General features: G+C 44.4%; 1 protein-coding gene across 1 annotated transcript; it reads left to right on the plus strand.

The window, feature by feature from the left end:
* The first annotated feature begins 46,354 nt into the window (after window positions 1-46,354).
* On the plus strand, window positions 46,355-118,333 carry LOC138742091 (V-set and immunoglobulin domain-containing protein 10-like 2). The gene is made up of 13 exons (XM_069896282.1): window positions 46,355-46,404; window positions 48,535-48,569; window positions 54,455-54,808; window positions 57,083-57,361; window positions 62,644-62,919; window positions 78,528-78,788; window positions 82,352-82,609; window positions 87,029-87,319; window positions 88,542-88,868; window positions 107,979-108,101; window positions 111,419-111,443; window positions 115,194-115,288; window positions 118,087-118,333. Exons 1-13 carry the CDS (start codon window positions 46,355-46,357, stop codon window positions 118,197-118,199), a joined length of 2,487 nt encoding a protein of 828 aa, XP_069752383.1. The 3' UTR covers window positions 118,200-118,333.
* Window positions 118,334-144,179: the final 25,846 nt, after the last annotated feature.

The raw sequence follows: 144,179 nt of genomic DNA on the forward strand, positions 1-144,179 counted from the left end.
GGTTGGGTATGATACACAAACAGGAGATACTGGGGTTGAGTGCGATATACAAACAGGAGATATTAAGGTTTGGTGTGATACACAAGCAGGAGATACTGGGGTTGAGTGCGATATACAAACAGGAGATACTAAGGTTGGGTGTGATACAGAAACAGGAGATACTGGGGTTGAGTGCGATATACAAACAGGAGATACTGGGGTTGGGTATGAACACAAACAACGATACTGGGTTTGGTTGTGATACATAAGCAGGAGATAATGGGGTTGGGTGCGATACAGAAACAGGAGATACTAGGGTTGCGTGCAATACACAAACATGAGATGATGGGGTCGGGTGTGATACACAAACAGGAGATAATGGGGTTGGGTGCAATACACAAACAGGAGATACAGAGGTTGGTTGCGATACACAATCAAGAGATACTGGGGTTGAGTGTGATACACAAACAGGACACACTGGGGAAGAGTGCGATACACCAACAGGAGATACTGGGGTTGTGTGTGATACACAAACAGGAGATACTGGGGTTGAGTGTGATACACAAACAGGAGATACTGGGGTTAAGTGTGATTATACAAACAGGAGATACTATGGTTGGGTGTGATACACAAACAGGAGATACTGGGGTTGAGTGCGATATACAAACAGGAGATACTAAGGTTGTGTGTGATACACAAACAGGAGATACTGGGGTTGAGCGCGGTATAAAAACAGGAGATACTGGGGTTGGGTATGAACACAAACAATGATACTGGGTTTGGGTGCGATACATAAGCAGGAGATAGTGGGGTTGAGCGCGATATACAAACAGGAGATACTGGGGTTGGGTATGAACACAAACAACGATACTGGGTTTGGTTGCGATACATAAGCAGGAGATAATGGGGTTGGGTGCGATACACAAACAGGAGATACTGGGGTTGCGTGCAATACACAAACAGGAGATGATGGGGTTGGGTGTGATACACAAACAGGAGATAATGGGGTTGGGTGCAATACACAAACAGGAGATACTGGGGAAGAGTGCGATACACCAACAGGAGTTACTGGGGTTGTGTGTGATACACAAACAGGAGATACTGGGTTTGAGTGTGATATACAAACAGGAGATATTGGGGTTGAGTGTGATACACAAACAGGAGATACTGGGTTAAGTGTGATTATACAAGCAGGAGATACTAAGGTTGGGTGTGATACACAAAGAGGAGATACTGGTGTTGAGTGCGATATACAAACAGGAGATTTTTTTTTTTTTTACTTAAACAAAAGTTGCTTTTAATTATCTTTAAACATGAAAACAGGATCAAAGTTTAACTTATTACTATTAACTTAACTTAATCCCCTTCTAATTCTAAGCACACATGTATGTAATGTGTGTACAAGTTCAGAAAAGTTCTTTGATTCACAGTCCAATCTCACTTCTCACTCCTCCAAGTTCACTGGTATCAGGCAATTCTTATACTGTGCACAGAATTTATGAATTTTCACCAGGCTCTGTTGTTTAAAGTTAAATGCTTAACACTCAGGAAGGTTCTTATTGGTGTCAGAGAGAGATTCGTTGCTCATTGGATGCACACAAACTGATTTTCTTCCATCAGTCACTTCAGTGTCTTGCCGAAGAAACTTGCTCTGGCAGGGTTTTCCAAGTGATAACCTCTTCTTCCAGGTTACCACAGAGTTCCTCTTGTTTCCCTTATTTCAGGTGAAACACTCGAGTCAGCCATTTCCTTTTGTAAGGACTACAAAGGTTTTCAACAGGCTGAACTCAGAACTCACAACCTGTCATCAAAATGGGGTTTCAACAGCTTGCCAACTTGTCATGTTCCAGTCCTAGCTGCAGTTACTGAACTCAGTTTTTTTTCTCTCTCTCTTTTTTTTTTTTTTTTTTAAATTTTTTATTTTTCACACCAAACAGGAGATATTAAGGTTGGTTGTGATACACAAACAGGAGATACTGGGGTTGAGTGCGATATACAAACAGGAGATATTAAGGTTGGGTGTGATACACAAACAGGAGATACTGGGTTTGATTGCGATACACAAACAGGAGATACTGGGGTTGAGTGTGATACACAAACAGGAGGTACTGAGGTTGAGTGTGATACACAAACAGGAGATACTGGGGTTGGGTGCAATACACTAACGGGAGATACTGGGGTTGCGTGTGAACACAAACAACGATACTGGGTTTGGTTGCGATACATAAGCAGGAGATAATGGGGTTGGTTGCGATACACAATCAAGAGATACTGGGGTTGAGTGTGATACACAAACAGGACATACTGGAGAAGAGTGCGATACACAAACAGGAGATACTGGGGTTGAGTGCGATATACAAACAGGAGATATTAAGGTTGGGTGTGATACACAAACAGGAGATACTGGGGTTGAGTGCGATATACAAACAGGAGATACTAAGGTTGGGTGTGATACAGAAACAGGAGATACTGGGGTTGAGTGCGATATACAAACAGGAGATACTGGGGTTGGGTATGAACACAAACAACGATACTGGGTTTGGTTGCGATACATAAGCAGAAGATAATGGGGTTGGGTGCGATACACAAACAGGAGATACTCGGGTTGCGTGCAATACACAAACAGGAGATGATGGGGTTGGGTGTGATATACAAACAGGAGATAATGGGGTTGAGTGCAATACACAAACAGGAGATACTGGGGAAGAGTGCGATACACCAACAGGAGTTACTGGGGTTGTGTGTGATACACAAACAGGAGATACTGGGGTTGAGTGTGATATACAAACAGGAGATATTGGGGTTGTGTGTGATACACAAACAGGAGATACAGGGTTAAGTGTGATTATACAAGCAGGAGATACTAAGGTTGGGTGTGATACACAAAGAGGAGATACTGGTGTTGAGTGCGATATACAAACAGGAGATATTAAGGTTTGGTGTGATACACAAACAGGAGATACTGGGGTTGAGTGTGATATACAAACAGGAGATACTAAGGTTGGGTGTGATACACAAACAGGAGATACTGGGGCTGAGTGTGATATACAAACAGGAGATACTGGGGTTGAGTGTGATACACAATCAGGAGATACTGGGGTTGAGTGTGAGATACAAACAGGAGATACTGGCATTGGGTGTGATACACAAACAGGAGATACTGGGGTTGGTTGCGATACACAAACAGGAGATACTGGGGTTGAGTGTGATATACAAACAGGAGATATTGGGGTTGTGTGTGATACACAAACAGGAGATACAGGGTTAAGTGTGATTATACAAGCAGGAGATACTAAGGTTGGGTGTGATACACAAAGAGGAGATACTGGTGTTGAGTGCGATATACAAACAGGAGATATTAAGGTTTGGTGTGATACACAAACAGGAGATAATGGGGTTGAGTGCGATATACAAACAGGAAATACTAAGGTTGAGTCGGATACACAAACAGGAGATACTGCGGTTGAGTGGGATACACAAACAGGAGATACTGGGGTTGAGTGTGATACACAAACACTAGATACTGCGGTTGAGTGTGATACACAAACAGGAGATACTGGGGTTGAGTGTGATACACAAACAGGAGATACTGCGGTTGAGTGTGATACACAAACAGGAGATACTGAGGTTGGTTGCGATACACAAGCAGGAGTTACTGGCATTGGGTGTGATACACAAACAGGAGATACTGAGGTTGGTTGCGATACACAAGCTGGAGTTACTGGCATTGGGTGTGATACACAAACAGGAGATACAGCGGTTGAGTGTGATACACAAACAGGAGATACTGGAGTTGAGTGTGATACACAAACAGGAGATACTGGAGTTAAGTGTGATTATACAAACAGGAGATACTAAGGTTGGGTATGATACACAAACAGGAGATACTGGGGTTGAGTGCGATATACAAACAGGAGATACTAAGTTTGGGTGTGATACACAAACAGGAGATACTGGGGTTGAGTGCGATAAACAAACAGGAGATACTGGAGTTGAGTGTGATACACAAACAGGAGATACTGGGGTTGTTTGCGATACACAAACAGGAGATACTGGGGTTGAATGTGATATACAAACAGGAGATACTGGCATTGGGTGTGATACACAAACAGGAGATACTGGGGTTGGGTATGAACACAAACAATGATACTTGGTTTGGTTGCGATAGATAAGCAGGAGATAATGGGGTTGGGTGCGATACACAAACAGGAGATACTAGGGTTGCGTGCAATACACAAACAGGAGATGATGGGGTTGGTTGCGATACACTATCAAGAGATACTGGGGTTGAGTGTGATACACAAACAGGACATACTGGGGAAGAGTGCTATACACCAACAGGAGATACTGGGGTTGTGTGTGATACACAAACAGGAGATACTGGGGTTGAGTGGGATACACAAACAGGAGATACTGGGGTTGAGTGGGATACACAAACAGGAGATAATGGGGTTGAGTGGGATACACAAACAGGAGATACTGGGGTTGAGTGGGATACACCAACAGGAGATACTGGGGTTGTGTGTGATACACAAACAGGAGATACTGGGGTTGAGTGGGATACACAAACAGGAGATACTGGGGTTGAGTGATATACACAAACAGGAGATACTGGGGTTGAGTGTGATACACAAACAGGAGATATTGGGGTTGAGTGTGATATACAAACAGAAGATATTGGGGTTGAGTGTGATACACAAACAGGAGATACTGTGGTTGAGTGTGATACACAAACAGGAGATACTGGGGTTGAGTGTGATACACAAACAGGAGATACTGGGGTTGAGTGTGATACACAAACAGGAGATACTGAGGTTGGTTGCGATACACAAGCAGGAGTTACTGGCATTGGGTGTGATACACAAACAGGAGATACTGAGGTTGGTTGCGATACACAAGCTGGATTTACTGGCATTGGGTGTGATACACAAACAGGAGATACTGCTGTTGAGTGTGATACACAAACAGGAGATACTAGGGTTGAGTGTGATACACAAACAGGAGATACTGGGGTTAAGTGTGATTATACAAACAGGAGATACTAAGGTTGGGTGTGATACACAAACAGGAGATACTGGGGTTGAGTGTGATATTCAAACACGAGATACTAAGGTTGGGTGTGATACACAAACAGGAGATACTGGGGTTGAGTGCGATACACAAACAGGAGATACTGGAGTTGAGTGTGATACACAAACAGGAGATACTGGGGTTGTTTGCTATACACAAACAGGAGATACTGGGGTTGGGTATGAACACAAACAACGATACTGGGTTTGGTTGCGATACATAAGCAGGAGATAATGGGGTTGGGTGCGATACACAAACAGGAGATACTGGGGTTGCGTGCAATACACAAACAGGAGATGCTGGGGCTGTGTGTGATACACAAACAGGAGATACAGGGGTTGAGTGCGATATACAAACAGGAGATATTAAGGTTTGGTGTGATACACAAGCAGGAGATACTGGGGTTGAGTGCGATATACAAACAGGAGATACTAAGGTTGGGTGTGATACAGAAACAGGAGATACTGGGGTTGAGTGCGATATACAAACAGGAGATACTGGGGTTGGGTATGAACACAAACAACGATACTGGGTTTGGTTGTGATACATAAGCAGGAGATAATGGGGTTGGGTGCGATACACAAACAGGAGATACTAGGGTTGCGTGCAATACACAAACATGAGATGATGGGGTCGGGTGTGATACACAAACAGGAGATAATGGGGTTGGGTGCAATACACAAACAGGAGATACAGAGGTTGGTTGCGATACACAATCAAGAGATACTGGGGTTGAGTGTGATACACAAACAGGACACACTGGGGAAGAGTGCGATACACCAACAGGAGATACTGGGGTTGTGTGTGATACACAAACAGGAGATACTGGGGTTGAGTGTGATACACAAACAGGAGATACTGGGGTTAAGTGTGATTATACAAACAGGAGATACTATGGTTGGGTGTGATACACAAACAGGAGATACTGGGGTTGAGTGCGATATACAAACAGGAGATACTAAGGTTGTGTGTGATACACAAACAGGAGATACTGGGGTTGAGCGCGGTATAAAAACAGGAGATACTGGGGTTGGGTATGAACACAAACAATGATACTGGGTTTGGGTGTGATACATAAGCAGGAGATAGTGGGGTTGAGCGCGATATACAAACAGGAGATACTGGGGTTGGGTATGAACACAAACAACGATACTGGGTTTGGTTGCGATACATAAGCAGGAGATAATGGGGTTGGGTGCGATACACAAACAGGAGATACTGGGGTTGCGTGCAATACACAAACAGGAGATGATGGGGTTGGGTGTGATACACAAACAGGAGATAATGGGGTTGGGTGCAATACACAAACAGGAGATACTGGGGAAGAGTGCGATACACCAACAGGAGTTACTGGGGTTGTGTGTGATACACAAACAGGAGATACTGGGTTTGAGTGTGATATACAAACAGGAGATATTGGGGTTGAGTGTGATACACAAACAGGAGATACTGGGTTAAGTGTGATTATACAAGCAGGAGATACTAAGGTTGGGTGTGATACACAAAGCGGAGATACTGGTGTTGAGTGCGATATACAAACAGGAGATTTTTTTTTTTTTACTTAAACAAAAGTTGCTTTTAATTATCTTTAAACATGAAAACAGGATCAAAGTTTAACTTATTACTATTAACTTAACTTAATCCCCTTCTAATTCTAAGCACACATGTATGTAATGTGTGTACAAGTTCAGAAAAGTTCTTTGATTCACAGTCCAATCTCACTTCTCACTCCTCCAAGTTCACTGGTATCAGGCAATTCTTATACTGTGCACAGAATTTATGAATTTTCACCAGGCTCTGTTGTTTAAAGTTAAATGCTTAACACTCAGGAAGGTTCTTATTGGTGTCAGAGAGAGATTCGTTGCTCATTGGATGCACACAAACTGATTTTCTTCCATCAGTCACTTCAGTGTCTTGCCGAAGAAACTTGCTCTGGCAGGGTTTTCCAAGTGATAACCTCTTCTTCCAGGTTACCACAGAGTTCCTCTTGTTTCCCTTATTTCAGGTGAAACACTCGAGTCAGCCATTTCCTTTTGTAAGGACTACAAAGGTTTTCAACAGGCTGAACTCAGAACTCACAACCTGTCATCAAAATGGGGTTTCAACAGCTTGCCAACTTGTCATGTTCCAGTCCTAGCTGCAGTTACTGAACTCAGTTTTTTTTTCTCTCTCACTTTTTTTTTTTTTTTTTTTTTTAAATTTTTTATTTTTCACACCAAACAGGAGATATTAAGGTTGGTTGTGATACACAAACAGGAGATACTGGGGTTGAGTGCGATATACAAACAGGAGATATTAAGGTTGGGTGTGATACACAAACAGGAGATACTGGGTTTGATTGCGATACACAAACAGGAGATACTGGGGTTGAGTGTGATACACAAACAGGAGGTACTGAGGTTGAGTGTGATACACAAACAGGAGATACTGGGGTTGGGTGCAATACACTAACGGGAGATACTGGGGTTGCGTGTGAACACAAACAACGATACTGGGTTTGGTTGCGATACATAAGCAGGAGATAATGGGGTTGGTTGCGATACACAATCAAGAGATACTGGGGTTGAGTGTGATACACAAACAGGACATACTGGGGAAGAGTGCGATACACAAACAGGAGATACTGGGGTTGAGTGCGATATACAAACAGGAGATATTAAGGTTGGGTGTGATACACAAACAGGAGATACTGGGGTTGAGTGCGATATACAAACAGGAGATACTAAGGTTGGGTGTGATACAGAAACAGGAGATACTGGGGTTGAGTGCGATATACAAACAGGAGATACTGGGGTTGGGTATGAACACAAACAACGATACTGGGTTTGGTTGCGATACATAAGCAGAAGATAATGGGGTTGGGTGCGATACACAAACAGGAGATACTCGGGTTGCGTGCAATACACAAACAGGAGATGATGGGGTTGGGTGTGATATACAAACAGGAGATAATGGGGTTGAGTGCAATACACAAACAGGAGATACTGGGGAAGAGTGCGATACACCAACAGGAGTTACTGGGGTTGTGTGTGATACACAAACAGGAGATACTGGGGTTGAGTGTGATATACAAACAGGAGATATTGGGGTTGTGTGTGATACACAAACAGGAGATACAGGGTTAAGTGTGATTATACAAGCAGGAGATACTAAGGTTGGGTGTGATACACAAAGAGGAGATACTGGTGTTGAGTGCGATATACAAACAGGAGATATTAAGGTTTGGTGTGATACACAAACAGGAGATACTGGGGTTGAGTGCGATATACAAACAGGAGATACTAAGGTTGGGTGTGATACACAAACAGGAGATACTGGGGCTGAGTGTGATATACAAACAGGAGATACTGGGGTTGAGTGTGATACACAATCAGGAGATACTGGGGTTGAGTGTGAGATACAAACAGGAGATACTGGCATTGGGTGTGATACACAAACAGGAGATACTGGGGTTGGTTGCGATACACAAACAGGAGATACTGGGGTTGAGTGTGATACACAAACAGGAGGTACTGAGGTTGAGTATGATACATAAACAAGAGATACTGGGGTTGGGTGCAATACACTAACAGGAGATACTGGGGTTGGGTGTGATACACGAATGGGAGATACTGGGGTAGAGTGTGATACACAAACAGGAGATACTGGGTTCTGTTGCGATACACAAACAGGAGATACTGGGGTTAGGTGCGATACTCAAACAAGAGATACTAAGGTTGGGTGTGATACACAAACAGGAGATGCGGGGGTTGAGTGTGATACGCATGGTGTTGATGTGGTTCCTTTAATTTGATAGAATACATTTATGTCCTCAGCTCAATCCTCAATTTACCATTTCTCCCATCTGATGTCGTCTTCTTAAGATTTTTAAAAATATTGGTTAGAATTGAGAATTACACCTCTTTTGCATATGGATTGTGCACTGAGTTTCACAGAGCCAGAGAGAAAATTGGGTGGAGTGGTGGCAGATCCAGAATAATTTGAGGTAATGCACTTTTGGAAGCTAAGTTTTCTTTGGAAATGGAAAGGACCATAGGAGTGTTGATGTGGAGAAGGATCTCTAAAGTCACGTCATTGCTCACTGAAAGTGCTGGCGCAGTTGGATAGGGTATTGAAGAAGGCATTTGCTATGCTTGCCTTCATAGGTGGAGATATTGAGTATAAGTATTTGGCCTTAATATTGGCAGCTACACAAAAAATTATATAATTTGTGCATGAGGTAGTGTGTTCTAGTCGCCACACTGAAGCATCAATATGGTAGCCATAGGCCAGCACGGTTGGCGTAGTGGTTAGTGCAATGCTGTTACAGCACCAGCGACTTGGAAAGGGGTTTGAACCCACGCAGTCTGATTGTACATTCTCTCCGTATCTGCGTGGGTTTTCCCTGGGGGCTTCAGTTTCCTCCCACTGCTTGAAATGTACCAGGGGTGTAGGTCAAGTGGGTGTAAAGTGGGCGGCAAGGATTCGTGGCCCGAAATGGCCTGTTACTGTGCTGTATATCTAAATTTAAATTTTAAAACATTTAATATATTTTTTAACAAATGAAAATTTAATTTAAATATAAAAAATTAAAAAAAAAGAGTAGTGGTTCTCAACATTTTTTTCCCCACTCACTTTAAGTAATCTCTGTGCCATTGTTACTCTGTGATTAGTAAGGGATTACTTAAGGTGGTATGTGAGTGAAAGAAAAAGTTTGAAAACCACTGTTTTAATTGTACCTCATTGGCTCATTATGTGCATGGTTTCATAACTCCAAAGGAAATGGGCCAATGACAATTTTTCTCAAGCAAAATATTTCAGTAACAATTGGGTCTCGAGCAGTGATTCTCAACCTTTCCTTCCCACCCACATACCACTGCGGTGCATTGTGGTGCAGCAAGCAAACACAAAAACTTAGAAAAGACTGACAACAAGCTTTAATCCATTAAAGTCTGTACACCAATAACTGATGGCTCCATGAGTGAATGGGCCAGGAAGGGCCGGCTCAGGTTTATAGCCAGGTTGGCTGATTGACAGCTAACCAAGAGGAGTCAAGTCCTTATGTGGTCTCCTACAGGTACAGAGATTGCCCCCTTCAGTAGACTGGTGGTCATATCATCATATTCACCCCCTTCTAAGAATGAGTCCCAGTGGATGAAAAACGGTGCCGGATGGTATTTACATATTCAGGCGGTCCTGAGACTGTCGTAGGGTTTGCTCCTGGTCAAAGGTCAGTGAGGGCGGGGTTGTCTGAGGGTTGGTTGGTTCTGGGGTGAGTAGCGATGTGGGCAGAGCGGGGTCTAACTGTATGTCTGTCCTCCAGGTGTGGTAGTCTGCGAGGAATGGAGCCCTCTGGAGTGGTGAAGGGAGGAGGTCAGCCCCTGAATCCTGAGTGGGCCAAGGGTACCCGTGGTGGAAAGGTTGAGCTGGGTACTCATGATTTTGGGGTGGTGGGGCCTCTGCTGGTGCCAGATCCCTGGTCAAGATGGTGTCCACATGGCCACTGGGGTACCTGATGTAGGCGTAATCTGGTTGGCGTGGAGAAGGAGCACCTGCTCAACCAGCAGGTCGCACTTGTGTTTGTGGAGGAGCACCGGTCCCAGAGATGTGAGCCAAGTTGGGAGGGACACATCAGTTGCTGATTTCCTGGGGAATGAGAAAAGGCACTCGTGAGGGGTTTGATTTGTAGTCGTGCACAAGAGCGACCTTACGGCATGGAATGTCTTGGGGAGGCCCTCTTGCCAGTAGTCAAAGGACCAGCCTTTGGACCTCAGGGCCAGGCGGACTGCCTTCCAGATCACCACATTTTCACTCTCCACCTGCCCGTGGCCCCTTGAATTGTAACTAGTTGTACGACTAGACACAATGCCTCATGCTACCAGGTGCTGGTGCAACTCCTCACTCATGAAGCCGGACCCCCAATCACTGTGGATGAATGCCATATATCCAAATATGGTGAAGATCTGCATCAGTGCCCTGATAACAGTGGCTGTGGAGGTGTCAGGGCAAGGGATGCAAAGGGAAAATGGGGTTATTCGTCTACGACTGAGAGGAAGTAGACATTCTTATTCATGAACGGCAGGGGGCCTTTGAAGTCGATGCTAAGCTGTTTGAAGGGTTGAGTGGCCTTGATGATGTGGGCCTATGGTAGATGGAAGAAGCATGGTTTGCACTCCGCACAGACCCTGCATGACTTGGTTATAGTCTGGACTTCTTGGATGGTGAAGGGGAGGTTCTGGGACTTGATGAAATGGTACAGACGTGTGACGCCCATGTGAAAAGGGTGTTGTGCAGCGCCTGCAGTTGGTCGGACTGCACAGTGGCACACATCTGGGACAGGGCGTCGGGGGAGTTGCTGAACTTCCCCAGTCTCTACTGGATGTTGTAGCTGAACATGGCCAGCTCGACTCTCCAGTGCAAGATCTTGTCGCTCTTGATCTTGCCTTTGTGGGTGGTGCTGAACATGAAAGACACTGTGTGTTGGTCGGTGAGGAGGGTAAACCTCTTGCCTGCCAGGTCGTGATGCCAGTGGTGGACGGCTTCCACGATTGCCTGGGCCTTCTTTTCAAAGGAGGAGTGCCCGACCTCAGAACCGTGGAGGGTCCAGGAGAAGAAGACCACGGCTCGGCCCCCTTGGTTGAGAGTGGCTGCAAGGGCAACATCAGAGGCATCGTACTCCACCTAGAATGGGGTGTCCTCGTCCATGGCATGCATCGTGGCATCGGCGATGTCCTGCCTGATGTAAGCGAAAGCTGCCTGCACCTTGGGAGAGGGGGAGGGGAAAGGTAGTGACTCGGGCCTTGAGCATGTGGGAGAGGGCAGTTCCATTAGTGGACACATGCGTTCTGGGTCGGAACCATGACTCTATGTTCCACGATGTACCCTAGGATGGTGAAACGAGTGGTGCTGACAAGCACTTCTCTTTGTTGTAAGTGAGGTTCAGCTCTTTGGCCGTCCGGAGAAATCTCTCCAGGTTGTCATCGTGGTCCTGCTAGTCGTGAGAAGAATGGGAAGGTACTGTTAGGTTGTGCTGGTTTACCATGTGGCCTATCTCCCGCTGGAAAACAGAGACTGCGTTAGTGACCCAAAACAGGACCTGTCAGAACTGGTAGAGGTGCCCGTCTGCCTCAAAGGCAGTATATGGTTTATCCTGGGTGTGGATAGGGAGCTGGTGGTAGGCTGACTTTAGGTCAGTTGTCAAGAAGACCTTATAATGGGCTATCTCATTGACCATGTCGGCTAGTCAGGATAGCGGGTAGGCATCCAGCTGTGTGTACCGGTTTATGGTTTGGCTATAATCGATTACCATCCTTGGTTTGAGACTCCCTTTTACCACCAGAACTTGGGCTCTCCAGGGACTGGTGCTGAGCTCTATGATACCTTTTGCCAGAAGCGGCCTCACTTCTGCCTTAATGAAGACCCTGTCAGCTGATCAATAACACCTGCTCTTAGCTGGCAGTCTGGCGTAAGGTAGTTGAAGAAGTGGAGAGGTCACAGGTGGACTGAGGGTGGTCGCTGGGCTGTGTGCTGTGGAGTGTGAGTGGGGAAAGGGGGCCACCGAAGGCGAGGGTGAGACTTTGGAGGTGTCACTGGAAGTCTAGCCCTAAGATGGCTGGAGCACAGTTCTTCTTCAAGGAATCCCTGCACCTGCGTAACGTCCACGCCGTTCTCCTTTTTGCTGCCACGGACTGCGCTGTTTGGTTCACTGTCTCATTCACCTTTGACCAATTTCTGAGCATTTGTTGTAGGAAGCTGAAGGTGAGGTATTGCACTGAGAAAGTGGCGATCGGCGTTCTGAGAGCAGTGACCACACTCAGCAGCTTGAAGAACATCACTTGGTACTTCATGTTCAGCGGGAAATATTGGCTTTTGAACAGCCCTTGGTTCTGTGACTTGATATTGATGTTGGGTTTTCTCTGGCGTGGGGAACTATTGAATCACTCCATTATCTTTTCACCCCTGGTTTGACCTTTGTTTTTCTTTTGGCTTTGAACACTTGAACTGCCCATCACGTTCTGATGGTATGTCCCCCCCCCCCCCCCCCACCCCCACCACCACAGTCAGCTCTACTGAACAGCACCCGAGGGCTGTGATGGAGTGGTCCTGGGCAGTGAAGGCAATGGAAAAGTTTGTGGGGTAAATTTTTAATTTTTTGAGTCCGGGCTACATTTGGGTGCACGAAGCTCTCAATACCATCGCTACCGAACAGGCATTTTATTACTTTCCCATTGATAGTGATGTCCATCATCGAGCACTCAAGTCCATGGGGAATACCCCTTTTTAACATGGTTGATGCTGGGACCATCTTGGGGTCTGAGTCGCTGTCACCAATGGATGTGGTGAGTAGTACCAGTGGCTTCCTTTTGGGGCGTGGGGGTCATCGGGTGGGTGATCAGGTATTCACCCATGTTGACCATATTGTCCTGTTGATGTGGTGCGCACATTGTGGCAGTCGGGGGCTGGCTGGTGAGGTTCAGTGACCCGACCGGCAGTGAAACTGGATATGATGTTGTCCATGCGGGCAGAAATGACATTTTCGGTGCTAGCGAAGTCGTCTGGAGGAAGATAGCAGTGCCCTGGGCGAGCACACTGCAGCGGTGCGGGTGGGCCGGAAGTGATGTCGGTGGTGAGGGTGGAAGTGGTGGGGCAAGTCATGGCATCGCCCGGTCCTTGCATGTGACAATGTTCGGAAGTGCTCCCATCTGGTCATGGAGGGCCGCAGTGCTCCCGACGGGCCTGGAAAGGCACACCTTAGCCAAGTGGCCTTTCTTCCTCCATCAGGAGCAATGTAAGTTCCTCACTGGGCAGCCTTTGCAGGATCACCTGTCTGACCCACAATGGGACCCGCAGTACTTACAGGGGCAAGCTGCTCCTGCGGCTGTGATCATCTCCTCCTCGTAGGGCCCCTCATCTACGGCGGACATTTGCATCTGCCAGGCTGGGGGTTGAGGGAGTTTGGCATCGAAGACCTCTGCATGATGAGCTGCAGCCTCCAGGGAGTGGACGACCTCCATTGTCTGGTACCCCTCGATCATAGCCCTCACACGCAGGCATCTCGGATCAGTTGCTCCACTTCCCCTTTGGTCACCCCGGTCTCGGCCAGGCACGGGTGGACTAGCTCACTCAAGGCCCCCAGATAGGCATCTGCCATCTCACCTGGGTGTAGGTCACATTTGTCGGTGGCCGTACATGCTCTCCATGTCAGCCATCGCAGGTTCATAGACCATGCAGTCTCTGATGGCCTGGAAAGCTTGGTGTGGAGTACCATGAGCCATTTCTGGTCAGTGTTGATCACCTCAGCCTGTGTTAGGATGATCGGCTCAATTGCATGCTTCCAGATCTTGAAGCGTGCCTGGGCATCCAGGTGTTGGGGTCGATCTCCAGGCTCCCGATCATCAGAAACTTCTCCATGGTCTCTTTTTAAAGTTTTTAATGGATTAAATTGTGGTGCTGAGGTAGCAGCAAGTAAGCACAAATACAGAAAAGACTGTACAACAGGCTTTAATCCATTAAAAGTCTGTACTCCAGTTTCTGTCCTGATGGCTGCATGAGTGACTGGCCCAGGAGGGGAGGGCTCAGGTTTATATTCAGGTCGGTTGATTGACTGCCGGCCAGGTGGAGTCAGCCCCCTTAGGTGATCTTCCTGCAGGTTCTGGAGGTCGCTCCCTCCAGTAGGATGGTGGTTGTATCACGACAACCACCTTAAGCAATCCCTTACTAATCACAGAGTACTGATGGCATAAGGATGGTATGTGAGTGGAAAGAAAAAGGTTGAAAACCACTGACATAGAGAGAAAGTGGAAGAGACTCACCAGGGTGTTATGTGAAAGGGATTTGGCTTTTGCTCACATCTTGGTACTCACAAGGGCAAGTTGCAGTCTTGTCTTCTGCTCATGGTAAGGTCTGACCCCGGGACACTTACCCTACACTGTGCTGGGCACCTCAGTTGAGGTTTACCCAGAAAGACCATCAGGTTAGACCTGGCACAGATGCAGCAGACCCACAGGTATCAATGGGAAGAAGTGGGAAATGGAACTTAATTTCTTTCAGATTTGGTTTGATGACTAATTTAAATGTAATTCACTGTTTGGGAGAATGTGCAAATGCACAAAGGCATTCTCATTTATTTAATTGAATTACATCCTGGATCGTCAGGGAGCAGATCCTCAATGATTGTCAAAACCATTGCGAACAAGTGTTCAGAAATCCTGATGGTTCAGCATCCGGTGCAATGGTGCTCACTTTAAACCTACACTACTTAGTGCAGCTTTTGACAAGGTCACTCATGTTTGGATGATCATGTGGTAGATTGAATTAAAAATTGGCTTGGGGATGGAGGAGAGAGGATAGTGGCGGATGAGTATTCCTCTCGTTGGAGGTCTGAAACAAGATCCATGTACATCCAACCTTGGCTTGGCTAAAATGAAAGTATACAAAATTATGAGGGGGTTACAAAAAATTAAATGCATGTCGGCTTTTCCACTGAGGACAGGTGAGATACAAACCAGAGGATGTGGGTTAAGAGTAAAAGGGGAAAAGATTAAGAGGAACATGAGGGGGATCTTTTTTTCATGCAGAGAGCTGCCAGCTGAAGTCGTGAATGAGGGCTTAATTTTAGCATTTAGGAAAATTTTGGACAGGTAATTGGACAGGAGTGGTATAAAGGGATATGGACTGGTTGCAGGTCAGTGGGGTAAGGTGGAATAATAGTTTGGCACTGACTGGAAGAGCCAAAGGGTCTGTTTCTGTGCTCTAATGCTCTATAGCTATACGGTAAGGTGGACCAATAAATATGTTTGCAGATGTCCCAACCCGAAACATTGACTTCCAAATTCTCTGCCTGTCCCGCTGAATTGCTCCAGCCCCTTTTTGTTTGCTTGAGTTTATTCCCCTGAAGTATAATTTCCCTTTATTTCCCCCCCCCCAACCCCCACAGCCAACACAGCGACGATTATAATTCTCTCTCAGCAGAAGTGCAGTATCTCCAAGAGCGTCACTCTCTACCTGGTCGCTATGGCAGCAGCGGATCTCTTGGTGGTCATCACCGACCTGATCCTGAGGCACATCCCAATCGTTTATTGGGAACAGTTCTTATTCATGGAATCCCTGCACCTGTGCAACGTCCACGCCGTTCTCCTTTTTGCTGCCACGGACTGCGCTGTTTGGTTCACTGTCTCATTCACCTTTGACCGATTTGTGAGCATTTGTTGTAGGAAGCTGAAGGTGAGGTATTGCACTGAGAAGGTGGCGATCGGCGTTCTGGGAGCAGTGACCACACTCAGCAGCTTGAAGAACATCACTTGGTACTTCATGTTCAGCGGGAGATATTGGCTTTTGAACAGCCCTTGGTTCTGCGACTTGAATATTGATGTTGGGTTTTCTCTGGCATGGGGAACTATTGAATCACTGCATTATCTTTTCACCCCTGGTTTGGCCTTTGTTTTTCTTTTGGCCTTGAACACTTTAACTGCCCATCACGTTTTGGCAGTCGGCAAGAAGCATAGCCGACTTCAGTTGCGCAGCAGGTTGGAGAATTCTGGAGACGCAGAGACGAAGAGCCGAAGGAAGTCCATAATTTTAATGTTTGTAGTCTCGTGGACTTTCATGCTGCTTTGGTCAGTCATTTTGGTGCATTGTATATGGACCAGAGCATGGTATTTTGGATATAGTAATGTAATTCCACCTATCTTTGTTCAAGAAATTGGATTCATGCTTCAGCAACTGAGTTGCTGCACAAACACTTGTATTTATTCATTGGCCCTAAAAACGTTCAGAGGGCAGTTGCGGAATATGGTGGAGTGTCCCCATCGCTTTGACTGCAAAGCCCATTAAGTGATGAGAACCTCCAACTGGGGAACTCGACCTTGTGTCTGACCAGGGACTTTGAGGGCGGAGGAAGTTCATCCAGGGTGAAAGATCCCACAAGTCCTACGAATTTCCTATCACAAGACTGGGCCCTAGTTACCAGCATCTTGCTGTAGCTGCATCTCTGCTATGAAGCTGAGCCCCTCTGAAATTCCTCCTCTCGGAATGATTCTTCCCCGTCACTCAACATCCCTCAAGCCCCCTTCATCTGAGAACTCCATCCCTGCGAAATCTCTCTCCAGTAAAAGTTCAGCTGAAATAAGAATTACACTTGTGGAACTCTTTCTACTAATCAAATGTTTGTCTTCCCAGCTGTGAAACGTCCATCTGCAAGAATGCCCGTCCACCATATAAAATCATCATCATGTCCACCTTCCCTTTGTATCAGCAGTCTCAGGAACTGAAGGCCGGCAGTTATAAATAAGGAGAGAAAGGCAGCTGAGTGTCTTCCCAGTATCTGAGTGTCTGATACGCTCTATCAATGACTCCAAAGACTGAGAGAGATCTTTGGAGTTATTGATAGAACATATCAATTTAATGGATTTTAGATTGTAGCTGGCCCAACTCCATATGCTCGAATGAATGGTTGGGGGGAGGGGGGGATAGGGAGGTCAACCTTTATGGCCAGGTCACAGGGTGAGGAGCTACTGGGGACGAGTCATCAGTGGGCGGGCCAGCCACTCATACTCCAGTAAACAAGTGGACAGTTTCTGCAAAGTGAGAGAGTTTTCATCAGCTTCTCTGCACCATTGTTACAGCACAGGCCTAGCGTAAAAATCCTTAAAGGGATCCATTTATGATATGTCACAAAGGTCACACCTTTCTTTACTAGTAAAACGATGACACGCCCATCTAAGGTGCCCATCCTGTCTTTGTTGCCTTAAGCACAAGGCACTCCCCGAACTTGGGTGGCTGAGTTGTCCCGATCTGAAAATGAACATCAGAATGTGGAAGATGCTGAAATGCAAAATAAAAGCGGGAAATAGTATAAAATCGCGCTAGGCACACACTGACCTGTGTCCAGTCACTGAGGGGAACATCTTCCATCAGTGGCCCTCAGTCCCATTTCACGTTCTGGCTGCCCAACCCCATCCCAGGTGGGCTGGTGGGAGTAGTAGTGGGGGATGGGGGTGGCTGGGTGGTAGTGGTTCTTCCTATGGCCTTCTTGTGCCCGTTGCTCTGACCTGCGGGCTACCGTCAGGGTGCAGGTCAATGGGACTAGGCAGAATAAGTTTGGTAACATATTAGATGGCTGTGTGGTAAACCACTGTTACGATATGATTGGCTGCTTCCGGCTGGACACGCCTCCCGAGACCGATCCTACCTATAGCCCTTTGCATGATCCCCATTCCACGCTGCCTTGATCAGTCAATGAGGTTGATGCCTGTTCCAGTCTATAGTTAATGAAAGCCGATCAGTTTCACAACTTCAGCCTTTTGTGATTATTGATGGTTCATCAATTTTATTAACTATAAATTTTAAAGAAAGATGGAGCAGAACCTGACACCAGAGAAGCTCAACATAATCCCTTGATCTTCTGATGCTCTGAGTACAATTGAACTCTGGCTATGCTGTTCTGAAGACTTCCTGATGGCGGTCGCGGATGTTATCACCACAGATGAAAACCGACTAAGGCTCCTCTTCTTACGTCGGACCCCTTGTATTCCCGATGATCAACAATGCCAGGTTGTACACGGAGGCTTTGGGGATACTGAAGGCCCAATATCACAGGAGGGTAAATGAGGTCTACGCCAGGCACCTCTGGACCAGCAAAAAGCAGTGACCTGGTGAGTCAAGCACCGAGTACCTACGGGCCCTCCAGAGCCTATGCAGAACGTGACTGCAAGGCCGTGACGGCTGCCCAGAATGCTGAGGACCTCATCCAGGACATGGCTGGCAGCTGTTCCGAGTACATAAGACAGAGACTCCTTGACAAAAGGTACATGATCTACAGGAATGTTGGAGGTGATTCAGATGATTACTCGGCTGCCTTTTGGTTGCCGTGAGTGGTGCTAACTTGCGACGGGGATCATCCCATGCCATGAGCGACTGGTCGCTGACGCCGTCCCACTCCTCTAGTGACCTGACCTCAGCAACTGTTGTGGTTGTTCACCCTAAATGCTACTTCTGCTGGTAGGGTAAGCACCAGAGGGAATGCTGCCCTGCCAAGGAGGCGATGCACTAGGTGCAGAAATAAAGGACCGCCAGCCAAACCATCCATTAAACCTAGCATTGCTGCTTACGGACAGTCACCACTCCAGAGAGCACAATCGGCGCCATCTCCTCTTCGAACCTGCGATGCCAGGTGCGAGTCATACGGGCCGCCATCCTGGACTGTGCAGCAAACACCATCTTTTGAGGCCTATGACATTAAGGGGGAATAGTGAGGGTGGCCATCTTGGGATCGGAGCACCCATCAGACTCAGACGAGCCTATACTGGTCTCCATCACCCTAGACCAAGAGGAGTACATGAACACACCAGGTCCATGATGGACATCCAGATAAACGGGCGCATTATGAACTGTTTATTTGATAGTAGATCCTCTACTCTTGTATGAACCGCAAGGGCTTTGACCAGGCTGAAATAAGCACTCACAACCCATCTTCCAAATGGGGTTTTTCCACAAGCTTCCCATCTTGTCCTGTTCCAGTCCCAACTGCTGCTGCTGACTGAGGCACTGCAGAACTGAATTCTCTTTCTCTCTCTTTCTCTCTTTTTTCTCTCTTTTTTTCTCTTTCCCCCTCTCTCTCTCTCTCTCTTCTCTCTCTCTCTCTCTCTTTCTCTCTCTCTCTCTCTTTCTCTCTCTCTCTCTCTCTTTCTCTCTCTTTCTCTCTCTTTTTTCTCTCTTTCTCTTTCTCTCTCACTCTCTTTCTCTCTCTCTCTCTTTCTCTCTCTTCATCTCTCTCTTTCTCTCTCTCTCTCTCTTTCTCTCTCTTTCTCTCTCTTTCTCTCTCTTTCCCCCCTTTCTCTTTCTCTCTTTCTCTCTCTCTCTCTCACTCTCTTTCTCTCTCTCTCTTTCTCTCTCTTCATCTCTCTCTTTCTCTCACTTTCTCTCTCTTTTTTCTCTTTCTCTTTCTCTCTCTCTCTCTCTCTCTTTCTCTCTCTTCATCTCTCTCTCTCTCTCTCTCTTTCTCTCACTTTCTCTCTCTTTTTTCTCTCTTTCTCTTTCTCTCTCTCTCTCTCTCTCTCTTTCTCTCACTTTCTCTCTCTTTTTTCTCTCTCTCTCTCTCTTTTTTTCTCTTTCCCCCCTCTCTCTCTCTCTCTTTCCCCCTCTCTCTCTTCCCCCCCTCTCTTCCCCCCCCCACTCTCTTTTTCACCCCCTCTCTCTCTGTTGAAGAAGTCCAGACAATGACCAAAAACTGCCAGGTCTGCACTGAATGCCAATTGCAATTCTACCGACCAGACAAGGTGCACCTGATCAAAGCTACCTGCCCCTTCAAATGAAGGAGCATTGATTTCAAGGGGCCCCTCCCCTCCTCCAACTAGAATATCTACTTCCTTACAATCATCAACGAATACTCCTGTTTCCCTTACACCATCCCCTGCCCGGACATGATCACGGCCACAGTTATCAAGGCCCTCAGCACCATCTTCATGCTCTTTGGGTACCATAGCTTCATCCACAGCGATCATTCATGAGTGATGAGCTGTGGCAGTATCTGCTTGGCAGGGGCATCATTACGAGCAGGACCACCAGCTACAACCCAAGAAGAAATGTCCAAATTGGAAAGGGAGAATGCATTGGTCTGGAAAACCATCCTCCGACACTCAAGTCACAGGGCTCCCCGTCTCCCAATGCCAAGAAGTCCTCCCAGGCCCTCTCCACTCTATACGGTCACTTTTATGTTCAGCCACTAACAACTCACCTCATGAATGGATGTTTGCTTTCCCTAGGAAGTCTGTGTCAGGGACTAAGCTGCCTGCTTGGCTGACCTCCCCGGGACTGGTCCTGCTTCGAATCTAAGACTGATCCACTGGTCAGGAGAGTCTGCCACCTCCACACTGACCCCCAGTACCTTCCCTGACAGGTGCGAGGACGCTGTCTCGGTCTGTGATCTGGCACCATCAGGTGCTCTTCAGATCAACACTGACCACTGACAGACACTTAGGGACCTTGGGGGTCCCTGAGCCTGCTGCTGACACTCTCCAACCCTGGCTAATGTTTTCACCCATGATGTACCAGTAGCACCATGCTCCCTTACCCCCTCACCTGCTCCCACCCCGGTGAACTGTAACCAGTGACGAGAAGCCAACCCCGCAAGCTGCTTAGGATGCTACGGCAGCCCCCCCAACCATTACTACATCGCTCGCTGCTGCAGAAGAGACCCCCCCGACAGACTTAATCTGTAAAATGTATACATGTATATATTTTTTCATCTTCTCTTTTCCTCACCCTGCAGGACTCTTCTTAAACAGGAGGGGTGAATGTGGTAAACCATTGTTATGATATGATTGGCTGCTGCCAGCTGGACCGACCCTACCCATAGCCCTTTGCACGCTCCCATTCCATTCTGCCTCGATCAGTCAATGAGGTCAATGGCTGTTCCAGTCTATGGTTAATAAAAGTCTGATAGTTTCACAATGCCAGTCTTCTGTGATTAATTATTGACAGTGCACCATACTGTTCCATGGTTCTATCCAGCATTGTCCTGTTTCATGATCGGTGGTGTAGGGTGGGTTGAGACATTAAATCTGGCATTGGTCTCATATCACCTTCAACCTCTCTGTGACTCCAACTCTAAACCTACATTGGGGTGGGGGGGGGGTGGGGGGCTACTCACATCAAAATTCACAATCCCAGTCTGTGTGAGGTTCTGAGGGACAGTAATGCACTTGTAAAGTGAGCAGAAGGAAACACAGCAGGAGCTGACATGAATTTTCGGAAGTTTTCTCTGAAATTCTCTAACCCTAAATCCTCAGGCATGTTGTACCCTCGTCTCTGCCAATATTGGTTCATCTCCCCAGACCTTTGGAGATGTTCATGCTCAGATCTTCACTGGAGTGAAAACCGTTGATTCGCTCTTCGATTGCCCCACAACACACAAGGCATTGTCTCAGAAGACAATCCACTCATATCAATCAACTGCTTTGAACACTTGAACATCCTTCCTCAAATAAACAGGCTAATACCACACACAGTACTCCAGAAAAATTCAAGGTCATCTGGCAAAATGAACAGGGTTTTGTGAAAAGGGAAATCATATTTGACCAAATTATTGGAGTTAAATAAGAAAGACTTTAGATGCTGGGGTGGGTGCAGTACACAAACATGCTGGAAGAACTCAACAGGTGAGACGACATCCACAAGAAATAAAAGCTAGCTTATGTTTCCAGCCCAGGTTGAAAACGTTGCTTACCTGTTATTTCCCATGGATGCTGCCTGACCTGCTGAGTTTCTCCAGCGTGTTCTTCGAAGAAGAAACATGCTGTGGATAAAGGTGAAAATGGGCTACCTGAGGCTGCACCAGAGGCAAATGCAGGGCTGCTGTGCTCTAGTGATTACAGAAACGTGGACCCAGGACTCCATCCCAGACTCAGTGATCCAGCTGGATGGCCTTATTTCCCTCAGGGCAGACAGAGACACTGCTGCTTCTGGCAAGACTTGAGGAGTGGGGGGGGGAGGGTCTGTGCATTTACCTCAATGAGGACTGGTGCAGAGATAGACCCTTCTACCTGCCCAAGGAATTCTCAGCCATGCTGATTGCTGCAGTTTACGTTCTGCCTTTGGCTAATGGGTGCGAAGCCATGAAGGACATTTACAGTGCCATCTGCGAAGCCCAGACGTCCCATCCTGACGGTGCCATGATCGCTCCTGTTGATTTCAATCATGCCAACCTGAAGCCTGTCTTACCATGGTTTCAACAGCACATCAACTTTGCTACCAGAGGAGAGAGCACCCTGGAATGGGCATACAACAACGTATAAGGCTGCACTTTGCCCCCCAGCGTACAGACCACTGGAGAAAACAAACTAAGTCAGATTGCAAGGAGATCAGGACATGTCTAGGGAGGGCCACAGCAGTGATACGAGAATGCTTTGAGACCATGGACTGGAGCTGTTACAGGGAGGTGGTCACCAACAATGGTCATGTAAGCATAGAGGAGTACACATGTTCAATTATTGGCTACAGAAAGTGCATTGAGGATGTCAACGAGATCAAATGCTTTGCTACCAGGGTTAACTGGAAACCATAGTTGGATACATCTCGGAGCTTGTGATGCTTTCAGGATAGGGGGTATGATGGCTCTAAGATCAGCCAGGATTGAAGTCTCCCATGCAATCCAGAAGGCAAAGCGAGGGTTCGCACAGAAGATCCACAGACAGCTGTGACATGAAGCATATGTGCAAGGGATCAAGATTATAATAGATCACAAATATTAAAGACAACAACACCTCTGATGCATGGTTTAATGAGAAGAACAGAATGACACAGAAGAAAGCCCCATGATCCCCTGATGAATGGAACCCCTCCCCCTGGCATAGCCACAGCCGAAGTGAGGAGAACCCTATCCAAGATGAACCCACACAAGGTGGCAGTACTGAAGGACAGCACAGACCAAATGACTGAGGTCTTGGTGGACATCTTCAACACCTCACTGCAGCAGTCCATCGTTCCTGCAGGTTTCAAGATAGCCAAGATCTTCCTGGTACCAAAGAGGGCGACAATAACCAGGCCTCAATGATTATGGCACTGTGGCACAGACCCCCACTATTATGAAATGCTTCAAGTGTCTGGTGATGGGACACATCAAAGCACACCTGCCGGAGACACTGGACCCATTTCTATTCACTTCTAGAAGAAACCGGTCCACTAATGATTCTGTAACCTTTTCCCTTAACTCTGTCCTGACAGGCTCATCTCCACCTACATATCTCTTAATTCCCCTACTATGTAAAAATCTATTCAACCTTGTCTTAAATATATTCACTGAGGTAGTCTCTACAGCTTCAATGGGCAGTGAATTCCATAGATTCACCCCACTCTGGGAAAAACAGTTCCTCCTTACCTCCGCCCTAAATCTACTACCCTGAATCTTGAGGCTTTGTCCCCTAGTTCTAGTCTGCCCCACCAATGGAAACGAGGACAAGAGGGTACAGTCTTAAAATTAGAAGTTATCCATTTAAAACAGAGGTGAGAAAAAACCTCTTTTGTCAGAGGCTCGTGGCTTTGTGGAACTCACTGCCGCATACAGCGGTGGAGGCCCGATCACTGGGAGGGTTTAAGCAAGAGATTGATAAGTATCTAAATTGGTCGGGGCATCAGTGGATATGGGGAAAAGGCTGGCAATTGGAACTAGGTGCAAGTATAGTTCAGCTTATGGTAGAGTCGTGGAACTGACTCCATGGGCCAAGTGGCCCTCTTCTGTTCCTTTATTTTGTGATCTTCTACATGCCTTTCATAATTTTGTATCTTTCTAGAAGATCCCCTCTCATTCTTCTAAATTCCAGCAAGTACCCAAACATCTCAATCTCTTCTCATAGGTTTACCCCTTCATCCCTGGAATCAACCTGGTGAACCCCCTCTGCACCGCCCCCAAAGCCAGTCCATCCTTCCTCAAGTAAGGAGACCAGAACTGCACGCAGTTCTCCAGATGTGACCTCAACAGCACCTTGTACAGTTACAGCAGAACCTCTCTGCTCTTAAATTCAATCCCTCTGGCAACGAAGGCCAACGTTCCATTGGCCTTCTTGATAGCCTGCTACAAGTAGAAGACGTTAGTCACCTGAATCTCACTAGATTGATTGGTGGGATGGCCAAGAAGGTGTGGATTAAGATAATAATTTGTGCTGGTAGTTTTGGAATCAACCAGTTTATTAAGCGATTGTACTCTCAAATTAAATAAAGGGATGTTTGCAATGAATAATTCTTGTTTGCTGTCATTCATTAAATGTACAAATGGCCTTGGGCCACAGGTAAATGCTCACTTCCCATCCATTGCAAATACAGGTAGGCATATTGAAGACATATTCTAGAAATCAGTCTGTGGAGGAACTCCATGGGAGGGAAGGATGGTTGACTGCATTACCCAAATGAGCTGGGGAAACTCAGCAAGTCGTGCAGCATCCAGAGAAAGTAAAGAGTAACCAACATTTCAGGTCTGGGCCCTTCGTCAAGGAATGAGCAAAAAAACAGGCAGGGGCGCCTGATTAAAAAGGTGGGGGTGGGTGGGGGGGTAGGAGAGGTGGGAGGAAGGGACAGGGGGAGGAGCGCAATCAAACAGGTAAGAGGTTGTATATAGGTGGGGGGGGGTAAAAGAGAAAATAGCTAAGTACTGATGGGGAGATGGCAGAGGGCATCGAAGGGTAGCTTTGAAAGGAAAAGGAAGGGAAAGGAGTGGGGACCTGGAAGAAAGGAGACAGGGATGTAGGGAAAGAGAGAGAGAGAGAGAGACTTGGGAGAGGAGGTTCGTTGAAATTGAGGTCGATCTTGATGTTGCCCAGTTGGAGAACATAAGGTGTTGTTTCTTCATTTAGCAAGTAGCTTTGATTTGACAAGTGTATAAGGCCATGGACAGACATGTCAGTGTGGAAAGGGTATGTGGTTGGCCACTGGGAGGTCCCTGCCATTGCAGTGAAGAGGGCGAAGGTGTTCAATGAATCTCCCAGTCTACATTGAGTCTCCCCAATGTTGAGGAGATCATAACAGGAGAACCAGATTCAGTAGATAACCCATGCAGTGTTGCTTCACTTGGAAGGACTGTTCGGGCCCTCGAATAGTAGCAAGGGAGGAGGTGTGGGTGCAAGTGGAGCATCTCCTGGCATTGGAGAGATTAGTGGGAAGGAATGAGTGGGATAAGCCACAGGAGGAGCGGTTCCTGTGAAAGGCAGAGAGGGGAGGAGAGGGGAAGGTGTGTCTGGTGGTGGGATCATGTTGTAGGTGGCGTAAACTGCAGAGGAATATGTGTTGGATGCGGAAGCTAGGAGGGTGATAAGTGAGGACAAGGGGAATCCTGTGCTTGTTACATCTGGGGGCAGGGTAGACGTGCGAGAAATAGAAGAGATATGGGTGAAGTCTGAGTTGATGGCATTAGAGCGGAAGCCAGATTTTTTTTGAAGGAGGACAACTCAGATGACCGGGAATGGAAGACCTCACCCTGGTCGAGGTAGCTGTGGGAGTTAGTGGGATGAGCTAATGGAATCTTGCCTGAAACTGAGGACTTTTTGGATAACTACAATGAATGTTTAAAGACACGAGGATGAAGTCCATCAGGATCTGAAGACTTGCAGCCCACAGCTCCAACTATTTGCTCATTCCTCTGCCTTGGTGATTATAATTTTCCCGTTACTACCATTCCTTCGATTTCCCAATTTACAACCTTTTCTGGGATTCTACTTGTGCCCTGTAATCTTTGTAATAAAGACGAAAGTAAAACACCAACCATTCACCTGCCTTTTATTTTATTTTCCATTCTTAATTCCCCAGACTCACCTTTTCTCACATGCTTTTCCTTTCTCATTCATCCTTTAACACCCATCAACCAATTCTGCGCTTCAACTGTCCACTAATCCCAATAATTCTGAGTTCATCACACACTGGTTTGGGAATTTGAATGCTTAGGAACCCAGAGGACAGTAGAAAGTGCCAGACATAGCCTGGTCCATCACAGGCTCTGACCTTCCATCCTTTGAAGACCTCCCATCACCCTAGTCACAATCTCTTCTCACTGCTACCTTCAGGCAGAAGGTTCAGAAGCCTGAAGTCAAGCAACCCGAGGTTCAAGAACATAGTAAATAATAAAAACACAAAATACTGGACTTAGCAGGCCAAACAGTGTCCTTTATGTAGCAAAGGCAGAGATACAGAGCTGCCATTTCGGGCTTGAGCCCTTCTTCAAGCTATGAGAAAATGCTGGCAAGTATCTGAACTAAAGAGTAGATGTGGTGGGTGGGGGGTGGCAAAGGCAGGAGATGATAGGTGGAGAAAGGAGGGAGAAGACGGCAGCAATGAGGAGAGATGGTAGGGCTGGGTGGGTGGGTGAAAGAATGGGAAAGACGGGAAAATGAGGAGAGGGTAAGAAAAGGCGAGCAAGTTTAATGGGAAGCAGTAAAGTCAATGTTCATGCCATCTGGCTGGAGGGTGCCCAGACGGAAAATAAGGTGTGGTTCGCCCAATCTGTGGGAGGTCAGGGTGGGATAATTTGTAAGACCATGGACAGAGGCATTTGAGCATGGGAGCACGATCCCGAATTGAAATGGTTGGCTACAGGGAAGTCACTGTGGTTGCGAATGGAGTGGAGGGGCTGATCGAAGCGACCTCTCAGTCTGCAACCGGTCTCTCCACCACAAAGGGTGCACCAGATGCAGCAAATAAGATTGATCATTTATTAGGTTCAAGAACGGTTTCTTTCCAAGAGCTATCAGGCTCTTAAACCTCCCCTTGCTACACTAATGGTAGACCGCTCCAACACCAAAAAAGATTTTCTGAACTATTGCAATGTCCCTTGTATTTTGCTCTATGATTATTTACTTATTGTCTCTTTTTATTTAAATTACATATATTGTAGTTGGCTGAGCAAGTTAGAATTTTAGGGCGTATGTACATCGTTCTATGTGTATGACAATAAAATCATGATTATCATTGTTATTGTTGGCTCCAAATGCCTTTCTCTAAACCCATGTTACTGGCATCTTAAAATAAATCAGCAAACACTCAGCATGTCGATCAGCATCTGTGGAGAGAGGAGAGTTAACATTTTAAAAATTTAAATATACAGCGCGGTATCAGGCCATTTCTGTCCACGAGGCCGTGTCACCCAATTTACACCCATTTCACCAACACCCCTGGTACGTTTTGAAGAGTGGGAGGAAACCAGATCATCCGGAGAAAACCCATGCAGACACGGGGAGAACGTACAAGCTCCTTACAGACAGCGTGGGATTCAAACCCGATCACTGGCGCTGTATAGTTACGGATAAACACATTTAAAGCTGTGAAGAAGGGATGGAGAGAACAAAGAGCATGCGTCTGATGGGCAAGAGACCAAGAGGGATTGGATGATGTGGATGGTGGTGGAGCTACCTGCAAAAGGGCAGTGAAGGCCTGTTTTAATTGGAGCTACTCTGTCCAAAGGAGGTGAAAGGCAAATGAGGAATGAAGAACAATAATGCATTTACAATAGAGACAATAGACAATAGACAATAGGAGCTGGAGTAGGCCCTTCGGCCCGTCGAGCCAGCACCGCCATTTTACAGATCATGGCTGATCACTACCATCAGTACCCCTTTCCAGCCTTATCCCCATAACCCTTAACCCCTTTGCCCACTAGAGTCTTATCTAACTCTCTTTTGAACATAATCAGCGAATCTGCCTCTACCACCCTCTGTGGCAGAGCATTCCACAGATTCACACTTCTCTGGGTAAAAAATGTTTTCTCATCTCCGTCCTAAAGGGCCTACCCTGTATTCTTAAACTATGCCCTCTAGTCCTCGTCTCCCCCATCCTCAACTCCTTTAACCCATCTATGCTCCCAGGTCTTTGATTCCAAAAGCCTTATGGTTGATATAAATTTACACAGGCCCTTCCAGCCCACGAGCTGGCGCTGACCAAATAAGTTTGAATTTACATCAGAAGGGTGGCAAACAGGAAGTATGATCACAAAGTTCAGGCCAAATACAAGCCTGGAGCCTGGATAATACTGGAATGATGTCCTGAACAGATTTGGAGCAGGGAAGCTCATTTTTTTCCTTTGAACATTCATATAAACAACAACCTTTGCAACAAGGTATTGAAGGGAACAATGGTCTTGGGCTCGAGCTATCCCACCTTCCATTGACTGATGAACAAGAGCCCAGCCCTCACTATCTACATTTTGTATTGAGTCAGTCATGGGTCCCATAACCAAATGTTATTTGGAGAGAACCTGAACAAGACCATCATTGGCCCAAATTGATTAGGAGAGGTCAAAATCTACATCAAATCTCTGCTTCTGTTGGTTGGGAAAGATGAACTGATGTGAGTTAATGAAGGGTCTCTCTTTTGTGTCTCTCCTTATGTTTCAGTAATAGCGCTGGCATTTTATTGGGCTTTGCAGGGCAAACAAAGGAAAAAATGTTGTGTGCCCTGCGTACATGGGAGACTGAATCTTGATGTAATAAAAGGGATTCTATTTGTCACTGAATCCCTGAATCTGAAGAAGTTGGTAAGTTAAACTGATCTGAGAATATCCAATTGGATTTTGAGAATTACAGGCAACAGAATAATGGAAACGACACATAAACCCAAAGACTGAGGATGCTGAAATCTAGGGGATTGCTGGAGTAACTCAAAGGGTGAGACAGCATCCAAAGGTAGTCAACAGGGTTGGGACCCTTTATGGCTTACTGGGTCCCAGAGGAGATTTAGCCTGCAGTACTGGCTAACCACCAGCAGAGGACAGGCAAGCCCACAGTTACAGAAGGTAACAGAAGTTGCTCCAATTCAACAGCAAGAACCTCCCAGTGGCCAGACGTTTCAATTCCACACACCATTGCCACACCGACATATCTGTCCATGGCCTCATGCAATTGCCAAACTGAGGACATCTGCATATCAGAGGAACAACATCTGGACACTCCAACCTGACAGCGTTAACATCGATTTCTCCAATGAACCACCTACCCTATTCTCTCTCTTTCCTTATCCCTCTGCCGCCTTTCTTCCACCTCCCCTTCCTTCTCCTATCAGGGAGCTACCCCCTCAAACCTCTCCCCCCATTACTTCTCAGTCTTATTTTCTTTTCTGCTCTCCATCTGTATCCACCTGTCAGCCTGTGCTCCTCTCGCTTCCCCTTCCTCCCTCCTCTCATCCTCCCTCCCCACCCCCCAACCTTTTTATTTCCCGACGAAGGGCTCAGGCCAAAAATGTTGGTTACCCTTTACTTCCTGTGGATGTTAAGTGTCCTGCTGAGTTTCTCCAGTACATTTGTGTGTGGCACATACCCAAACTGGTCATCTTCGATCCAAACTTTCATTAACCTGAACTTGATCTGAATGCAAATGTTGGGCAGTTCATTTCCCTTGTGTTTCTTGGGTGTCTGCACAGCATCCACCTTCCTGGTACATTTATAATTTTAGCGGGGCTGTGGTCTAGGTAAACCAGCCAACAGTGTAATTTCATAGAGAGCCCCACACTTCTGCCAACATCCCATCGAGCATCTACAACTTAAGACCTACTTACATCCTTGCCCACACACACAATACACAGTACATAAACTCCAGGGCCCCCATCAGCCTTGTCACAACCTCTTCTCACTGCTGCCTTCTGGTACAAGGTTCAGAAGCCTGAAAACGAGCAGCTCTCAGTTGAGGAACAGTTTCTTTCCAACAGTTATCAGGCTCTTGAACCTCCCCATGTTACACTTATCAGGGACTGCTCCAACACCACAAAAAGGGCCACCTGCACCATTGCTGTCACTTATGTTGCATTGGGATAAATATGAATCTTTATTATCCATCTTTTTTTGTATTTATTGACTCTTTAATTCAAAAGTATGCTATTTGCCATTTTTTAAATGTAGTTTTTTATTACGAAGTACCTGTTCAGCTGCAGTATGGAAGTATTTTGATGCTTCTTGCATCATACAATGTGTAGGACCACAATCTTGTTATCACCATCAGTTCAAATGTAGCAGCTCGAGAATGTGAATGGAGATGTCCTGGGAGGAAGGGCAGGAATGATTGGCCGCTCTAGGCTCTGTGCTATGGCTGCAAGAACCTCTGTCTGATCCTGGATTATCGCTGAGATGACATTATGTCTAAGTGAGGACTTATGCCCAGCTGACCACACTGATTCTGATGGGGGCGGCAGATACCGAGGATGGAGGGACTCGCATATGAAGAAATGTTGGATAGACTAGGCTTGTATTCTCTAGAATTTAGAAGATTGAGGGGGGATCTTATAGAAACATTAAGGGTTTAGACAGACTAGATGCATGAAGATTGTTTCCAATGCTGGGAAAAACCAGAACCAGGAACCATAGTTTAAGGATAAGGGGGAAGTTTTTTTCGGACTGAGATGAGGAAAAATTTCTTCTCCCAGAGAGTGGTAAATGTGTAGAATTCTTTGCCACAGGAAGTAGTTGAGGCAGGTTCCTTGTCAATATTTAGTGGTTAGATTTGGCCTTTGTGGATTAGGGGGTATGGAGAGAAAGCAGTAACTGGGTACTGATCAGCCATGATCATAATGAATGGCGGTGTAGGCTTGAAGGGCCAAATGGCCTACTCCTACACCTATTTTCTATGTTTCTATGCTATGACAGTGCCAGAGACCCGGGTTCAAATCTGGCGCTGTCTGTCAGGAGTTTGCACCCTTTCTCCGTGACCTGCGTGGGTTTCCTTCATGTGTTCTGGTTTCCTCCCACCCTCCTAAATGTGCATGGTTGTAGGCTAATTGGGTGTAATTGGGCTGCATGAGTTTCAATGGCCGGAAATGGCTTTTACTGCATTGTAAATAAAATTTAAAATTTAATTTAATATTCTCTCTGGAACCCAAACATCCACGGGTGAAATGAAGGCTCCAGGAGCAGTCAGCAGGTCAAATGACATCTGTGGAAAGAGACAAAGAATCAATGTTTCATCGAGAGAGAATGAAGTCCTTTAGCCCACTATGCCCATTGTGACCAGCAGCCATCCATTTACACCAACCCTACCTTATCTCCACATTCCCATCAACTCTCCCCAGATCCTTCCGCTCACCCACATGTTAGGGGCAACTGACAGCAGCCAATTAACCCGCGAACCCTCACATCCTTGGGAGAACGTGCAAACTCAGCACAGACAGACCCCAAGGTCAGGATTCAACCTCGGTCTCCTCACTGCGCCACAGCACAACATTTCTTCGGCTTCACCTGATGAGGATTCAGATTCAGATCTGTTGCATTTTTGGAATGTGGGAGGAAACCGGTGCACTTGGGGAAAACCTACACAGACACAGGGAGATGTACAAATTCATTACAGACAGCGTTGGATTCAAACCCCTGTCGCTGGCCCTGTAACAGCGTTGTGCTAACCACTGTGCCACCCCTAAAGTACATGTAGATTTAAGTACATTATGAAACATTGTCTATGATTTGATTTAATATCACGCAACCTTTGATCAAACCAACAGTGATCAGGCTCCTGAGCCTCCCCTTGGGACACTAATCAGGAACTGCTCCGACACCACAAAAAGAACTTTCCCTTGTAAATTCCAGATCTAGATTCAAATTCAGATTCATTGTCAGAGAACATACATGACATCATATACAACCCTGAGATTCTTTTTCCTGTGGGCGAGGTAGAATTACCATTAATTGGTAGTGTTAATAAAAACTGTACACAATGTACAAATAAAGAAATGTAAACAAACTGACTGTGCAATACAGAGAGGAAAAAAAATCAGTAAAGTGCACAAGAAAGAGTTCTTAAATGAGTCCCTGATTAAGTTTGTCGTTGGGGAGTCCGATGGTGGAGGGGGAGCAGCTGTTCCTGAACCTGATGGTGTGAGTTATGAGGCGCCTATACCTCTTTCCGCGAGAACAGAGCGTGTGTTGGGTGGTGTGGATTTTCAAGATGCCATTTGTGAGTTGGGGCCAAGACAGTGACTCCCAAGATCATAAATTTGCTCACCCTCTCCACCTCTGATCCCCCAATGATCACTAGATCGTACACCTCTGGCTTTCTCTTCCTGAAGTCAACAATCAACTACCTGGTTTTGGTGACATTAAGTGTGAGCTTGTTGTTGGAGCACCATTCGGCCAAGTTTTCAATCTCCCTCCTGTATACTAACTCATCGCCCCTTTTCATTCAACCTAACTCATCAGCGAGCTTGTAGATGGTGTTGCTGTAATACAGAGGCACGCAGTCGTAGCTGTAAAGTGCATGGTTATTGACTCTGAAACATGAACCCCATCTCTCCCTCCACACAGAATGCTCCTGACTGGCTCAGTTTACGCAGGAGTCTTTGGGCTGGTTTCAGGTTTCAGGTCCGCAACTGCCTGCCTTTCCATTAGTGAGGCTGGGGCACTCCACCGTCCTAGTTTTTCACAGCAGCAGGCGAACAGACGGCAGCAGCTGCCCAGAAGGAAATAACATAGAGACTGTGAACCAGGAACCCTTGGCAAACAAGACACTGTCGGCTACCACAGCTGCATACATCTGCAACCACATCAGGGAGACTTGGTTTCAGTGATGTGGGTGAGCTGGCTGTGAGAAGTAGCTGAAAGTAAAGTCATAAACTATTAATTGAGCAAGCCTAGGAAAGTGTTTCTGATGTGGTGGTGTTTCTCGATCAGTAATGCCTTGTCAAGGTTGTCAAAACGAACAGAACATGCATTAAAAACAAGGCTTCGTGGAACACACTGCCTGCTTCCTTTGTTAACTACTGTTCAGTTCTGCTCTGGGTTCAGCTTTATGTAATACATCACCAATGCACCTGTACCCATTCTGGTTTGCTATAATCAGGAAAAAATCTCAGGAGCTTGTTCAAATTAAATCTTGAAAGTAAAATCATATTGTAATTCGACAAGTTTAAGACATCTAACAGACTATATATGGACCTCTCCTGGACCAGCACATTGAGGCAACAGTGAATAAGCTTATTCTTTCTAAGAAGGCTGAGGAGATTTGGCAAGGTGGCATGATTAGTTTAGAGGGAGGCACGGTTAGCGTAGTGGTTGGCGCAGTGCCATTACAACCCCGGTTCAAATCCGGCGCTGGCTGTAGGGGGCTCATATGTTCTTTGCGTGTCTTCATGGGCTTCCTCCAGGTGCTCCGGTTTCCTCCCGCACTCCAGAAATGTCCAGGACTTAAAGGTTAATTGGTGTTTTCAGATGACACGGGCTCATAAGCTGGAAGGGTCTGTTAAAAATTAATATAACTGAATGCTCGATCAAACTTCTACAAGAGCACTGTGAAAAGCATACTGACTGGTTACATCACAACCTGGTTGGGTACTTGACTGCCCAAGAACCCTGAAGGGTGCAGAAGGTAACAAACCCAGCCAGGACCATCACAGGCTCCTACCTCCCTTCCATTCAAGACTCCATCACAAGAGGTGAAACATGAAAGCCTGCAGTTGGTGTGAGTGTAGTAAAAACTCATCGAGATGCTGGAGGAACTCAGCCAGTCTTTTCAGCATCCACAGGAGACAAAGATATATTGCTGACGTTTCGGGCCTGAGCCCTTCTTCAAGGCAGCCAACATCATAAAGGCCACAATGTCTTCTCACTGCTGCCTTTGGGCAGAAAGTCTGAAGACCGGCAGCTCTCAGTTGAAGAACAGTTTCTTTCCAACAGTGATAAGGCTCCAGAACCTCCCATTGGGACACTAATCAGGGACTGCTCCAATACCACAAAACGTACTGTCTGTGTTATTGTCACACAGGTGACTTTTGGCTTTAGAATAACTGTGTCATTCCATCTTTCATATTTAATTCAATTATATACACAATTGTATTTTTTAAACAATCCCAACAAGTAAGAATTTTGGTGCACATGAACATTGTATAACGTATATGACTATCAACTCATTACACTGGACAACAACATTTTTCAAAAGAGTTGCTTCCTGAAAAACAATTGGGGATTATGATAGACAACCTCAGGATGAACACATCAATAATTTCAGATTTTCTGTATCAGGTAGGAAGTTGAAGAAACATTAAATTAACTTTTATTGAACTGAGCATGTTAAATCGCATAATGATGCTGTCATATTATGTTAGTTCAACAGACCTACTAATGTTTTGCCGCTGATTTTCGTTTGTACTCAGCATCTAATTCCTCTCATGTCAGTGTCCAACAATAGTCGGCCAGCATTGAAGGATTCCAGTTGCCCTGATACTCTTTTCCATGGTTGCAATGTCCCGGTGAAACCTTTCACCACGTACGTGGCGGACTGCACCAAGATCAGCAGGGATGAAGTCCAAGTGTGATGCAGAAAATGAATTTTCAATAACATGTTGCCCTTCATAGTTTTGTATGGTTGAAATACAGGTACTCCCCAACTTACAACCATAAATGGACTGAAGGATCAGTTATATCTCGAAGTGGACGTAAGTAAGAATTTTGCCCGCACGTGTGGAGTACCGAAGTCTTAAAGCAAACTTTTAAAACAAAATAATGAAATCTGACAAACTACAACAGGGATACAGGGCATGTAAGAGCCAAAATGTGCGTACTTACCTTGTTAGTCAGCATTCCAGGGTCTGTAGGCTAGGGCGGCCATCTTGATTCCTGTGTGCATGCACAGTCAAGTACCCAACCAGGTTGTGATGTAACCAGTGTGCATGCGTATTGAAGTTTGGTTGGTGCATGCGTGATGGATTCGCGTATGGAATTCAGTTGACACATGCGTGGTGGGTTGGCATATTGGAGTTCATTTGGCGCATGCATGAGAGTTAAGCACCCTGACAATATTGAATTTGTGCCCTTAACTCTCGCGCATCCGCCAACCGAACTCCAATATGCCAACTCACCACGCATGCGCCAACCGAACTTCAATACGCGAACCCACTGCGCTTGCACCAACTGAAATCCAATACGCAAACCCACCGCGCATGTGCTGCATAAGACTTAAAATATGACAGGAAATCATAAAAAATAGGCTATATCTAAAAAACGGTACATTATAGGAAAACTTTAAAGTGATTTTCGTGATCAACAGCCCAAAATCCATTAAATACACCCTAAAGTGTTCATGAAGCAAAATCTTTGTTTTCCAGTGTTATAATTGAAAATTATTATCCTTCATCGAGAGCCCAACCATGCGGTGAGCTGAGAGAGGTGCATTCTTTCCTCTTTCTTCTCCACTTCCCAACTCCCCGTGTTGCTAATCTCTGGTAAGGCGGCAGTGTTCCGTTCCAAAAGTAGTCAAACCTATTGGGGTTTGGATTTCATGTTCTTCTGGAGACTCCAAGGACCTCTCCCTGCTGCCTGTGAACCACTGTAGTGGGCCAAGGCTGCGGTGGAATAGAACATACCCAGGGACTACGTTTGGCTCTTTGAACACTGTTATCAGCGAGCAGGACTATGCTTGACTACTGTAGTTGCACAGTCATAGAGATCTACAGCACAGAAACAAATCCGTCTGCCCAATGTGTCCATGCCATTCAAGTTGTCAACCAAAGCTTGTCCTATTTACCTGCTGGCTTCATGTTTCTTTCAACCTTTCCCATCCATGCACCTGTCCAAATATCTTTTAACCCTTTGGACTCGGGCCATTTTTAACCCTTTGGACTCAGGCCATTTTTAACCTTTTATAATATATAATCTGGACTACATCCATGGATAAACCAGAGTTAGTTGATCTGTTCAGTCACTAATACCACATTATATCTAGCCAGTAACTGTTCTGTTCATAGCCTACTCAGTCCTAGATACACAAACAACAATTTTGAATGTTCTCACATTTACTTTCAGTACTTTTCCTTGTTGTGGAACTTGGCGAAGCAACTGTTTTTACCCCAACCTCTGCGAACACCAGTAGAAGCAGCTAATGATTGGGTATAAAACTAGTCCTGGAAAACATGGACACGAAGTATACTCACTTGTTGGTAGTCCTGAAAAGCTAGGAGATGGACTCCAAACACTCCAATTGTACCCACCTCCATCTTCCTCTGGAAGCTCGCTCTATTTACCCACTGCCCTCTGTGTGGAAAAGCGCCCCTCAGGTCTATTTTAAATCTTTCCTCCTCATCTTTGCCCTCTCAGGTTTTATTCCCCAACCCTGGGGAAAGCTGATAACAATTTACCTGATCGTGATTTTATAAAACTTTTTAAGATGCCCTTCAGCTTCCTACTCTCCATGGAGAAAAGTCCCAACCTAATAGGGAGAGCCCCAATTTAAGCCCACAGTCCCAGCAGCATGGTTGTGAGTTCTTTCTGCACCATTTCCAGCTTTATGCTATTGCTCCTCTATCTGGGCAACCTATCGTCTGTGGGACAGCTCTCTCAATGGATCAATCCCGAGGAGGATGCTATAAGGTCAAGTGGGTTGGGGGTAACTTTGGCTTTTCTGTATCTGGTGCTTTGGTTGGCGGTGGGTAGTTCTTCCCCTGTTTTAATGTAGTGGTGGTAATGTACTCTGTGTAGAATGAGTAGCAACATTCATCAGGGTGACCAATATCGCGTTGTGATGTTGTTGTCAGCGATAGAATCAGCGACTCATGAGATGTTGATGAGTCCACAACTCAAGGGGCTGGACGCTGCTGCCCGTTATGTTTTCAGCTGAGATGGGCCAACTCAGGGCAGAAATCCTCCAGTTGGGTTTCTCGCTATCCTCTGGCTACCCTTGGGAATCTGTGGGGTAGAGTTGGGCAGAAACCTACATATTATTTCATGATAAAAACCATTTTGCTTCATAATGGGAATGGACTAGCAATTAATAATGTAAAACAACTGGCTCAATTATTGATGCCAGCAAGTTAGAAGCCAGTGGGTTCCAGTTAGGATTTGAAACTCAATATGTAACAGATTCCCATCTTCAGTGTAAATTATTCAGCTTGACAGTCCATCAATCAAACCTCCATCCTGGAAAAGCCTCTTGTCTTGCTTTCATCACAGGAACATGTTCGAAGCACATACGTCAGTGACTCAAGAAGTCTCACCACATGCCCCTCCAGTCAGCAAGGGACCTTCTAATTCCCCCAGTGCCAGTCCTTTCGAGATGTTGAGCACCCTGGAAAATTCCCGGACATGGTCACATTTCGGTAGCCACAATGAAATGATACCCTTTTAAAATGCACAAACGTGCTGGAGAAACTCAACGGGTCTCGCAGCATCCACAGGAAAGAAAAGGCAGCCAACCTTGCGGGCCTGGCCCTTTGGTCAGGAAACTCTGGTTTCCCCTTACTTCCTTTGTGACCTGCTGAGTTACTTCAGCACTTTTGTAAGCAAGACGAGAAAAGACAAAGAAAACTATTCTTTATAAGGCTGTATCAGGTGGAACTGGTGGAATAGGGTGGCATGGTTGACATAGTGGTTAGCGCAATGCGATCAGTTCATGGATTAGAACCCCCCGCTGTCTCTAAGAAGTTGGTACATCCTCCCTTTGTCCGCATGGGTTTTCCCTATGGGTTCTGGTTTCCTTCCACCCTTCAAAACATATTGGGGGATGTAGGTTAAATGGGTGTAAATTGGACAGCATGGGCTCGTGTGCCAAAATGACCTGTTACTTTGCTGTACGTCTAAATTTATAAATTTAAAAATTGATGGATAGAAGGATCCAAAGGATAATGTCATCTGAACTACTTACAACCTGGGAGTAAGTAAAATTGTGTTCCTTTTACATGGCTGGACCACCTCCGGGCGCTCAGCAGCTCACCTCTTCTCTAATCACCTCCACACATGGACGTCCCCGGAGTGAATCAGGAGATAAATTCCAAACTTATGACTGGCTCCTCTTGTCCAGTTCAGAAAACTGTATTGTTAAGCATCACAGCCTACAGCTTGGATCTATTTGAACACGTGGGTCAGAAGGTTTCACCAAGGCGAGGGACCTTTTCTGGGTGGAGCTCAGCCTGATGGGAAACTCGCCCCAATGAGGTTGATTTATGGTGTTTTCCTGACAATTGTCCCTCATCTGTTCTCAGACCAGGTTCCACATTCCAATCCATCACTGTTAGCTTGGAGCTTTGTTGAACCATTTCAGACAATAAACCTCTGGTGCAGGAATTGGTATGAAGTCTGTGTTAGATGGTCCACACTATGGCCTTGATTCCTCGTACACAGTAGCTGCCAACCTCGGCTTTCAATGGAGACGCACAGGAAACTGCAGATGCCGAAATTTGAAGACAAACACAATCTGCTGGAGGAACTCAGCACGTCGAGCAGCATCTGTGGGAGAAAAAGAATGGTCGCCATTTCAATCCAAAACTCGGCATCAGGATTCCTGTGACGTTTATGTTACAAGTGCCCGGACCTTGAATATCTCTCACATCCCAATGATATTCTGAACAACTTTACTCTTCAAAGGAGAGGGGAAAACATTGTTTTTAAGCTGAAGAACATATTTCACGATTCAAGATCCTTTTATTGTCATGTAATAAAGCAAATGAAATATTACACAAAATTGTATTTAGTCTGCCGTAACGCAGACAATTATTTGTCATCAGCAGAAATTGTCTGGCGGCCCTTACAGTTAGAGAAAGAGAAACAAAGGAGAGTCTTTTTCAGAGTCACTGAGTGTGCGTTGTTACGAGCCCAGAGGGCCCCAAAACCCAGCAGGAATAAAAATTCACCAAGACAATGGTAGCTTAATCAAAAGTTGCTTTTAATTTTCTTTAAATATGAAAACAAGATCAAACTTTAACTTATAACTATTAACTTAACCTAACTTGTCCCCCTTCTAATTCTAAGTGCACATGTATGTAATGTGTGTATGTTCAGGAAAGTTCTTTGATTTGCAGTCCAATCTCACTTCTCACTCCTCAAAGTTCACCGGTATCGGTAAAAATCTTATACTGTGCACAGAATTTAACATTTATAATTTCCACCAGGCTCTGGTGCTTAAAGTTAAATGGTTACCGCTCAGAAAGGTTCTTGTTGGTTTCAGAGAGATAATTGTTGCTCGTTGGACACACATAAATTGATTCCTCCAATCAGTCACTTCAGTGACTTGGCAAAGAAACTTGTTCCATCATGGGTTTTCCAAATGATAATCTCTTCTTCCAGGTCACCACAGAGTTCCTCTTGTTTCCCTTATTTCAGGAGAAACACTCAAGCCAGCCATTTCCTCTTGTAAGGACTACGAGGGTTTTGAACAGGCTCAACTCAAAACTCACAACCAAATTCAAAATAGGGTTTTTCAACAAACCTGCCAGCTTGTCATTTTCCAGCCTCAATTGCTACTGTAGAATTGACTTCTCTCTCTCTCTCTCTCTCTCTCTCTCTCTCTCTCTCTCTCTCTCTCTCTCTCTCTCTCTCTCTCTCACTCACTCTCGCTCTCTCTCAGAGAAGAATCCTGTTTGTTCTTTTCTCTCATTGTTTGTAAAAACCAAAACTTTTCCCAAGGCTCCAAACCCAACTTTGAAAGATCTTATCAGCACTTGAGCATGGAGTTTTCCATTTGCACCTGCTTTTGAAGTTCTTTCCAAAGCAGTTCCATTATCTCTGCAAAGTCAGCCAGAGCCTCAATGTCTAGCTTCAGCAAAGCTCTTGCATTTTAAATGACATGTCTTTTGTGAAGTGTTACTCTGTTTGTGAAATGACCTACACTAAACCCCCACAATCTATCTCTTTTAAAGACATAATTATCCATAACCATAATAATATAACCCATAACAGCGTGGATTCACCTTCAGCATTCTCACATCTCTGCAGCCGTACAGATTTCAGTCCAAACCATCAGCAACCAAATTTCCAGATCCAAACCACCAATATGACCAGGAATCCTTCAGCACCCTAGACCCTTTCCATCCTCAGCACCCTCTCCCTTTTCAGTTCTGATACCTGGTAACCCATCAGCCAGTCTTGAGCTGGTCTCCAGCTGTCCGCAGCTTGGTGTGAGTCCTTTAACCGCAAGTCACCAATAGCCCACCGCCTGTGTGTTCTTCAGCGGCTGATCCCCTCACTCATCTGCCGGCGTGGTTACAATCCCAGAGTGTTGTCCCCTCTGCTTCTCCTTCTTAAACAGGGGGAGGTGTGGTGGTCTCCCCATTTTCTGATGTTCTCTGCTTCCCCAGAGCCTGCAAACCCTCGAGGATGCTGCCATCTTTGGCCCAGACCCAGTGGTCGCAGGATTTTAAAATAAAGTACTATCGCCTCCTTTAACAAGCCATTTAAAGCCATCGGTAGTTGGACTGGGCAGTAGAAACCTGTAGAGGAGACCCTCTCTCAGTGGGTCTGCAACAGCAGCAGGGCTGCCATTGACAGAAAATTCTTCCCAATTTCTTTGATGTGGCTGGTCATTTTCTTTTAGTGATATTACAACGGACATTTACACTTACATTCTGGAATGTTGGGAGTGAAACTACTGTCCTAGATCAGTGGTTCTCAGCCTTTTTCTTTTCACTCATAGACCACTTTAAGTAATCCCTATGCGATAGGTGCTTTGTGATTAGTCATGGATTGCTGAAGGTGGGATGTGAGTGGGAAGGAAAGGTTTGAAAACCATTGTTTCAGTCATCCCTCATTGACTCATTATGTGCACGGTTTCAGAACTCCAAAAGAAATGGGCCAATGACAATTTTTCTCAAGCAAAATAGTTCAGTAACAATTGGGTCTAGAGCAGTGATTCTTAACCTTCCCTTCCCACCCACATCCCACCTTAAGCAATCCCTTACTAATCACAGAGCACTGATGGCATGGGGATTACTTAAAGTGGCATGTGAATGGAAAGAAAAAGATTGAAAACCACTGTCCTAGATGAAACAATATTACTTGCAAGCATAGACTGAAACTTAAGAACATCACACCTGCAGGACAAGAGTTTGTATTGGGAAGCATTGCTTTCCCTGGTCATTCAGCAGAACTGAAGAGATAATGCAAGCCACATTGGGAGCTCTGTTGTAAGGATCTGATCTCCCAGCCAAAGCTGGCTGCGTTGAGTGTTTTCAGTGAAGGACCCGCCAACGTGGAGAGCAGCAGGGTAGTACAGATGGCCTCATATGGCAGCGTAACATGGGATTCTGCTGCATGAGAAGTTCAAAGGGTTCAGGGTGATGAGCTCCAGATGTTAGGCCAAATCAAAACCATTCCATGACATCTTGGGAAAGCCCAGCATAAAATATCAGGTTGCATTTAGCAGAGAGTGATCGGAGAAAATGCGTCAGAAGGCTCAGGTCAAGTGAGGCAAATGCTAATCTCAGTTTTGGGCCTGCAGCCCTTGAGGTGACATCAAATCAAGTGCTCATCCAGGTCCTTCATAACACACTGAGTGATTCGGCCACCATCAGTATTTTGGACAATGATGGCCGCCATCCACTGTGGCAGTGGTTGGGGGGAGGTGTACCTATTCCATTCTTTTGTTGCTATCAGACCGACCCCTGAATGGACCAGTAAAATAAACGTTGAAGAAGACATTTTACCCAAGTCATTGACCATCGATTTTCCCCATTGAGTTGCTCCAGTCGATTGTGTTCACCTTGCAAAGATTCAAATGTAATATATTGGGTGAAGATTTGGCAGAATAAAACATATTCAGAATCTTCAATAGAAAAGGATGGTCAAGGGTGGCAAATTAATACCCTGATTCTGACAGCAGTGCCTCACTGAAAGCCCCTCATCACTGATTAAGATCCTGATGACTATACCCTGATCAAATATTACGTGCTTTAGGAATGATCCAGGGTACCTCAGTGATGACATCCACTGTTATGGGAGAATTAATACCCAATCATATTTTGTGCCGCTAATCTATAATGTTAATATTGTTGAGTAGAAATTTGAATGATACAGCACAGTAAAAGGCTGTGGTGAAACCACTATTGTACATATTTGCTCTATGACCTTTTCCTGGTTGACCCTGCTCTCACTGGCCACCTCGTGACTCCTCCCCCTTTCTTCCCCACAAAGGCTGTCGCACCACAAGCCTGCCCCCAGTTCAAGTCCGGGTCAGTGTGAGCAACCAACACAGGGATGCTGGCCATCTCTTGCAATTAAAACCATTCGGTCTCGGCAACTTCAGTCTTTGTGTAATAGATCATGATTCAAAGGCCCATTTGGCCAATTAACCTACCAACACTGTACATTTTGAAGGGTGGGATGAAACTGGATCACCGGGAGAAAACACAGGCAGCTCATGGGGAGAAGGTACAAACTCCTTCCAGGCGGCAGTGGATTCAAACCCAGGTTGCTGGCGCTGTAGTGTTGCTAAATAATAACGGCAGTGCCTCATCACTTGATGACTTAACACCCGCAGCAGGATCCCAATCCCAGATTGCACACACTGGTATTGGTGATACGGCTCCAAACAATGACTGAGCACCTCAACCAATCCTTCTGTTCTCCAATCATGTTCTTGTTACTGGATAATAAAAGACAGAGGTGCAGCCCAATAAAGCCACTGTCGATTACACTCCCTTGGTGTATGAGTCTTCTTTCAACCTAGAGCTATAACCTATTATGCCTTAGTGACCCTGCTACAGTGGTGACCCTGACTGGTCCAAAATGGTGTTTTGGGCCCAATGATGGAGGAACAGCCTACAATCAATGCCGTATCATTGAGGTGACAGAGTCTAAAATTATCTCCAAGCTGACATTCCCCTTAACTACTTGATAGGTTAAGATAAACTACCCTTGAAATGACAAAAAGAAACTTGTTCCTTGCTTTGCAATATAATCAACAAGACATTTTATAGCATAGGACTTGCTTTCAGTGGGAGTTCTCTATTCCAAGTAGAAATTCTTAGTCCCATGTCAAATGCCAGCTTCTAGCGACAGTCTTGGTTTGAATGAACATTCTTGCCCTGTTGTTAAAGCCCTGGATTGTGTTTCCTTCTCAGTTTCCTCTTTTGGCTCAAGGATCCAAAATTCTCTCTCCTTGTTCTCTTAGCAAGAATGAAAGGATTGAATTTTTAAAGCACCGTATCATTTCATGAAGGGACTTGAGAAATAATTAATGCCAACAGTGCAGTTGGGTTGTGCTTGGTAAACACACTGAAATGCTGGAGGAACTCAGCCGGTCTTTTCAGCATCTATAGGAGACAAAGATTATATTGTTGAGGTTTCAGGCCTGACCCCTTCTTCAAATAAAAATCAGAAAAAGGCAAAAGCAGAAAGTTTCAGAATTCAGACAATGGGGGAGGAATCCAGAGCAACAAAAGGTGATAATTGGATGTGATAAGGGACTAGGCAAGCATTTATCATGTCTGAGTGACAGGAAATGGGGAGATGACGAGGGAAGAAGGGTGGGTGGCAGTGGTTTTAACCAAAGCCAGAGAAGTCAATATTAATGCCGTCCGGTTGGAAGGTGCCCAGTAAGGAGATGAGGTGTTGCTCCTCCAATTTGTGAGTGGTCTCAGTCTGACAGTGCATGAGGCCATGGACAGACACATCAGCAAGGGAATGGGATGGGGAATTGAAACGGGTGGCCACTGGGAGATCCACACTATTGTGGCGGACAGAGCTGAGGTGCTCAACAACGCGATCTCCCAGCCGGCATCCAGTCTCTCCGATGTAGAGGAGACCACAGCAGGAGAGCCGGATGCAGTGGATGATCCCTGCAGATTCACAAATGAAAGGTTGTTTCACCTGGAAGGAATGTTTGTGACCCTGATTGGTGCTGAGGGAGGAGGCGTGGGTACAAGTGGAGCATCTCCTATGGTCACAAAGGTAGGTCCCAAGGGGGTGACTAGTGTGGAGGGAGTGGACAAAGGGTCACGGAGGGAGGTGGAGTGAGGAGGAGCTTCAAGCATTAAAGCTCTGCTACAAAATAAAAACCAATGTCATTTTGGTTTCAGTAGGTTACTTTCAATCACCCTGCCAGTTATATGATACAGCGATAAAGGGACCATTGGCTGATCATCGCAATGAACCTGTAGCCATTAATTTACATTAACGACAGAGACGAGGTTTGTGGTGACAGAGGAATTGCGGAATCGTGAATCTAATGCCACATTTTCCTTCCAAAAATTATTCAGGCATGATAAAAATAAAAGCTTAGAAGAGGTACAGTTACATGGTCTTTAAGTTACAGGGCTTAAAATCCTGAGCTACAGTTCCAGAGAGATGTTCAAATCCCAGCACAAGGATTTAAAGCCACTTTGTAAAATAAATTCTATAATGAATTCAAAAAGATGAATAATGACCACAAAACTATTGGCTCACTCACTGGATGAAATCTGTAATGGAACCATAAAACATTACAGTACAGAAACAGGCCCTTCGGTTCCTCTAGTCCATGCCAAACTATTCATTTTACTTAGCCCCATTGATCTGCACCCTGTCTATAGCCCTCCATACATCTCCCATCCTTCTCTGATCTGCACTCTGTGTACCTTTAGATGTGTTTAGATCTTGATGACTTCACAACAACTCATCATTGGCCAGAAAGATACAACAGTATCTACACTGCTTGGGAAGTTACCGGCTGTCGTCTTGACAACATTTCACTGAAGCACAATTGAGAGTATTCTGTCTGGCTCAATCATCTCGTGATTTGGTGCCTGCAAAGCATCGGATCAGACATCAATATGGAAGATAATCAAAATAGCCAAGAAGATCCCTTTTCTCTATTGAAGGCATTCACTGGGAGCATTGCTAAAATAGGGTTCAAAGAATTATAGAGGGTCCTCCATCCAGCACACAGTATCTCTGACCTGCTACCATCAAAAAGGAGGTGCAGAAACATTAAAATCAGGACTGCCATGCTGAGAAATAGCTTATTCCTGCAGGCTGTGAAATTTAAATTTAAATTTTAAATTTATACTAACAGCACAGTAACAGACCATTTCAGTTCACGAGTTTGTGCCACCCAAGTAACTTACATCCCTGGTACATTTCTAACGGTGGGAGGAAACCAGAGTTTCCAGGGAAAACTCGCACAGATACAAAGAGAACAAACAAACTCCTTACAGGCAGCGTGGGATTCGAATCCCAGTCCCAATTGCAGGCACTGTAACCGCTAACTATTACATCAACTGTGGTGTCACTATCGATGAACAGTACCCTGAAACTGATTGAATCGGCCCAAAATATTTATACATTTATTTTAAATGATGTCTTTGCACGATTATTATGTGCTGTGTATTGTGTGTGTGTCTGTGTGTGCACTGTGGTCCAGAGAAACACTGTTTTGTCTGGCTGTCTATGTACAGCCAGGTGATAATAACCTTGAACTTGAATTATTCCTACTCCTTACGTTCTTAAGTAATCTTTTGCAAGCGGTCGTGCGCATATGTGTCAAGTTGACCTTGGCTTCACTGGAGGCGACGGCAGGAATGGAGAAGTGACACTGAAAGTTCAAAGGCAGCTGACTAACTTTCTGCAATCCAAAGCCCATTTCTCCACACCCTGAGGATCAACTTACAGCACCGCACACCCCTGCATCTTGAGATTTGGCACACATTTCCTGAAAGCATTAATTTGAGTTCATGCCCCCCCCCCCACCCCCAACATTGTGTTTGGTGTGGAGCTTAAACCTCCTCATGGTTAATATCCCCTTAAGCCTGCTTCACTGAAAATTTTCCGGATGTAATCTGTTATTCAGTTAGTTCTCTGACCTTAATTATGACATGATCAATGAATTTTGGCTCTTTCATTGAATGTGCCACTGTGCTTGGCTGAGATGGAACTGGGCTATATCCCCAGACATTAATAATGTGGAAGGTTAGAACCAGACTCGATACTTGAGAATCAAGCAGAATGATGAATTGGTATTTGCTCCAGTTAACTGATAGATCTGAGGTTTCACTGGTGCATGCCAGCCATGTGAATCTGGAGTTCAAATGAACAAACAGAAGGAAAATAGTCGAAATCCAAAAGCTTGATTTTCTCCTGGCACTTCACAAGAATTCAGAATAGAGTCCAATTGAGCGAAAGGTGGTCACTTAATTGAAGTCTGCCATGACTCCATCACTGCTGGTGACCAGCGTGTGTGGTCCATTCATTACTCAGTAAGCCTATCTGTCTCAAGAGAACCGTTGTCAAGGTGATCTGTTCCTGACCGAAGCCACTGAAGAGCTTGGGTTTCTTGCTGATGAAGACTAGCTATTCATCGGGTCTTGAGGATCTCACAGAGGATTATTACTGGAATTTCATTGCAAATATTAGCCCTCAGTTGTTTTCTCTGAAGTGTTAGAGGATGAGGGGAGACCTGATAGGAGTTTATAAAATTACACAAGTCAGTCAGAATCTTTCTTCCCAGGGTAAGGAACTCAAATCCTGGAGGACATGCATTTAAGATGAGAGGGGGGAAATTAAAGTAGGCGAGTGGTTAAAAACCTGGCATAGCTGCCGGAGGCAGTGGCGGAAGTAGATGCAATAGTCGTGTTTAAGAGGCTTCTAGTTAACACATGGATATGTGGGGAGTAGAGGGATGTATCTTGACAAAGTATTTTTATTTTAATCAGCCCATCATGTTTGGTACAATCATCATGGACTGAAGGGCCCATTTCAGTGCTGATGTTCTATGTTTTGATTGGTTAGAATTTAGTTTCCCATTCTCACTGCTTAGACTTTGAATAATTACAGAATGGTTACAGCATAGAATATAGAACAAGCCAGTACAGGGCCTTTTAGCTCACAATTGTAAACCTGCAACAATCTAGTTTTTTTTCCCCTACTTAACTCTTTATTTTTCTTGCATCCATGTGCCTATCTGCAGAGCCCTCCATAATGTTTGGAACAAAGACACTTTTTGCCCTTTTGCCCCTGTGCTCTGCAGTTTGAAATCAAACAATTCACATGTAATTAAAGAGCACATTTTATTCAGGGTTATATGTATACATTTTTTTTTGACTATGTAGAAATTACAGCACTTTTTATACATAGTTCCCCCATTTCATGGCATCATAATATTTGGGACATTTGGCTTCATAGGTGTCTGTGAGAACTCAGGTATGTTTAATTGCTTCATTGGTGCAGGTATAAAAGAATGAGGCTTGCTTCTAAGTTTTTGATCACCTTTGGAGCCTGGAGTTGCCATTTTTCAACATGAGGACCAGAGTTTGTGCCAATGAAAGTCAAAGAAACTGAAAAATAAGAATAAACATCAGCGTATACAGTTAAATCCCACGCTGTCTTTAAGGAGTTTGTATGTTTTCCACCTGGGGCTCCGGTTTCCTCCCAACATTCAAAACATACTGGGGATTGTAGGTTAATTGGGTGTAATTGGGCATAGATACAGGCTCGTGAGCCAACAGTACTGTATTTCTAAATTTAAAATTTAAAAGTTAAATTTAAACTCTGGTCCTCTTGTTGAAAAATGGCAACTACAGACTCAAAAGGAGATCAAAAGCTTGGAAGTAAATCTCGCTGTCTTATACCTGCACCAACTAAAAAATTAAATATCCCTGAGTATTTACAAACACCTGTGAAGCTAAATATCCCAAATATTATGGTGTCCTGAAATGAGCGTGTGAGAGATGAGTAAAACTAATATGAAAATATGAGAGATGAAGAAAGCTAGTATGGATATATGTGTAATGAATAAAGCCAGTATGAATAGAATAAGGGTAGATAATAAGATAAGGGTCTTCTAGCCTTAGACAGAGTCAGCAAGTTCTCCATATGTAATTAGTAAGCCTTAGCAGAATTAGCAAGTTCTGCATATAAGAGTAAGCCCTGAGGGTTGGGAAATTGTGAATAAGGACAAAGGCAGGTTTGTGAATAAGGACAATGACATGATGGGACACAGACAGGATATCCCCTGGTCCTCCAAGTTCACAGAAACAGCACATAGGCAGACAGGATTGCCTAATGCCAAACTTATCCAGGAGGCAGAAGAATGTAAGGGGGGGGGGGGGGGTGGGAGGGTACCTCTACACTGAAATGAACTGTATAAAGGTTGGGTGAGCCCCAGTATGTGTGTGTATTCCCAGGGTAAGGGGGAGCACCCAACTTTGCATTGTTGTATAATAAATGTTCTTTGTTCTCAATTTTTGTCTCAAGCAAATTCTGTGAAGGTACTTCTGTTTCTCACAAGGGGACTATGTAAAAAAATGCTATAATGTCTACATGGTCAAACCAAAATATGAATTGTTAGATTATAAATTTAAAACTGTGGAGCACAGGGGCAAGTAAAGGAAAAAAAGTGTCTTTGTCCCAAACATTATGGAGGGCATTGTAAGAGTCTTTTGAATATCCCTCTTGTACCAGCTTCCACCCCCACCCCCGGCAATGCATTCGAGGCACCCACCAGTCTCAGTGAAAAATAACTTACCTCTGATGTCGCCATCACCTTAAACTGACGGCTTCTGGTATTTGGTATTGTCACCATGGGAACAAGGTGCTGGGAGCCCTTTATGCTATTCCTATTACATTTTCCACACTTTCATCACTTCCACGATCTCCTTGGGAAAAGGAGTTCCTCCCAGTGCAGTAAACAGAGCAAGGAGTTTTCCAATTTCAACCCTCTCCACCCATCATTTCTCAGTCATCCCACACCTCTTAGTTCCCTCTGCTCATGACACAGCACTTTTGTTTGGATATGTATCGAAACAAAGCAGAGAGAATGGTGTAATCCCAGACAGGGAACAGAAATCTTATACAAGGGTTCACAACCAACTTTGATTTGTTAAAACTAAGATATTCCAACATCATTTGAACACAATGGTTTGATCTTGGTTTTAAGTGAGGGCTATAAATATGAGATAAGGTGAACTCTTTTGTCTTTAGCTGGATTCCAGCCTATAATACACTAATGAGAATTATTTTAATGGTTGAATGCAGCGCCGTAACAATCCAGAGAAATTTTAACAGGAATGGAGAGTTCCAAATCAATCCATCACTCACAAGCTGTCCAAATACACCCATGTGACTTACTAACATTTTTGGAATGTGGAAGGAAACCGGCCAGAGGAAACGCAAGTGGACAGCGGGAGAAAGGAAAATCTCCTTATCGACAGTGGTGGATTTGAAACCCTGGTCGCTGGCGTCTCACAACTGCTACACTAACCATTCTACCCTATTTTTATTATATAAATAAAACTCTTTCCATTATATATGTACCATTAAAACCATTTTATCAGATTTCAGCAGGTTAAACTATTGTTGAAAATTATGTTGACAGACCAGACGTTCTGATAAAAGGTCATTCATCTGATACATGAGCTTTATGTCCCGCATCGGACTTGTCAGCCACAAACGAGCCTGCAGCTGACGTGGACTTTTTACCCCCTCCATAAATCTTCGTCCGCGAAGCCAAGCCAAAGAGAAAAAAAAAATTCTCTCTCTGGAAGTGTTGCTACACATGCTGTGTGTTTCCTTCAATTTCTCTTACAATTTCAGATCTTTATTATTCTATATATAATATATTCACACCCTGGACAAGATTCTAACACAATATCTGTCAAGGTACTTTTTTTTTGGAATATTTTATTTATAGTTTTCCAGATTTGAACTCAACAGTTTACAACTTTGTCATCAACAGTATTTACAAATCTGTGTCAATGACAACTTATCCTTATCCGATCTATGTGAATTTTCTGTTGAATCCAAACATAACACCTCTTTCCCTCTTTCCCTCCCCTTCCCCATTCCCTCAACATCAAGCACTTAACATGTAAACAACCAAAAATAAACATTTAAGACATTAAAATATTCACAACATGGGAATAAATCATACTGGGGAGTTATGGGTCTGGCCTGGTTTGGCGGCCAGAGATTGGGCCGATTTTCCTTTTTTGGAAGGTGCTGTACCTTCCCCTAAAGTTATAGGTTATTTTCTCCAGGGGAACACAAGCTTGCATCTCCTTGCTCCATTGTGCAATACTCATGCAGGAATCAGACTTCCAGGTAACCGTTATGCACTGCCAAAGCAATCATTATGAATTGAATTTGGAATTTGGACAGTTTCATTGAAAGTCTTATGTCCATTATGTTGCCCAACAGGAACAACTGTGGAAATTCCTTACCTATAATTTTTTTCTAGGACTTTGCCTAGCTCTGCCCAGTTGGGCCTCACCTTGGTACATGTCCAGGTCGCATGCACAAAGGTTCCTGTCTCAATGCTGTATCTAAAACATTGATCCGACAGTTCTGGCTTAGACCTGTTAATGTTTTGCGGCATTGGGTACAGCTCCATAGGTCAGGACATTTTGGTTGCCTGGCCAATACAGACACCTGAAACACACAAGTTTATGCTGAATCTTGTCAAGGGAAAAGATTGCCAGGACAAACAGAGCTAAAGGCTTAAGGAGGTGTTCAAAGTCTCCTTGAAAAAATTGCAATGTCCTCACTGACTCCTGGAAACCCTGGTCAATGAAAGAGAAAATGGGATGGTGTTGAGAGGTACACAGATTAAGGGACCATGCCACTTCACAAACTACTCACCTGAACCCTTCAGGAACCTCCTGCCCCATTTATGGAATGTCTGTGGTTCCTATGTCATCTAAGAACCAATAAAACTAGTAGAAGCAAGCCATCCTCCACTATCTAAAGAGGGAATATGACAGAGCAGTGTTATTTATAGAAATCACTTTATTCCTTGATCAGATTCCTCTAAACCAGTGGTTCTCAACATTTTTCTTTCCACTCACATTCCATTTTGTATTCCCTATGCCATAGGTGCTCTGTGATTAGTGAGGGATCGTGAAGGTGGGATGTGAGTGGGAAGGGAAGGTTGAGAACCACTGCTCTAGACCCAATTGTTACTGAAATATTTTGCTTGAGAAAAATTGTCATTGGCCCATTTCCTTTGGAGTTATGAAACCGTGCACATAATGAGTCAATTGGGTACGATTAAAACAGTGGTTTTCAAACTTTTTCTTTCCACCCACATCCCACCTTAAGCAATCCCTTACTAATCACAGAGCACCTATGGCATAAGAAATATTTAAAGTGGTATGTGAGTGGAAAGAAAAAGGTTGAGAACCACTGATTTATACCTTTATCTTTACCTATTTTTAATGTGAAAAAGGATGACTTCGACAAATTGAGCAAACCCCAAATAATATTTCAATTGCTTTTTATTTGAATTAAGTAAGATAATCAGATAATTAGCTGAGAAGGAGAGATGTTTACTTCTGCATAATAGATAGAGCATAAAGCACCTTAGTAAACTAAGAGCACTTAATCAAAGGAGGTTTTAATAAATAATTCAGAGTTAATCTGAGATCATTCCAGTGCTTCATAGTCCTAGGGCCGTGAGTGTGTGCACATCACCCCAGGCACTTCACTGTGATTACACCAGTCTTTCCATGACAGCACCGTGGCGGGAAATGCCTCTGAAAGGATTAAGTAAAGCTCCCCAGGACAATTTGTTCTGACAGCATGTTGATCAAAGGGATCTTCTCCACATTTCTAGTGCACTCCACAGCAAAATGATTCCGAAATGGGTGATGGATTGGCTTGGAACTCTCAAATCCTACTGAGGTTTCTCTGGATTCTGGCTCCATTGGCTCTTGGTAAGAAATGGGAGTATATCCTGTCTGTTCCTAACACTTGACAAGATAAGTCTATAGTTACGAAACATGTTTTAATAGCAAGGACAATGAAGTAATGTTGCAGGACGATGCTCTGCTAATTAATTCTCTTCATGTTATGACAAAAATTAGGTCTGATCATCTTGAGTTACTGCATTGTGCAATCATTCTGGTAGTTAGGCTTGAACATTAGATTCAAGATTCTTTTATTGTCATGTACAGAGCATTTAACAGTCCACAAAATTGTCTTCTGCCTGCCCTAAGGCAGACAATGTGTTGTCCAACTCCCCTTACTATCGGAGGAGCTCTTAAAAGTTGGATTGTAGCCCAGATTTCTCAACACAGGAATGATGTTTGAAGGAGATTAGAGCCAAAAGATCTTTTCCTTCCACCAAAAAAATGAAAAGACCCCATTCTCAGAATATAAGTGTAAAGTTATTCAGAGGAGTGGGAAAGGTGCATCTGGCTCCAACAGGAGATTATCTGCATGAAGGAGGCCAGACAATTGTTTTAAGTGCACATTGTAGGTTTGTTTATTGGGGGAGATGAAGTTTGATGGGAGGAAGCTCAGGTAGAGTATGAACCTTGGCACCTACATACTTCGATTCTGTATATTCTACCTCACAGTTTCAGTGATTGACTTCTGCTCCATTGCCAGGTTCGTGAAACTGTTGAAGCTGGAAACTACACGTCCGGGGACCGGGTTGGGAGAAAAATATGTTAATTGGTATCATAATATCTACTTTCGACTGTAGGGAATTTTTATGTGGGGAGGCCAAGCCCATAGTTGATGTCTCCTACCCCTTACCCCCCCACCCCCACCCAACCATGACATTGAACTGCCTGCTGGTGGTCACCTGCAGAACTCGCAAATAGTATTTCAGGATATAGGATTGTATTGGTGGGACTGTGCAAAAATCTGCAGTAATGGTCTTTTAAGAGGTTTGAGGTATGAGTCATTATCTTTGAGCATAATCTGAGTTGACAGGCCAGTACTGAGGGAGTATTGTGTTACTGAAGATGCATGCTATGGATAGGATATCAAATCTGCTTAATTGGATGTAAAAAAATCCCAAGATATTTCAGAAGGAAGTGCTGACTGGTGACATCTCTCTAACAAAAAATAGGTTGACTCTCCATTTGTCTCAGCAGTGTGTAGGGCTGAATTGTCTACTCCCATGCCTATGATCTATGAGGGCATCACAGCTAACAGTTAGCAGAATAATATGACAGCACACCGACAAAGATTCGAATCCGCCACTGTCCATAAGAAATTTGTATGCTTTCCCCATGTCTGCGTGGGTTTCCTCTGGGCGCTCCAGTTTCCTCCAATGTTCCATAGATGTCCAGGATTTGTAGATTAATTGGCCACATGGGTGTATCTCCAAACTAAAAACTAAAAATGTTCATTTGCAAAGCAGTGAGCTGCTTTCTAAACCCCAAATCTGACTGATTTGGTAGGGTTGAGAAAGTAGATTTTAGAATATATTAAAAATATAAGTTTTAAGATGTTGATTGGAAAGGAAAAGTGGGGGTTGCATTCCTTTCTTGCTATCAGCTTGGAAGCTGCTAAGAAGCTCCTTATTTGCGAGGGTAACGAATCCAGAGGGAATTTTAAAGAATATGTATTTATATGGAGCAGTCTGTTCAAATGTTCCAGAAAACTAGAGATTGGAAAGTATAAATAAGGTGATTTTGTAAGTCACAAGGCAATCTTCTTTGAAGTTAATTTAGCTGCTCGCGGCAGTGCTTCTTGCTGTAACGGAGTTCTACTGCTTTGCAAAGCGATTAAAAGTTTATTTTTGCAGCCATATTTGTGCTTGCTTTCAAGCAACCTCAGGTCTACTTTAATATGGTTACACATTAACTTTCCTCCTTCTACTTGACACTTCATATTGAACTCAACAACTTTCAAACGTCAATACCACTCTGATTATCCAGAGAGTCACGTCGAGGTGGAGGTCTAGAGCTTACTGAAGTGGTGTTTCACCCCTTCCCCCCCCCACCTCCTCAACACTACCTTGGACCATTCTACCATTCTACCAACACATTCTCAGGCTATTTCATCATCCCTTTTTTAATGTATTTTCCATAACACCTACCCCTCTGGTTTACTTCTTTCTTGACCTTTAACCCTTTTCTCTTACAGCACTGCAATGAGCTCCCCATTTTCCCCTTTCAAATTGATAACAGCTTCAGCATCTTCCAGCTCTGTTGCCAGATTATTGCCAGAACAATGCCAGAATTGTTATCTGTTTCTCCAATTAGATTGTTGCCTTTATTATTTTTATTTATTTAGCGATGTTGCACGTTAACAGGCCCATGAGTCCACTCCATCCAAATACACCCATGTGACCAATTAACCTCCAAATCCTGTACATCTTTGGAATGTAGGAGGAAGCCAGAGCACCCAGGCAGATTATGGGTTGAATGTACAAACTTCTTACAGACAGCTGCAGATTCGAACCCAGGTTTCTGGAACTATTATATAGTGTTGATTCTGCCTCCACAGAAACTGTTCTTTCATGCCAGAATTTTCTGTTCTTATTCACATACTTACCTTGTTCTCTTTTCAACTCAGGGTTAGTGATCCTGGATCCAGAGGAGGTCACGTACATTGAGACCCAGGTCAAGGGGGTCATTGGTAGATCTGTGGTGTTGGAATGTGGCCAATCCTTGCCCACCATTTACATCTGGGGCTTCACCAGGTCTGGGTCCAGTGGCATTCGAGCTGTGCTGTATGATTATGGGATGGGCGCCAAACTGCAGAAGATGGCTTCCATGTTCGGCGAGGTGAAAGTGCTCTCCAACAGCGCATCATTGGTCATAGACAACCTACAGCTGGCAGCCGAGGGCCGCTTCACCTGCCAAAGCTTGTATGACAACAACAATGGAGCAAGACTCGTGTACATCTTTGTGGATCTGCATGTCCTGGGTGAGTTTGAGATTTCAGGCTGTGGACTGATGGAATTCACATCCAGTAGATTGACCATGACTACCTTTGAGTTAAATAGGAGCATCTGCAGATGCTCGATTCGAGGGCAGCACACAAACAAGAAACTCAGCAGGTCGTAGGAAGTCAAGGGCAACCAACGCTTTGGGTAGCAATGCTGGTCGATACCTGGTGAAGGGCTCAGGTCTGAAACGTTGGTTACCCTTGACTTCCTTTGGATGCTGCATAACCCGCTGAAGTTCCCCAGCATGTTCATGACTGGCTTTGCTTTGCTGTATTTTTTCTAAACAGGATCCTGTTACCTGGATTAATGCTAAGTTTATTTGTCACATTGTGCAGTGAGAAGATTCTAACTCTAACATGTATGCAGCCAAATAAAGCAGAGCAGAATGGCTGTATCTTATGAGAAGAGAGGATCTCACATGACTAGGTGATGCTTCACCAACATCCTCTTGCAATAGTAATTAGACATGGCTCAAAAGGACTGTCCACAGTTCTATTGACAACAGTTTATCAGCTGTTCTCTTGTAGGGTGATTAACTACCAGTTGAATGGCTTTGGCAGCAATATTGCTCCATATTTACTTGTGCCTAAATTTTATCACAACAGTGTGTGTGGGTGGGGGGGGGGGGGGGGGGGGGGGAGGCAGTGGCAGTCATAGAACACCATTTTGGCATTGAGAAAAGATCAGATGGGGCTGGGTCATTTTCTTTGGCACAGAGGCAGCTAAGGGGACAAATTAAATGACAAGGAACCTGAAAGGGGATATTTTCCCTTCATGAAACATGAAAAAAAGAGTGAAAATATAAATAGGTTGAAGGGACAGAGGCAGGAAGTTGGGGGAGGAGGTTGATGATATACTGAGGGAGTAGGGGAAGCCCCAGAGGATGGTCATGATAGAAACTCTTGCCATATTTAAGAAAAGCTGGAGCAGAACTGGAACAGAATGTTCGAGAACTCAGTCGTCAGCCAGCAGCAATAGAGATGGAAGGTGTAAGCCAGGGGTGGTCAACCTTTCCACTTTTAATTTAGACATGCAGCACGGTAACAGGCCATTTCGGCCCTTGAGTGCAAACCACGGGTGTTGGTTAATTGGGCGGCACGGACTCGTGGGACGAAATTATTAGTTAAAAATGAAAAGATTGCCACCCCCTGGTGTTAGTCAATGTTTCAGATTGAAGCCTATCAGGACTGATCTGATCACCAGGTCCACACAAAACACTGATTTACATCTATTGTCCCCATGGATGCTGCTCAATCCATTGAGTTTCTCGAGTGTTCTGTTATTGAAACGTTGAGATGTGCTCAAAGAGCCACGGACTGTGGGGATAGGGACCTGGTGCTGGGAGGTGGCATTTGGCTAGGCAGCTCGTTATAGGTGAGCAGCACACTAGTGTGGCAGTTAGTGCAACACTGTTACAGCACTGGCAACCGGGGTTCAAATCCCCCGCTGTCTGCAAGGAGATTGTACGTTCTCCCCATGTCTGCATGGGTTTTCTCAAGGTGCTCTGGTTTCCTCCCACCCTTCAAAATCTACAGGTTTTTTTAGCTTAAGTGGCCAGCATGGGCTTATGGGCTGAAAATGCCTGTTACTGTGTTGTATGTCTAATATAGTTTAGACCAGCATGGGTATGATAGATTGAATGGCTTCCATCTAAGATGTAATAATTTTATGATTCCGATCAAGGGGAGTCATGGGTTCAGTAGTGAAGTAGGTGTTTGACTTCAAGAAAAACTGATGCAAGTCCATATGATCTCACTTAGCAAATAATGCTTTCAGTCAGGTAGTGGGAGTCAGAGAGTGTGGAGTCATAGGCATGGAAACAGGCTGTTCATCCCAACTTGACCATGCCACTCAATCCCATCCACATGAGTACCCCTTGCCTGTGTTTATTTGGCCCATATCCCTCTCACTCTTATCAAAGGAGCCATCCAATTTTCTCTGAAACATTGCAATGGTGTCTGTTTCAACCACCTCCTCTGGCAGCCTGTTCCATACACCCACCACCCTCTGGGTTAAAAATGTACCCCTCAAGTTCCTCTCCCCTCACTTAAACTTTAGTCCTCTCGTTATTAATTCCCATACTCTGAGCAAAAGTGATTACCCGGTCTATTCCTGTTAAATCTCTCCCGCCCCTCACTTCAAGCCTGTGTCCTCTGGCTACTTGCGCTGGACAAAAGGGGAGGGGTTGCTAAAATGTGGTGAAAATGTTCAGCTTATTTTGTGGCAATAACTGTGTTCCTTTTTCTTCACAGTCCCAGTTACTAACCCGTCTATTCAGATGAGCACCTCAGCCCCTGTTGAAGGAAGCGCAATGTCTATATTGTGTTCTGTGGAGAATGGAACTGGGCCCTTGGAGTATACCTGGAACAGGCAGGTAACCCTGTCCATGAGCCCCATGAACATCTCCGAGACAACCAACAACCAGCTGAATGTCACCTCAGTCAACAGGAACCACACGGGCTGGTACACCTGCACCGCCAGGAATGAGGTGAATGAAGTCACCAGCGACCGGGTCTGGCTGGACGTGATCTGTGAGTCGCCATAAATACTTGGACAACAGGATTTCTTGAAATGTACAATTGAAGAGTTCCTGCTTTTTCTGGATGTTCTCTGAAAATCTCTCACCCCAGCATGCAACCTAATTGGTTTCCAACCGGAAAGAGCACCTCAATAAAGGGGCCCAATCCGGAACAATGACTGACCATTTCAGGGCAAACAAGAAAGACGGCAGATGCAGGAAATGCCAGAGAAACTTAGCAAGTCAGGCAGAACCGTGGACGGTCTATTGCCTTCCGTGGATGCAGCTTGATTTGCTAAGCCCCTAAATCTTCTCATTGTGCACTCAGTCATCCAGCCCCTGTTGGTTTACTCCGTTTATCATTTTTTTGTGACTATTATTCATGCTTCATGTGTGGCTCTGTGGGTGCCGCACAGCTCCCAATCCAAATACTTCAGCACAACGTCAGGGGTGACTCTTCCTTGTGATTCTAGGGTGTTCTGCACTGCTGGAGATTCACTGCTGTTTTCTGAAACACAGGAAAATGTGCAATATAAACCTTCCATCAGCTTCAAACTGTTCTTCAAGCTCCTTTTTTTTAACTACTTTTGGAAGTTAAATGATCGTACAAACATGATGTTTGACTTTGCCCTCCACAATGTTTGGGACAAAGAAACCTTTTTCCTTTATTTGGCCCTGTGCTCCACAGTTTTAATTTTGTAATTCAATCATTCACATGCATTTAGAGTGCACATTCCAGATTTTATTCAAGGTTATTTGTATATATTTTGGATTGACCATGTAGAAATTACATAATCCCCTCATTTCAGGGCACCATAATGTTTGGGACATTTGGCTTCACAGGTGTTTGTGAATACTCAGGTATGTTTAATTGCTTCATTGGTGCAGGTATAAGAGAATGAGCTTTTGATAATCTTTGGAGTCTGAGGTTGCAAATTTTCACCATGAGGACCAGAGTTGTGCCCAGTGAAAGTCAAAGAAGCCATAATGAGGCTGGAAAGCAAGAATAAAACTGTAAGAGGCATTTCCTAAATTTTAAGATTACCAAAAGCAAGCTTGGAATATAATTAAGAAGAAAGACCCTACTGGTGAAGTCAGTAATCACAAAGGGGCTGGTATTCCAAAGAAGATCTCCACTGGTGATGACAGAATAATTCTCATCATAATGAAGAAAAATCCCCAGGCGTATGTCCAACAGATTAGAAACACTCTTCAGGGGGCAGGTGTGGATATGTCTTCATGAGCAGAAACACTGAGGCTTCAAAGCAAGATGCAAACCACTAGTTAGCCATAGAAAGGACGGCCAGATTACAGTTTGTCAAGAAGTATTTAAAAAAGCCTGCAGAATTCTGGAAAAAGGTCTTGTGGACATTTGAGACCAAGATTAATCTGCATCACAGGGATGGCAAGAGCCAAGAGTGGAGATGTAAAGGAACTGCCCAAGACTCCAAAGAAGCTTACTAACTTTGCGTGGTTTGCATCTTGCAACCTAGCCTCTGAATTTCTCTTCATGAAGTATTCTGTGGACAGTAGTCGTTGACACATCCACACCGGCTCCTGAAAATTGTTTTTGATTGGTTAGACAGGGATTTTTCTTCATTTTGATGAGAATTCTTCTCTCATCAGCAGTGGAGATCTTCCTTGGCCGACCAATTACTGAGCTCACCAGTATGTTCTTTCTCTTAATGATGTTCCAATCTGTTGATTTTGGTAATCCGAAGATTTGGGTGATGGCCCTTACTGATTTATTCTTGTTTTCAGCCTCATCATGGCTTCTTTGACTTTCATTGGTACAATTTCGGTCCTCATCTAGAAAAATAGCAACTACAGACTCAAAAGGTGATCAAAAGTTTGAAAGCAAATCTTGCTGTCTTATACCTGCACCAACGAAGCAATTAAACATCCCTGAGTATTTAGAAACACATGTGAAACCAAATGTCCCAAACATTATGGTGTCCTGAAATGAGGGGACTATGTAAAAAGTGTACAGCAATTTCTACATGGTCAAACCAAAATGTATACAAATATCCTTGAATAAATTCTGGAATGTGCACTTTAATTACATCTAAATTGTTTGATTACAAATTTAAAATGTGGAGCACAGGGGCAAAGAAAGGAAAAAAGTGTCTGTCTCAAACATTATGGAGGGCACTTTAGTTCCAATGGTTTTATCTGCTGAACTACTGGCTTAGGACTTTGGAAGTGAGGTATAATATCTCAGAGAAGCATCATCTCATTGTATTTCTGATGGTTAATTAACAACTTAGCCACTGCAGCCATTCTCATCTTGGGCCTGAATCCTGATTCAGCCATGATGGTAAGATCTCACAGCAGGGACCAGAATCTATTTGGATATGACTTTGGACGGCTCACCCTGCAGTTTCCCCTCTGAGATCTCAATGATGGTAAAGGCTTCAGCCTGAAACGTCAGCTGTTATTTCGGTTGCTTTTTGTGGTTCAGGAACAATACCTGCCACAAAGGTGGATGGAATGTTAGCAATGGGGATTTAACCAGAATATAATGTTCCGACTGGTTCGGAGTCAGCAATTGGTATTGGGCTGGATTATGCTGGATGATTATCAGGCTTCTCAACATCAGGGAGGGGGGTCTCACATTTCTACACTATCATGACCAAATGTAGAAATCCAAAATGCCCTGAAGGTTAGATGTAGGCATTTTTTTTAAATATTTTATTTAAGAATTTAAAAACCACATCCATGTATATATAGTCAATAAAAGTAAAATAAAAAAATTAAGTACATGTGGTATATATATATATATATATATATATATATATATCCTATTGATCATTCATTGATCCTATTGGCTGAGTAGTGACTCACTGATCAGAGGGTGGTGAATATAGTTTGCGTCATGCAGGTGGAATATCATTGGAATGGAAAGAACCATTCATTTGAATGTGGTTGTCAGCCTACTGTAGGAATAAATTAAGAGGTGATTTTAGTTTTATTTTACCACATTTGAATGTTTTAAATTTATATTCATGTATTTTATTCTTTCTTATTTTTAATTTGTTACACAGTATTTTTAGATTGCCAAGTTCTATTTAGATAAATTCACTGAACAGTATTTGGATAAATTTAATACATTTACTGAAAATAAATTGGATCGATTTAAAAGCATTGACTGAAAAGTATTCAGATCGATTTACCATAGAACTGTAGAAAACTACAGCACAAAAAAGGTCCTTCAGCCCATCTAGTCTGTGGTGAACAACTGTTATTTTGCCTGTATGACCTGCACCCAGACCATTCTCCTCCATGCCCCTCCCATCCATGTACCTAACCAGATTTTTCCTCATACGTTATAATTTAACCCACACTCACCACTTCAGCAGGCAGCTCATTCCACACTCCCACCGCTCTCTGAGTGAAGAAGGTCCCACCAGTGTTGTTTGTGAATATTTCACCTGGCATTTACTGAAAAGCCTTTAAAGCTGGTTGGATTCAGGTGTGGAGGAGTGGGTCAACTTGTTCAGTGCTCTGCCTCTGGAGGCAAGCAGTGAGGTCCAGATGAATCTACAATTAAAGTTAAAAACCTTGGGTTTGTTTTAATTTTTTCGTAATAATTCTTTAAGTGTAATTATTTTGTTTTATGTTCTGCACTTAAGTCCCTAACTTGTCAGGGAGATAAAGGGACATTGATAAATGTTACGGGAATAAGGGACAAGGGCTAATTTATGGCTGCTTTTTCTTTCTCTGAGGTGATTGTCTATTTAATTTTGTCTTCATATTGTTACGAGCCTAGAGGACTCCAAAAACCAGCAGCGACAGAAATTAATTTAAAAATGTTTTTATTTTTCTTCAAACCTAATAATAAGATCAATCTTTAACTTATTACTATTAACTTAACTAAACCCCCTCCTAATTCTAAGTGCACGTGTATGTAATATATATGTGTTCAGGAAAGTTCTGTTTCCCTGTCCAATCATTCCCTTTTCACTTTTCCAAGTTCACTGGTATCAGGTTATTTTCATATTGTGCATAGAATTTAACATTTATGATCTTCAACAGGCTCTGGTGCTTTAACTTAATTTTTTTTTACCACAAAGGAAGGTCTTTGTTGGTTTCAGAGAGAGCTATTCATTTTTTGTTGCACACACACACACGCACACAAACTGATCTTCTTCAATCTGCCACTGAAGTGTCTTGCTGAAGAAACTTTCCCCCTCGTGGGTTTTTCCCTAAAGATAACCTCTTTCAGGAGAAACACATTAACCAGCCACATCCTCTTGTAATTGACGATAAGGGTTTAGAATAAGCTGAATTCAGAACTCAAAAAATGGGGTCTTATAGCAGATCTCCGAAAGGTGCAGTTTCCAACACCAACTCCTGCTGTAAACTGACTGCCTTTCCCCCTCTCTCTTTCCAAAGAGAATAACATGCTTTTTTTTCTCTCATGACCCCTCTTAGAACAGCAAACTTCAACCAGACTTGGATCGCTGGCACTGGCACTGGCAAAAAATGAATCAGTTTCTGAGCCTGGACATCTATCCTTTAAAGAAATAGTCCATTTCGATTCCACAAGATCAGTCCAATTAACACCTACTTGTGAAGTCTTCATAACACTCTTCAAAGTCACTGTAGACATGGAGTCTCTGCTTAGGCATAGCTCTTGCATTTCAAATGAGACGTCTTTTGTGAAATGTTAATGTCTCTTGTGGAATTTAAACTGAGATGTCTGTGTGTGAAGTGTACATAACCTAAACCCCCACAATCGATACCTTTTATAAGATAGATTTTATCATAATTTTTTATTAATCCATTCCGTAACAGTATGTAGTATTTGTGAAAGGGGGGTGGGGGGTGGAATTGGAATCGATGGTAAAGCTTGTAAATAATTGGAGAATGTAGAGTTTTTTTTATTATTATGGATTGTTGACACTGTTTGAGTTTTCACAATCTCTGCTCCTGACTGCTGAGACTCAATGCCAGGAAAAGAGTGATCACTTCCATGCAAGTAGCTCTGTTGCCAATATCCAGCATAGATTAACGATGCATTTGGCAATATGGTTAATGCAATGGTATTGCGGGGCCAGAGAACAGGTTCGAATCCAGCGCCGTCTAAAAAGAGTTCATACATTCTCTCCATGTGGGTTTCCACTGAGTGCTCCGGGATCTCCCATTTTCCAAAGAAATTTGGGGCTGGAGGCTTAATTAATACACATTGGTATGAGCTCATGGGCCAGAGGGGCCTGTTACTGTGCTATATCCCTAAGATTTAAAAAACAAATAGTCCTTGAATTGAAGGTGGCTTACCCTGATGTTTTCCAGATGGTCCTGATCAGCCATCCATCAACGTAACACCCTACTCTCTCAACTCCGTGGGCTATTCAGCTATTGAGCTGGACACCGTATCCATGATTTGTTCGGCCTCTTCCAATCCACCGAGCCAGTACATCTGGTTTCACAACAACTCACAGATCTATGCTGGGCAGCAGTTTGTCATCGAGAAAATTTCCCGAAGTCAGACAGGAACTTACATGTGCCTCGCCCACAACACAGTCCTCAACACCAGGATGAAAACCACCATCGTTCTCACTGTCTATTGTGAGTAGAGTTTAATCTCAAATGATTTGGTTGCAAGAAAACTTCTTGGTATGTTAAACTAAAAGCAAAAGAAATACCACAAAACCCTGCAGATGCTGGAAACCTGAAATAAAACCAGCAAAATCTGGCAGAACTCAGCTTGTCAGGCAGCATCTGTGAAAGGTCATCCACATGACACATTGGCAGTTTCTCGCTCCGCAGATGCCACCCGGCCCGCTGAGTGTAACTCATATTTTCTGTTTTATTTCACCACTGTTCTCTTGTCTTCACTGTGCTTCTGAATGAAATGATTTGAGGAAAGCTCAACTTGTTTTTTTGGCAATCACTGTAGATGAAAGGGAGACCTTTGTGAGCTTAATAAACTTCCAATATGGAAGGCGCTGTCAGAATATTATTGTAACATCCTGCACTAATTCATAAGACAATTAGAGAGATGGTGAACACAATGTAATGGCTTTTTTGTACTGTGAGTGCAATTCAGGACAAGTATGGGATAATTGAATTACGGTCTTGGAAAGAAACTGAAGTTTTCTATAAAACCTATTGATATTATTCTCTACCAATGGTCTAACAAAGAATTGTGCAATATCGTTCTCAGAATGTTCAGGAAATAGAACCTGACCTAATGCAAATGAGGCATCAATGAAAGTACTGTCACCTTGCCTACCTACGAGCAGCCATGACCATGAGTTAGAGCTTGCTTCAGGGTGGGGGGGGAGATGTGATATTGGGCAATGAGAGACAGTTATAGGGACCCCCTTACTTTGCTAGTGAACATTAAAAGAAAACATAATTCTATTCATATGTTTTGCAAGATGGGCTTCACCATGTGGGATCCACTGGGACTTGGCAAGATAGATTTGATAAATTCAAATCAGTAAAATATTTGAAGTATGAATTATATGTGATGGAATAACACTTGGCCAGCCATGCATGTTGTTCTCGTGGCAGTAAGATTTTCAGGTTAATTATTCTCACCTTTGCTCTGCTATTAACCTCCTCAGTATTGGCTACCACTGGCTTTGGCATGCTCTTCCTACCTTGGCTACCACTGGCTTTGGCATGCTCTTCCTACCTTGGCTACCACTGGCCTTGGCATGCTCTTCCTACCTTGGCTACCACTGGCCTTGGCATGCTCTTCCTACCTTGGCTACCACTGGCCTTGGCATGCTCTTCCTACCTTGGCTACCACTGGCCTTGGCATGCTCTTCCTACCTTGGCTACCACTGGCCTTGGCATGCTCTTCCTACCTTGGCTACCACTGGCTTTGGCATGCTCTTTCTACCTTGGCTACCACTGGCCTTGGCATGCTCTTCCTACCTTGGCTACCACTGGCCTTGGCATGCTCTTCCTACCTTGGCTACCACTGGCCTTGGCATGCTCTTCCTACCTTGGCTACCACTGGCCTTGGCATGCTCTTCCTACCTTGGCTACCACTGGCTTTGGCATGCTCTTTCTACCTTGGCTACCACTGGCCTTGGCATGCTCTTCCTACCTTGGCTACCACTGGCCTTGGCATGCTCTTCCTACCTTGGCTACCACTGGCCTTGGCATGCTCTTCCTACCTTGGCTACCACTGGCCTTGGCATGCTCTTCCTACCTTGGCTACCACTGGCCTTGGCATGCTCTTCCTACCTTGGCTACCACTGGCTTTGGCATGCTCTTCCTACCTTGGCTACCACTGGCCTTGGCATGCTCTTTCTACCTTGGCTACCACTGGCCTTGGCATGCTCTTCCTACCTTGGCTACCACTGGCCTTGGCATGCTCTTCCTACCTTGGCTACCACTGGCCTTGGCATGCTCTTCCTACCTTGGCTACCACTGGCCTTGGCATGCTCTTCCTACCTTGGCTACCACTGGCCTTGGCATGCTCTTCCTACCTTGGCTACCACTGGCCTTGGCATGCTCTTCCTACCTTGGCTACCACTGGCCTTGGCATGCTCTTCCTACCTTGGCTACCACTGGCCTTGGCATGCTCTTCCTACCTTGGCTACCACTGGCCTTGGCATGCTCTTCCTACCTTGGCTACCACTGGCCTTGGCATGCTCTTCCTACCTTGGCTCCCACTGGCTTTGGCATGCTCTTCCTACCTTGGCTACCACTGGCCTTGGCATGCTCTTCCTACCTTGGCTACCACTGGCCTTGGCATGCTCTTCCTACCTTGGCTACCACTGGCTTTGGCATGCTCTTCCTACCTTGGCTACCACTGGCCTTGGCATGCTCTTCCTACCTTGGCTACCACTGGCCTTGGCATGCTCTTCCTACCTTGGCTACCACTGGCCTTGGCATGCTCTTCCTACCTTGGCTACCACTGGCCTTGGCATGCTCTTCCTACCTTGGCTACCACTGGCCTTGGCATGCTCTTCCTACCTTGGCTACCACTGGCCTTGGCATGCTCTTCCTACCTTGGCTACCACTGGCCTTGGCATGCTCTTCCTACCTTGGCTACCACTGGCCTTGGCATGCTCTTCCTACCTTGGCTACCACTGGCCTTGGCATGCTCTTCCTACCTTGGCTACCACTGGCCTTGGCATGCTCTTCCTACCTTGGCTACCACTGGCTTTGGCATGCTCTTCCTACCTTGGCTACCACTGGCCTTGGCATGCTCTTCCTACCTTGGCTACCACTGGCCTTTGCATGCTCTTCCTACCTTGGCTACCACTGGCCTTGGCATGCTCTTCCTACCTTGGCTACCACTGGCCTTGGCATGCTCTTCCTACCTTGGCTACCACTGGCCTTGGCATGCTCTTCCTACCTTGGCTACCACTGGCCTTGGCATGCTCTTCCTACCTTGGCTACCACTGGCCTTGGCATGCTCTTCCTACCTTGGCTACCACTGGCCTTGGCATGCTCTTCCTACCTTGGCTACCACTGGCCTTGGCATGCTCTTCCTACCTTGGCTACCACTGGCCTTGGCATGCTCTTCCTACCAACTACCCAAGATGCTGCTGCAGAAATCAGTGCATCCCAGTGAGCTGAAGGAGCCAGAGAACATAGATCCGATCTCCTCATGGTCTCATGCAGACAGGGGATGGACCTCATTGGAAGTAGGAATCGCTTCTGTCTTTTGGTGTTGTGGTCATTGAGCGATGAAGGGTAAAGTAACCAGGGGAGGATGATGGAGCGAGTTGTTGCAGCTGGAACATTGCAGACAAGATCTCTTGTCCATAACTTGTGGGATGCATTCATTAAAATCATAACCTATCTTGAATATACCTGTCCAACATTTTAAATCTACATCCTTTCCCTGTCAGTCTTGCATTCAAGTTGTTCGATTAGAAGAGCAACTGATCTGACCCAGCTATTTGTGAAATTCGCCTCCTTTGACATTAAACAGGGTAAATCATAAATCCTGGAGCAGGGCACCAGAAAAGGGGGAGAACACCCCCCCCCCAACCCGGTTCAGAAGAAGCATAGGAGACGACCATGCCAGCGGTCCAGCGAGGAGCTCAGCAGCTGAAAGACCAACACAAGGCTAGAGCCTTGCTCATGGGAATCAGGTATTGGAATAAGGATTCCATGGGGTGCTGAGGGCAAGAAAGGCTCCCAAAGGCCTTGGGCTGAAGGCTTCCTGATCATATCAGAGGTTTGGATCTGGAGCTTGGGTGGCCGATGGCTGGATCAGAAGTCTGTGTGGCTGCACAGGCTGCAGGAGCTCTGGAGGAGAATCCACGGACACTCAATGAGTCCAAAGGTGCTCTCTTTTCCTTCTCTTCATCGTTAGGGGCAGCGGGCAATGCTCATGGTGACTCTTTGTTTGCCTGACAGCAGATAAAAGTTTAAGTACATCATGCATATTACATTTTAAAGTTTCATTACATGACAATAAAAGGAACCTTCGGACCTTAAAACATATCGACTGGCCAGCAATGCAATGTGAGTGACAGTTTAGCGAAGATTTGGTTGAAAATATCATGAAAGATGCCAGATAAATAAGAAATTTCTCACGATAGTTTCACCTGCATTTATCTTTCCTGGAATATCTTTACTCTTCACCACTTGTGTTGTGCAATCAATGACCACCTGCAGAAACGAAGCAGGTAGTCAAAGGCTTTATTGATCAGAAGACCCAGACATGCGTCTACATGCTGCTGGCGCACGTCCAAGGCAGGTATGAGGGAGGAGACTAGGGCTCTCGGCCTTTATTAGGGGATCTTATGGGGAGGGGCTACAGGTACAGAAGGCAGGGAAGCCTGCCTAACCCAATGATGACATGCCTGCAGTACCATGTTCCACCACATTCACCTCTCCTTTTTTGAATGAAATCTGGCGGGGCGATGTGGAGCAATGTCCATCAGCATGGGTCTTGTAGTTCATACAATTCAAAGGTTCAGCCACTCCGGTGGTTTTATTTGGCGCTGAGATCTCTGAAGTACTGCTGGCTGTATCGTTGGTTCCAGCGGAACGGAGGCTTGTTCGCTTGGCTGGGTGTTGGAGGGCTTAACAGTGTCTGTGTCTACTGGGTCCGTGGGGGTGGGGAATTTGTTTATAACAGTGAAGGGCGGGGGGAGCTCTCCAGTGGGGAGGGGCTGTGTTGGAGGTGGGATCACAACTTTTTTTGTCAGGGTGATACCTGGGGCCAACTGGTTTTTGCCCAGGGGTATCAGGTGCACCTCCCATGCCGGTGGCCCTGCTCATGTCAGGTCCCAGATGAAAACTGTATCATTCTGTCCGACCGGGTACCTTGCCAGAGTATATTGTGGGTTCACATGCAGGAGGTGCACTTCCTCGACCAGTGTGTACTAACATGCTTCTGGAGAAGCACTGGCCCTGGGGTCATCAGCCAGACTGGCAGCATGGTTCTCAACACTGATCTCCAAGGGAAGGAGAACAATTTTTCATGTGGCATTGCGTTAGTTGCTGTGCAAAGTAGGGATCTGTTGACATGCAGTGCTTCTGGAAGGACCCCTTTCCACTTGGATACAGACATCCTATTCGACTTGAGGGCCAAAAGGACTGCCTTCCAGATCATACCATTCTCCCTCTCTACCCGCCCGTTCCCACAGGAGTTGTAGCTGGTGGTTCTGCTTGCGGCTATGCCCCTGGAAAGGAATAATTGCCGCAACTCCTCACAGATGAAGGTGGATCCCTGGTCAGTATGAACATAACTGGGGTAGCCGAACAATACTGTGTGAAGTGCTTTAATGACCATGGATGTGGTCATGTCGGGGCAGGAGATGGTGAATGGGAAATGTGAGTACTCGTCCACGATGCTCAGCCAGAAGATGTTCTGATTCGTGGGCTGGAGGGGCCCCTTGAAGTCCATGCTGAGATGTTCAAAGGGGTGAGTGGCCTTGATGATTTGGGCTCTCTCTGGTCTGTAAAATTGTGGCTTGCATTCTGCACAGACTGGGAAATTCCGAATCAGCTCCCTGACTTCCTCCACTGAGTAGAAGAGGTTACAGGCCCTCACAAAATGGTAGAGATTTGTGACCCTGGGGTGGGAGAGGCTATTGTGGAGGGTATGGAGGTGATCTACTTGTGCCCTGGTGCAGGTTCCCCTGGACAAGGCATTGGGTGGCTCATTGAGCTTGCCTGGCCGATACAAGATCTCATAATTGTAGGTGGACATCACAATTCTCCACCTCATGATCTTGTCATTTTTGATTGTTCCCCCGCTGTTTATTGTTAAACATAAAAGTGATGGCTCTCTGGTCCATCTACAGGGTGAATGGTCTGTCGGCTAAGTAGTGCCTCCAGTGATGCACACCCTCCACGATAGCTTGTGCCTCCTTTTCAATGGCGGAGTGCCTGCATTCGGCGCCTTGGAGGGTGCATGAAAAAAAAAGCCACTGGCCTGCCTGCTGGGTTCAGTCTGGCGGCCAGACTGAAGTCGGAGGCGTCACTTTCCAGTTGGAATGGGACGGATTCATCAATGGCGTGCATCCCCGCCTTGGCAATCTCGTCCTTCATGCCCTCGAAAGCCTTACGGGCTTCCACCGAAGGGGGAAAGGTAATGGTTTTCACCAGGGGTTGGGCATTGTCTGCACAGTTGGGGATCCATTGGGCATAATTCGAGCCTTGGGGTTCTGTGGCAGAGGTAATTCCAGAAGGGGCCACATGCGCTCGGGGTCAGGGTTGATGACGCCTGCTCTTCCACTTGCTCCAGGATTGCCAGCTGCTTGGTGTTAAACACTTACTTTTTCTTATTATATGTGAGATTGAGGGCCTTTGCAGTGGTCAGGGACCTCTGCGGATTCTTATCATGTTCCTTCTGGTCATGGCTGCAGATGGTGACGTTGTCCAGATATGGATACATAGCCTTTAGTTCATTGTCATTCACCATCCGGTCCATTTCGCTTTGGAACACCAACACCCCATTTGTGAGGCCAAATGGGACCCATAGTAGGAAATGGTAGAGTCAGCCATTGGCCGCAAACTCTGTCTTTTGGGTGAATCAGGATTTGGTGATACGCTAATCTGATGTCCATGGTAGAGAAGACCCTATACTAGGCATTCAGTAAGGTTAACCGGTTGATGGTCTGACTGTAGTCTATCACCATCTGGTACTTCTCCCCATCTTCACGATCAGGTACTTCTCCCCATCTTCACCATCACTACTTGTGCTCTCCAGGGACTGTTACTCAGTTCTATTATGGCCTCCCCCTGCAGCAGCTCCACCTCCATCTTAATAAATTCCCTGTCTTCGGGGTTATATCACCTGGTCTTAGTGGCCAACAGGTTTGCAGTCTGGGGTGAGGTTTTGGAACAGCCGAGGTGGAAGGACCTGGAGGATGGCCAGTCTGCAGGTTGGGAGCCCGGCCCGGTGTTTGAGCACGTGATTGGGCCTCTTCAAGGAATGGGTGGGGCCTCCCAGAATTGGTTATTACTGATGGTGGGGTGTTGGGGCCTGTCAAACTGCATCAACATAGCCTAAAGCCGGCACTGGAAATCCAGCCCCAAAATGACGGGTGTGCAGAGGTGGGGCATCACCAGCAGACTGAAGTTCTTAAATTTCATGGCCCCCTCCTCCCCCCCAGATGGTCAAGGTCACAATGCAGCTCCCACAGATTTCCACAGAGAGGGATTTGGAGGCTTGTGCTACCTTGCACTTGGGTGTGGACACAGTCAGGGAATAATGTTTGGCAATGCCCGGGTGTATGAAGCTCTCAGTGCTTCCCTTGTCAAACAGGCAGTCAGTGGTGTGGTCCACCCTTGTTCAGCCAATGTCAGCTCCTTGTCTGAATCGCTGCTGCTAAGTTATTGGGACAGCTGCCATCAAGATGGCTGCTCGGAGATCGTGAAGATGGCCGCCCTCATGGATTGCACGCGGTGGTGTCTGGAACATAGGAACATAGGAAGTAGGAACAGGAGTAGGCCAAAAATGGCCCATCGAGCCTGCTCCGCCATTCAATACGATCATGGCTGATCTAATTTATGACCTAACTGCACCTACCTGCCTTCTCCCCATATCCCCTAATTCCTCTATCATGTAAAAAATTATCTAACCAAATTTTAAATATGTTTAATGAGGCAGCCTCAACCACTTCCCTGGTTAGAGAATTCCAAACATTCACTACTCTCTGGGAAAAACTATTTTTCCTCATCTCTGTTCTAAATCTACTCCCCCAAATCTTGAGACTGTGTCCTCTCGTTTTAGTTTCCCCGGCCAGCTCAAAAAACCTTCCTACATCTATCCTATCCATACCCTTCATAATCCTATATGTTTCTATAAGATCTCCTCTCATTCTTCTGAACTCGAGCGAATACAATCCTAGACGATTTAATCTTTCATCATAAGTCAACCTCTTCATCCCAGGGATCAACCTAGTAAACCTCCTCTGGACCGTCTCCAAAGCTAGTATATCCTTCCTCAAATATGGAGACCAGAACTGGACACAGTACTCCAGGTGCGGGCTCACCAGTACCTTATACAGTTGCAACATTACGTCCCTACTCCTGAATTCAATTCCTCTAGCGATGAAGGCTAACATTCCATTTGCCTTCTTAATTACCTGCTGCACCTGCAACCTAACTTTTTGCGATTCATGCACAAGCACTCCCAAGTCCCTCTGCACAACAGCATGCTGTAGTTTCTCACCCTTTAAATAATATTCAGCTCTTTTATTTTTCTTGCCAAAGTGGATAACCTCAAACTTACTAACATTGTACTCCATCTGCCAGACCTTTGCCCACTCATCCAGCTTAACTATATCCCTCTGCAGACTCTCCACATCCTCATTACAATTTGCTCTTCCACTCAATTTGGTGTCATCCGCAAACTTGGCTACACCACATTTTGTCCCCTCCTCCAAGTCATCAATGTAAATGATGAACAGTTGTGGGCCTAACACTGACCCCTGCGGCACCCCACTTACCACTCTCTGCCAACCTGAAAAACTCCCATTTATCCCGACTCTCTGCCTCCTGTCAGACAACCAATTTTCAATCCAGGCCAATATACTTCCCCGGACTCCACTTTCCTGTAACTTACTGATAAGTCTCTTGTGCGGCCAATAATTTCCAGTCTTCTGCCTACATCCCTTCTTAAAAAGTGGCATGACATTTGCTGTCTTCCAGTCTACCGGGTCCTACCCAGAATCCAAGGAATTATGGTACATGACCACCAATGCATCAACTATAACTTCTGCCATTTCCTTCAGAACCCTTGGATGCATATTATCAGGACCAGGTGATTTGTCTGGCTTTAGTCCCATTAGTTTCTTCATCACTACTTCCTTTGTAACAACTATTTTATCAAGGCCCTCCCCAACATTCGCATTCTTAACTCCGCACTTGGGCATGCGGGACATGTCTTCCACCGTGAAGACTGACACAAAATATTTGTTTAGTGCCTCAGCCATTTTCTCATTTTTTGCTACCTGTTTTCCTTTCTCATCCTCCAAGGTTCCTATGTTAACTCTGACCACCCTCTTCGGTTTTATATATTTATAAAATTTTTTGCTTTCTGTTTTTATATTTTGTGCCAATTTACTTTCATAATCCTTTTTACAATTTCTTATTACCCACTTTGTAACCCCTTGTTGTCTCTTAAAGTTTTCCCAATCTTCCAGTTTCCCACTGTTCTTTGCAGCTTTGTACACCTGCGCCTTCAATTTTATACTCTCCTTTATTTCCTTTCTTAACCACGGTTGATTTTTCCCTCTCTGCCCTTTTTCCTGACCGGAATATATTTTTGTTGAGCATTACAAAATATTTCTTTGAAAATCTTCCACTGTTCCTCAACTGTTTAATCAATTAACCTGTGCTCCCAGTCCACTCTGCCCAATTCCTCCCTCATCCTATGGTAGTCACCCCTGTTTAAGCATAATATATTAGTTTTAGATCTAACTATTTCCCCTTCCACCTGAATGAGAAATTCAATCATACTATGATCGCTATTTCCCAGATGGTCTCTGACTATTACATCATTTACTCTACCTATCTCATTGCATAACACTAGATCCAAGAGATCATTTTCTCTTGTGGGTTCCTTAACATGCTGCTCAAGAAAGCTATTGCGGATGCATTCTATGAAGTCCTCTTCTAGACTCCCACGACCAACTTGATTTTCCAAATCTATGTGGAAGTTAAAGTCCCCCATGACTTCTGCCGTATCATTATTACATGCCTCACTTATCTCTCTATTCATTTCCTGTACCACTAAACTATTGCTATTTGGTGGGCGATAGATAACACCCACCAATAATTTTTTCCCTTTGTTATTCTTTATCTCTAACCAAATGGATTCAACATTATGCTCTTTAGATCTTATATCATTCCAAAATGCGTGGAGCTCATCTTTGATTAAGAGTGCAACTCCACCTTCCTTACCATCCTGTCAATCTCTTTGCACCACCTGAAATAGTATGTGGTATCAGGAATGGGTGCCTCGATGGTGGTGGTTGCAGGAGCAGCAACAACATCTATGAGGCATCCAGGTGAATGAGCAAGGATTGGGGGGGCGGGGTGGTGGTGGAGATAGAGAATTACCATAAGTTTAATTACTGAAAGTTTAATTCCCATTTAGGGTCACCTTGTAGCCATGTTTCTGTGATGGCTACCAAATCATAGGCAAGGGTACCGATTTGTGCCTAAAGTTCACTAACCTTATTTCTAATACTGCGGGCATTCAGATAAAGTACCCTTGTGCTCTTTGTCCTTTTAATATCTAGTGACTTCTGTAACCTTTTCTTTTGATTTTTCTGCCCACTATTTTTCTTTGCAATTTTCTTAACACTATCATTTACCCAAAAACTCACTGCACCATCTGATTTTTTTACTTTCTACTCCCAACATTACTTTTCCTATTTTACTTTTCTTGGCCATTACTTTATCTTCCCTACCCTTTTCCCTATCACTCTGGTTCCCATACCCTTGCCAAATTAGTTTAAACCTTGCCCCACTGCTGTACCAAACATACTTGCCAAAATGTTAACACCTTTTGGATTTAGGTGCAACCCATCCCTCTTGTAAAGATCATGCCTTCCCCAAAAGAGATCCCAATGATCCAAGAAGCCAAATCCTTGCCTTGTACACCAGCACCTCAGCCACACGTTCATTTTCCTTATCCTTACATTCTTTTCATCACTTGCATTTGGAACAGGTAGTAATCCCGAGATCACCACCCTAGCGTTCCTGTCTTTCAGCTTTCGCCCCAGCTCACTGTAATCATTTTTCATTACCTCCTCCCTTTTCTTGTCAATGTCGTTTGCACCCACATGTACCAAGACATCAGGCTGCTCTCCCTTTCCTCTCAGAACATTTTGGACCCGATTTGTGATATATCTCATACCCTTGCACCAGGGAGGCAGCACACCATGCGGGTATACTTATCTGGCTCAGTGATTTGGAGAAGTGACGTCCCTCCGTGTCAACATGCCTTTGCCTGGAAGTTTGGTTCTCAGCAACCAGAAATGACGATGGAAGTGGATCGGCCTAAGATGATGACGCGGGTCATGATCCGCATGAAGCACTGCTCAAGAGGGGCTTAGAATGACATACCCTGGCATAGTGTCCTTTCCTCCAGCACTTTGAGCAGGTCACACTATGCACCGGGCAGTACTTTTGCGGGTGTTTGCTTTGGCCCCAGTAATTGCTTCTCATGTGTCCAGTGGTGGCAGCGGCCATCAGGGGTCCCGAGTCCCAAGATAGCACCACCCGTTCTCTTCACCTGGTGGCAATGTGACTCACTTAGTAGGCCTTTGTGTTCTTTTGGTCTGTCTCCATCACTTGGGCTATCTGCACCGATTCCTGTAGGAACCGATCACCTTTCTCCAGGAGTCACTCCCATATTTGATGGGAGCGGAAACCAGTGACTAGCCTGTTGCGGATGAACTCTTCCTGGTAGGTCACCTCAGTCACATCCTGGCACCCACAGTTTCATCCCAATTCCTGCATGGCCCTCGTGAAAGCGTAGACTGACTCAATCGGACCATGGTTGGGAGTCAAGCTGAAAGCAATCACGTTCCTTGGGGCTCTGTACTGCTGCCGGAGTAGGGTCATTACCTCTTCATATCCAGTGTAGTCACAAATTAATTGGTGTGCTTGGTGGCCCACTGCTGCAAAGTGCAGGTCATACCAATCACCATCGGCTGTGATTTTGTGGCACCTCAGGTAGACCTTCAAACATTGTAGCCACATATCAAACTTTACGGAGACCTCTGGTTCCCTTAGATCGATCTCCAACTTCTCCAGTCAGATTGCCTTGTCCATAGCATTTTAAAATTTCTGATCAATAAATTGTGGTGCGATCAATAACCACTCACAGACATGAAGCAGGTAGTCAAAGACTTTATTGATCAGAAGACCTAGCCCTGCCTCGACGTGCTGCTGGCTCATGTCCAAGGCAGGTATGAGGGAGGAGACTAGGGCTCTCGGCCTTCATTAGGGGATCTTATGGGGAGGGGCTACAGGTACAGAAGGTGGGCCAGCCTGCCCAGTCCAGTGAGAGCATGCCTGGACATGCCCGCAGTACTGTGTTCCACCACAACTTGCATTCTCAATATTGATTAATAAAATATTTTATTATTATCGGGGGTTTCATATTTATTTTTGTTTCAGCCTTTTGACACCTTTTATTATTTTCTTTACACTACCTTTTTCTTTAAATAGTTCTGCCAATCACTGCATTCCTTAGCATCTAGTTAAGCCTTTCCCTTCATGGTCCTTATCCCACATTACTGACCACAAGTTCAAACAGAAAATGCGAGAATCATAGAATCATGTAGCATGAGAACAGGCCCTTCGAACTGCCATGTTCACGGCAACCGTGATGTATTTGGTTACTAATCCATTTTCAAATATTCAAAGGTTCCTTGCCTGTATTATCGTAAATATCCGTGTACAATGCGTTTCGTGTATAATGAGACACCCCCCCCCATTTTTGAGGAGAAAAAGGGAGAAAAATTTGACCCCCATGTATAATACGACCCCCTCCCCTCGCCAGCCCGAGTTGCGCTGGCTTCTCTCCCCCTCGCCCCGCCCCCCACCCCCAGTCGCGTTACTGTCAATGTAGGCAACTGCTGATAATCTTACTTACTGTTAAACCTGGCAGAAAAAAATTGTTAAAATAATACCCTCGTGTATAATGCGACCCCCCCCCCCCCCCCCACTTTGAGCTCAAATTTCGGTACAAACTTTTTTGCATTATACACAAATATTTACGGTAATTCTCTATCTCCACCACCCCCCCTCCAATCCTTGATCATTCACCTGAATGTCTCATAGATGTTGTTACTGTTCCTGCAACCACCACCATCAAGGCACCCATTCCTGATACCAAATACTATTTAAGTAAAAACATCCTGGTTCAGTTTCTCAGAGTGAACCACTTCATATTTGTCTCCATCTGCGATTCCTCCACCTTCTTTCCCAGTTCTCAATGTCCTGTTGTAACCTGAGACAACCTTCTTCACTGTCTGCTATTGAGCAGTAGTTCTCCACATATCAACCACGCACCTAAATATTTCTTATTTTCTTTATGATCAATTTAATCTCATAACTTTGAAGTACAGCAGATCTCACTTAAGGGCCGCACAGCTAGTGCCTTAAATATCCCCAATGACTTGGCTTCCACAGCTGTCCGCGGCAACAACTTCCACAGATTCACCGCTCTTGGGGTAAAGAAATCCCTCCTCATCCCTGTTCTAAAGGGATATTTTTGTATTCCCTAGTCACAGAACCCCTACTATAGGACACATCCTCTCTACAACCAACCTATCCAGGCCTTTCAGAATTTGATAGGTTTCAATTAGATCCCCCCCTTGTTCTTCTAGCCTCCAGCAAGTACAATCCTGGAGCCTTCAAATGCACCTCAATGAAATGTAGTTCAGCTGTCTCAGAAAGATGAGAATTAGGATGTTTCTTGAAGTTTGCCATTAAAATTGTCAGGCCTTCTGTTGCAGCTCCCAAACACTTTTCTCTGGGCGTTAAATCTTCCAAATGTAGAGAAAAAAGATAAGAATATAGAATCATGCAATTTGATTCATATCTAGTGCAGAACGTGAAGGTATTTGCTGTTATTGAGAAAATAAAAAATAACAACAAAAGGAATTAAACAGTAAAGTCTGTAGGCATTGTGGCTGTAGTGCAACACACAAATGTGCTGGAGAAACTCAGCAGGTCACATGGCATCTATAGGAAGGAAAGGGCGACCAACGTTTCGGAACTGAATAATTTGTCAAGGTATGAGTGAAAAGAGGCAGGTTCCTGAATAAAATGGTGGGGAGGGGAAGAGAGGGGAGAGGAGGGGAGAGGAGAGGTGGGGACAGTAGAGGAGGGGAGGAGAGAGGATGAGAGGAGAGGAGGGGAGAGGAGGGGAGAGGAGGGGAGAGGATGGGAAGGCAGAGGAGAGAGAAGTGGAGAGGAGAGGAGGGGAGAGGATGGGAGGGGAGAGGAGAGGAGAGAGGATGAGAGGAGGGGAGGGGAGAGAGGAGAGGGGAAGGGAGAAGGGAAGAGAGGTGGGGAGAGGAGAGGAGGGGAGAGGGTATGAGAGGAGGGGAGAGGAGATGAAGGAGGGGAGAGGGGATGAGGAGGAGGAGGGGAGAGGAGAAGAAGGAGGGGAGAGGGGATGAGGAGGAGAAGGGGAGAGGAGAAGAAGGAGGGGAGAGGGATGAGATGGATACAGGAGAGGAGAGGGGAGGAGAGGGGGTCAGGCTAGCAGGTTAGAGGTCATAGGTGGATACAGTTGGGTAGGTTGAAAATAAATAAGCTAAGAGATGATGGGGGAGTGGGTAGTTCTCTGAATGTAGAGGGAAGGGAAGGGGTGGGGAGCTGGAGAAAAGGAGACAGAGGGATAGGGGAAGAGGGAGACTCATGGGAAAGGTTTAATGGAAATTGGAGAGGTCAATAATAATGCATTCTGGTTGGGGAGTGTCCAGACAGAATACAAGTTCTAGTTCATCCAATTTTCAGGTAGCCTCTGTTTAGGAGAGCATGAGGCCATGGATAGAACAAAAAGAATCCTGCTTTCTCATAGGAATATGCCCAGTGTACAGTTGGATCATCGAGAAACACTGACATTTGTTTCTCCAAAGCACACCAGATATTATTGTTCATGCTGTTCATTCTAAGGGATGTATTTTTCAGTGATATGTAGCTGAGCCTCTGTGTATTTGGATGAGTGAATTTCTCCATGTAGTTCAGTGACACAGCCAGAATGGAGAGAGTTGTAGAAACGATCCAATCTTTATCAGGTTAGGGCTGTGATTGGTGCACATTCTCAGTTGTATGTAGTAAATTATAAAATTCTGTGAACACCATGGTTGAAGTAAAAAGAAAATGCTGAAGAAGCTCAGCTGGTCAAAGAGTGTCCTTTATGTAGCAACAGTAAAGATTCATAGTCTATGTTATCCTTATGCTGAACCATGTTATGCTGAATATAATGTGGACCAAGTGGGGAAAGAAACTCTGTACATTATTTTCTCAACATAGACAGAATTTCCCAATTTTTAAGCATGAAATTGTAGCACAGTACTATTACAGAACCAGCAACATGGGTTTGAGTCTGGTGCTGCCTGTAAGGCATTCTCCCCGTGTCTGCGTGGGTTTCCTCCAGGTGCTCTGGTTTCGTCCCACCCTTCAAGAACATAGGGAATTTGTGGGTGAATTGTTGTATTTGGGTGGCACGGGCCCGTGGGCCAGTCGCAGATGTCACTGTATCAAACAATCCACAACTTGGGAATGTGACCATTGCACCGAGTTCCTAATGGGCTTCTGGTAAGGTAGGGGTTGTCTGAACAGCTGCCCATTTATTTGCTTTAACAACAAACACAGAAAAAAAGCTCCTCCAGACAAAAGATTGTGATCCTGTCAATGACAGCTCTGGTGGCTGTAGATGAATTAATTCTTGTTGAAAAGATGACAGCTGCTTTGGTGAAATGAGGGTATCAATAGATGCAGAGAAATGGTACGAAATGGAGTGGAGCAGTCTGCAATGTTGGAATGAGGACCAGGATTGATTCATCCTCAATTCCTCTATTAGCATCTTCCTCTGGCCTGTTCATCTTCACATAGGCCATCCTTCAGTCCTCTTTATTGTCCACCAGCTAGTGGTAAATGAGAAGCGGCAGCAGAAAGAGTGAAGGTCGGACTAGGCTCTGATACGCTCACTGCTCGTCCACAGGCTCGGTGGCACTAACCTCTTTAGTCCTTCATGCTACGTATAGATCTGCCGGCTGGGAGACCCATCTGCACCGTGCTGTCTGTTAATGATGATCAGGATATAGCTCTGTGGTGCTCTTGGGAAGGTGGAGACCCACCAGCGACTCTTCAGTGGGTTAACACGGTGAGCAGCGGTGTCGACGCAGAGGGAAAGTCCAGCGTTTCGAGAGTACTGCCAGGGCGGGAGACGACACACAACAGTACTTATGCCTGCAAACCCTCTCATCCAGCTCTGAGGACAGATTGGTCCTGCAAAACCACTGCACGTGAGTAGAACTGGTTCACATGTCATTGCCGATCTGGATACTCTTGCACAATTCACAACAGAGTTGGAGAAACTTAGCGGGTCACACAGCAACCACAGGATGTAAAGGATTTCCAACGTTTCAAGACAAAGAACTCAGGCCCAAAACATTAGTCACCCTTTATTACATGTAGACGGTGCGTGACCTACTGAATTTCTCCAGCACTTTCGCATGTTGCTCTCCAATCCAGATGTCTGCAGACTTTTCCGTTTAACCGAAAAATGGCCCTGTCCCCATCCCAATCTCATCCTCTCCCCAACCCAAAACTCCACATTCTTTTCTCCTGGCTTGAAAGCAGCTGATTGTTTATTCATGGATAGCTTATGCAATGCTCATCCAGTAAACTGCCTCCAAGTAAAAACATTCCACACCAGTGTAAAGGGAGCAGGGGTCGGCCTCCAGGACCCTTGAGTGTATCCCACCATTCAGTATAATCGTGGCTGACCCACGAACTGGCCGCACAGACTCCTGTTCGATCCGTCAGCAATCTGAGCACCAGATCCAAACCTCCCATGTACAATCAGGGAGCCTTCCGCACCTGAGGCCCTTCGGGAACCCTTCTTGCCCTCAAATCCCAGCTCTGATTCCTGATTTCCATGAGCCAGTGTCCAGCAGCCCCAGTCCATGCGAGTCCTGCGACTGCAAGTCACCCGCAGCCTGTTTGGATCCCTCAGCCTCTGAGGCCCTCGCTGGTTCTCAGCAGTGTACACCTTCCCTGTCAGGTGTCTCCACTGCTTCTACTTTTCAAAGGCGGGCTGTTCTTTCTATTACTGATGCCCTGTTCTGGTCTGCTGCTCCCCGGAGTCTGCAACGCTTCTTGACCGCTGCCCAGCACAGGTTCTGCCATCTTGGGCACCACCCAGAGGGGAAGAGAATGCTGGAGCCTCATCACCCTCTGAGAGCAGAAATTTCTATGTACCTCAGTTTTAAATAACTGACCCCTTATTTTGCAGATATGTTAAATGACTTTCTCATTGGTGAAAAAAATTTGCACATTAGCCTTGTCAAGCATGAAACGTTTCTATAAAGTAGCCTTTCATTCTCCTAAATTCCTTTCCTGTGTCATCCTCAAACTATTTTTTGTCCTTTGAAAGGACCACCTCTTGCCTCATGATCAGGACTGAGAGTCCACTAGCACTCTGGCCTCAGTGACTTTGTTTTGACCCTGACCTCAGGTCCATTGGGTTTCCCTGGATGCTCTGTTTTTGACATACATAGAACACAGTAACAGGCCAGTTCGTCCCATGAGCCTGTTCTGCCCCAATTACACCCAAATGTCCTAAACCTGCGGTACATTTTGAATGGTGGGAAATGCCCCAGGGAAAACCCACAGAGATACGGGGTGAACTTACAAACTCCTTTCAGACAGCGCAGAATTCGAACCCTCTATCCCGATCGCAGGCACTATAACAGTGTTACGCTAACCGTGCCACTCACATGAACCATTTTCTCCCACATCCTAAGACATTCGAGTTGGCAGGTTAATCAGTGTCTATAAATGGCCCCCATTGTATAGGTGGGTGGTAGGACAGTTAGTAGGGAGATCATAAACATTAGAGAGAGAATAGACTGCATGGAAATAAGTAATGGGAATGGAATAGCTTCGAGAGTCAGCCTCATTTAATGAGTCAAATAGCTTCCTTCCATGCTGTGCATTTATTCATATATAATATTGTCCAAAGCCCAAGCCTCTCTAATGGTGTGGGCTTAACAACATGGCATCAACCTTATGAAAATATCAGAGGCCCACAAATACTACCAGAAAGGAGTATTTGGTGAGAGTGTACAGCACACTCCCCGGCTGGGTGAATGTGTGTGTAGTAATCCTTCTTGTTGAGGTGCGCCAAGAGTTCCAGCAGCCATCATCACCACTTAGTCATCTGCTGGAAGTGTGAACTGGAAAATTGAATTTGGGCTTCATGACTGTCAGACACCAAAAATGTCCCTGTGTAATCTGAGGGAAGAAAAAGGCACTCAACAATGATGCAGTAAGGTGAACTAGACTCAGGTCAGCTGCAGAAAGATCAAAGGAAAAAAACATTTAATGTGAGGGAATAGAAAAGGAAAACAAATTAATATAATAAATTTAAATCTTAAGAAGTAATTCAAGGTTTAGTGTAGGGGATGGTTAGCGTAGGGGTGGGATGGTTAGTGTAGGGGTGGGATAGCTAGTGTAGGGGTGGGATAGTGTAGGGGTGGGATAGTTAGTTTAGGGGTGGGATAGTTTGTGTAGGGGTGGGATGGTTAGTGTAGGGGTGGGATGGTTAGTGTAGGGGTGGGATGGTTAGTGTAGGGTGGGTTGGTTAGTTTAGAGGTGGGATAGTTAGTGTAGGGGTGGGATGTTTAGTGTAGGGGTGGGATAGTTAGTGTAGGGTGGGATGGTTCGTGTAGGGGTGGGATGGTTATGTAGGGTGGGATAGATAGTGTAGGGGTGGGATAGTTAGTTTAGGGGTGGGATAGTTTGTGTAGGGGTGGGATGGTTAGTGTAGGGGTGGGATGGTTAGTGTAGGGGTGGGATGGTTAGTGTAGGGTGGGTTGGTTAGTTTAGAGGTGGGATAGTTAGTGTAGGGGTGGGATGTTTAGTGTGGGGGTGGGATAGTTAGTGTAGGGTGGGATGGTTCGTGTAGGGGTGGGATGGTTATGTAGGGTGGGATAGATAGTGTAGGGGTGGGATGTTTAGCATAGGGGTGGGATAGTTAGTGTAGGTGTGGGGTAGTTAGCATATGGGTGGGGTAGTTAGCATAGTGGTGGGATGATTAGTGTAGGGATGGGATGGTTAGTTTAGTGGTGGGGTAGTTAGCGTAAGTTTGGGATAGTTAGTATAGGGGTGGGATGGTTAGTGTAAGTTAGTGTATGGTGGAAGTCCACTGTTTTATTGACCTGAGGCATGGGCGCAGGTTATTGTCTATCTGCCTTCACCAGCTCTAGGTCGAGACCCCTGATTCTGTATTTAAACCTTCTGAGTTCTGTGCATTTTCATTATTCATATCCAGGAATGAGAGTCAAAGCAATCTGACATACAACAAGGAACATAAATCCTTTCAAGGATGGAGGGGAAGTGTTTCTCAAGTAATTCTCACACTGGAATTGTGTTGATGACAGAGATGGGATCTTGCATGAGAGCACAGAAATTTACCAATGAGGAGAAGGGGAGGCCATGCCCCCCCTCACCCTTCTCCCCTCTGCCAGCTGCTCTGCCTGTAACCCAAGCTCTGCACTCCTGCAAATGGAGGTGGCCTTTCACCTCCTTGCTTATCACGAATCTATTCAAAGTCTTCCTCCAAGGTCGAGAGCACCAAACACTCACAAACCCATGACAGAATATTTTTTTGCCTCGTCCCTGTATTTAAGGAGTAATCCCTAGTTTTTAAACAGTGAATCCTGAGGTTAGGTTTCCCACAAGAGAATGCAACCTCTCTGTGGAGACCCTTTATAAGCTCATCTCGGTCTAGAATACTGTCACTTGATGTTCTTCAGTAACTCAGTTGGTTCTGAAGTTTGATGGTGGTTTTATTCCTGGCTAGAGTTGCCTGGAGGAAGGCCTTCATGCTCAGCAACAAGTGTGAAGAGTTTGACGTACACCATGCTGTCATGCAGCTGGGAAGGAGGTCGACCTCAGGCTTCCCTGCAATGGAAGGACTGGAGAAGCAACCTATTGGGAAAGGCTGAACGATCTATGAACAACCAAGTGCTAAAGTCTAGTCCGACATACAATGGCAAGGAATTTATCTGCCAAGCTACGCATCCTTTGTCCAGAAGAAGGTTCTGCAACATCCAACTCGGTAAGGAGCACATCTGAGAAGATAATTCTTTTACTATAGCCACAAGAACTAAAAATATCCTTCCACATGAGGTGGATATTTGACTATTTTTTTTTTGCTGAAATCTTCACTGCAAGACATATAAAAAATGGAAAATTGCAGCACAGCTAACAGGCCACAATATCTGCACCCTACACAATGTCAAATTTAACTAAATATATCCTGCCTGCACCTCATCCATATTCTCCGCATGTTCACGTGTCTATCTAAATGTCTTATTGCTTCTATTTTGCATCAGTATTTACTCAGGAAGCTGTCAGAATGTATAAGGAAGGAAGGGAAACAAGCAGAAGCGGCATGGAACACATAGAGATTCAAGAGGAGGAGGTGCTTGGTGCCTTACAGTGAATAAAGGTAGATAAATCCCCTAGACCTGACATGATATTCCCTTGGACCTTGAGGGAGACTAGAGTAGAAATTGCAGAGACCCTGGCAGATATATTCAAGATGTCCTTAGCCATGGGTGAGGTGCCGGAGGATTGGAGGGTAAGCTCATGTTGTGCTGTTGTTTAAAAAACGCTCCAAAAGTAATTCAGGAAATTACAGGTTGGTGATCCTGATGTCTGTAGTAGGTAAATTATTGGAGAGTGCTCTGAGAGATTGGATGTACAAGTATTTGCACAGCCAAGGGCTGATTAAGGATAGTCATGTGAGAGGCCATGTTTAACGAGTCTAATAGAGTTTTTCGAGGAGGTTACCAAGAAAGTAAATGGAAATGCTGTGGATGTTGTCTATGTGGACGTTAGTATGGGATGTTAGTTTAGAAGGTTCAGAAGAGGTTGTAAACTGGATTTGAAATTGGCTGAATGGGAGAAGACAGAGAGTGGTAGTGGATGGTTGCTTTTCAGACTGGAGGCCTTTGATTGGTGGTGTGCCTCAGGGATCAGTGCTAGGACCATTGTTGTTTGCTGTATATATCAATGATATGGATGATAATGTGGGAAATTGGGTCAGCATGTTTGCTGATGACATTAAAATTGGAGTTGTTGTAGGCAGCGAAGATGATTTTCAAAGCTTGCAGATGGATCTGGAACAAATGGAAAAATGAGCTAGAAAATTGCAGATGGAATTTAATGCAGAAAGTGTGAAGTATTTCATTTTGGAAGATCAAACCAGGATAGGACATAGATAGTCAATGGTAGGGTACTGAAGAGTGTGGAGGAACAAAGGGATATGAGAATACAGGTACATAATTCCCTGAAAGTGGTGTCACAGGTAGACAGGGTTGTAAAGAAAGCTCTTGGCATCTTGGCCTTCATAAATCAAATTATTGATTATAGGAGCCGAGATGTTATGGTGAGGTTGTATAAGACACTGGCGAGGCCAAATTTGGAGTATTGTGTGTCATTTTGGTCACCAAACTACAGGAAGGATAGCAGTGAGATTAAAAGACTGCAGAGAATATTTATTGGGATGTTGCCAGGTCTTCAGGAGTTGAGTTACAGGTAAAGATTAAACGGGTTAGGACCTTATTCCTTGGAGTGTAGAAGAATGAGGGGAGATTTGATAGTTTACAAAATTATAAGATGTATAGACAGAGTAAATGCAAGTAGGCTCTTTCCACTTAGATTGGGAGAGATAAATATAATAGGACAAGGCTTTAGGGTAAAAGGGGAAAGTTTTAGGGGGAACATTAGGGGAAATTCTTCATACAGATAGTGATGGGTGTGTGGAATGAGCTGCCATCTGATGTGGTAAATGCGGGCTCACTCTTAAGCTTTAAGAATAAGTTGGAAAGATACGTGGATGGGAGAGGTCTAGAGGGTTAAGGACTGAGTGCAGGTCAATGGGACTAGCAGAATGATGTGTTGGCACATACATTAAGGGCCAAATGGCCTGTTTTATGTGCTGTAATGTTCTATGGTTCTCTGGTTCTTTTGTATCTGCTTCCACCACTAACCCTGGCAGCCTGTTTCAGGCATCAACAATGTGTAAGAAATTAGGCCCACACATCCCCTTTAAATTTTCAACTTCTCATCTTGAATAGTTGTCCGTTAGCATGAGACATTTTTACTCTGGGAGAAGAATCCTGATTCTCTCCCCTCCCCTAACTCTTCTCTGATGCACCAGAGAAAAAAAACCCAAGCATGTCCATTTTCTCCTGATAGCTCATCCCCTCTAATCCTTTCCAAAGCCTCAACATCCTTCCTGTAAAGAAGCAACGAGAAGTGTGCACAGGGCCGCACTTCCTTTCATTTACACTCAATGCCCCACCCAATGAAGGCAAGCATTCCATACACCTTCTTTGCCACACTATCTTTTTGCCTGACCATTTTAGTTAAAGAACTAATCAGAGCATGCACTGTGATGTCACCAAACATTTCCTGGTATTCTCTGATCTAAGGATCCCAATCTTTATTGGACGCAAGTCCCACATTTCCCATCAAATGTCTGCAGAGATGACACAGACACTCAAATAGACAAACACAGATTCAAACTTACCTACACACATTGACATAAAGGGAGTCATTGAGTCAGAGAGACAAATAACACAGAAACAGGCCCTTCGACTCTAAGTCAGCCGTCGAACACCATTTACACGAATTCTACATTAATCCCACTTCATTCTCCCCACATTCCCACCAACTCCTCCTGGAATCCACCCTTCACCTGCACACTGGGGCTGATTTACAACAGTAAAAACAACTTGCCAAACCCCACAATTCAAGTCTAACTTACGACAGTGATAACCACTGAAGAGGAGCTCCTTCACTATTCACGTGGAGCTCATGTCGAACTCTCTGCTGCACTGCTTGTCTTCCACACCATAAGCAGCTGGGGATAATGATAACATTGTACAAAGTAGATATGAACCAAAATTCTTATTTGTTGCAGTCAAACAAGTACTTAGTCAAAAAAAATTATAGTAATGTACATATTTGGAAGGTTGAACTTGAAGATGGAGCACATGGTTAATGGCAGAACTTTTAACAATGTGGGATCAGGACCATAGATCCTTCAAGATTGCCACGTACATTGATAGGGCAGTTTAGAAGATGTATGTGCGATGGAATTAATTAGTCAGGGGATTGAGTTTAAGAGCCAGGAAGAGCTCTATAAAATTCTGTTTGGGCCACACTTGGATTATTGCATTCAGTTCTGATCACCTCATTGTAGGAAGGATGTGAATGCTTTGGAGAGGGTGGCAAGGAGAATTACCAGGATGTTGTCTGGATTGGAGGAAGAATGACAGAGTTAGGGATTTCCTCGATGGTGTGACAAAGGATGAGAGATGACAATGAAGCTGTATAAGATTATGAGGTTAGATAAGATAACGTGGACAGCCAGCTCCATTTTTTCCTGGGACAATAATAGAAAATTCCAGAGGACATCTGTTTAAGGTGAGTGGAGGCAAGTTCAGGGGTCAGGGATAAGTATTTTTACACAGAGAGTGGTGGGTGTCTGGGGGTGGAGGTGGAGGCTGGTACAGGAGGGACATTCAAAAGACTCTTAGAGGATTATGGGTGTGAGGTTGGAAATGCTTAGATTGTTGTGGAGTAGATTTACATAGATCGGCACAACATTGTACTGTGCTGTCATGTTCTATGGTCTATAATTGAATTAAAAAGCCAATAAATAAAAAAAGATTTAATAAATTTTCACAGTTATCCTACTGAACTTTCTTAGTCTTCTAAGAAAGTAGAGGCTTTGGTGACCTTTCTCAATTGTCACGTCAACGTACTTGTCCTGGGTCAGGTCATTGGAGATATTTATTCCCAAGAACTGGAAGCTATCTACTCTTTAGGATTCGGCACCGATAATGTGGACAGACGTGAGGCCTCTGCCCCTTCTCCTTTTCACACTCCCCCTGAAGGCTGGTATTTAATCACCTTTTTACCGTTTCACTTATGTGTGTGGACGTGACCAAAACAGTATGGGGGTCATTTTCATCCTGCTACACCCACTAAGGTAGGCAATATCAGAGCTGATGTGTTTCACATCGACTTCAGTGTAAGTGTTGCAATGAACGGTTTTTTTCTTGGTTCAATGTGAACGGTCCGATCCGACCCAACCCGGCATTAAACGCGGGTCATTGACATGCCAATTTACTGGAATCTCAGAGTGAAAGCAAAATCAACTCCTTGTTGATTTTGAGATTATCTTGATATTATTAAATCACAGATTTATTTTTGATACTGATGCTCTCTCATTGACGGGGATGGACCCAGGTGGGGAACATAACCTGGATATATTTGAAAAGATGGACATGCTTGTACAGAGTGTGAGATTTTGAGGTGATCTAATTATCAGATTTTAGGCAATCTGTGTTGAAATATGGGAAAGCATCTTTCTGTCAGTGGGTGTCTAAAAGTACAGTAATGGAGTTATTGAGAACTGTAATTGTAAAACTGTATTCGAGAGTGTACATTCTGATTGCAGAGGCTCCAGAACTGCTCACCCCGAGAAATGTTGTCACTGTTTTCGAGGGGAGTGATGTCCACCTGACCTGCATTCTAAAAGCTGCCTACCCCTCCTCAGAGATCACCTGGCACAACAACAGGAACGAGAGCATTTGGATGAAGCCCAAGAAGTACCTGCTTCGTCAGGAGGCTTTCTGGTCAAATCTGACCATTCGGGAAACAGATGGAGATAACGACAATGGAACTTACTGGTGCACAGCAAGCAACGTGGTGGGGAGTTCGACCACTGGCATCAACCTACACGTGAATAGTAAGGGAGCTTCTCCTCAGTGATTGTTCCTGTAGGAAGTTGGATTGAATTGTTCATTTCCTCTCCCTTTTGTATATATGTGGGAATGTGTGAAATTGCATCTACATAATTGGAAGCATCATATATCTTTGTGCTTAAATCTGGACATATATTCTTATGTATATGTGAACATATGTACAAATGCATATATGTTGATATACTTTGTGTGTGTGTGTGTGTGTGTGTGTGTGTGTGTTTGTGTGTTGTGTGTATGCTATGTGTGTTGTGTGTTTGTGTGTGTGTCTGTGTGTGTTTCTGTGTGAGTGTGTGTGTCTGTGTGTGTGTGTTTGTGTGTCTGTGTTGTGTGTATGCTATGTGTATTGTGTGTGCACATTCATTTGTTTGTGTGTGTCTGTGTGTTGTGTGTGCTATGTGTGTTGTGTGTGCTATGTGTGTTGTGTGTCTGTGTGTGTTGTGTGTGTGTCTGTGTGTGTGTGTTTGTGTGTGTCTGTGTTTGTGTGTGTCTGTGTTGTGTGTATGCTATGTGTGTTGTGTGTGCACATTCGCTTGTGTGTTGTGTGTCTGTGTGTTATGTGTGTGTCTCTGTGTGTGTGTCTATGTGTGTGTGTTTGTGTGTGTCTGTGTGTGTTTGTGTGTGTCTGTGTGTTGTGTGTATGCTATGTGTGTGTGTGTGTGTGTGTGTGTGTGTATGTGTGTAAGAGAGAGAGAGAGAGTATATCTGTGCAAATATATATCTGCACATGTGAGTGCAAACTGGTATGAGATTAGGCTATGATATTGCAGTTGAAAATTCCTCTTCATTTGTGCTGAAGCTACATTTAAATCTTCTATTTTGTGAATCTCTATATGTCCTGAGCATAATTGGGAATGATTCACAAGTTGGTCAATCTGCCTGAACTGAAATACATACTGTAGATGTACAGTGTCCATGAAGAGAGAATGCAACTAACATTGCACTTCGATGATCTTTCTTCAGAATATTCTAAATTCAGACTACCAGTCACATTCAATCATATCTCTTGGCTTTATTGGACATCCCACTCTACAGCACATGTCTAACAGAGGGATATCCTCTGCATTCCACCATCCTGCTGCAATGAGCCTGTGCTTTTTCATTCCTGATTGTGTGTAACAAATAGCTCTTTATTGCACCTCCTTCTCCTTGTTACAAATATCTTGTCTTCTCTCATGCTAAAAGTGATTTCCCCTCTCTCCCTCACAGAATATCCTACACCTCCAAATGTTACCATCAGCAAGTTGCTCTACAGCCGCCAGAGGACGGAGGTAGTTCTGGAATGGATAACCCGAGGCTCGGGTGACCTAACCGGCTTCATGGTGCAGAGGAGACCAGCAAGGCGCTCCCTCTCCGACCGGCACAGAAGCACCGTTACTGATCCCCATATTCCCTGGCAGACTATTGCCAGTGCCATTGACCCTGCAGTCAGAGGTCACAAACTGGGGGGGCTGGACCCCAGGGTTTTATATGCTTTCCGCATTTTGGCTGTCAATCACAAGACAACCGGGTACCCTTCGGAAGTGAAAACTCCAGGTAGGGCATTAAGTTGTTTGAAAGACTTTTGCAGGAGGTGTCCTCAGTTTGTGCTTGCGAGATGACGCTGATTTGGGAAGGCATGTCTATTGTCCATATCTAGGCGTGTCCTTTAGAATCTATAATATCACCGTTAGCTTTTTGGTACCTGGTCCATGTCACAACTGTACTCCCACCCAGTCACTGAATGTCTAACCAGCTAACTTTAAGATAATCCAAAACGTCAGGTTGTTCAACATGCATTAAGATATTCTTCACTGAATGCCTAATCAGCTCTCTTTGAGATAATCCAAAACCTCAGGTTGTTCAATATACATTAAGATATTCTTCACTGAATGCCTAACCAGCTCTCTTTGAGATAATCCAAAACCTCAGGTTGTTCAATATGCATTAAGATATTCTTCTCATATATAAACCTCACTTTTGGGGATCAGCTTCCTACAAATCTATCGGGAAGATTGATTTAATTCTCATCATGTGTTGCAAGTTCTGGACCTTTTGCAGAATTACAAGCAACATTATTTTGAAAGATGAATGAGCAGTCCAAACTTGAAAGCACCACTTCCTGGCAGCTTCAAGTAAATGGAATCGTGATAAGGAAGATTGATCCCAAGTAGCTGGTGGGAGGCACCACATATCAAAGTGTTGTGAAAGGTCATAGCAGGGTCATAGCAGTCATACCCACATCCCAACCCGCACATATATTCCTCCACAGGGAAAGGTAAATGGCAGGACTCTTAGGAGCATTGATCTTAGGAGCACGTCCATAGCTTCCTGAAAGAGACCAGGGTCATTTGAGATGCTTCATGAGCAAGAGTCAACCATTTTAATTACTGAAGCAGGTCTCCACACTTCAATTAAGTCTTGGTCCTGAATTCAAGGCCCTTGCCATTTCTAAAGCATCACACTAGGGCTGCCAATTATTCAGCACTGTTGATTGACGTCATTGCTGGATGTCCTATGGCTGCTGTGTGACGGAAGGAGAGAGCTACTGCAGGTGGCTGGTGAACAGAGAATCACACAACATGGCAGTATTTCTATCCTGTCGCACCCTCACAGGAGGGAAAGGCATGGAATCTAAAATCCGAGCCAGGCATTTCAGTTGTCCTCTTGGGGATTTGTGAGATAGTAGAACTAATCTTCATCTGAAAATGTTATGTTCAAATGTCATTCCCAATTGCTCTGGGAATGGTGCTTTTGCAAGTTATTCCAATTATCTGTTTAAAATAGTGAAAGATCAATTCCAATATTTAGGAACTGCAGGAAAATGCAATTGTGGCTTTCAAAGCAATTGTCTAGGGACTGGAACGTAGGGGGAGGGGGAGTGGTGAACCCTGATGGTTAGGGATGGTCACAAAATTATTAGATTTTAAATCCAATCTTTCTTTGGCTTGGCTTCGCGGACGAAGATTTATGGAGGGGGTAAAAAGTCCACGTCAGCTACAGGCTCGTTTGTGGCTGACAAGTCCGATGCGGGACAGGCAGACACGATTGCAGCGGTTGCAGGGGAAAATTGGTTGGTTGGGGTTGGGTGTTGGGTTTTTCCTCCTTTGCCTTTTGTCAGTGAGGTGGGCTCTGCGGTCTTCTTCAAAGGAGGTTGCTGCCCGCCAAACTGTGAGGCGCCAAGATGCACGGTTTGAGGCGTTATCAGCCCACTGGCGGTGGTCAATGTGGCAGGCACCAAGAGATTTCTTTAGGCAGTCCTTGTACCTTTTCTTTGGTGCACCTCTGTCACGGTGGCCAGTGGAGAGCTCGCCATATAACACGATCTTGGGAAGGCGATGGTCCTCCATTCTGGAGACGTGACCCATCCAGCGCAGCTGGATCTTCAGCAGCGTGGACTCGATGCTGTCGACCTCTGCCATCTCGAGTACTTTGACGTTAGGGATGTAAGCGCTCCAATGGATGTTGAGGATGGAGCGGAGACAACGCTGGTGGAAGCGTTCTAGGAGCCGTAGGTGGTGCCGGTAAATGATTATTAAATTCATGATATCAATCGACCATGAAAATAAAACCATAAGTTTAAAAAAATAGATCAAGAATATTAATATTTGAAATTTGCATGAAATCAGAAAGCTTAAACTGAACAAAATGTCTAATTTGTAAATATCTAAAAAAATGTTGGAAAGATTAAATTTGGCTGATAATTGTTCAAAAGAGGCAAAATTATCTCAAATATCGAGATCGTTAAAACTTTAAATGCCTAATCTATGCCATTCCTTGAAACCTGCATCCAGCAAGGATGGCTGAAAAAGATGGTTATCTATAATAGGACAATTTCCTAAATTGAGCCCAAATTCTCATTAACGCATTATGTGTCAACGTAGAGAAGGAAAATGGTAAAAAGGATCCTAAAATTGCCAATGTAGTTTTTTTTTGGAGACTTCCAGTTCCATTTCTACCCAGAAAGGGTGATTCACTGACATATCCAAATGTAATAACAGAAGTAAATTACATATATTAATCACCCAATAGTAAAATGTAAAATCTGGAAGTGATAATTGTCCATTCCTTGTAGTCTTTTGAAGATGGGCTTTGTGGTTTATTCCTCTGCCATGTACAAGAAGAAATAACCGAATCTAGTGACTTGAAAAAAAAATTGGGAATAAAAATTGATAATGCTTGAAAGAGATACAGAAATTTAAGTAAAATGTTCATTTTAATCAAATTAATACAATCCATCATTGTAATGGATAAGGGTGACCATCCCAAAAATAGTAGTTTAATCTTATGGAGTAATACCAAAAAATGATCTTTCACTAAATGTTTGTAACTTTTCATAACTGTAATTCCTAAATATTGGAATTGATCTTTCACTATTTTAAACAGATAATTGGAATAACTTGCAAAAGCACCATTCCCAGAGCAATTGGGAATGAGATTTGAACATAACATTTTCAGATGAAAATTAGTTCTCCACTCTCAGCTTGATTAATGATTCCTCATTCCATGCAAGACACACCTTATTACAATTTAATGTGGGACACAGAATTTGTATGTCCAAACTTAAATTATCTTGTTTTGATGCAGATATTGATCCACTCTGTGAGAAATGCAAAATTTTTGAAGCTTCTCTGATCCATATGTTCTGGAAATATCCAAATTTAAAGAGATACTAGAAAGACATTTTGCAAACTTTATCAATGATTCTTAAAATTAACTTAGAACCTTGTCCATTAATTGCTCTGTTTGGTTTTTCTCATGACCCAGATAAATCTATGTTGGCATCTTAGGAAAACATTTTTATCTTTTACCATGTTGATAGCCAATCATATTGACGTGGAAAGATGATTCATCCCTTACTCACACACAGTGGTTATATGATGTAATATCCGATTTAAATTTGGAGAAAATTAGATATAATATTAAAGATATAAAGTTTCAATTTATAAAATTGTGTGGCCCATTCTTAGAATTTTGTTATAATTGGAAGAATTAAGAATTAACGTGTGCTCTGGAGATCCACTGTCCAATGTTGGGGGGGCCACCATTGGATCCAAATTTTCATTATTATTTATTATATGATAACCTTAATTAGAGGGAGGGGATGGATTAGATGTAGTTTTTAATTTATTTTTTGCTTTTTTAAAAAATTTGGCTTAACAGCAAACAGGTTTTACTGATCAATTCTAATTTTTGTTTCTTATGTTTATTGAGGAATTTTTGACTTAGTTTCATCTATTTTTTTCTTTTTTTGTGTGAGCTTTCTTATCTAAAATTCTGTATGTAAGCTTGTATATTAAACTCAATGCAAATATTTTTAAAAGAAAAGAAAAGCTCTTGGCAAGGACAGCAATGTAGGATTGCCAGACTCTGCTCAACATGTACTCACAGTGTTTCAGTGACAGTCCAGTTGTGTGACTTGTTAATGATCCCAGGATTGGTGAACAATGGGAAACTTAATGGTAATCCCATTGGAAGGCCCAAATGTAAGTGAAACATATGATTGGCAGAACCCTAGGGAACATTGATGTTCCAAGGGATCTTGGGGTGCAAGTTCCTACTCCCCTGAAAGTGGCGACTCAAGTGAGTAGGGGCAAATTATTTGTTGCAGTATAAAACTTTGCTTAGTTCACACTTGGAGTGTTGTGCGCAATATTGTCACCCACGACACAAGAAGGTTGCACAGACTTTTGAGGTGCTGTAGAAGAAATTCACCTGGATGCTGTGTCGTAGCTAAGAGGGGAGTTGGAGATTGGATTGGTTTCTCTGGAGCATCGGAGGCTGAGGGGAGTCTATCAGAGATATTGATAAGGTAGATAGCCAAAGTCTTTTCCTCAGGTGGAAATGTCAAACACCAGGGGTCAAGAGCCTAAAGTAAGAGGGAGATTTATGAGGCAAGTTTTTTCTTCCTACAGAGTGGTAGGTAGGTCTCTGCAATGCTTGTCAGGGGAGGTGGTGGAAGCAGATGCAATAGGAAGGTTTAGGTGAGCACATGGACAGGAATTGAATGTAGACCATGCATTTACAGATGGGATTAGTTTAGTTTGGCATCATGGTCAGCCTAGACATAGTGAGGAGAAGGGCCTGAAGCAGGGATTGGCAACCTTTTTTAAACTCACATCCCACCTTAATTATTCCCTAGGTCATAGATGCTCTGAAATTGGTAAGGGATTGCTTAAGGTGGTATGTGGGTAGGAAGGTCGAGAACCACTGCTCTAGACCCAATTAATACTAAAATATTCTGCTTGAGAAAAAATGTCAATGGCCCATTTCTTTTGGGGTTATAAAACCGTGCACATATTGAGTCAATTGAATACGATTAAAATTGGTTTTCAAACTTTTTCTTTCCACCCACAACCCACCTTAAACAATCCCTTACTAATTGGAGAGCACTAATGGCATAGGGAATTCTTAAGGTGGAATGTGAGTTTTTTTAAAAAAAGTTGCCCACCTCTGACCTGAAGCAATGTTGAAAAGTCAGATGTCAGATGTCAAAAGTCAAATGTCAGATGTGACAGGACTGTTGTGATCTGATCTGAACTGTGGGTTAACTCTCTCAGTTTCTCACCTCCTTCTTTGGTATGGCTGATGCTTCTTCAGAGGGTTTCAGATAGGATTGTGTGCATGTTGATAGACCACAGATAAGGTGTTGTGCTGGCATGAGTACATGAGTTGGGATACTTCGCTGAAGTTGTTTCAGACATGGGTGACTTTAGAAAAGCCTTTGACAAGGTCCCACATGGAGGATAGTTCAGAAGGTTAAGACTCTAGGTGTCCATGGAGAGTTGGTGGTGGAACACTGTATTACATGCATTGTACTAGTTGACCAGCCCATGATATGGTAATTTCCCCCCCCCTCAGGATTCCTAATAAAGGTGGGACCACCCAATCCCCTCCTTCAGTACTGGCTTGGAGTCAGGCCAACAGCATGTAAGATATGCATGTGAGTTTATAGTCATTAAAGCCTATTAATCTTGACTTCTGGTCTGTCAGGTCTAATTGATAGCACTATAGGTCATAAACTGGATTCTAAATTGACTGTGAGGGAGAAAACAGAGACTGGTAGTGGATGGTTACTTCTCAGACTTGATGCCTGTGACCAGTGGTGTGCCTCAGTGCTATTTTTTGTCCATATCAATGATCTGGATAATAATCTAGCAAATTGGATCAGCAAGTTTACTGATGACACAAAGATAGGAGCCATTGTAGACAGCGAGGAAGATTTTCAAAGCTTGCAGAGGGATCTGGACCAACTGGGAGAATGGGTCAAAAAATGGCAGATGGTGTTTAATGGTGATGCATTTTGGAAGAGCAAACCAAGATAGGACATACACAGTAAATGGAAGGGAACTGAGGAGTGCGGATGAGCAAAAGGATCTGGGAATACATAAAACCATAGAACTGCACAGAAATAGGCCCTTTGGCCCTTCTATTATGTGGTGAGCTATTATTTTCCCTAGTTCCAATGATCTGCACAGACCATATCCCTCCAAACCTCTCCTATCAATTTATCTATACAAATTTTTCTTAACTGTCAAAATTGAGCCTGCATTTACCAATTCAGTCCCACCACTCACTGCATGAAGTTTCCCCTAATGTTCCCCTCAAACATTTCCCCTTTCACCCTTAACTCATGTCCTGTTGCTTTTATCTCTCTGAACCTCATTGGAAAAATCCTGTTAGCATTTAATTTATCTATGCCCCCATATAATTTTATAAATCTCTATCAACTATCCCCTCATTCTTTGAAACACAAGGGAATAAAATCCCAATTTGTTTAACCTTTCCCTGTGACTCAATTCTTCAAGTCCTGGCAAAATTCTTGTGAATCTCCTCTGCACTTTTTCAATCTTATTGATATACTTCCTGTAGTTAGGTGACCAAAACTACACACAATACTCCAAATTTGGCCTCACCAATGTCTTATACAACTTCAGCATAACATCCCAACTCCTACATTCAATACTTTACCACCCTATCCACCTGTGACATCACTTTCAGGGAATTATGTATCTGTATTCCCAGATCCCTCTGTTCCACTGCAGTCCTCAATGTCCTACTGTTTACTGTGTATGTCCTTTCTTGGTTTGTCCTTCCAAAGTGCAACACCTCACACTTGTCTGCATTAAATTCCATCTGCCATTTTGCAGCCCATTTTTCTAGCTGGTCCACATCCCTCTGTAAGCTTTGAAAGTCTTACTGACTGTCCACTACACCTCCTATATAGATGAAGGAGGCTGGAATTTAGTGGAAGAATCACGACAAGCCTTGGTCAAGTGAATGGAAAGGAACTGATTCCAACAGCGGACTGTTTGACAGTGAGATGCCACAGATTTAGGGTGATCCAAGGGAAAAGATAATCGTTGAACACAGTTAGTATGCGTATTGCATTTCTGATGGGTTCGTGGAAACAGAATTAGATACAGCGTTCAGAACAAACTTAATGACTTTATTTCCATTTAATAAAATCTAATAGATTTTGGTAATTATGCAAATTTGGTCTTCAAACCAACTGAGCTAATTCTGGGCCTAGTTGGCCCGAAAAGTGCAGTGTAGTCTCTGAAACACTAAAAAACGCACTTGATGGAGGGAGAGTTGATTCTTACCAAGAAATACCTGATTCCAAAGAAAAAAAATCAGGAAGCCAGATATTCAGTGTGTACTAAGGAAAGGCTCAAGTCCAAAATACCAGTAATGTATACTTAACGCCCATGGACGCTGCGAGACTGGCTGAATTCCTGCAGCATCTCTGTGTTCTTAATTCAGTATGTACTGAGCCAGGTATTCTTGAACTGCTGTCATTGCTGTGACTCTATGCTTATGGTATTTGATTCTTTAGTGACCCATTCAAGATCTTAACACCTCCTTTGTGGAAAGATCTTGAGTTTTGATCCTTTGATTTTTATTTAATTTGCAAGGCAAATTTAGTTGCGTTATCTTCAAACGTGGATATTATCATTAATTTTTTATTTTTTAAATAAAGGGGTATTTTTAAATTTAAGTCTTGAAACACAATTCAACAAAGAGAAGTTCTAATACTAGGCTACATGCAATCCGGGTGATCAGATCTAACCCCTTCTCCCACTTATTCCAGTTTACAGTTGGACATTGGACGACTTATTCCCAGCAGAAGAGATGGATTCCTGTTTTCTGCCCTTTTCCATTTGTAACTGGAGATCTGGTCATGATTGCAGAGGGCAGCTGGTGCTTTGTTTTCAGATTGACAGAGGTTTTCAGTTGAATGATCATGGAGACCAACAGAAGGAAGAATATAAATGCAATGTGGAGAAGTTGGACAATGTGGTTTGAGTGGAAAATGACCAGTATTAGCTTTGAATTAATAGATATGTTTTGTAGGAAAAATACCTTTCATTAAATATTCACAACGTTTTATTTAAAGGCAAGGAATGTTGACTGCATCATTCAGAAAGTGTTGGAAAAACTCAGCTGGACTGACAGCATCCATAGAAAGAGACACAGTCAACATTTTGGTTCTGCAACAACCAAATATGTGATGACAGAGATACATGATTTCAATAGGAAAGAAAGCAAATGGAAAACCTGTTTCCATTTTATGTCACGTTGGCTTAGATTTTCTTATCCAACTTGTAAAATATGGACCTGCAGGTCACACAGTTACCCTGAACAGTTCATCACACAGGCCAAGCAGTTTAACATGCTAGTAATTATTATCATTTAGTCATTGGATTTTGACCTACCACTGACATTCCCATTGTTCTACAATAGTAGTCTTCAAACTTTTTTCTGTCCACTCACATACCACCTTAAGTAATCCTTATGCCATTGGTGTTCTGTGATTAGTAAAGGATTGCTTAAGGTGGTATGTGAGTGGAAAGAAAAAGTTTGAAAACCACTGTTTTAATCGTACCTAATTGACTCATTATGTGCATGGTTTCACAACTCCAAAGGAAATGGACCATTGACAATTTTTCTCAAGTAAAATATTTCAGTAACAATTGGACCTACAGCAGTAATTCTCAACCTTCCCTTCCCACTCATGTACCACCTTAAGCAATCTCTTACTAATCACAGAGCACTGATTGCATAGGGATTACTTAAAGTGGGATGTGAGAAGAAAGAAATAGATTGAGAACCACTGTTCTACACATTCCCCTGTCCTATTGAAATCAATTTTCTCTCTCTCTTTCCCAGTTCTAATTTAGTTAATTTAAAGCAACAGTTCCTTTCACCCCACTAGCCCACATCACCCAAATATATCCATGTGACCAATGAACCTTTTCACCCCATATGTCTTTGAAATTGGGAGGAAACCGGAGCACCTGGAGGAAATCCACATGAATACAGGGAGAACGAACATGCTCCTTACAGACAGTGGTGGATTCGAATCTGGGTTGCTGGCGGTGTGCTAACTGCCTCGCTATCCGTGCTGCCCACATTCTGACGACAGGTTTTAGACCTTGACTGTTTCTCTTTCCACAGGTGCTGCTTGACCTGCTGAGTGTTTCCAGCACTTCCTGTTTTTATTTCAGAATTCCAGCATCTGCAGTTTAAAAAAAAATTCATTGTTATGAACCTGTTGCAGATCTCAAAATGCAAGTACTTTGCTGGAAGTGGGTTGAGTTTCATCCTCATTAAGATGGAGAAGTACTGGCATTGACCCATGTATTTCCTGAAACTTGACAGCAAGGTTGACTCTATAAATATGACTACTTAATCCTTTGAAGATTTTCTAGAAATTGTTGTCTGAAAGTTAGTAGGCTTACCGTGGAAGCCTCTGATGCATAGTTTGCTATAACATAGCCCTTCTCAGTAGTACTGGGCTTATTTTTTTAACATCAACATGCTGAAAATTCTTATTTTGAGTAATTATTATCAATAATTTCTTGCAAAGAGATGAGGCTTTTTCTTTATGTTGTTTCAAATCTAATTCCAAGAAAATGGGACAAATTTGGAAGTTTCGCGGGCTCAGTGTCAGTGGATATTGCTGTGGAAAATGGCAAGAATGTAATTTCAAACCTTGCCCAGTTCAAGGGAGTGTGAGCAAAACAGGCCATGCTGGAAATATTCAGCAGGTTTGAAGTACCTGTGGAGGGAGAAACATAGTTAATCAATTAAAAGTGTTATCTCTGATCTCTCTGCAGGAGCTACCAGAGCTGTTGAGTGTCTTCAACATTTTTTAATTTTAATTTCTGATTTCCAGCATCTGCAGGTTTTTTTTGCTTTTATGGACAATGAAAGCTGTTTGCTTTTTGATGATTGTTAACAAAGAAAATTTAAAGATAAGGAAATAAAATTTGGTTCATTAGTTATCTCAGTAGTTGAATGATATTCCAATAAGAACATAAGAAATGGGAGCAGGAGTCGGTCATACGGCCTATCGAGCCTGCTCTGCCATTCAATGTGATCAAGCTCAGCTGATGATGGGCTCATCTTCACTTACCTGCCTTTTCCTCATATCCCTTAATTCCCTTACTATGTAGAAATCTATCCAACCTTGTCTTAACTATATTTACTGAGGCCGCCTCCACTGCTTCAATGGGCAGTGAATTCCACAGATTCACCTCCCTCTAGGAAAAGCAGTTCCTCTTCATCTCCATCCTAAATCTACTACCCTGAATCTTGAGGCGCTGCCTTTAGTTCCAGACTCCCCTACAATTGGAAACAACATATCTACCTCTATTTTATCTATGCCTTTCATAATTTTATATGTTTCTATAAAATCCCCTCCCATTCTTCTAAATTCCAGCAAGTAAAGACCCAGACGTCTCAATCTCTCCTCATAGGTTAACCCTCTCATCTCTAGAATCAGTTCATGAATCTCCTCTGCACCACCTCTAAAGCTAGTGCATCCTTTCTCTTGACCAGAACTGCATGCAATACTCCAGATATGGCCTCACCAGCACCTTGTACAGTTGCAGCAGAACCACCCTGCTCCTAAATTCAATCCCTCTGGCAATGAAGGCCAACATTCCATTGGCCTTCTTGATAACCTGCTGCACCTGCAAACCAACCTTTCGCGATCCAAGCACAAGCACTCTCAAGTCCTTCTGCACGTCAGCATGCTGCGAGCGCTTGCCATTTAAATAACAAGCTGATCTTCCACTTCCCCTTCCAAAGTGGACAACCTCACTTTTACCAACATTGCACTCCATCTTCCAGACCCTTGCCCACTCACTATATCTGTCTGCAATGAATAATAACACAATGTCTTAAATCTCCTGAATATTCAGATACAATATAGGTATGGTAATCCTTGGTATTACAGTAATCTAAAACCCTGGCCATCTACTATCGTAAACCTAATCATATGGCACCCTAACTAATTGCTAACTTAATCATCTGTACCCAATCCTCTGATCCTCTAATTATTTTACATTATTCCCTCCCATCACAACAGCCCATGGCCTTTCTCTAGTCATGCTAGTTTTGATATACAAATCCATATTTAACAACAATGCTTAAGTCTGTATTGGAAAATTGTCCCTATTGATGTTCCCATTACCAACAGCTCCTGGCTGTTGCTGCCTTTCCCCTCATGTTCACATGCCACACACCTTATGTCCTGTCCACTGACACCCACCTCCTGCATTTCACATCCTTCCTTCCTTCAGGAGTTTATAAAGCATCCATCTGGCACGATGGCCTTTCTACTTTGAGGACTAAAAAGAACCCTTGACCCGTGAAGCCCACAGAAACTGAAGAATGTCACTTCCTCTTCAACCCAAGGACCTAGCATTGAATTTAACAATTTCAGACACCAGCTTCCCTTTCTATGTTGGAACTGCGGAACTGCTGAGTTCTGCTGGAGGATGATCCACCTAACTCATTCTCTCTCTCCTCAAATGCAGTCTGCTCTGCTGAATCTTCCCAGAATTCTCCAGTTTTGAACATCTACCCTGTCCTGGTCATCACAGTTCCAGCATATCCTCTTGATGTTGTTATTCTTTCTCTCCAATTTCCCTCAGTCATCTATTTACCTGGCCCCTGCATTAGCATTTAGTCACCTGAATAACCTGAATGGCCATCCTATCATACACAAGCCCTCTTTCTCTTCCCCCTTCTCCCTTCCTGCTTGTTTTCCCACTTCTTCAGTTCTGGTGAAACATGGAGTGACCCTGCTCTTTTCTCCTATCCTATTGTATTCACCTTCACCTCTGACTCAACCTGGAGGTTAACCTTTAGGGTGTCCTGCACAAGGATTCCCAGGTCCCTTTGTACCTCAGTATTTTAAATTTCCTCCTCATCTAAATAATAGTCTGCCCATCTATTTCTTCTATGAAAGTGTGTGATTGAACACTTCCCAACAGTGGATTTCATCTGCCACCACTTTGCCTGTTCTCCTTATCTATCCAATTCTCTTTGCAGCCTTTCAATATCCTCAGCATCACCATCTATTCCATAACCCAAATCATTTAAGAAGTGAAAATAAGTGGCCCCAACACTGTGACCCCTGCGGAACACCACTGGTAACCAGTAGCCAACCAGAATAGGATCCATTTATACTTGCTCTGTTTCCTGCCGATCAACCAATGCTCTAGCCATGCTAGAATCCTTCCTGTAAATCCATGGGCTCTCATCTTGTTTAACAGCCTCATGTGTGTCATCTTGTCGAAGGCCATTTGAAAGTCCAAATACACAGCATCCACTGCATCTCCCCTGTCTACCCTCCACGTGATCTCCCCAAAATTGCAGTAGGCTTCTTAGGCATGATTTTCCTTTAAGGAATCTATGCTAACAAAGGTCTATCTTGTTGTGTGCCTCTAGGTATTCTGTAAACTCATCCTTAACAATCAACTCCATCAGCTTCCCAATTACCGGTCAGGCTAATAGGTCTATAATTTCCTTTCTGCTGCCTCTCTCCCTTCTTAAACAGCAGAGTGACATTCATGATCCTCCAGTCCATTGGAACCATGACAGAATCCTTTGATTTCTGGAAGATCATTACCAATACCTCCATAATCTACAGCTACTTCCTTCAGAACCTGAGGATTACTCCATCTGGTCTGGGAGACATCTACCCTTCGACCACTTAGCTTCCAAAGAACTTTCTCTCTCATGATGTTGATTGCACTCACTCTCTTCCAACAGACCACTGGGATTCTGGTATGCTACTAATGTCTTCCGCAGTGAAGACTGATCCAAAATATTCATTCAATTCCTCTACCATCTCCTTGTCTTTTTCCAACATCATTTTCTATCGGTCCTATATCTATTTTGTCTCTCTTTTACTCTTTATATATTTAAGAAATTTTTAGTATCTTCTCTGATATCATTTGCCAACCTCTTTTCATAATTCATCTTTTCCTTCCTAATCACCTTCTTAGTCGTCTTCTCTAAGTTTTTAAAAGTTTCCCTGTCCTCTCTCTTCCCACTAATTTTTGCTCCTCGTTTCCTGCTCTTTTCGTTTTTACCTTGACTTTCCCCTTCCCTTGTCAGAATCACAAATTTCTTTCTTATTTGGTATGTACCTTGCCGGCACTCTTCTCATTTGTCACAGAAACTCCAGCCATTGCTGATCTGCCGTTTTCCCCATCAGTGTGCTTTTCCAATCGACTTTGGCCAGTTGCTCTTGCACGTGATTGTAATTTCCTCTACTCCACTGAAATATTGACACTCAGATTCTAGCCTCTCTTTTCCAAACTTCAAAGTGAACTCAATCCTATTGTGACCACTGACTCCTCAGGGTTCCTTTACCTTAAGCTCGCTAATCACCTCTGTTTCATTTAATAGCGCCAAGGCCAATCCCCTGGTGGGCTCATCAAAATGTTGCTCCAAAAAGCCATCCCATAGGCATTCCACAAACTCTCTCTCCAGAGATCCTGTACCAACCTGACTTACCCAATCTACTTTCATGTTAAAAATCCCCCCTAATAATGTAATGGGGTTCTTCTGAAATGCTTTTTCACTTTCCATTTGTATTTTGTAGTCCATTTCCCAGCTGCTGTTTGGAGGCCTGCATATACAGTCACTGCCATTAGTGACTGTACCTTCTCACCATAGATCTACATATGCCCTCCTTTTTTTCACAGCCCGATCAAGGGACATTCCTTAACTCAACCTCTAAGGGTTCTACCTCTTTTGATCCAATGATATTTCTTTCCAATAATCCAATATTGTTGCCTACCAGCAGAGCCATGCCATCCACTCTACTTTCCTGCCTCTCCTTCTGATACGCCATGTATCCTTGGACATTCCATTCCCAATGACATCCACCCTCAGTAAAGGTCAGAACATCGTACCCTCCATCGTACCCGCAACTGTGCTGCAGGATCATCCACCTTGTTTCTAATGCTGTGTGCATTTTAGTAGGATATCTTCACACCAGTTTTTGAATGCACCGTGTCGCTGTCATCTCTCCGGCTGCAATTTTATCTCATCGCTTGCCTGTCATCCTTGCTCCAGCCTATCTATGATTTCCTGCTATTTCTCCCTTCATCAGCCCCTCAGACCCTGGTTCCCATCCCCCTGCCAAATTAATTTAAATCCCTCTATTTGACCTTCAGCTTGATCACCAAAACTATTACGCAAATGAAATTATTATTATTAACCTCTCACTGCTTTATTTTAACCTCTTTTGAGATAGAAATTCAAAATCTTAGCCATGCAGCCTGGCCGTATATTCCATTCTGATTCCAGAATTTGATTACTTCAAGGGAACATTCAATCCAGGTCCAGCTAAGGCGAGTTACTCAGCCTTCCTGGATTCAGGGTTAGATATGTCAGGTTGATGGAGTAAATTTCAAAAAGGAAATTGATTACAAGATTGGAAGGTTACGAATAAAAGGCAGGGAATGGCAACAAGGGGAGCCATCGGCAGTATGATGACCTGAATGGTGCTCGCTTGTGGTTACAACAAAAGTGCAGTGGGAGGAAGGTTCAAATCAAGGCAAGTGTTTCTGTATTGGAATACTTATTAATGTTTCCTGACACATTAGAATCTGAATCGGCTTTAGTTGCATCACAGTCAACTTCAGCGGGTGTGCATGAAGGCGAATGTTATGACCTTGCATTGTCACTGTGAGAGTGACAGCTTGGTCAGTCGTAGAGTCTTCGAGTTGTGTAACAGAGACATGAGTCCTTTGGCTCATCGATGCTAATCCCATTTGCCCATGTACAGACCCTGAATGACCTTGCCTTGACTATTTAAGTTTCTGTCTAAATGCATCTTAAATATGGGAACCATATCTGAGTACATCTGATAAAGTGTGAGGGGCGCTGGACAAAGTGGCCTTACAGTAGACAAAAGTTAATGAATTTCATGTATGTTACATTCTAAATGTAGTGTTACGTGACAATAATGGAACCCTTACCTTTCTATTGCCTCCTCTGTCAGCAAGTTTGAGGTATCAACAAGGGTAAATAGCTTTCCCCTCAGATCCCCTTTAAGTCTACTCCTTCTCACCATAGATCTACATATGCCCTCCTTTTTTTCACAGCCCGATCATGGGACAAAGATCCTATCTACTCTCTCTGTATCTTTCTTGAATTTTTTACCTCTATCAAGTCATGCATCAGCCTCCAGGAAAAGCAAGCCCAAACTATATAATCTCTCCCCTTAATTAAAGTTCTCCAATCCATATAACACCCAGATGAATCTCCACTGCACTCCCTCCAGCATAATTACTTCTTTCCTATGAATTGGCAACAGCACTGCATACAGAACTGATGTTTTGTAAAGTTGCAATATGACATCCCAACTCTTATATTCTATGCCTTGACCATTGGAGACCAGCATCCCAACTGTCTTCCTCACCACCCTATCAACCTGTGTTACCACTTTCTGGAAACATTGGATGAACGCCTATGGTTCTCAGTTCGCCAACATTTCTTAAATGTCTACCCCTATTTGAGTTCCCAAAATGCGCTGCTTTGTTATTGTCAAGTTTAAATTCCACTTGCTGTTGTTCTGCCCATCTTTCGGACTTTTATTTCATGTGGTAACTTAGACAACCTTCCTCCCTATTCACCACAGCCTCAACATTCATGTTATCCGCAATCGTTCTGATTATATATATTTATATATACATTTATCACAAACAACATATATCCCAGTACTGATCTCTGCACTACAGCACTGACAATAGACCCCCAATCACTACCCTCTGCTTCCTTTCACCAAGCCACTTTTGGATCCAATGAACCTGGTTCCCATGTGTTGTGACCTTTTGGCCCATCCTATACATGGCAGGTTGTGAAATGCCTTACTCAAGGGCCTGTTTCTGTGTTCTATGACCCCATGACTCTAACCCAGATAAAGGAAAAGCACCCATCTTTTGTAAAATGGAGCTAAGCAAACAATCTAAGAGTTTATAATCAGTTATTGATATTGTAATTGCTCAGAAAGAAGTGTGGTAAGTTCTAAGGTTTTGGGTAAAAGAATGAGAGCAACAGATGGGGCTATTACTGCCACACAGCAAATAAACAGGAGGAGGATGTGTGTATGTGAAATGAGTTGAAGAAAATAAAAGAAATGAGTTCTGATGACAACCAAACCAATGTACTATCATGGATAAAGTAGCATTAATAGAAGCCACTTAATCCATGTCCAAGCCAATAGAAAGGAGTTTCTCAATCATACATCTCAACTTGTACATTAGAAACATTGAGTGACGTACCCCTTCAGCTTTTTAAATCTTATCTACATCCCTTAAGGGACGTCACTATTTCTCATGTTCCTTTTGTTTTTCTGAGAGGTGCATTTGCAGATGATATGGGAACAGAATTCTGTTGTTCAATAATTGACATTTAGTTAGCTGGGAACAGATGAAGAGATTAGTGTCCACCTGCATGTGCAAGCACATGATCTGTTTTGAAGAAGCTGAGAACTTCCTTTCCCTCTCTCTCCCATTAATCCTTTCCCAAGTCACACAGCAAAGTTGCCTGCTCCTCCTGTTTCATGTGGCTTCTCTTTTTGTCTGACTGTGAAATATTACTTTGTGTTACTTTTTTCACCTTTCATTCCAGTTGCATTCCTTCAATTGTTGGGCACGGACAATTTGTTGGATGCTTTTGTGCTGGGGATTGTATTTCAGTGAGATTCTGCTCCCAAAGATCCCCAGGTTCACAACTTTCTGAGGGGGAATAGTTTTAGGGTCATTTAAGTTTTTTTGTGAATATGTTGTCCAGCACACGATCAGCACAATATGGAGGCTATGGAGAAGGGTATGGGGTCTTTGAAGGAGATGGGGGTGGGGTACAACAATTATGTTACATCTGGATTTGTAATGCAAGAGCCTGGATGAATAATATAGGATCCAAGTTCAATCCGCCTCGGCACTGAAAGAATTTAAATTCTGTTATTAATTTGAAACAACAATTAATCTGAGTAATGAAGTGTAGAGCGCGTCGAAAGAACCAAAGACTTGTTGATCCAAACCGAGGCTTTTATTAACTAAAAGACTGGAGCATCTCACAAGTAGGTCGACCAGTCCAGAATGACCTGGTCTGGCTAGGAGCAATCCTTTAAGACCTGCCAGTAGGTGTCACTACACTCTCAGCCAATCACAGTCATCCTACACTACCATCTGGACATATACACATTGGTGATAGAATCTGTACTATCATATGAAGTAATGACTATTGCAAAAGATGTTGGATTATTAACTGGTTAAATAGAGGAAATTGGCCATCCTTCCTCACTCTGATGTTCCTTTGACTCCAGACCCATCCTGTACAGTTAACACTGAGATGACCTATAAAGTCAATCACTGTATATATAAACAAAGCTAAGTGGGACTAGAAAGACTGCAAGAAGGCAACTCCAGCACCTTCTCAATGTTATTAGGGATGAGTAATAAATGCAGTGCTTGTCAGCAAATGTCCAGATACTGAACATCAAATGCAGGATCTTAAAAATAAAGTGCATGAAAGATTCACAAGGGTAAAACTATAAAATGACAATGCATATTTTCTATGAAAGTAATTGATGTTCTGGCCCTGCACGTTATTTTCTACATGCTATCTCATCTAACCCTTTTGAAATCTTAGAGACCTCTATCAGACATTAGAGGGGTTAGACTACGAGGAGAGATTGAGTCGTCTGGGTCTGTACTTGCTGGAATTTAGAAGAATGGGAGGGGATCGTATAGAAACATAAAATTATGAAAGGCATAGATGAGATAGAGGTAGGTAAGCTGTTTCCATTTGGTGGGGGAGACTAGAACTAGGGGACATAGCCTCAAGATCGAGGGAGGTAGATTTAGGACAGAGATGAGGAGGAACCATTTTTACTAGAGGGTGGTGAATCTGTGGAGTTCGCTGCCCATTGATGCAGTGGAAGTGACCTCTGCAAATATATTTAAGACAAGGTTAGATAAATTTTTACATAGTGGGGGAAACTAAGGGTGCTGGAGTTGCCTTCTTGAACCACTGCAGTCGTTCTAATCCCACCTACCTCTGTTTATATGTAATAGTGACTGACTTGATAGGTCCTCTCAGAGTTAACTGCATAGGGGAAATTAAGGGATATGGGAAAAAGGCAGGTAGGTGAAAATGAGCCTATCGTCAGATCAGCCGTGATCTCATTGAATGCAGGTTCAACAGGCCGGATGGCCGACTCCTGCTCCTATTTTTTATATTCTTATTCCCTTCAGTCTTCTCTTTGCTAGATTAAAGAAGCCCATTTGATTCATTCTTTCTTGAGAATTAGAGCCTTTCAGGTTAGATTCTTTAATTAAATATATTTTTACATTGACTTGATATGCTTTCTATAATAAATCCAGAATTGTACCCAAACTATAGTCTAAACAAGAACTCATACAAACCTAATGTAAAACCTCAGTATTTTTAAACCTGTACATGAACTGCTCTGATGGCTGCACATTTTACCACCTTGTTAACCTGCGTTACTACCCATTATGATGTGTGTACTTGGCATTCTGGATGAACCCTAATGTGCTCCTTTACCCCTTCGCTTCATGTCCTTTTTCATGCATTGTCACCTTCAGACTTATCGACGATGGCCTCCACCCCTGTGAACAGCCGCTGCCTCTAGCCAAAAGTAAAATCCAGGGAGCAGCAGTAAGGCCCAGACATAGGCAAAGAGAACTCTGGGAAATTACTCATTCAGGCAATCTCCCTACCTGACGAAAAGACCTTTGTCTCAACCATGATGAGGTCCATCTCTTTCCTAAAGCCGGCAATCCATCCCGATCAATCTATCCCATTTATCCTCTTCACTTTCCATTTCCATTTCTGTTTCCCCCCACCATGAATAATACCCATTTGAGAGAGATCAGACACATTTGTCATCAATAGAAGGGAAATCCATCCATCAAACATTGCAAGAAGTAGAGATTAGATGCCTAACAATTATTTCATCCCCTCTTCAAATTTATTCAACGTCATCCAACACTGGAAAAAAAATACTGAGGCCCTTTTTGCCACACTTGGTTCCATATCTCTATAAAACTGCATTGCCTCACCTTCCCTGCTGCATTGCTAGGAGCAGATGATTGAGCTGGGCTTTGATTGACATTGAATGGATCCTTTCCTATCCTCTTACCCCCTTCTCTCCTCTCTTTCAGCATCTTGCATTGCCAAAGAGAGGTTTGGTTAAAAATTGCAGATGTAATTATCGTAGTTAGTTGACTTTTAATGCCTTATTTGTGCTGAGATGAACTGAAATACCTTCACGCAACAACGGTCGAAGTTAAAGTGCTAGTCTTGTGCCTGGATATTTTACAGCTGATCCACCCTTCAGTGCTTTGCCAGCCGTGATTGGAGCTGCTGTGGTTGGAATGCTGGTTGCATTTGCTGGGACTGTCTTGGTGTTTCGGTACATTATCAGGAACCGTGAAAACATTCCATGTAAGTAATTTTCATGCGTGCTGGACATTGATCAAGTATTAGTGTCACCCTGATGCAGGAATAAAAACAAAGCCTTCATTGCCTCTTGAATTGATGAGTCTGGGAAAAGATCAACATGCAGATCTGTGGCACAATGAGTCGAGCTCCTGATTATCAGGGCCAGGGACCCAGGTTTGATCCTCACCTCCGTGTGCTACTGATGAGGAGCTTTCATATTCTACGTGTGAACACGTGGATTTCCTCCACATGCCCCAAACCCTTTCACACCCCAAAAGCATCAAGGTCAGTGGGTTAATTTCCCCTGGTATGTAAGTGAGTGGTAGAGTTTAAGGGGAGTTGGTGGGAATATGTGGAGAATTAAGGAAAACTGTTTTAATGAAGGACTAATGTAATTTTGAGACATACAGCGCGGTAACAGCCATTTTGGCCCACGAGCCCATGCCACCCAATTAACCTACAGTCCTGGTACGTTTCGAATGGTGGGAGGAAACCAGACACCTCCCCTGGAGAAAACCCACACAGACACGGGGAGAATGTACAAACACCTTACAGACAACGTGGGATTTGAACCCTGATCCTGGTTGCTGTAACGGTATTGCGCTAACCACTACGTCAACTGTGCTGCCTGTAAATGGGTGGTTGATAGTTGGTACAGTCTAGATGGGCCACAGGGTATCTCTTTAGGGCTCTGGGACCATCATTGCCTCCTTGCTCATGATGAATGGAGTTACGATTGGACACTTCTTGTTCACCCTTCTCTGCAATCGTGAAATCTAAGCCAAGGCAAAAATAAGCAGGAAAGTAAGTCCCCTGGCAAATAAATTATTTGAGAAATTTCTCTCGAAGCTCATTGGATAATTGTAAACAGTCCAGATGACTGCACCCACTAAATGAGACACCAGATGGAACTTATATGATCTCTTGTTATACCACTATTGTCACCAATCATCAGATTCTCACACTGACAGCCTTTGTCTCCACCTCACTCCTTGTACGATGCATCTTCGGCCTCCTGACGCCTTTGTTTCTCTTTTCTCTCTCTCTCTCTCTCTCTCTCTCTCTCTCTCTCTCTCTCTCTCTCTCTCTCTCTCTCCCTCTTCCATTGCATGGAATCTGGTAATCAACTGCCAGCTTCCTTCTACCTTCCCTGATTCACCACTCCTCTACTGCCCACCCACATTTTTTTCCTTCTACTGGCTATCTCCCGTCTATACTCTTTGCCTGGATGAAGGATGACAGCCTTAAACGCTGACCATTCCTTTTCTCCCACCGATGCTGTTCGACCCACCGAGTTCCTCCAGCAGATGCTTCAGATTCCAGCATCTGTGGTCTCTAGTGTGTCCCTGTCAATGTTATAACCTACTGTTACTTTGTGCAGTCAATCCACATCATGAATCAGACTGGTCCACCTTTGAGCACAAGCAGTGTTACCAGCACACATAACAGCTCATGGCTAGTATTACACAGGCTCACAGCTCTCTCGAAAACATTAACTGTTGACAGTTAGTAGAGCAATTGTCCAAACTTCACCTCACAGTTATCATGTTGGTTAACGCAATGCTGTTACAGTGCTAGCGAATGACTAGGGTTTGAATCCAGTGCTGCCTGTGAGGAGGTAGTACGTTCACCCCATATCTGCATGGGTTTTCTTTGGGTGCTCTGATTTCCTGCCACTGTTCAAATCGTACGAGGGCTGTTGGTCAATTTGGTGTAATTGGGCGCCATGAGCTCATGGTCCAGAAGGGCCTATTACCCTGTTGTGTGTCTAAATATAAAATATAAAAATGTAACATTTAAAAATTCATGATTTTTCTCAAGGCTTTTAAAACTTACTTTCCTTATAAAGTCTTCCTGTCCAGTTGAATCTTCACCTGATGGGATGGAAAACATCCAAGGATGTATATCTGTACCTCACTCAGACCTCATTCAGACTGTTCTCTCTCAAGCTCAAGTCTGGACAGCTAGCGCTGGTTAAATTTAAAAAAAAACATTGGTATTACGAGATTGCACACCTTGAGGTTGTGAAGTCCAAGAGTGGTTTTTCAGCCTACTACACGTATTGGGGAATGATGTCCAAGGAGATATTGTCAAATTTCTATCCACAATGAATATAAAATATGACCAAATCATTATCAAACAATTCCAGGTGTGACATGGGTTAGAAACTTCACTGTCCCATCAAACGCCTCCATGGACAGTGTGGCTCAGATTCACAGACAAGGTCCCAATTCAGTCCTGGATTGATTCCATTGTCAGGTGGAAGCTGATACAAAAGGGAAATATAAAAGACTATTGGATAGGCAATGAATGTAATAAAAATAGAGGGTTATGGGTGTTTGATGGTTGTGGAGGATTACATTGCCCAACGTTGCTGGGCCTTCACTATACAATAATGTTCCATGTTCAATGTAGCTACACCATGGGTTGAATGGAAAGTAATGGGTGCTAGAAAGAAAGATCAGTTTGGAAATTATCTTGAATTTCCAAGAAATATCTGGAAAATAATTAATTCCCTTGTATATAATTAATGTTAACATGTAGGCAAATCCACAAACTGTTCTCTGACCAGCTGGACACAAGCAACATGTTCAAGATTAGTCAGTGTGTGTGAGAGGAACATGGCAGCAATGGTGGTTCCCTGTGGCTTGTAACATGATGCTCTCAGGTTGGGTCATCTGTCCTCGTGTGAAAGCTCCTGTTAATCTAAATGACTGGGTCTAATATGGTCTGTAATGTTGACCATTGATCATTAGGGAAGCAGCTGTTATATTTTCTGCCTTTACATCCTGAACAAGTGAGGAATGACAACTTTATAAATGTAAAGTCCTCTGAATTCAAATTAAAAATAAGTTTGCGATCAAGTATTTGCATAACAACAGTGTTCCCGGATAATACCGAGACACTAATGGTTGACTACAATACACAAATGAGCTGGAGAAACTCAGCATCCATAGGAAGTAAAGGGTAACCAACGTTACAGACCTGAGTCCTTTGTCAAGGTATGAGCAAAAAGCAGGCAGGCGCTGAATAAAAAAGGCGGGGGGGGGGGGAGAGGGAGGGGGGAAGAAGAGCAAAGGAGGGAGGAAGGGTCAAGGGGTGGAGCAGAAGACAACAGGAAAGAGGTCATAGATGCCTGCAGACTTCTAAGTCAGCTTCGATACAAGTGGAGGGTAGACGAGAAAAAAAGCTGAGAAGAGACAGGGAGATGCAAAGTTCCCCTTTGTTTCTCACTGATGCTCCGTGAACTGTCAAGTTCCTTCTGCACGCAACTGCAGACTTTCCTGTTTGACTAATTGTTGACTATCTCTTTTCGTTAGGGTTACACGACCTGCTGTTTCAACAGTAAGTACTGCATAACCTTAACGTGGACCTTGAAAAACTTGATTGTGTTTCTTCCCAACCTTGATCCACGATAGGAGTGCTCAGCAGTTCGGAAAGTTCACTTCATGGCCGTTCGCTCAAGAGTGCTGCCTGAAGCTTGGATTTGCCTTGGGAATGTCCATTATCCTCCAGTGTCCACAATTATTTTTGGGGATGCTTCTCAGTTTCCACATTCCTTTGTGTGAAAAGAGTTATTCTGAACTACACTCCTGAATAGACTGCTTCTGGTATTCTTGTTTCTGGATTCTCTCTCTTATTAACCACTCCATTAAATCTCTTTGGCTGTTTAAATACCTCAATTAGATGCCTCTTCATTCATCTGTAATCAAAGGGCTATAAGCCTCAACATTTAAACCACCTGTTTCAGTTTAATCCTGATAATTATTCTGGTAGAATGGTAATTCAGTGAATGATTTGTGGCTTTGTTGCTGATCTGACAAAGGTTCTCAACTTTTTTCTTTCCACTCACATCCCACTTTAAGTATTCCCTACGCCATCAGTGCTCTGTGATTAGTAAGGGATTGCTTAGGTGGGATGTGGGTGGAAAGAAAAAGTTTGAAAACAACTGTTTTAATCATCCCTCATTGACTCGTTATGTGCACAGTTTCATAACTCCAAAGGAAATGGGCCATTGACAATTTTTCTCAAGCAAAATATTTAAGTAACAATTGGGTCTAGAGTGGTGATTCTGCACCTTCCCTTTCCACTCACATCCCACCTTAAGCAATCTCTTACTAATCACAGAGCCCTTACTAATCACAGAGCACCGAAGGCATGGGGATTACTTAAAGTGGGATGTGAGTGGAAAGAAGAAGGTTGTGAACCCCTGTGGTAAATGTTATTGTTAAATCAGTCACCATAATAGAGTAAATCTGCATTGGTCCTTTCCCCTCTGTGCTCAGAGTGCTCTAAGGGATTCCCTGTTATCTATCAATGTTCCCAAATATTGAGTAGCTGGAAAGTCTTAGAGTGAGTGCAGTGTTTTGTTTTGAGCGATCTTTTTAGGAATGGGGTAATAGTGGACTTAATCCTTAGCAATATAATTGGATAAGATGTTGACATTTTAGTGGGAGAGCATTTTGGAGATGGTGACTATAATTGTAAGCATCAAGTGTGCATGGAAAAGGGTAAACATGTTCCGAAATTATGTTTGTAAAAACACAACGCTGGAGAAACTCAACAGGTCAAACAGAGCATTTTATAGAGCAAAGGTAAAGGTGCAGAACCAAAGTTTTGAGCTTGGTCCCTTCATCAAGGTATGAGCAAATTGTAGGCAGGCACCTGAATTAAAGGGAAGTGGGAGAGGGGCAGGGGAGGAGCAAACTCATGCCTCAGCCCCGGTCACGTGCCCATCAGAACTCCCGACACCTCAAATGCTGTATCTCAGTGTCCTCCCCAGCCCCTCCTCTTCCCACCATTTTGTCAGGCACCTGCCAACATTTGGCTCATACCTTGAAGGGTTCAAAGCCTGAAACACTGGTTATGTATCTTTATCTTTGCGATATGAAGTGCACTGTTTGACCCATCTCCAGCACTGGGTTTATGCTGTGTTTTACTCCAAAATCATGTTGCTTAATGAGGGCAAGACTGATTATAAATGTCATAAGATAGGACCAAATAGAAGCAGATATTTGCAGGTAGGTCAACACCCAATGAGTGGGTCTTTCCAAAATGAATTCCCATAAGGGTGAAAGAAATGGGCCGCAAGTCCGAGGAGCTGTGGACATCAGGGAAATTGAGAGCTGAATATAGAAAAAAAAGGGAAGCATCTGCTCTGTGTGGAGAACTGAAATCAGATGAAGCTTTCCAGAAAATTGTAGAGGTGTGTACTTAAAAGAAGAAATTAGGAGGGGACTGAAATATTATGTAAATGAAATTCAGGAATCCTCAGTGCATTTTATAATTTTATAAAGGGCAGAGCAGTAACCACAGAAAGAATAGGACTCATTAGGGACCACAGTAGTAACCTGTGTTTGGAGCCGGAGGGTGCCGATGTGATCTTACATAAATATTAGTGTCGCTAAGGAAAAAGATATGGTAATTTGAGAATTCAGAGAGGGACGGGGCTAGAAATTCAAGAAAGTGTTATTGTTAAAATGGAAGAGGGATTGGTTGTGTTAGCAGGCTTTAAGATGGATAAATCCCTAGGGCCTGATGAGGTGTTGCTATGGGACAAGGTGGAGGAGATGGCTGAGGCCTCTCCCCACTGCCTCCAGGTAACTTTGGGCCTGTCAATTCAGGGCCTGTGGCAGGGAAGTTATTTTGAGGGACAGGACAAAACTACACTTAGTAGAGCAGAGATTTTAGGGGGAAATCGAAATGAAATTTTTGAAGGGACACCAAAACTTGATGAGGGCGATAGGGTTAATGTAATCTACGTGGCCCTTAGTAAGACCTTTAACATTGGAGAAACCCGTCCAAAAGATTGGAGTCATGGCATTCTGGGAAAATTGCCAAATGGGATCCAAAGTGCCTTTGCATTAGAAAGCAGAGGGTAATAGTGGTAGGTTTTTGTGAGTGGAAGATTGAGGTGCATTAATGCACAATAACCACTCTGCTCTTATATTCTATATCCCATCCAATTATTATGATGGCATAAACATTGGTGGTGTTGTTGATGGTAAGGCGAATACTCAGAGGTAACAGGAATGTCTTGAACAGTTGATAAGATAGGCAGCGTCAAGGAAGATGGAATTGACAAGTTTAAAGTGATGCAGTTTGGAAAGGCTAATACTCATGGAAGTGCCTCAGATAGTTTTGAGGAACAGAAGGAACTTAGCGTATGTCCAAGAGTCCTGGAGATGGTAGCAGAGGTTAAGAAAAATGCAGTAAAGAAGGCAAGTGGGATACATGCCTTCAATGGATGGGATATAGAATAACAGAGCAGAAATGTTTTTGTGCAATTAATTTTGGTTACATCAAGCTGGAGTACTGTGTACATTTTTGGTCACCACACCACAGGAAGGAGGAGATTGCAGGGACCAATTACAGAGAAGGGTTATCAGGGTGTCGTCGGGGTGGAGGGGGGGGTGGGATTCAACTGTGGGCAGAGATGGGCCAAGTTGAGTGTATTTTCTTTGGCGTGGAGGAGGTCAAGGAAGAGTTATACAAAATAATGGGAGCCATCAGTTGAGTACCTGATGATAGGCATATCTAAAGCGAGGAGGGCAGAGTTTTAGGATAAGGGGTAGGTGATTTGGATGGGATTGGAGGAAGAAATATGTCATTCCCGAGGGTATTTGGAAATTGAGGCCAGTTCTGGGGGCTGGGGCAAGTGAAGGCAGGTACATTCACAACATTTAACAAGTATCTAGATGAACATTAAATTGGCAAAGCATAAAATGCTACAGATCAAGATCTAGTACATGGGAATGAGCAGAAAGAGTTGCTTAATGGTCGGTATTGATGTAGTGGGACATAGGTCCTGTTCATCTGTGATATGATTCTACGACCTTATTATGGAAGTGTGATACCTATAAGAAGTGCCTAAAGATTTTAAACTGCAATTACCATTATAGATATGGATGTAGGGACAAGTAAAGGAAAGAAATTTGCAATATAATTTTTAAATATATTAACGAATCAATTAAAGGGGCTGGCTCGTGTCCTAAATAAGCTTTTTGTTCCAGGGTTTGACATTGAGTTGAGAAATGAATAGAAATAATCTGAATCCTCAGAAATATTTCACCATGCTTTCCACAAACCTTGCAGTGAAATGCGGGAGCAGATAAACTACCCAGAAGATGCTGAGGCTGCATTGCCATCTGAGGGAGAAGATGTTGAAGCCAGCAGGGAGCAGACAGAAGGTATTGGGCAGCTTAGCTGTTTCTTTGATTTCCTCCTTCAGTTCTCACCGTACAAAAAAAGGCCTGGGTTGACTTGTGGGTGGCATAGCAGTTAGCACAATGCTATCACAGCGCCCATCGACCTGGGTTCGGATCTGGTGCTGTCCCCCGTGACCTGCGTGAGGTTCCTCCGGGTGCACCAGTTTCCTCCCACACTCCAAAATTGAAATTTGAAAACGTACGGGTTTGTAGGTTAATTGGATGTCATAAGTTGGCACAGACTTCGTGGGCCAGAGGGTTGTATGCTGTATTGTTAAAATTAAAAATAAAATCCTATTCAGCTACCTCTCTGTCATCCTTCTCATATTCCTTCATCCACTTGTGAGGCCTCAATAAGCCTGTTATTTTCCAAAAGGGTATCAGTCTCCTGAACCTCCCCTTACTAAACTACACTGGATCTGCCTGCACTACTGTAACTGTGAATATTTATTATAGACAGTGAAAATCCCCATTATCCCAAATTCAAGCAAGTGGCAAAAAAAATCACAGAAAATAAATAGGTAAAAAATACAAAAGTTTTAAATTCGACCCCCCTCTCCCCCCGAGGTTAGTTACACGCAATCTCAAGCAACCAGCAAATTCACCTATCTAGCCCCTTCCGATCCCCATAGGGGCTTGATGCCAGGGATTTTACTGTATCTCTGCTTTACATGTATTGTCTCTCTCCATATGGAGATGTAATGTATATTATGGAGTGTTTTTTTTTAACCAAGTACCAGTATAGAGGGAGCAAGTACAAATTTGGATGGAGATGCTCTTTATGCTGACGTGTATGATAATACTTGTTATTGTTAGCATACTGAGGATCAACGCCCACCCAAAGGACATACAATATAGGTGGAGAACCTTCATCCAACAGTCATGAAAAGTGGTGTATGTTTCAGTTGAGGTACGTTGTCCTTAATCCAGAGTCATCTGGGGCATCACATGTTATGGGGAGAAGGAAGGACACTAGGGATGGGGTTGCGATGGAAACTACATCAGACATTATTTTAATGAGAGAGTAGATTCAATGGGCCGAATGGCCTAATTCAGCTCCTGGCCTAAGTGGAGATTTCAGTATATTTTCTGGAAAGCCATCATCCTAGTTGCATCATTTTACAATATCTGGTCCAATCTTCTAGATGCTGGGCAAAAAAATCGTAGGCCAGAGTTTAGGCTGAATTTCTCCACCAGGATATCCAGATCCCAGACACTTTCCCGCTGTTGACAGAAAGAACATAGCCAAATTCCTGTGGAGGAGGAGTGGATGCTTGGAATTCTGCATGATTCCTCAGTCACAGGATTCAGAAAAACCTACCAGCATCATTGTTCCTGATCATCCAGTTTCACCAAAGATACAGCAAACCTTCACTGCTCAGGAGATGGGCATCATTGGCAAGGTGGGGATTTATTGCCCATCTCTAATTGTCTTCAGGTCAGTGGCTTGCCTGGTCATTTTCAGAAGGCCAGTGAGGAGATGACTACATGGTTTTGTCTGGAGTCTCATTTGGGCAAGTTCAGGGAAGGTTGACAGAATTCCTCCCCTGAAGGGCAGACATGTTTTTAACAACTATTTAGAGATACACAGAGTGGAAACAGACCCCCTTAGCCCATCTTTCCCATGCCAAGCCATGTCCCACCCACACAAGCCGCACCTGCCTATGTTTGGCCATATTCCTCTAAACCACTAGTTCCCAAACCTTTTTTGGACTGCCACCCCCTTGGCTCCCAGGCCACATCTCTAGCACCTCCCCTCATCCACTCACCGCTCCTGGGGCCGAAACTGCCCCCTGCACTCGGTACCTCCCTTGCTCTGCCTACCCTTTCACCCCCCGTTCACTCTCAACTTATTAAAAGGCCGAAGCCAAATACAACATGGCAGTGGTGTCACTAAAGATGGTGTCACCAACTCCTTTCCCCAGCCCATGGTGGCGATGGCACTGAGTGGGGGAAGGGAGGGGTAGTGAAGTCAGTGCAACATGGTGGCCACCAAGACCACCTCTCATGAGACCTCCTTGTCGCTGTTTATTTTGCTCTCTACTGCCACCCCGAGTCTGGCCACAGCAAGTGACAGCCCTTCTGGAGACTGCAAAACCAGAAAATGACTGCACTGGCTTCCTCATTAAACTTCCCAGCAGAGTGAAAAATAACAAAGCTAAAGGCTTGGAATATCCCCTTATTCGTCACTCTCCCCTGACCGTCCTCTTTTCCTCTCCACCCCCTTGGATCTTTCCACTGCCTCCAGGGGGCAGCACTGCCCACTTTGGGAATGAGTGCTCTTAACCCATCTTATCTACATATCAGTCCAATCTTTTCTTAAACATTGCAATCCTAGCTGCCTCATCCATTGTGGCCATAATCACTAATACTCAGGCCCGATATGTTGGTTATGTATTTTTACCTTTGCTGTATAAAGGACACTGTTTAACCTTCTAGAATAGGACTGGAATGGGACTAACACTGAGTACTGGTCAATGTGGAATTAGTTCCACCATTTAACTGTAAAACCACTTACAGGAACAGAAGACACTCTAAGTCCAAAAGCATTAGTGTATAAATGTTCTTTGATAAAGGAATATCACAAATAAACCACACACGCCTTGAAAGCACAAGTGTCTTTATATTGTTTTGAGAATGAGGCAGTGGAGTGATCCATGCTCATCATTAACCTTCAGTCATGGATTTGGAACACCACGCCACTGTGCTCTGGAGGATTAAGGCAGTTTGGAACATCCAGGCATCGGACATGTTCTGATTAGCTATATTCCATCTTGCAGAGTCCAGTCCAGGAGCTTCTGGCGAGGAGACCTTTACCACAGCGGCGCCCGTCGAACCTTCACCCACCGACAACCAGGACGATGCTGCAGCAACGGAGGCACCTAGTACGTGAGGGATGGAGATGGATCCTGGGGTGTACCTTCCCAAACAAGAAGCACAGAGAGTTTCCTAAAGTCTTAATGGTGACTGATAATCTGCCGTTTGACTAATTTGAAAGCAATGCCCATCAAATAAACACCTTGTGAACTCAGTGGATTCTGATTAAGTACCAGTATCTAAAATAAACACCTTGTGACCTCAGTGGATTCTGATTAAGTACCGGTATCTAAAAATCATTACAATCATCTGTACTTGAATACGTTAGCAATTAGGGAAGAATTTCATTTCATCACTTTTGATGAGGAGTGCAGCCTAACCTTATCTTCTTCTCTGCCTCTGTTCTCTTTATATTTCCACTTTGCTTGCTCCCCTCGCTGTTTCTGATGGGATTTCTCTCTCTCTCTGGTTATATTTAAATTCCCCTGACATTTTGAGTCAGACATTTTTGATCCCCTGCGTTGGCGGCATTCTAAAGTGATGCAGTTTTGGTTTCACGGTCAGGGCAGGCGGGGGGGAGAGACACAGCGGTGCCACTCGAGCAGGTGAGGGGCAAGAGACACAGCAGCACGAATTGGGCGGGCGAGGGAGAAGAGAGAAAACAGCGCAAATTGGGCGGGCGAGGGGGAAGAGGGATGGCAGCACAAATCAGGCGGGCAAAGGGGAAGAGAGACGGCAGCGTGAATTGGACGGGCAAGGGGAAGAGACGGCAGCGCGAATCAGGCAGGTGAGGTGGAAGTGCGACAGCAGCGCGAATCAGGTGGGCGAGGGGGAAGAGAGACGGCAGCATGAATTGGACGGGCAAGGGGGGGAGATAGACAGCAGCGTGACTCAGGTGGCACTTCCATGATGATCCCCCAATAAAAAGAGGGATCGTATTATACATGGGGGTAAAATTCCCCCCCTTAAAAATGGGGGTTCACATTATACTTGAAACACATTATACACACATATTCACGTAATTCCTGTTTTTGATTTGTATGAAGGACACTTCAAATATATTGAGTAGTACACTCCAACTGCATTGAAAGGTTATCCACTTTAAAACATTTGCTCTATTTCTCTATCTAGAGTTACTGCCTGACACTGAGAATTTCCAGTATTTTCTGTTTGTGTTTCAGATTTTCAGCACCTGCAGGATCTTGATTTTGGATCAATGACTGACAATTTAGTTGCTCAATTTGTATCTGAAAATCTTCACCAAATCTCAGGCCTCATTTTCTTCCAAATTGAAATGCTGACAAGAGAATACTTGGGGATGTAACGTGCTGGTTCGATCACTTGGGGAGAGACTTCAGTCGGTGCAGTAGAAAGTAGGAATCACATTAATGCATTAATTGAATTAAGCAAACTTTCACCAGAAAATTACTTTGAATAGTATCTCTGTTAAACTGTTTAATTCACAGGAAATAATGAGTACACTTGGCTTATTGTAGCAGTGTTGGTAACAGGCACAATCGGGTGTGAGTAAATCGCTGCAAAACATTCTCACCTCCTGACTGGGAATGCAAGGATTAAACACACTGTAGCATCAACTCGCTCTATCTCTAGCAGGAGCAGTATATTAACAAACAGTAAATAAATTACAACTAACAAGTACATCAAATGAACTTGGCCTCCAGCATTGCCCACGGCTTGGGATCTGGGACGGGCCCATTGCATTTGGCCCTTCAAAGCTGCCCGTGGCCTGCAGCCTGGAGTTCAATGATGGTCACCATACAGCAGCAGCAAACAAAGGGAGAGAGCAGGCAATGCATGTACTCAGCTTTTTCAATGAAAGACCCATCCACATGACGTGCGAGGACCAATCATGCATCACTTGTGGGCCGACCTAACCTTTGACTGGCAGGTGTGGTGAGTTCTGACTAGGCTCCAGCCAGATAGGTCACATGATTCTCTGCAATCCACATTCCCACCAGCTTCCAGATCCTCCACAATTCACACTATAGTCTCTTAGGAGTTTCGACCCTCATGGTTCATGGATCAGATAAAAATTCAGTCAAAACTTCAAAAGAGTGAAATTAAATGCAACTTGGTCATCCTGGAGGGCATATCTATAGGCCCTTTCATGCAGTGAAAAGCCTGACTGTAAAGGTGGAGATTCTCCGCCCTTACGGCAGGAGACTTGCCTCTTTGAATGTGCTGTGGACGGCTCCAAGGCGCTGACTGAAATCCCTCTCAGGGAAAGATCATTGGTAGTCTCTGCACTCCGCTGCCTCACATGAACATACAGCCAGTGCAAGCGGCTGGCTGGGGGTGGGCTCCTCACTCATCCCTCTCTCTCCAAGACCCCCTCAGGACAGGGGGGGTCGGCAAGAGCCGTCAGAACACGGGCGACTGGTGGGGGCTGTCGGTGCGGGGTGTGACACCCCCACTGGCCACTCTGGCAACTCACCGGACTGCTTCGGCCTTTGGGGCTGCTCTCTGCGGCTCAAAATGCAGCGGAGCAATGGCCGTCTTCCCGACCCATAATCCCCCATGCAGCTGGGAAACACAGAGCGGTTCCAGTTGCGTGGGAGATTATGGGTCGGGAAGATGGCCATAGCTCTGCCGCGTATTTATGATGTGCGGCGCTCCAGCACCAGTCGCTCTGCCTCCATCGGCTTCAGCGGACATTACAAGGCGTCACTCAACATGAATGCGGCGCTGGAGCAGCCTTTTAGGGGTGCTCCATGAAAGGTAAGTTTATGTTTTCCCTCCGCACTTGTAACCGGCCTCCTGGTGGAGGCCTGACATGAAAGGGCCTAACGAGTGAAACATGTACAGCAATCTATCAAAGCAGGATAGAAATGATCCCACTGAAACTCACCATCTTGCGACCAGGGTTAATCCAACTAACTCTAGCTGAATTTCCTGCTTATTGACCATAGACCAATTTAAACCAGGATTTGGTATAATGTGCGTATCAAGAGTTCAACCAGCGTTCATAGAATCAGACTACAGGACTAGGCTGGAGGGCTCACTGCTCCTTTGAAAGATATTCTAATATTTCTAACCCCCCCCCCCCCCCACCCACTTCCCCCAACTATCTCCATGAGCATGTACGTTTTTCTCATGTATATCTAACCTTTTGAGTGCTATTACTGCATTTTCATCTGGTCTCTTTCAGACAGAGGATTGCAGAACAAAAGAACTCACCATTAAATTATTTTTCTCCATGCCCCCTTTTAGCTCGCCCTTTTCCAACACTTTGCAGCCAGATTGCCTTGGTTTTTTTTTGTGTTTAATATAATACCTCCAACATATCTTCCCACTAAGTGCCACTGAAGCCACCTTGATCCCTGGGACTTCGGCTGCTTGTAGCTTCCCAATCGGAGCCATTACCTTCCTTCTGCTCCCCATTTTGCCAATTAATCTGAATTAAAATTTCATTTTGGGCCCCGTGAGAGATTCATTTCAGACATGCCTCAGAACGGAAACCTTGGCAAGGATTTGATGTAAGTCGAGTTCCAGAAAATTCCCCAAGTGTGCTGCGACCTCAAAGAGTTTAGAAAAATCTTTGCATGACCTGCCTTTCAAAAGCTGTCACTTTGGATTTTATGCTGATTAACTGCTTCAGAATGATTTCTTTCATGTGTGGCTTCACTACTTGCTCAGTTATACATTGTCAATGTAATTGACAGATAATCCCCAACCTTCTGTTTCTAGTTCTAATGCAGTTAAAAAAAATCTCAGGAGGCTACCATCCCATTTACATTATCACTGACTCAGTGAAGTTTACAAAATCTCTGCATTATTGCTGATTGGAACCATTCCAATGAAAGTAAGTTGTGCTAAATGCCTGATGAGGCTTTTGCTGGACTGTTGTAGCCAATGCTCTGCCCCGTGCTATCAGAGAGGATGTTAAGCAGATGGATTAGAATGGGATCAGGGTGGGTGATGAAGTTCAAGTTTCTCAACAGACTTAATGCTGGAGGAAAGGAAATTAAAGGGAGATTTTTAAAGTCGCAGCGGGCTTAGAAAACACAAATCAGAAGGGACTACTTCAGTTGGGATGGTAACCAGAGCACAGAAACAATAGACAAACTGGATACATAGGCTGGTCAGAACAGGTTCCGTGGTGAGATGTAATTACAACACTAGGTCACCAGGGGGCATCCCGGCGACCTTGTCTATAAAACAGTTTAGAGCTACAGTCTCGCCGTCCAGGTTCATCTTGCAGAGAGACGGGACCTCTTTGTGCACATATTAGTTTATTAAATCTGTCTTTTACTCACACTGCTGGTGTGGTTATTGTCAGTACAGGTTCCATTGGGACTTACCAATGAATAGAGAAATCTGGCATTCCCCTAGCTCAGGAAGAGCTGGATTCACCACGAGAGAGTGAATTTGAAGTTAGCACAACTTCAAACAGTTATCACTTTTGTAATGCAGAGAAAGTAGAATCTAATTTTTTCACAGCAAGTTTCCGCAGAGCTCCCTCTGATTATAACCAAACTGCTTTGATGCTATTGGCCGCAGGATAAATGTTGGACGGAAACTGAGAGACACCCCAGCCTTTCCCCCTAGTACTGTGGGTTCAGAAACTTGCATTTGAGAAGGGAGGGGCGGGGGGTAAGGATCTGCAAGGTTAAAATGCTATGAATATGTTACAGGGAATTACAGAATTGGGCAGTGCAGTTTCTCCAACAACTTGCTGATTGAACCACAGTTCTGGTTCAACTTGGCCCACTTTGATCCAATTCCAAATAGCGGAAATGCAAGAACTGAATTCAACAAGAGAGCAAAGTTCAGGCAGGGTCTCCCTCTGAAACGAGTGGCCTTGAGGCTCCCCCTTGCACTCACTCTATGAGTAGCTTCCCAATCTACCACACACATTACTGTTTCAGGTTTGTGGGCAAGAAATGGCTTCTTTAATTCTTGGGAGTTCTATTTTTTAATTTAGAGATACAGCATGGTAAGACGTTCTTTTGGCCCATGTACCTGTGCCACCCAAAGCCACCCATGTGTCCAATTGACCATGTATTTCTCTGGAAGATGAGAGGAATCTGGAGTACCCAGAGAAAACCAACGTGGACACAGGGAGAGTACACAAATTCCTTACAGACTGTGGCAGATTTGAACCCGATAAACATCCTGAATCACACAAGGAAGGAATGGCAATGAGCAGGACCACCCCTGGATCCTCCACTCCCCACTCTTAGCTCCTCCTTAAGAAGGTAGTGTTGGTCTTCTCGAACTGTTGCAGGCTCTGTGACAAAGGTACTTTTGTGGCGGCTCACCACAAGGCAGGCAAACTGGCCCTGCTTGTAAGCCTTGTGGCGGGGCACCCGACCAAAATGGCACCGTCAGGGGTTTCCCTTCCTTCCAGCTTGGGGCTCAGAAACCCGCGCTTGTGGACCATGTGATGCCCGGGTGACGTCAGCGCCCTCCAGTGTGGTTCTCAGCCAGGTCCGGGCTGGGAGTATAAGTGCAGACCAGCCGCCTGCAATAAACTAGTCTGCTCACTGAGCTCAACCCGTCTGGTTGTGTGTGTTATTGCAGGAGCAGTGTAGCCGCTACACTTCTACATTTTTGGATTTTTAGTTTTTGGGGATGTGGACATCATAGACCATTCCTAATTGTCTGATAGGGGTTGGCCAATGACAAAAACGGGGTGCTGATGAATATCTGTGATGGGAAAGATTGGAGACAAGGGTGTTCCCACCAACCAATGGCCTTTCCATTCCCTGATGTTAGCTTTTTTGAGATGATTGAAATGTTTATTGTCACATTTACCAAAAAATAGTAAAAACCTTTGTTTTGCTATCCAGGCAAGTCAGCCTATATTTAAATGGAGCTCATGCTTTCAAACTCATGTACCGTCTGCCCGATGAAGTGCGGAGTGGGGAGAAAGGAGTGTAGCGGGGTAGGATGGGGCCTTTAATATGTTGGCTGCTTCTGGGCATGGTGGGAGACAAAGTCGAAGAAATCTAATGACTATGGGGAGAATAATAAAAATGGATTGGTAAGATAAAATGGTTCAGTGTCGATGCAGTTGACCAAATATCTTCTCTTCCTCCTGTATCTCTCCATGATACTGTTCAGGAGAGGGGAAAAAACACAGTATGATTTAATGGTCAAGCCAAAGGAACAGCACCTAAAATTCTTGAACTTGGGGAAAAACCATATCTGAAGGACAACTGTCCCTACTTCCGATGGGATACTGAGTTGCTGAAAGGTTCAAGGATCAGCGGCTCTTGTGTTTATAGAGTCTTAAAACATGGAGCAGGCCCTTCAGTCCAACTCGTCCATGCTGAACGACTTTGCATTCTGGGCCAAGTCCTCCTCTATCCAAAAGCCTATCCAAGTGTCTTTTGAGTGGGATTATTGTGCCCACTTTGACAATTTCCTTGTACTACCCACTGAGTGAAAAGAATTGCCCCTCAAGTCCCTGCTAAACGGTGGTACATTAGCAAGGTAGCAGAGCTGGGGCTTTTCTCTTTGGAGTGTCTAGAGATGGGAGGTGACTTAGTAAAGGTATGAGGGACTTAGATGGGGTAGACAGCCAGCACCCTTTCCTGGGGACGATAATAACAAATACTAGAGAACATCTGATTAAGGTGAGTGAAGGAAATTTTAGGTGAGTGTCAGAGATAGTTTTTTTTACACAGAGAGTAGTGGATGCTTGGAATGCATTGCTGAGGATGGTGGTGGAGGCTGGTACAACAGGGACACCATAAAGACTTCAATAGGTACATGGATGTAAGAAAAATAGAGAGTGTGATATTGGAAAGGATTGGAGTAGGTTTATATGGATTGGCACAACATTGTGGGCGGAAGGACCCACTGTGGACACTACCTGCTGCATGACTGTGCTGCTCTTAAACTCCCACCTTGTACTTCTGTAGCATCATTCTTCAGTCAAAGATCTGCATCAACGAGCAGATGACAGAGGAGCAGAGGAAATTGTGACAGGAGGGAAAGTGACCTGAGATTTGAAATCCTGGCAAAATCCAAGCCCGTCACACCCAAGATTAGATAGAATGGCAATGTGTTGTGTGTCTCACCAGACCTAGCCTGGCCAGGAATTAGGAACTCAGGTGAAGACTGTAGCACCTGGACTGGGGGTCTTCAAGGGATGGATTTGGCTGCCTGAATCATTTCTGATGAATCCCCTGTAAATGAATGCAGCCAGGACTTGAGCAGAAGATCTTGCCGCTCAGATTTTGTCTGCTTATCTCTCAGGAAAGAGAAGACAGCGTTAGAATCCACAGCATTGATCATAATGTTTGCCTAGAGACAGACTCATGTGGCAGAGCTATTAACTGTCTCCCCATCAAAGAACGATCATTGTAATATCTTCAGAAGAGGTTTGACCAGAGAAAGGTCACTGCAAAGTGCTCACATATGCTTGCTAGTCACACTCTTAATATATACCCTGTAGTCAGGAATGTGCTTTCTCTCCTTCACTGCTGTATTTGTGGTCAAACACACAGATGTCGGCACTGAACATCATTTGCAGGCACTTTGCTGCACATTCCGAGACGTCTAGTGAATGCACACCTGGGGCTGTGAGCGGTAATCATTTCTCCCCGGCATTATCCGTGTAATCACTCCCACAAGCTAGGGAATAGAAGGAAGCACTTGGAATCTTTGCTGTTCCAGTGCCCTGGCGATCAGGGATGCATACTTGGGTTATACCAGGCCACAGAACTTGGTAGAAGGGAATGAGTCCATGGACACTACAGGGATCTATACGAAGTCCCCTTGCCCATGGTTCTTGTCTAGTGGTTGACCCTCTCCACTGGCATTCTGTAAATGTTCATCTCGACAAGAACATTTGCAGCTGCTGGGCTCTAATACAGCACACTAAAGTTGAGCCTGAACCCTGGAAGGCTTTATTTGTCTTAGAATTCATTGCAATGGAACAAAAGTGTGGCTGGCAGCAGATTCAGTAAGATATCATTTGCCCTCATTGTTTCAGTTCCCAAAGGGAATCTGAGTACATTTTATGATGATCCTTGGTTCTCATTGTTGCAGAAGAAAAAAACATGGAAATTTAATTCCTGCAAAGTTAGCTCCCCTCCACGCTGAAATGTAATGATTTATTTCCAGTGGAAAATAAATATTGGCTACAATGGAAGGGATACATGAGGCACCTAAACTGTTTAAATTTAGACATACAGCACGGTAACAGGCCCTATCCTTACAAGCCCCAGTACATTTTCAAGGGTGGGAGGAAACCAGAGCCCCATGCAGACACGAGGAGAACGCATAAACTCCTTACAGACAGTGTGGGATTTTAACCCGATCCCGATCGCTGGCAACGTCACAGCATGGCATTAACCGCTACGTGAACCTTACTGGCCGAGAGTTACTTGCAGTGGTCTTGTGAAAGATGCAACCTCTGACCTGTGAAGAACTCCGTCAGTGCTCCAATGGAACTAGATTTTTTATGCTGAAGCGTTCTGCAGTGAGACTTGAATCCAGGATCTTCTGACTTTAAAAAAAAGGTACATATCATGCAATAATAATGCAGGGTCTCATCCTGAAAGGTCAATCATCCCCTTGCCTCCACAGATGCTGCTTGACCCATTGAATTCAGCTGGTAATTTGTTTTGTGCTCTAGATTTCAGCATCTGCAGTCTCTTGTGTCTGCATTATAAACCCTACAGCGCCCCAGGTGAAAACAATCTAATAGAACCGGAAAACACTACAGCACAGAAGCAGGCCCATTGGCCCATCTAGTCCATGGCAAACTATTATTCTGCCTTGTCCCAATGCCTGCTCCCAGACCATAGCCCTCCATAACCCTCCCATCCATGCACCTACCCAAATTTTTTCTTAAATGTCAAAATCAAACCCTCATTCACCACTTCAGCTGGCAGCTCATTCCACCGATAAATATGAGCCCTGACATACCATCAATAATTCACAAAAGGCTGAGTAGCTAAAGACTGGAACACTATCGAATAACCATCCACCTCCTTGACTGATCAGATCAAAAGGAATGGGGTAGCCTGCAAGGGGCTATGGGTCTCAGGAGGCATGTCCAGTCGATAGCTGCTAATCACAGTGTAACAGTAACAGTGGTTAACTACAAGCCCTTAATAGATTTCACCACTTCAGCAACTGTATTGAGCAGGGTGGGACTGTGTAAGTGACACTTGGAATTTTTCTAGTGGGTGGCATGCTTTGTGTAATAGGGCAACGCAATTGCAGAACCACCTTCTCCCGTGAGCTGCATGGGCTTTCACAGGTGGTTTCCTCCCACCCTCTAAAACGTACAAAGTTGGGAGGTTAGTGGGTGGAATTGGGCAACATGGGTTTCCTCTGTCAGATGGGCCTTCTACTGTGCTGTATTGTTAAAATAAAAGAAACTGGTGGGGTTGTGAGTAAGGAAGAGAATGGGCAAAATGTCCTCTTTCTTGGCTGTGACCATTCTACATAAAGTAGCCTCAAGGGGATATGGAGAAGCTGGGTTAGAACATGACAGATGGAATATAATATGGAAATCGGTGGTTATCTACTTTAGCATGCAAAGCAAAAGTAATTTTTTTAAGTGGTATGAAATTGGGCAACTTTGATGTTCAAAGACCATAAGTCCATGACATAGGAGCAGCAATAGGCCATCGAGTCTTCCCCACCATTTAATCGTGAGGTGATCCATTTTCCCCACCCAGGGCCACTGCCTGGCATTCTCCCCATCACCTGTCTAATCAAGAACCTATCAATCCCTGGGACTAGGATGTCCAAGAACACCAGTAACTGAAAACCATCATACAGGTGAAGCAAACGATTAGGAAGACAGGTGGCATTTGCCTTGAGAAGCTCTCCATAAGGGCACGAGAAACTCTAATGGCACTTACGTTGGACATTGATGAGACTGCAATGTGGAGCATCATGTAAGGCTTCTGTCTTTCTACATGAGGCAGATGTTCCTGCCTCAGAGGGGGTGCAATACAGATTCACTGGACTGCTTTCAGTGATGTCTACTTTGCCATGTGAGGAGAGTTTAAACAGAACATGATCAGAGGGCCAGGTGCAGACACCCAGCTCAACTTCTCAGGAGCATTACATTCGTTTGATATAAAAATGATCTCCTTTTGGCATGGATATCTCATGGTACGTGGCTCATTGAATGTTGGTTCTTATACATCAATCCAGCAAGGGTGAGTTCAATTTAGAACAGAGAAAATGAAGCAGCCAAAGCTTCCAGAGATAATTCCAATGGGACATGATCTCTTTCCTTCTGCCTATGATCTCCAGATGGTTTCCTGGGGAATAGTTCTGGCCGCACCCTCGCTTGTTACATTCTCCTCCCACTGTCCTGCCCTTTCGCCACCCGCACACACAGACTGGCAAAGTTTCATGTTCCAGTGTGCTGAGTCTCCAAGCTGGGCTCACGTCGGAGGACCGCAGAAGGGGCTCAGCAGTGGAGAGGAGGGAAATAAGCACAGAGAATGGGCAGGAAGTTAGCCCAAGTTTCCCTGTGTTTCTGCGAATGTCACAAGGCAACTGCTTCAAAGTGGGGTGAAGGAATGGTGTGTTTACTTGTTAATTCTGAACGCACAATGGTGCAACAGAGAGTTTGCATTCATGAAACATAATTCAAAAAGCACAAACTTTGGCATTATTTTTCTCCTTCCTCAATCTGCTCCACAGAGAAAGCAAAGAAAGCACATTTTAACACCATTTACGGTTTGTGCCGAGCAAGACCCCACAACAAGTGATAACCATGTCCTGCTTTGCTGATATCGGAAGAGTGGAAAATTCCCCCCAGGGAATTGGGGAAAATTTGGCTGCTTCTAGGATGCTGCTGGGATGTTCTACAATCAGGTAAAAGCACGGACACGGCCCCCAGTTTAAAAGGCTGGCATCTCGAACAGGTGCCAAATCCCCCCAGTGCCACACTGCAGATGGAGGTGAGTCTTCAGGATTTGAACCTGCAACTTCCTTCACAAGCCAAGGAATCTACCCTTTGAACTACAAGAAACATTCTCCACTGAAGGGGAGAAATAGATAAATTCAATATATCAAGGAGGTTAAACAACGAGCTTCAAACGATCTTTTTGAGGACATTCTACAGTGAAAGGGATTAGCGAACCCACATACAGCCATTGTAATCAATGCAATGCCCAACCCCCCACCCCCACCAGAAAGCCATCAATAAGAACCACTGAAACTGAAGCTTTTGAGCCATTTAAATGAATTTGATGTACCACTGAAAAGTCACCCTCTTCTTGCAGTATCTGTAACCGAGATTATTTATTTGTCCATCCTTTTATATTTAATATCTGCTTTTCTGCCTTGGAATGTTGTGACAATTTATATTATCATGGATGGTTTATGTAATGTGCCCATGGTTATGTTATGTGGTGTATCTGTAAAATATACATGACAATATACTCTCATTACACTTGTACCTACACCTCTTCCTTCACTACCATTCGGGGCCCCCAACAAGTCCTTCCAAATGAAGCAACTTGTGAATCAGCAGGGGTCATCTACAGCATTTGGTGCTCCCTTTGTGACCTCTTCTACATCAGAGAAACTGGACGCAGACTGGGAAGTCGCTTTTAAATTAAAATTTAAAATTTTAACATGCAGTACGGTAAGGCCCTTTTAGTCCACGAGCCTGTGCCGCCCAATTCACCTACAACCCCAGTATGTTTTTGAAGGGTGGGAGGAAACTGGAGCCCCCAGAGGAAATCCATGCAAACACGGGGAGAATGCACGAACACCTTACACTCAATGCTGGATTTGCTGGTACTGAAATAGCGTTCTGCTAACTGCTACGTTAAACATATTGCTTCATTGAGGACTACCCAGTAGCAACCCACATCAGTTCCCCTCCCTGTTCCAATGTCTGTCAATGGATTCATGCACTGCCCAACTGAGACCACCCGAAAATTGAGGAACATCACCTCAGGAATGACAGTAGTGCAATTGGGAATTGCTCTCCTTCCCATTGTCTGGGTTTTGCATCCATGTATCTCGGAATGGCTCCACCACACCAACACATGGAAAGAGACTGGAAGCAGCTGGTTCTACCAATCAATAGATTGCCGATCAGAAACTTTCCTCAAGACATTCCATCTGGGCACCCTCCAACCAGACAGCATTGGCATTAACTTCTCTGGAGTAAAACACAAATTTCTGCAGACACCGTGGTTGAAGTAAAAACACAACACTGGAGAAATCAGCAGGTCAAACAGTGTACTTTATATAGCAAAGATAAAAATGTATAGCTGATGTTTGGGGATTAGACCCTTCATCAAGGTAGGAGCAAAAGGTAGACAGGTGCCCGAACAAAATCTGCCTACATTTTGCTCGTACCTTGAAGAAGGGTTCAAGCCCAAAACGTTTATATATCTTTGCTATATAAATTACACTGTTTCACCTGTTAAGTGTCTTGCATTGTGTATTAACTTCACCGGTTTCTGTTAGCTCCCACCCCTCTCCCCTCCCTCCCTCCCCCCCACTCCTGTCTCTCTTGTTTCCCATCTCTATTTCTCCTTTCCTTTCACTCCAATAAACAAACTCTCAGTTATTTTTAGATTCCCAATTTATTTTGAACTGTAATTCTGAAAGGTGCCAACAGGTGGAGCACACCACCCAGGAATGACTGGGTCCATTTCAGACCAGCTTGGCAAATATTGCTGCATGACGAGCCCGGGGACTGAATTCAGCTCACTGAGCAAGATACTTCACGTTGATAGACCATTGCCTCCCTGCTGGCTGATTCCATCCCCTCTTACAACTGGACGGATCTGCCAGCTTGGGAGATCACAGTGACAGGGACAGCGATGCAATTGGGAATTTCTTTCCCTCCCATTGGTTCAGCCAATCAACAGATCGTTGATCAGAATCTTTCCTCAAGACATTCGTGAATGCCTTTGCGATGTACAGGTGCTACAGAAACTCAACAGATCATGCAGCGTCCACGGGAAGTAGAAAGCGGTCAAAGTTTTGGGCCTGAGCCCTTCATTAGGATTAAGAAAAAGGGCAGTCAGATGCCTGTGGTGATATGACCACCAGTCTACTGCATGGGGCGATCTCTGTACCTGCAGGAAGACCATCTAAGGGCTGGCTCCATCTGGATGGCTGTCAATCAGTTGACACGAATAAAGAACTGACCCAGCCCCTCCTGAGCCAGTCACACAGGAGCCACCGAAGCATGAACTGGTGTTCAGACTTTTATCTGAATAAAGCCTGTTGTACAGTCTTTGAGTTTTGTGTTTGCTTGCTGCTACCTCAGCACATCACAATGCCTGAATAAAATAGTCTAGGGGTGGGAGAGGGGAGGGAGAGGAGGAGAGGAGGGAGGATAGGGAAGGAAGAGGAGAATAGGCAATGGGTTAGAGGTAGATACAGGTGGGAGGGAAGGAAGATGAGAAGTGATCAGGAAAGAGGGCAGAGGTCTAAAAAGGGTTGGTCTTTGATAGCAGAAGGAAGGAAGGGTGTGGGGAGCTGGTGGAAGGGAAACAGAGGGATAGGGTAAGAGAGACCAATCTTTATCTCTCTCCGATGCTGCTCAAACCACTGAATTCCTCCGGAAGATTTTTTTTGCTCCAAATATCATTTTGCCCTGTCCACGATCTGTTTCAGATTATTAGGAGCTAATATGCTAGCCTTGTTGTCTGTAGTTGGCAGAAATAGGTATCTTGCAGTGGGATCTGGACCAGCTGGGAGAATGAACCAAAAAATGGCAGATGGAGTTTAATGCAGGCAAGTGTGAGGTGATGCATTTTGGAAGGGCAAACCAAGGCAGGAGATACACAGTTAATAATAGGGCACTGAGGAGTGTGGAGGAGCAGAGAGATCTGGGAATACAGATGCATGGTTCCCTGAAGGTGGCGTCGCAGGTGGAAAGGGTTGGAAATAAAAATTTTGGCATCTTAGCCTTTAGAAATCAAAATATTGAGTACAGGAGCTAGGATGTTATGTTGAAGTCGTTTAAGACATTGGTGAGGCCAAGTTTGGAATATTGTGTGCAGTTCTGGTCGCCTAACTACAAGAAGGGTATCAATAAAATTGAAAGAGCACAGAGAAGATTTACAAAGAGTCTTCAGGAGCTGAGTTACAGAGAAAGATTAAATAGGTTAGAACTTTATTCTTTGGAGAGAAGAAGAATGAGAGGAGATTTGATAGAGGTTTACAAGATTAAGAGAGGTAGAGACAGAGTGGATGCATGGACTTTTCCACTTAGATTGAAGGAGATAAATACAAAAGGTCATAGCTTTAAACCTAAGGGGGAAAGGTTTAGGGGGGAACATGACGGGGAAGTTCTTCACTCAGAGAGTGATGGGAATGTGGAATGAGCTGCCATCTGGTGTGGTGAATGCGGGGTCAATCGTGCGTTTTAAGAATAAATTGGATAGATACATGGATGGGAGAGGCCTGGAAGGTTATGGAATGGGACTTGGGAGATGATGGTCGGCACAGACTAGAGGGGCTGAATGGGCTGTTTTCTGTGCTGTAGCATTCTATGGTTGTAGGAGCTTGCAGCTGGAACCAGTGAAAAGTGAAATAAACAAACTAATGGAAATCTGAGAAGCCAGCAGGAGTAATCCTGCCAGAGAAACTCAACAGGTCACGTAGCATCCTTAGGAAGCAAAGGAGAACCAACATTTTGGGCCTAAGTCCTTCCTCAGGGGTCTCACAAGCGTCAAATGCCAACAGGTTTTCTCAACAGCCAATGAATTCTCTCACTCCCACTGGAACTGCTGTGAGTTTGGCTTGGCTATGCTCAGAATATTTCACATCAGTCACAACGTTCTACTGGAGGAACACACAGCAGGTTGAGCAGCATTAGAGCAGCCAGCATTTCGGGTTGGAACCCTTCATCAAGACCTCAACACTGACCACTCTTTTTCTCCCACTAATGCTTCTCGGCTCGCTGAATTCCTCTAGCAGATCTTCTTTTTGCTCCAGATTCCATCTCCTGCAGCCTCCTGTATGTTCCAGTTTTTGTCAGAGTCCGATTTTTATAATATTTCACAGGCAGATCATCAGTAACTCGCTGGGGAGATTTCGCCAACCACTGCACTGGGGAAGCATGGCTCCAGCGGGTGAGGTGAAACAAGAATGTCTGTGGGCACTCTGATTGTAAATAGACAAAGTGCTATTTATACTCAAATAGTATAATTGAATTAATACTCAAAGTGCTGGAGAAACTCAGCAGGTCCCGCAATGTCCAGAGGAGGCAAAGAAACCTCAGACTTGTGTGGTGATACACCACCAGTCGACTGCAGGGGATGACCACTGAACCTGCAGGAAGATCACTGGAGGACAGACCATACCTGCCCGGCGCTGTCAATCAGTCGATCTGAATGGACCAAAACCCATCTGGTCGGCTGCCAATCAGCCGGCCGGGATATAAGCCACATCCGGCCCCTCTCGAGGTCACGAGGTGAATTTTGTGTCTGATTATTGTCACAATAGTGCATCACACCTTGACGAAGATCTCAGGTCTGAAACGTTACCTGCATATATTTGCTTCCTATGGATGCTGTGGGACCTGCTGAGATTCTCTAGCACTTTGAGTATTAATTCCAGCATGTAAAGTGCGTGACATATTATGTTGTTTTTGTATTGTATACCGATATGTTTTGGGGAGATAAGTTGGGGCAGGTTTCTTTAGTGTAGGTCACATACAAACACTTTAAACAGATCTTATTTAAAATACTGGAACTCTGTTAATGCTAGACATATCGGCACCATCAGCCTTTACAAAAACTTGGAGAGTGCCCAAGAAGACTTAACTAATGGATTGTTGTTTACAAAAAGGCAACAGATGAAAGAACTTGTCGGAGCCACAGGCTGTCTGGAGTGGAACTTGCTGTTCTAGGAGGATCATGTGGTTTTGCAAGCAGAGAGAGTCAAACAGGTTTTCTCTCTGAGAGAGAGAGAGAGAGAGAGAGAGAGAGAGAGAGAGATTAGTTCTGCAGTTTTACAGTCAGCAGCAGCAGCTGGGACTGAAAGAGGACAAGCTGGAAAGCTTATGGAAAACCCCATTTGGAAGATGGGTGGTGAGTGCTTAGTTCAGTGTGGGCAAAGCCCTTGTGGTTCATGCAAGAGAAGAGGACTGGCTGCCTAACGTTTCACTAGAAATAAGAGAAACAAAAATGAACTATGTGGTGACCTGAACGAAAGAGTTTATCATCTGGAGAACCCTGAGGGGGAAAGTTGCTGATTAAAAAAGAATCAGTTGTGGGTGTCCAGCGAACAACAAATCTCTCTCTGAAAACCGACAAGAAGCTTCCTGAGTGGTAACCATTGACCTTTCAAGCACGAAAGCCTGGTGAACTTTATACATGTTAAGTTCTGTGCACAGTATAAGAACTGCCTGCAACCAATGAATTTGGAGGAATGAGAAGAAAGATTGGACTGTGAATTAAAGAACTTTTCTGAACATACACACACATTACATGTGGTTAGAATTAGAAGGGGTTTGTTAATAGTAATAAGTTAAAGTTTGATCCTGTCTTCACGTTTAAAGATAATTAAAAGCAACTTTTGTTTAAGTAACCATTTGTCTTGGTGAATATCTATTGCTGCTGGGTTTTGGGGTCCTCTGAGCTTGTAACAAGTACCTTGGAATATTTTTATTAGAGTCACAGTACAGTTGCAGGCCCTTCCAGCCCATGAGCTCACACCACTCAAATACATCAATAAACCTACAGCCCCCATACATTTTGGAGGGGGGGGGTGGTTCTTGGCCTCTGGCATATATCCACCAAGGGAAAAAGTATTCAAGTCTCACTTTAATCTCATAACCCAGACCCAGCCAATCATCAGCGTTGTATGGAATCCCACATTTCCTGTGGTTTGCTCTCTGAGGCTTCTGCTGCCCACTGACAGCACCGGAGAACAAAAGCAATGTCTTAGCATAACTCCATTCACAGAAAGTGAAGGGGAAAGCATCAGGGATATGCTTTTATAGAAACCAGTCATTTCTTTTTACCCATCAGATCATCTTTATAAGAAAGGCCCTTTAGAGAGAAAGATTCCATTGGAGATTACGACCAATCACTCCCTTGGTAACCCCTGTAACACCAAGAACTGTGATACTTTCACTTGCATCTCCTTCCTCCCCACTACTCATAGCTCCAAACAGTCCTTCCAAGTGAAGCGACACTTCACTTATGAACCTACAGGGGTCATGTACCACATCCGGTGCTCCCATTGTACCCTCCTCTACATCGCAAGCACAGTAAACTTTCAAATGAAAGTATAACTTCAGAATAATGATGTTTGTGACACATCAATAGATAAAGCAATGGGGTTGGAAATCCTTTGCTAAAAAGTCCATGCCCGGAGAGACTTCTGTTACATTAAGTAGGAGTATTCTCAGGAGTTTGTGGAGGTTGGGTATGACACCAGAAGCCCTGGTAAATTTCTACAGAGGTGTGGTGGAAACATGTCTGGTATGGGGTCACCAAAGATCCGCAAAAAGTAGAGGACACATCCCAGGATATTTTTTATTTTTAATTTAGACATACAGCACAGTAACAGCCCATTTTGATCCATGATTCTGTGCCACCCAATTACATCTAATTAATCTACAACCCATGGTACATTTCAAATGGTGGGAGAAAACCGGAGGCCCTGGGGAAAACCCATGCAGATACGGGGAGAACGTACAAATTCCTTATAGACAGTGCAGGATTCGAACCCTGGTCCTGATTGCTGGCACTGTAAAGGCATTGTGCCAACCGTGTCGTGCCATCACAGGCAAAACCCTCCCCACTAACAAGAACATCTGCATGGAACGCTGCTGTCGAAGGGCAGCAGCAATCATAAGGATCCACACTACCCAGCACACACGCTTTGCTCTCGCTGCTGCCATCAGGAAAGAGGTGTAGGTGCCACAAAACTCACACCACCAGATTCATGAACAGCTGCTACCCCTCCACCATCAGACTCCTTAACGACAAACTCAATCAGGGACTCATTTAAGGACTCTTACTTGTGCATTTCATTGATTTTTTTAATTCTCTCTGTATTGCACAGTTTGTTTACATTTTTATGTGTTTACAGTTTTTATTTGTTTACATGTATATCCTGGTACATTGTTTTGCACTGCCAATAAGTGGTAATTCTGGCCTCGCTTGCAGGAAAAAGAATTTGAAGAGTTGTATGCGATGTCATGTATGTACTCCTAACAATAAATCGGAACTTTGAATCTGAATCTGAGTACATCACAGCAATAATGCACTAACTGCAGTTACAATACCATATCTTAACAAGTGACTAAATCATTTGTGTTTATTGAAGATGGGTGGCATGGTTAGCACCACACTGTTACAGAGCCAGTGACCCAGGTTCGAATCCGGTGCTGTCTGCAGGAGTTTGTAAGTTTTCCCTGTGTCTGCGTGGGTTTCCTCCAGGTGCTCTGGTTTCCTCCCACCCTTCAAAATGTACTGGTGGTAGGTTAATTGGTGTATTTAGGGGGCATGGACTCATGGACTGGAAAGGTCTGTCACCGTGCTGTAGGTCTAAATTTTTATTGAATTATTTGCCAAGCAGCACTGTATCCTGAAGAGTCATACGCTCCCTGTGTGGTTTTGGCCATTGAAATGAAGCTTCATGAGAAGTAGGAAAACAAGATGCCAGAATCATAGAAGACAAATAGGACCTTCAGCCCAACTTGTATATGCAGACCACATTGGACAGAGGGTTGTGATTAATAGGTTTTAATCACCTTAAGACATCAACACATCTCACATGTTGCTGGCCAGGTTCCAAGGCAGGTACTGAGGTAGGAGTTTGGGCATAACAGCCTTTAATGGGATTTCCGGGAGGGAGGAGTCACAGGTTCAGGGGTGGGCCAGCCCATACAGTGCATACAATACAAACCACACCATCCAAGCTAGTCCAATGTTCCAACATTTGGCCCTAAGCATTCCCTGCTCATATTCCTCTCTAAATATCTTCTAAACATTGCAATTATTCTCACCTACCACTTACTCTGGCAGCTTCTTCGATTCACCTGATCCCTTCTGCCTGATAGAGCTGAGCCTCAGATCTCTTTTCAAACCTTCCCTCTCACTTTAAATCTAGGCCCTCTCGTTTTAAATTCCCCTACTATGGGAACAAGACTGTGACTATTTACCTGATCTCTACCTTAACATTCAAGCAAACAAAATTCAATATTTTATTGAGCAATAAACTAACTAGTGTCCAATGTGTTTGATGCCTTTTAATGTGCATCAGTATGTGTTTGACTTATCCATAGTCATCGAGTCATAAGCATGAAAACAGGCCCAACTTGCCCACACGGACCAAAATGCCCCACTAGTCCTCCCTATCTGTGCTTGGCCCATATCCCTCGAAACTCGCCCTAACTGTCCATTTTTTTCTTCAACGTTCCAATAGTACCTGCCTCAACCACCTCCTCCAGCAGCCCGTTCCACACGCCCACAACCCTCTGTGCATCAAAACTTACCCTTCGGGCTCCTGTCAAATCTCTTCCCCCACTCACCTTTAAACTATGTCATCTAATTACTGATTCCCCTACTCTGGGCAAAGTGTTTATCTGATCTGTTCCTCTCACAATTTTGTACCCCTCCTGCGCTCCAAGGAATAAAGCCCCAGCCTGCTCTACCTCTCCCTGTAGATCAGTCTCCTGAGTCCTGGAAATATTTCATGAATGTAGACCCCTCCAATGCTCTGAATTATCCAGGACCAATTATAGAAACATAGAAACATAGAAGATAGGAGCAGGAGTAGGTCATTCGACCCTTCGAGCCTGCTCTGCCATTCAACGAGATCATGGCTGATCTTAAAGTTCAGTACCCCGACCCCGCCTTCTCTCCGTAACCTTTTATGCCTTTATACTGAAGAAATATATCTAATTCCCTCTTAAATATATTTAATGAACCTGCCTCCACTGCCGTCTGTGGCAATGAATTCCACAGATTCACCACCCTCTGGGTATAGAAATTCCTCCTCATCTCGGTCCTAAATGGTTTGCCTATTATCCTCAAACCATGGCCCCGGGTTCTGGATTTTCCCATCATTGGAAAAATCCCATCTGCATCCACTCTGTCCAGTCCTGCCAGAATTTTATATGTCTCTATGAGATCCCCTCTCAATCTTCTAAACTCCAGTGAGTACAATCCCAATTTGCGCAATCTTTCCTCATAAGTCATTCCTGCCATTCCAGGTATCAGCCTGGTGAATCGCCTCTGCACTCCCTCCATTGCAAGAACATCCTTCCTTAGATAAGGTGACCAAAACTGCACATAATACTCCAGGTGGGGTCTCACCAAGGCCCTGTACAGCTGCAGTAAGGTATCCTTGTTCCTATACTCAAACCCTCTTGATATGAAGGCCAACATACCATTTGCCTTTTTAACCGCCTGCTGTACCTGCATGCTCGCCTTCAGAGACTGGTGTACAAGTACCCCTAGGTCTCTCTGCACTTCCCCATCTCTTAATCTATTGCCATTCAAATAGTAATCTGCCCTCCGGTTTGTATTACCAAAGTGGATAACCTCACATTATATTTCTAACCAGATGCCAGTCATTATAGTGTGATTTGAGAGAAGTTGAGAAATTGTAAGCTTGAAATGGACAGAGACACAGAAAGGTGTGCCAACTTATAGACCAGCACATTCTCATGGCTGCCATACCTTTACCCATGAGCGCAATGATGGCTGAAGAGTGCAATGGGGTCTTATCACTTCATTTAATGATACAGCATAGTGGAAGCCCATTCTGAACATTTAAATCCATGCCACCTTATTACTCCCAATGAACCTACCAACCTGTACATTTTGGAAGGTGGGACTTTAAACTGGAGCACCTGGAGAAAGCCCATGCGGGTTATGGAGAGAAAGTGCAAACTCCTTACAATCAACTGTGGATTCGAACTCTGCATTCCTGCTGGCACGCGAATGGCATTACACTCACCTCTACGCTAACCATGGCACCCTGTTTGCAGAGTTTTCACAGAGCGCTTGCAGGTCTCCTCTGTTCATTGGAGTTTGTGAATTCAGAGGGCAGTTTTGGGGTGAAGCCAAGAGGTCACATGGAATGGAGCAAAAGGAAACCTGCCACCATTATTGGAGTGGATGCCCCAAATACTAAATTTACCTACACCAACCACTCAGAAATTGGTGGGATAAATAAATATATTTACTATGTCAGAGGTTTTCTAACTCTCTGGAACTACGTGAACACACTGTGAGCTTTTAGACTCCAGTGTCTTGTCTTCACGAGAGAAGCTCCCATCTTCTCTCTGGTCACTGATTTGAGGATCATCTCCTCTACACACCCTTGAAACTGGGCCTCAAACCACCATGGTTATCTGCAAGAAGGAGGATCAACACTAAATATTCCATCTGGGCACTCTCCAACCAGACAGATTTAATGTCGACTTCCTGTTTCCATTAAACCCCTCCCCCAAAAAAGACGCTTTCCCTATCCCTCTGGTCTCCTTTCCTCCAGCTCATCACTCCTTCTCCATCCAGAGAGTCCCTCCCTCCTCCATCACCTCAGTTGTTCTACCATCCCACCCATTTCCACCTATGATCCATCACCTGTTAGCCAGTACCCCTCTCCCAGCCCCTTCCTCCCTCCTCACCCCCCTCACCCCCTCACCTTTTTTAATCCAGGCTGCTTCTTGGCTCTTTGATGAAGGGCCCAGGCCTTTGTTACCCTTTGCTTCCACTAGGTGCTGCGTGACCTGCTGAGTTTCCCAGCACTTTTGCAAATTGCACCACAATCATGGCGTGTGCGGACTGCAAATGACCCAACCTCCTTCCGAGGCATCAGGGAAACTGGGGAGGGCCTGCCGGGGAAATGCGCTTGAGAGGGAACAATGGAACCCTATGCATTGCAAGGCATTGAAATATCGACCAACAAATGTTTCCTCAATGCTTCTCCCATGTATGGCATGCCTGGCCCCCACCATCCCCTCCCAACCTCTATTTTGCTATTGTCCCTCATTCACCCATTGCTAATTCCACCCCACTCCCACCCCACCACACTCTTCCCATGATGCAAAGAAATTTTCTGTGTTCACACTTGTGGGGGACATTTGATTATTGTAGTACTGTGATGGAGACCTGAATGTAACCTTCATCAGTAACCGTGGCTGGCAATTCCTCCAGTCGACCCTACAATATTAGTTCCATTGCACGGAAGGGCCAACTCCCGATGCACATCTTTTATCAGCTGATGAGATCATATTTCCATTCCCCTCCACTTCTATGAACAGTATTCTTTACAAATGAATGACTACCTAGCTTCTAGATAATGTCCCCTTGTAAGGTCATTCTTCCAAGTTCCTGAACTGGCTGTGCTCTGCTACTGAACGTAATTTTCACGTCATTGTCCATGGACCAGAGAAACAATGAAAGATAAAGATGACAACTCGAAGACAGACGACAGAGATCAGGCCGATAGCTTTGAGCAGCGAGAAGCCACGTTGTCAACAGAACTGTCGAAAATAACAAGCCCAACATTCAGCTTTGGGCAACGGCCTTTCCGTCATTTTCTCAGATCTCTGAGAAAACGATCCCTTCCTTTCGGATGCCGCTGCAGCCATACCTAACTCACATGCCCCATGCTAGCCCGAACCCAAGATATAAAGGAGCACAAAGACTGGAGTCTTGAACAGACAGCGGGGGAGGGGTTGCTGAAGGGATGCAGCAGGTTGGACAACATCCATAAGTAGAAATGGTCAGTCAACATTTTGAGTTGAAACCCAAGTTTTCATGATATTAAGGTAAAATTACATTTATAAAGGGGGGGAAGGAGCTGGGGCAGGGACCCAGATAAATGTCAGTATAGCTCTTAGCATTCCACAAACTTTTTCACTCATCCACGTTCTGTTCTCGAGTGATCCTTTCTTCAGCGCTCCCCAGAAGAGCAGGATCATCACGCTGTGTGAGGCTGGGACACGACAGATGCTGTCAGCACTTCTGAGTAAGAGACGAAGGAAGGCCGGGTGGTGGGGGTTTGGATCCCCCTGGCCATGGCTGTGACTTGCAAAGTCACACACTCACCTTTCTCCCAGCACCTTGATAGAACAATAAAGCACAGTACAAGCCCTTCGGCCCTCGATGTTGTGCCGACCCATATATGCCTTCCTAAAAGAAAAGTAATAAACCCTCCCTAACCCACAACCCTCTATTTTTATTTCATCTATGAGTCTGTCTAAATGCTCCCAATGTTTCAGCCTCCACCACCATCCCTGGCAAGGCTGATTCCTTTATTACTGAGCAGCACTTGAACACAGACCAGAGCCAGCCCCAAACCATAACAAAGGGCTCAGCTCAAAGGGTTGCTTACGCTTTACTTCCTACAGATGGCGCGTGACCTGCTGACATTGTATATTGCACACGTGCACTCGTGCGCGCGCGCGCGCACACACACATACACACACACCCACACACAAACACAATCGCACATACACACACTCCCTTGCACATGGGCCCACACACCTACACATGCACAAACACACACACAAATGGCCACACACACATATACTCACACACACATATACTCACACACACATATACGCACATATACACACACACACACACACACACACACACACACACACACACACACACACACATATACATACACATACTCACTCACTCTCTAAAGCTCAGTATAGATGTGATGGGATGAAGGGTCTGTTTCTATGCTGTAAGGTTAGTTGATTCTGTATTCTGATAATGTGAACACAACGGATCAGTCAGAGAGCAGCCGAGACAGTTAAGTGGTTTTTATGTTGGTGCTACCCAGCACAGCAGTAGGAAAGTGGAATCACTTCCATCCCTGCAGGTTTCCCAAGTTCCAGCTCAGCCCCACTGACCACAAATTTTTGGCTCTCAGTGAGTCAATTAGCCATTTTTATTCTATAATCGCTACCTCTCTCACTGCTAAACACGCACTCAAAGAGGATGGAAACTAAAACGTACTCGATAATATCCCGTGGTCACAGAATGAAACAGACTCTTTGGTCCACTGACTCCACAATAACCATCAAGCACCCCTTCTCCCGCTTTAAGCCTCCTTTGTCCTTGGACACCTTGCCCTGGTCACCTGCCCGCTCTGGATTTTTTTAAATTTCCAGTTGCCACAGAGATATCAACCATCTCAACTTCATCACTCCCCTCTCTTATTCCAATCTCACCTCCACTCTCCCCGCAACAATCCCAACCTCACTGTCAAACCCACAGGCAAAGGTGATACTGTTGTGGTTTGGAATACTGACATCTACCTTGCTGAGGCCAGATGGAAGCTCTCAAACACCTCGACTTACTTACCCCTTCTTTAGGACCCCACCACAGAACATCAAGCAACCATCCCCAGCTCTATCTCTAACCTCATCACCTCTGGTAACCTCCCTCCCACAGCCTTTCACCTCATTGTTTCCCATCCCTGCAGTCTGGTTCCACCCAAGATACACAAACCCAATTATCTGGGTAGACCCACTGTATCCCCATGCCCCTGCTGTACAGAACTAGCTAGCTGTGGTGATACAGCCACCACTATAGCCTTACTCCTATTGGCCTACAGCAGGGGGAAACCACTGTACCTGCAGGTAGGCAACCTGGGAGGCTGGCTCCAACCATGCCGGCTGTCAATCACCAGCCCACATAAAGAGCCGAGCCAGCCCCTTCCTGATCAGTCGGGCACATGGAACCAGAGACTACACAGACCATGGTGTCCACTGATTAAAGCCTGTAGTACAGTCTTCTTGAGTTTTGTGTTTGTTTGCTGCACCACAATGCACCACACTAGCATCATCTGACCTTGACTCCATTTTGTCTCATTTGGTCCAATCCCTCCTTCTCTTCAATGACTTCCAATTCCATGAACTTAACCGCCTCATTTTCACTACAGATGTCCAATCTTGTTACACCTCCATCCCCTATACAGAAGGTCTCAAACCCTTTTGTTACTTTCTTGACAAGAGACCTGACCAGTCCCCCTCCACCACCACCCTCCTCCATCTGGCAGAACTTCTTCTCACCCTCAATAGCCTCCTTTGACTCTTCCCACTTTCTGTAAATCAGAGGAGTACCCATGGGTACCCTCATGGGTCCCAGCTCTGCCTGTCTATTTGTGGCCTTTCTGGAGCAATCCTACACAGTCAAGCCCCCTCAACTCTTCCTCTGCTATATTGACGATTACATCGGGGCTGCCTTATGCACTCGTGATGAACTCATCACCTTCATTCACTTTGCTGCTAACTTTCACCCCGATCTCAAATTCATCTGGTCCATCTCTAGTGACCCTCTCCCCTTTCTCGGTCTCTGTGTCTCCATCTCAAGAGACAGGCTTTCTACCGATAGTTTTTACAAACCCACCAACTCTCACAACTATCTTGACTACACTTCTTCACACCCTGAAAGGATTTTATTCCTTTCTCTCAATTTCTCCATCTCCATCGTATCTGTTCCCAAGATGAGGTCTCCCAGTCCAGATCATCTGAAATGTCTTCCTTCTTCCAAAACAACATGGCTTCCCCTCCATGACCATCAACTCAGCTCTTACCCGCATTTTCTCCATTTCCCACTCATCTACCCTGACTCACTCTGATCCCCAGATGTAAGAAACACAGGATTCCCTTTGTCCTCACCTAGCACCCCACCAGCCTCTGCATCCAATACCTTATCCTCTGTAATTTCTGCCACCTACACATGATCCAGACACATCTTTCCCTCTCTTACTCCTGAGATTGGGTTGGTGAACATTTCCTTTTGCCTGCTCATTGCATCAAGTGAAAATGACCAGTGTAATACGGGTCAAAAGAACCAAAGACTTGTTGATCCAAACCAAGGCTTTTATTAACTAAAAGACTGGAGCATATCACAAGTAGGTTGACCAGTCCAGAATGACCTGGTCTGGCTAGGAGCAATCCTTTGAGACCTGCAGTAGGTGTGGCTACATTGTCAGCCAATCACAATCATCCTACACTACCATCTGCACATATGTACATATACACATTGGTGATAGAATCTGTACTATCACAACCAGGGAAGGTTTTGCTGAACACACTGTGATTCAAATATCATTCTTAATCGCTCTTATTGTTCTTTGC

This window comes from Narcine bancroftii, chromosome 8, assembly GCF_036971445.1.
Source record: "Narcine bancroftii isolate sNarBan1 chromosome 8, sNarBan1.hap1, whole genome shotgun sequence".
Taxonomy (NCBI): Eukaryota; Metazoa; Chordata; class Chondrichthyes; order Torpediniformes; family Narcinidae; genus Narcine; species Narcine bancroftii.

Excerpts from the sequence above, each read along its gene's own strand:
- LOC138742091 (XM_069896282.1), top strand. The coding sequence starts at position 46,355 with ATGACTCCATCACTGCTGGTGACCAGCGTGTGTGGTCCATTCATTACT. Across the intron at positions 46,405-48,534 it reads TGTGGTCCATTCATTACTCA|GAAAAAAAGTGTCTTTGTCC; the intron begins GTAAGCCTATCT and ends GGGCAAGTAAAG. Across the intron at positions 115,289-118,086 it reads CAGCAGGGAGCAGACAGAAG|AGTCCAGTCCAGGAGCTTCT; the intron begins GTATTGGGCAGC and ends TCCATCTTGCAG.